Here is a 144,179-nt window from a genome sequence, read left to right on the forward strand (position 1 = left end):
CACTGTGCACACGATCCTGAAATTCAGAAAAAAAGCCGCGCTGAATAGCTGCGGGAAAAAAGAAGTACCATGTCACTTCTTTTTTCGGAGCCGCAGCGGTTCTGCACCCATAGACCTCCATTGTGAGGTCAAACCCGCAGTAAAACCCGCAGATCAAAAATATATCTGCGGGTTTTATTGCGGTTTGTGGTGCCGAACCGCTGCAGCAGGAAGTGCGGGGAAGCGGGCGGAAGTGCGTGGGCGGAGTGTGGCTGCCCCGATCCCACCCTCCCCATGCTCCGATGCCCCCTCCCCGTGCTCCGATGCCCCCCCGTGCTCCGATGCCCCCCCCCGTGCTCCGATGCCCCCCCGTGCCCTAATCTCCCCCCCTTATACTTACCGGGACTCCCGGTGTCCGTCCGGCCGTCTTCTCCCTGGGCGCCGCCATCTTGCAAAATGGCGGGCGCATGCGCAGTGCGCCCGCCGAATCTGCCGGCCGGCAGATTCGTTCCAAAGTGCATTTTGATCACTGAGATATAACCTATCTCAGTGATCAAAATAAAAAAAATAGTAAATGACACCCCCCCCCCTTTGTCACCCCCATAGGTAGGGACAATAAAAAAATTAAGAATTTTTTTTTTTCCACTAAGGTTAGAATAGGGTTAGGGGTAGGGTTAGGGGTAGGGTTAGGGTTAGGGTATTTTCAGCCATTTTAACCCTAAAAAACTTCCTAGAAAACACACAGACTCTGCATAGAAAACTGCATAAAAAAATGCATCAAAAAACGCATCAAAAAACGCACCAAAAAAAGGACCTGCGTTTTCTGCAAAGAGCTGCGGTTTTTAGTCCTGAAAAAAAGGATGGAAATCAGGAACGTGTGAACATACCCTAAATCAGTGTTTGGCCACGTTCACACTAGCAGTATTTGGTCAGTATTTTACATCAGTATTTGTAAGCCAAAACCAGGAGTGGGTGATAAATGCAGAAGTGGTGCATATGTTTCTATTATACTTTTCCTCTAATTGTTCCACTTCTGGTTTTGGCTTAGAGATACTGATGTAAAATACTGACCAAATACCGAAAGTGTGAACCTAGCCTTAGTAATATAAACTGAATTCTCTGGGTATTTGGAAGCCAGGGAAGGGATTGGGAGAGGCGGAGGAGTATTGAGGGGAGAGATAGATTAATCCAACTGCGGAGTTGAAGGGTGTTTTCCTTCAAAGAAAGTTGATTTCAAAGGATATTTTAATCAATAGATCTTGAAATAATAATACATTCCACAATTGGATGTGTTAAAAAATAATGTTCCTGTGCTGAGATAATCTTGTAAATGTGCCCCTGCTGTGTACTGTGTAATGGCTGTTTCTGACCGTACAGGGACATGGTCTGATCATACCACAGCTCCTGGGCAGGGGGGGATCCAAAAGAGTACACAGACATTACAGCAGGAGATCACAAATGATTATTTCTGTGAGAAAAATTATTTCACTGCCTGTTTTTTTTTTTAAATGTTTTACCTCAAAGAAAGCATTAAGCTACTTACTGGTAGCGGCATTTCTCGGAGGCCCATGACAGCACGACGAAAGAGAGGGGATCCGCCCATTAGGAACAGGAAACCTACAGATACAAAAGGGCGGTACCTCTCCCTTGCCTCAGTTGTATTTCAGAGTCTTGAGAGGACTACCGCGGTTAGTGGTACACAAAAATATACACTATATACAGATTATATACAAAAATAGCAGACATCTATTGGGACTGGTATCATATTGTGAAATATATACATTTATATGGAGTGCAACCGCCACGTGAATAGGGAGGGAACTAAGGGTGCTGTCATGGGCCTCCGAGAAATGCCGCTACCAGTAAGTAGCTTAATGCTTTACTCGGACTCCCATGACAGCACGACGAGAGAATTACAGAGATGTAAGCTTCCTTAGGGAGGGACTATGGCCTGTAGCACCCTTAACCCGAATGTGAGATCAGAGGAAGCCCCCAAATCCAACCTATAGTGCTTAAAGAAGGTGGACGGGGATGACCATGTGGCCGCCTTACATACAGTGGGGCAAAAAAGTATTTAGTCAGTCAGCAATAGTGCAAGTTCCACCACTTAAAAAGATGAGAGGCGTCTGTAATTTACATCATAGGTAGACCTCAACTATGGGAGACAAACTGAGAAAAAAAAATCCAGAAAATCACATTGTCTGTTTTTTTATCATTTTATTTGCATATTATGGTGGAAAATAAGTTTTTGGTCAGAAACAAACAATCAAGATTTCTGGCTCTCACAGACCTGTAATTTCTTCTTTAAGAGTCTCCTCTTTCCTCCACTCATTACCTCTAGTAATGGCACCTGTTTAAACTTGTTATCAGTATAAAAAGACACCTGTGCACACCCTCAAACAGTCTGACTCCAAACTCCACTATGGTGAAGACCAAAGAGCTGTCAAAGGACACCAGAAGCAAAATTGTAGCCCTGCACCAGGCTGGGAAGACTGAATCTGCAATAGCCAACCAGCTTGGAGTGAAGAAATCAACAGTGGGAGCAATAATTAGAAAATGGAACACATACAAGACCACTGATAATCTCCCTCGATCTGGGGCTCCACGCAAAATCCCACCCCGTGGGGTCAGAATGATCACAAGAACGGTGAGCAAAAATCCCAGAACCACGCGGGGGGACCTAGTGAATGAACTGCAGAGAGCTGGGACCAATGTAACAAGGCCTACCATAAGTAACACACTACGCCACCATGGACTTAGATCCTGCAGTGCCAGACGTGTCCCACTGCTTAAGCCAGTACATGTCCAGGCCCGTCTGAAGTTTGCTAGAGAGCATTTGGATGATCCAGAGGAGTTTTGGGAGAATGTCCTATGGTCTGATGAAACCAAACTGGAACTGTTTGGTAGAAACACAACTTGTCGTGTTTGGAGGAAAAAGAATACTGAGTTGCATCCATCAAACACCATACCTACTGTAAAGCATGGTGGTGGAAACATCATGCTTTGGGGCTGATTCTCTGCAAAGGGGCCAGGACGACTGATCCGGGTACATGAAAGAATGAATGGGGCCATGTATCGTGAGATTTTGAGTGCAAACCTCCTTCCATCAGCAAGGGCATTGAAGATGAAACGTGGCTGGGTCTTTCAACATGACAATGATCCAAAGCACACCGCCAGGGCAACGAAGGAGTGGCTTCGTAAGAAGCATTTCAAGGTCCTGGAGTGGCCTAGCCAGTCTCCAGATCTCAACCCTATAGAAAACCTTTGGAGGGAGTTGAAAGTCCGTGTTGCCAAACGAAAAGCCAAAAACATCACTGCTCTAGAGGAGATCTGCATGGAGGAATGGGCCAACATACCAACAACAGTGTGTGGCAACCTTGTGAAGACTTACAGAAAACGTTTGACCTCTGTCATTGCCAACAAAGGATATATTACAAAGTATTGAGATGAAATTTTGTTTCTGACCAAATACTTATTTTCCACCATAATATGCAAATAAAATGATAAAAAAACAGACAATGTGATTTTCTGGATTTTTTTTTCTCAGTTTGTCTCCCATAGTTGAGGTCTACCTATGATGTAAATTACAGACGCCTCTCATCTTATTAAGTGGTGCAACTTGCACTATTGCTGACTGACTAAATACTTTTTTGCCCCACTGTATCTGGTCGATTGATACTCCAGACTTTTCCGCCCAGGATGTAGCCATGGCCCTGATGGAATGCGCCCTCAGATTCTGCGGAGCCGGACCCCCACCTGCAGTGTAAGCCAAAGAGATAGCCTCCCTAATCCACTTTGCTAGTGTGTACTTTGATACCCTAAGTCCCTTTCTAGGGTTTTGGAAAGATAAAAACAACGCATTATCTTTCTTCCAAGTGTCAGTAATAGAGATGTATTCTAGCAGGCATCTCCTAACATCTAATGTATGGAGTAGTTCTTCTTTAGGGTTGGAGGGATTGGGAAGGAAGGATGGTAAAACTATCTCCTGTGTCCTGTGAAACCGTGATGACACTTTCGGTAAATAGGCTGGGTCCGGTCTGAGGATTACTCTGTCTGGTAGAAACTCTGTATAAGGGGATACCCTGGAGAGCGCTTGTATGTCTCCAACTCTACGAGCAGATGTAATTGCCACAAGAAAGGCTGTCTTAAGAGATAGGGCCTTAATTGAAGCTGAATGTAATGGTTCAAACGGCTCTCTAGTCAATGTTGACAGGACTAGGTTGAGATCCCAAGGCATAGATCTATCTTTATGTATGGGTCTAGATCTAATAGAAGCTTTAATGAACCTTGAGATCCAATAATTATTGGCGATGTTACATGAAAATAGAGCCCCTAGGGCCGAGACCTGTACTCTTAGAGTACTAGTGGATAGATCTAGCTCTAGGCCTTTTTGCAGAAATTCTAAGATTTGTTTAATAGGTAATCCCTCTTCTAAATTAAAATCAGAAGAGGCCAGAAATTTCCGCCAGGTCCTAGCGTAGATTGTTGTGGTTATTTGCTTTCTACTTTTCATAAGGGTCTCAATTAGACTCGGGGAGAACCCTTTGCTTTTTAGTAACGCCCTTTCAAAATCCATGCCGTTAAATGGAGATTCTTTACTTGAGGATGGCTGATCGGCCCCTGGTAGAGCAGATCTGGAATGTCCGGAAGTACCCAGGGGTCCTCCACTGACATGATCCTGAGCCAAGTGAACCAGGCCCTTCTGGGCCAGAATGGGGCAATCAATATAACTCTGGCTCGATCTTCTCTTATCTTCCTGACTACTAAGGGTATCAGGCCTAGTGGAGGAAATGCATATGCCAGTTGAAAATCCCATCTGATCAGAAAAGCGTCTACCGACAGAGGATTTTCTCTGGGATTTAGGGAACAAAATTTTGTTGTCTTCCGGTTGTCCCTGGTAGCAAATAAGTCTACTTCTGGATGTCCCCATTTGTGGACGATCTGATCGAACACGTAATTGTTTAGGGACCATTCCCCTTGTCTCAAGGTGTTGCGGCTTAGAAAGTCCGCTTTGATGTTTTCTTTTCCTCTTATGTGTAGAGCAGTTAGGGATAAGAAGTGATTTTCTGCTGTCTGGAACAGACGATCCGCCACTCTCATCAGTGACTCGGAATGAGTTCCACCCTGATGATTTATGTATGCGACCGCCACCTGGTTGTCCAATAGGATCTTGACATGATGACCCTGTAGATATATGAGGAATTTTTTCACTGAAAGCTCTACTGCCATTAACTCTTTCTGGTTGGAGGAGGCTGATGTTAGGGGAGGGGACCATAGACCCTGAACCATCATGTCATCCATGTGTGCTCCCCAACCCATAGGGCTAGCGTCTGTAGTTACCACACGTGTTACCTGTGACACCCAGGGAACTCCCGCCGATAAGTTTTTACTGTCTAGCCACCACCTAAGAGAAGTGAGTGCTTTTGGACCTAAGGTAATCTGATCCTGCAGGGACCCCTGTAAGATTCTATCATTAACCAGCACCTCGGATTGTAATGGTCTGGTGTGGAACTGGGCCCAACGGACAGCGGGAATGCAAGAGGTTAAAGAACCCAATAGTGACATAGCCTGTCTAAGGGTCATGGATGGCTTATCAATTGCCCTAGACACCTGTTGTTGGATATGTAACAACTTGTCGGGTGGAAGACAACACTGTTGGGATTCTGAGTTTAACAATAGTCCCAAAAATCTTTGTATTTTCTGGGGCTGTAAACGAGATTTTTCGTAATTTACGATCCACCCCAGATGCTCAAGTTCGGATGTGGCTGTCTCTAGCTGAGAACGGCAATGGTCTTCAGAGCTCCCTACTATAAGAAAGTCATCCAAGTAGGGAATAATTAGGATGTCAGACTCTCGTGAGTGTGCCATGACTTCGGCCACTAACTTTGTAAACACCCTAGGAGCTGCTGATAAGCCGAAGGGAAGAGCTCTGAACTGGAAATGGCGAATCTGGCCCCCCATTGACACAGCTACCCTCAGGAATCTCTGGAAGTGTTCATGTATTGGAACATGATAGTATGCATCTTTTAGATCTACCACTAACATGAAACAGTGATTAAACAACATTTTTATTGCTGAATTGATTGTTTCCATTTTAAATGATTCATTGACCAGGAACTCATTAAGACATCTGAGATTAATGATCGTTCTAAAAGATCCGTCTGGTTTCTTAATCAGAAAAAGAGGAGAATAAAATCCCCTTCCTCTTTCTGATTCCGGAATTTCAATCAGCACGTTCTTGGAACATAAGTTGATAACCTCTGCTTCCAGGGCTGCTTGCTCAAGGGGGGAGGAACGTAAAGGGGTTAATTTAAATTTTTCACGAGGCCAGTGATTGAAGTCCAGTTTTAGACCTTCAGTAATGATGCCTCTGACCCATTTACTGTTTGTAATGTCAAGCCAAGCTGAAGAGAATGCTGACAGTCTACCCCCCACAGGGATCGCTAGTCATTGGTCCGGTTTTTTCTGATCCTTTGAGGAACGGCGAAACATATAGCCCGTACCTCTACCGCGTCTGTCTTCCCATCTGAAACTTTCTCTAGTGGGAGAGGACCCGCGTTTTTTCCCGCGACCAAATCTCCTTCGATTGAAGGGCCGGCGGTAAGATGAATATAGACTGGGGAATTTCTTTTTGTCATCCCCTGCTTTTTCCAACAACTCGTCCAGAGTTGGACCGAAGAGATATTGTCCTTCGCACGGAATGGCGCAGAGCTTGGTTCTAGACTGAATGTCACCTGACCAGCATTTCAGCCACAAGGCCCTGCGAGCCGCGTTGGATAGTCCTGCCGCTCTGGCCGCCATTCTGACAGAGTCCACCGATGCGTCCGATAGGAAGGCTGCAGCATTCTGGATGGTCGGTAGAGCCTTCAGAATAGTATCCCTGGATGCACCGTCCTTAAGCTGAGACTAACTGATCTAGCCAGACCATTAAAGATCTGGCCGTACATGTTGCCGCTACGGCTGGTCTGAGAGATCCAGCCGCCATCTCCCAGGTACCTTTAAGGAATATATCTGCCTTTCTGTCCAGAGGATCCTTGAGGTTTCCCATATCCTCAAAGGGTAATGAGGCCTTTTTTGACGCCTTTGCAACAGCCGCGTCCAGTTTAGGAGCTTTATCCCATGTATCCACAACCGGATCGTCAAAGGGATACCTGCGTTTTAACGCTGGTGGTAAGGCCCCCTTTTTTTTCTGGTTTCTTCCATTCTCTAAGGATTAAGTCCTGAATCTTTTCGTTTACCGGGAAAGATCTATGTTTTTTACGATCAAGTCCGCTAAACATCATCTCCTGTTTCGAGGGCTGTGATTTAGGTTCCTCTATACCCATGGTGCCTCTGACTGATTTGACGACTTTGTCGATTCTATCCAAGGGTAGACAGAATCGTCCTGACTCCTCATCTGATGAAGAGGAGAGAGGACTGGAGAGATAGGAATTCTCCTCTCTTTCTTCCTCTGAAGAATTAGAGTCCAAGAGAGTCTTATGCTTTGAGCCTTCCGCTTGGGATAGGGACCGTAGTGATTCCCTTACTTCCAGCCGGATCATTTCCCTCAGATTTGCCGGAGTTACGGACTCTTCTGCTACCTAGGGGAGGACAATATAGGAGATAACTAATATCTGACCTAAAGTCACTACCACCAACCCGCTCCTGTAGACCTCACCGTCTGCTGTATACAGGGGGCACATAATTTTTTTGAACAAGAGTCAGGTAGAGGGACTCCACAGAGGGCACATTCCTTATGTTTAGACTTCCCCGTACTCTTCTTCCCCTGGAATGATAAAGTATAAAGGGGCCCGCGTCACAGAGTGAACTTTCACGTAGATCACTTACCCGTGCGCCAAAGTACAATACCGGAATCTGAGGGGTCTCTTTAGTCGAAGCTCTGGATCCTTGTTCGGAAGAGCTCTTACAACTGGGCTGGTCGCCTCTATCCTTCTGTTTGGGCTTCTGACGTACCTCGTCTGGCAGCTGCTGCTGCTCACCACCACTCTCCATGACGAAATGCGACCAAAAGCAGGGATCTGACATCTCCACCTGCATAAATACCCCTTGGATCCGGTCAGCAGATGGGCCAGCGCTGTCCCTATTGGCCCAGGATACCGCAGAGGGCAGGAGATCTTGCGGTCAAAAACCGGCACACAGACGCGATGGGCGCCGCCATATTGGAACGACTGCGCATGCGCAGACGTCCGGCGACCCGGAAGCGGCCGCTAACTCCGCCCCCCCACGTCACTGCACCCGGAAATGCTCCAGCACGCGCTGAGAGCTGTGCAGGACGCCGGGGAATGGAGCGCAGCGCTCCGGGAGCTCACCCACACGCCTGAGCCCGGCACCCGCAGCCCCACCATACCGCTGCACCACCAATGGGAATACTTACCTGCGCTGACGCTGATGGAGGCAGGAAATCCTCCGGACTCCGCTCCCTGCTGCGAACGCCAGTGCCGTGAAGTCCAGCAAGGACCACCGTGGCGTCTCCAGGGATCTCCGCACCGGCTGAGGTAGGAGACCCCCCCGCTACCGTAATCGGCCGGCCGGCCTGGGCCTTCTGTCTGTAGGCACCCGTCCCCTCAGGAACAGGAAACCAACTGAGGCAAGGGAGAGGTACCGCCCTTTTGTATCTGTAGGTTTCCTGTTCCTAATGGGCGGATCCCCTCTCTCTCGTCGTGCTGTCATGGGAGTCCGAGTAAAGAATTATTTGTTATCCTGTCCTGTAATATCTGTATTCTCTTTTGCTTCCTCCCCCGAGTTTGCATCTCGGCTTTGGGAAAATGGCCGCCGCGATCTCTAATGCGCACGCGCGGTATCCCGCGGCCATTTTCCTGAAGCCCCGTGCAGCAGAGCACTCGATCTGCGCACGCGCGGCCCCAGGAAGATGGCCGCCCCCACCGATGACAGGGGCAATAGCGCAGAACGCGCGCTTTTGCTTCACGTGCGCGCAGGGGATTCGGAACTCTGGACATGCACACACCACTACGCCACCAACGGAAAGCTGGGGAAGAAAAGAGCGATGTCACCACGCCCACCCGACCTGACCAGCCTGATTGACAGGCGAAAATGGCGACTTTGGTAATGTATTTCTCAGCATAGGTGGGGAATCGGGGTACACTACATACACTATAGTAACTATAAATAAACATAAACCATATAAGGTACCATAGGTGAAATGGTGCTATCAGGACAAACTGCCGTACTCATGTCCGTGCACCAACAGGACTCTCCCTATCAGATATATACCACATTAGAAAAAATGGAGATAGATCCAAGGATAACAAAATAACAACTTTATTAAATATATAACAACTATAATGTACAAAATACAAAAATGCAAGACTAGGATCGGGAAAAGGAGGGCACAAGTCCCGACCAATGAGATGGAAAAACGGCCAACATGGGGAAAGAAAGCAGGCTAAGTGCCGTCCATAGATAGAGGAAACCAGGGTAGTATATCCGTATTAAGTCCAATAACTAATTAGATCATTTGTATTATGTAGTGCGCACTACCTCCAAACTACAACCCGGTTCGTATACTACCTCCTTTGACAAAGAAGGCGAAACGCGCGTTGGTGGCGGCGGGGAGCATCGGTCCCGACCTGGCATAAGCATGGGTAAGCAGATTGGGTAGTGTACGAACCGGGTTGTAGTTTGGAGGTAGTGCGCACTACATAATACAAATGATCTAATTAGTTATTGGACTTAATACGGATATACTACCCTGGTTTCCTCTATCTATGGACGGCACTTAGCCTGCTTTCTTTCCCCATGTTGGCCGTTTTTCCATCTCATTGGTCGGGACCTGTGCCCTCCTTTTCCCGATCCTAGTCTTGCATTTTTGTATTTTGTACATTATAGTTGTTATATATTTAATAAAGTTGTTATTTTGTTATCCTTGGACCTATCTCCATTTTTTCTAATGTGGTATACACTATAGTAACGCACAGCGCAGGCCCTATTTAACAGTATTTATATCTCAATCTCAAAAAACGGGGTGACAGGTTCCCTTTAAAATTAACTTTGTTCATGGGAAAACCCCTTTAACCCCTTAATCCCATATGACGTACTATCCCATCGAGGTGGGGTGGGCCCGTATGACCACCGACGGGATAGTACGTCATATGTGATTGGCCGCGCTCACGGAGCGTCTCCTCCCTGCAGGTTCCGGATCCAAAATGGCCGCGGGGCTACATCCAGGTCCTGCAGGGAGGGGGCTTACCAGCGCCTGCACAGAGCAAGCGCTGGTAAGCCTGCAGCCCAGCATGTCAGATCGCTGATCTGACACAGAGCACAGCAAAGTGTCAGATCAGCGATCTGACCCTACAGCATGATTAGGGTTAGGGGTGTGTCAGGGTTAGGGGTGTGGTTAGGGTTATGGCTGGGATTAGGGTTGGGGTGTGTTGGAGTTAGGGGTGTGGTTAGGATTGGGGTTAGGGGTGTGGTTGGGATTAGGGGTGTGTTTGGGTTAGGGTTTCAGTTAGAATTGGGGGTTTCCACTGTTTAGGCACATCAGGGCTCTCCAAACGCGACATTTCATCCGATCTCAATTCCAGCCAATTCTGCGTTGAAAAAGTAAAACAGTCCTCCTTCCCTTCCGAGCTCTCCCGTGCGCCCAAACAGGGGTTTACCCTAACATATGGGGTATCAGCCTACTCAGGACAAATTGGACAACAACTTTTGGGGTCCAATTTCTCTTGTTACCCTTCGGAAAATAAAAATTTGGGGGGCTAAAAAAAAATATTTTTGTGGGAAAAAAATGATTTTTTATTTTCACGGCTCTGCGTTATAAACTGTAGTGAAACATTTGGGTGTTCAAAGTTCTCACAACACATCTAGATAAGTTCCTTGGGGGGTCTAGTTTCCAATATGGGGTCACTTGTGGTGGGTTTCTACTGTTTAGGTACATTAGGGGCTCTGCAAATGCAATGTGAAGCCTGCAGACCATTCCATCTAAGTCTGCATTCCAAATGGCGCTGGAGCCCTCCCATGCGCCCAAACGGTGGTTCCCTCTCCTCACATGAGGTATCAGCGTACTCTGCATAATAAACTGTAGTGAAACACTTGGGGGTTCAAAGCTCTCACAACACATCTAGATAAGTTCCTTAGGGGGTCTACTTTCCAAAATGGTGACACTTTTGGGGGGTTTCAGTGTTTAGGCACATCAGTGGCTCTCCAAACGCAACATGGCGTCCCATCTCAATTCCAGTTAATTTTGCATTGAAAAGTCAAATAGCGCTCTTTCCCTTCCGAGCTCTGCCATGCGCCCAAACAGTGGTTTACCCCCACATATAGGGTATCAGCGTACTCAGGAAAAATTGTACAACAACTTTTGGGGTCCATTTTCTCCTGTTACCCTTGCTAAAATAAAATTAATTGGAGCTGAAGTAAATTTTGTGTGAAAAAAAGTTAAATGTTCATTTTTATTTAAACATTCCAAAAATTACTGTGAAACACCTGAAGGGTTAATAAACTTATTGAATGTGGTTTTGAGCACCTTGAGGGGTGCAGTTTTTAGAATGGTGTTACACTTGGGTATTTTCTATCATATAGACCCCTCAAAATGACTTCAAATGAGATGTGGTCCCTAAAAACAAATGGTGTTGTAAAAATGAGAAATTGCTGGTCAACTTTTAACCCTTATAACTCCCTAACAAAAAATAATTTTGGTTCCAAAATTGTGCTGATGTAAAGTAGACATGTGGGAAATGTTGCTTATTAAGTATTTTGTGTGACATATCTCTGTGATTTAAGGGCATAAAAATTCAAAGTTGGAAAATAGCGAAATTGCCAAAATTTTTGCCAAATTTCCGTTTCTTTTCACAAATAAACGCAAGTCTTATCGAAGAAATTTTACCACTATCATGTCACGAGAAAATGTCAGAATCATCAGGATCCGTTGAAGCGTTCCAGAGTTTTAACCTCATAAAGGGACAGTGGTCAGAATTGTAAAAATTGGCCCGGTCATTAACGTGCAAACCACCCTAGGGGCTTAAGTATGGAAAAGTGTGAGAGTGTTAGATGGATATTGCAGTAGTCGGGGAGGGAGAAGATGAGGGCATTTTTCTAACATTTTTGTGGATTTGTGAGACAGGTGAAAACGTGGAGTCATTTACTGTGATAGATCTGGAGGGAGGATTGAGCAAGATGATTATACCAAACAAGTTCATCCTCATTATATCCTATAATATCCATCTTGATTTATCTAGGTACATGCGGAACGATCTGAGTCGACTTCAGATCCAGTGTAAAAATTACAGAAGTGGCTGCGAGATGGTTTGTTCTCTGGAATCCTTGGATAAACATGAGAGGGAGTGTGAATACTGTCGTATGTCCTGTATAAATGCTGGTAAGGATGTAATAAACCCATTATGAACACTGTCCGCCCTTTCATTCTATGTGACGTTCCTACATGAGCTTTCTTGGATTAGGCTGCCCTGTCCAGTTTGAGAGAAGGCTTCTGGATAGCCACCTGGCGGTGTGTGAACATCGGAGCCGGGAATGTCCTAATGGCTGTGGTTATACCATCCTAAGTGCTGAAGATCTCCAGCATAACTGTATCGCTGAACTCAGGACAGAGCTAGAACTTCTAAGGTAATAACCTTTACACCATACAAGCATTAGGGCATGTTCACACTGTGCTTTAGCTTACTGTCAGTGACTCGGTCGGGGACTACATTTGAAGACCCGGAAAAGAAAGGATTCTGATGATTGCATTGATGGGGCCAATGACTTTAATAATGCAGAGTTACATTGTGATCTGTTGGATATAATTTTGGGCAGTGTCAACCTACTTCTGGTGGGCTCCAAGACACAGTTGACCACATCTTAGTGCATTTCTCAAATAGCCGGATACGGACGTAAATTATGTCCGACAAAGGGACTCTGTGTTATTAAAGTCAACGGTACTATAAGCGCAAATGTCCATATCCCATTTTACAGGGCTTAGGACGTAAGTCCTGACGGACCCACTGACATGCCATTCGGTGGCTTTCTGCCAGAAACCACGCTTGGTCAAATGAGTGCTCCTGTGTATGGGAGAGATGGCCAAGATGTCCTTCTAAGCATGATTTGGCCGACATTCATCTAATGTGTAAGGCGGCCTTTAGTGTACTGATATTTCTTCTCTAGATCTGAAATGATATGCAGAGTCGAAGAAACAAAGCAGGAGATGGAATCTAGGCTGGACTCACAGAGGCGACACATGGTCCAGAAAGAGGGTCTTTTACAGGCCGAGATAGAAGAGCTACAGGTATTTTTTGTATCCACTTCAATTTTAGCTGCACACAAATGGAATATAAATATCTGAAGATCTATTTCATAGGGATCCGTTTGGGACCCAAAAGAGTTTTCTCGTTTTGCCGAGTGGAGGCAAATCATCCAGTTCACCAAAAAGAGTCGGACTGCCCATCACTAGTGGGGAAAACAACTGTTCAGCCCCCCCAGCACTGATTAGCAGCTGTCAATATACAGTGTACACAGAAAGCTGCCAATCAGTGGTGTGGGGGGCATTTATACAGGGCTCAGCATTCAGAGCTCTGCAGTAGTGAAAATAGGGATTTTTGTATACTCACCGTAAAATCCTTTTCTCCGAGCCATTCATTGGGGGACACAGACCGTGGGTGTATGCTGCTGCCACTAGGAGGCTGACACTAAGTGATACAAAAAAAGTTAGCTCCTCCTCTGCAGTATACACCCTCCTGCTGGCTCTCAGCTAACCAGTTCGGTGCAAAAGCAGTAGGAGATCAATAACAATATATGAGCATATAGCATGTCACATTATAGATGAGAGTATAGCATGTCAAATTATAAAACAAGCATAAGCTAATAATAGGGTGGGAGCTGTGTCCCCCCAATGAATGGCTCGGAGAAAAGGATTTTACAGTGAGTACACAAAAAAGAGGGATTTTTGGTACTCACCGTAAAATCTCTTTCTTGGAGCCTTCATTGGGGGACAGAGATAACCGTGGGTGTATGCTGCTGCTGCTAGGAGGCTGACATTATGCAAAAAAGGAAAAGAACAATAACCCCTCCCCGGCAGTATACACCCACCAACAGGCACTGAGCACCTCAGTTGGTGAAAAAAGCAGTAGGAGAAACAACCATAACTGAGAACACATGAGTACCAACTCAATCAGGACTTGTAGGCCCAAACACGGTACCAAGAACAAATAACCAGGGAGGGTGCTGTGTCCCCCAATGAAGGCTCCAAGAAAGATTTTACGGTGAGTACCAAAAATCCCTCTTTCTTTATCGCTTCATTGGGGGACACATAACTGTGGGACGTCCAAAAGCAGTCCCGAAAAAGGGTGGTTAGAAAGGAAGCGAGAAAAGGGCTCAGGTCGGCTAGTGTGCGACAGTCGCCTGCAGTAACTTCCTACCAAAACCTGCATCTGACGAGGTCTGGGTATGAACCCTGTAGAACATCGTGAACGTATGTAAAGACGACCAGGTGGCAGCCTTGCAAGCGGAAGCCTGGTGACAAACAGACCAGGAAGCACCGACAGCTCTGGTGGAGTGGGCCTGTACCCCAGGAGGGGGCTGTGTCTCTCGAGCACGGTAGGACTCCGTTATAGCAGAACGAATCCAGCGAGAAATAGTGGATTTGGACGCTTGAAGGCCTTTCCGGCGACCCTCAGCAATGACAGAGTCGGATTTGCGAAAATGGGCAGTTCTAGAAAGATAGATCCAAACGGCCCTGACAATGTCAAGCTTGTGAAGAGACTTCTCCAAGGAGTGAACAGGAGAAGGGCAAAAAAGAAGGAAGAATGATATTCTCATTTATGTGGAAAGAGGAAACCACCTTGGGAAGAAATTCGGGGACAGGTCTTAGAACGACCTTGTCCTGATGAAGAATCAGATAGGGGGAGCGGCAGGATAATGCTGCCAACTCGGAAACTCTTCTAATTGAAGTGATGGCAATGAGGAAGGCCACCTTCCAGGAAAGAGAGGAAAAAGACGTCCTGAAGCAGTTCAAAAGGAATGGTCTGAAGGGCACTGAGAACCAAATTGAGGTCCCAAGGTTCCAGTGGAGGACGAAAAGGAGGAGCAAGATGAGCAACTCCTTGCAGAAAAGTCTTCACTTGATAGACAGAAGCCAAGTCCCTTTGGAAAAGAATGGACAAGGCGGAAACTTGACCCTTTAGGGTACTTAGGGACAAATCAGAGTCGAGACCCGACTGCAGGGAGCCCAGAAAGTCCATAAGGGAAAAAGTTATCGGAAAGACGTCATGTGTCTCGCACCAGCGGAAGAAAGCCTTCCAGTACCTGTGGTAAATGCGAGAAGAAGCTGGCTTCCTGGCTCTGATCATGGTCTGTATGACCTGATGAGAAAAACCAGACTCCCTCAGAACCGCAGCCTCAACAGCCATGCCGTGAAACGCAGGGACTGAGAACTCTGGTGGAAGAGTGGACCCTGTGAGAAGATCTGAGCGGTCTGGGAGTCTCCAAGGGGTATCCGCAAGCATGTTGACCAGCTCCGCGTACCAGGGGCGCCTTGGCCAATCTGGAGCTATGAGTATGACCGGAATCCCCTCTAACCTGATCTTTTTTACTACCCTTGGGATCAAGGGAAGTGGGGGAAAGAGGTAAGGAAACAAACTGCGACCATGGGATTACCAGGGCGTCGTGGCTGATGGCCAGAGGGTCCCGGGATGTGGCGACAAACTGAGGAACCTTGTGGTTCATCTGAGACGCCATGAGGTCGACATCTAGGGTGCCCCAACGAAGACAAATCTGGTCGAATACTGAGGGATGGAGAGACCACTCGCCCGCCGCCAGGCCCCGGCGGCTGAGGAAGTCGGCTGCCCAATTTTCGACGCCCGGAATGTGGACAGCTGAAATGACCGGAACGTGACGTTCCGCCCAATGAAGTATCCTTGCTGCCTCTGCTATTACCTGACTGCTGCGCGTCCCGCCCTGGTGGTTTAAGTACGCCACGGCCGTGGCGTTGTCCGACTGGATGCAGACGGGATGACCGGCCAGGAGTGATTGCCAGTGGAATAGGGCAAGGAAGATTGCTCTGATCTCCAGTAAGTTGATAGGAAGAGCCTCCTGGTGGGTCCAGCGACCCTGCGCTGTGAGATGTCGGAAGACCGCTCCCCAACCGAGCAGGCTGGCATCTGTGGTGATGACCTGCCACTGAAGCGGAAGGAAAGACCTCCCTCTGAGGAGCGATGAAGACCGGGTCCACCAGGTCAGTGACTGCCGAACCTGCCGAGGCAGACGAACGGAGCGGTCCAGTGAAGTCGTGGATCTGTTCTAAGTGGAGAGAAGAAACAGTTGGAGGGGACGTGTGCCAACGCATGGAATAGACGGCAGGGCAGCGCTGACAGGTCCAGGGGGGAAGGGAGCCCTTCCCTTCCCCCGATATAAATTCATTACCATGATCTTCAGCGCTGTATGAGGGTCGTCCAGGGGCCAAAGGGAAGCAGGGACGTTGGAGAGAAGAACCCTCTTCCAGGAGACGGCATCAACCCCCTTAGGAAAAAAGGCGGGAGGTCACCGCTGGTGACTACCATCTCCCTCTCAACCCTCTCTGAGGACAGGGGTGAGGAGGAAATTCGGCACAGGAACCATGGGACGTCCCAAAGCAGTCCCAAGGGCGGGAAAAACAGACTTCCATCAGGTCAGAGGACTCACCACTGCTGCCTGCAAGATATTCTTGTAACATACATAGTTAGTAAGGCCGAAAAAAGACATTTGTCCATCCAGTTCAGCCTATATTCCATCATAATAAATCCCCAGATCTACGTCCTATAAGAGAGGCCTCCCCGTCGGGGAATCGAACCCCGGTCTCCCGCGTGACAGGCGGGGATACTTACCACTATACTAACGAGGATTGGCTGTGCCAAACTAACGAGGAGATCCTTCTGCCTAGGCTGGCGTCCGCCGAAGCGTAGGTATGGACCTTGTAAAATTTGGCGAACGTGTGGATGGAAGACCAAGTTGCCACTTTGCAAAGCTGTAGGGCAGAAGCCCTGTGGTGCACCGCCCAGGAGGTACCGACTGCCCGGGTAGAGTAAGCCTTAATCCCAGGAGGGGACACTCTGTTCTTGACCCGGCAAGCCTCCAAAATTGCCGTTCTGATCCAGCGAGCAATAGTCGCCTTGGAAGCCGGCTGGCATCTGCGCGTGCCATCAGGAATGACGAAAAAAGAATCCGTCTTCCGGAAAGAGGACGTTCTATCCAGGTAGATCCTCACTGCCCTGACGAGGTCCAGTTGTTCAACGATCGCTCCAGAGGATGAGTCGGAGCTGGACAAAAGGAAGGTAGAATGATGTCCTCGTTGAGGTGGAAGGTGGAAACCACCTTAGGAAGGAAAGAAGGTGGAGGCCGGAAGACCACCTTGTCCTGGTGACTGACCAAGAACGGCGGTCGGCAAGACAGGGCCACTCCTTGAAGAAAGGTCTTAACCTGTGGTCGGGAAACTAAAGTCTTCTGAAAAAGGATGGAAAGTGCAGAGACCTGGCCCTTCAGGGAACTAAGAGCCAGGTCCGAATCCAGTCCTGCCTGAAGGAAGGCCAAAATGGAAGGCAGGGAAAAGGACGTACGTGAAACGCGGTTGGACTCGTACCAACGGAAGTAAGCCTTCTAGGTACGATAGTAGATCCCGGAAGATGAAGGCTTACTGGCCTGAATCATGGTGTGAGTCACCCGGTCCGAAAGGCCGGACGCTCTTAGAACTACGGTCTCAACGGCCACGCCGTTAAACTGAGCGACCGAGAATTCGGGTGGCAGATCGGACCCTGAGACAGCAGATCGGGCCTGTCTGGAAGGCGCCAGGGAGCGTCCGCGAGAAGATTGACGAGCTCCGCGAACCAAGCTCTCCTGGGCCAATCCGGGGCGATCAGGATGACCGGCACCCCTTCCACTTTGAACTTCTTCAACAGTTTGGGAAGCAATGGAAGGGGTGGGAACAGGTAGAGCAGCACGACCTGTGACCAAGGAAAGGCCAGAGCGTCAACGCCCACTGCGAGAGGATCGCGAGACCTGGAGACGAACTGCGGAACCTTTATGATCATTCGAGACGCCGAGAGATCCACGTCCGGAGTCCCCCATCGAAGACAAATCTGATGGAAGACCTCCGGATGCAAGGACCATTCCCCTGCCGCGAGGCCCTCGCGGCTGAGGAAGTCGGCGGCCCAGATGTCCACGCCGGTGATATGCACCGCGGATATCACCGGAACCGTTGCCTCTGCTCAAAGGAGGATCTTGGATACCTCAGCAAGAGCCCAGGAGCTCCGGGTCCCCCCCTGATGGTTGACATATGCCACAGCCGTGGCGTTGTCCGTCTGGATCCGGCCTGGTAGGCCCCTGAGAATCCTTTCCCAGTGGGGGAGGGACAGAAAGATGGCCCGAATTTCGAGGACATTGATTGGCAAAGATGACTCCTGCGACGACCAACAGCCCTGAACCGTCAGGTGGCGAAAAACCGCACCCCAGCCGAGCAGGTTGGCGTCCGTCGTCACCACCTGCCAGAGAACTGGAAGGAAGGACCTGCCCTGGGAGATGAGAGGTGACGACAGCCACCAGTTGAGAGACCGTTTGACCCGAGAAGAGAGTCGGATCGGCCAATCCAGGGAGAAGACCTGTCCCACTGACACAGAATGGCTTGCTGAAGAGGTCGCGAAAGAAATTGGGCGAAGGGAATCGCTTCTAATGTAGCTACCATCCTCCCCAGAACCTTCATGGCCGATCGGAGGGAGGGAGGCCGAGGACCCTGGAGCAACCGTACGTCCCGACAAAGAGAGCATCTCTTGTCTTTGGGAAGGAAGACTCTGGTCTGACGAGTGTCGAAGAGCATTCCCAGAAAGATGATGCGCTGAGAAGGAATAGGGCAGTACTTCTTTCGGTTGACCAGCCACCCGAAACGGGCTAAGGAGTCGAGAACAATGGACAGGCTTTCGTGAGCCTGAGAAAAGGACGGAGCCTGATGAGGATGTCGTCGAGGTATGGAAACAGGACCAGGCCTCTGACTCTCAAGATGGCCATCAGTGCCACCATGATCTTCGTGAACACAATTGGAGCGGTTGCAAGACCGAACGGCAGGGCGACGAACTGAAAATGTTCTTGTTGCACTGCAAAGCGCAGGAATCTGTGCTATCCGGGAAATATCGGGACATGGAGGCACAGAAATTACTGGGCCTCCATGGAAGCAATTACTGAACGAAGGGATTCCATCCTGAAGTGTCTCAGACGAACTCTCCTGTTCAGCAATTTGAGGTCCAGAGTGGGGCGAACCTTGCCGTCCTTTTTCGGTACCACAAAAGGGTTCGAGTAGAAACCCGTGAACCGTTCTTTTTCTGGGACGGGAACGGTTGCCCCGGCTTTGAGAAGAGAAGCGAAGAAGCCCGGAACTAGAGCGGGATCTCTTGGAGGACGGGATTCGAAGAAACGATCCCGGGGTCGTGAAACGAACTCTATCTTGTATCTCGAGGATACAACTTCCCTGACCCATGCGTCCTCTACTGCGGAAAACCAGACGTCCCTGAAAAAGAGAAGACGGCCGCCGAACCTGGGAGTTGGGCTGGAGTCTTGCCGAGAGTCATGCCGAGGTGGATCTGGGCCTGGAGTGTCTACCCTGGGAGAAGCGAGGACGCCAGGACGGAGTGAGCCTAAAGGACACCGCCTTCTTCTCTTGACGTGCCTGTGGCCTCTGTAGCTGCTGGGAAAAGGAGTTTGATGCAGCAAAGCGACGAAAAGGCCAAAAGGAGCGAAACTGCAGTCTACGAGAAGAGCGACGAGGCTTAGCCTGGGGGAGAAGAGAACTTGTACCCCCGGTGGCATCCTTAATGATTTGATCCAGCTGGGAACCAAAGAGACGAGAGCCCTGGAAGGGCAGACTGGTGAGGGACTTTATGGAAGATAAGTCCGCCTGCCAGGTCTTGAGCCAAACGGTCCGGCGGATGGCAACAGCTTTGCTGGAAGCATGAGCCGCACAAGACGCGGTATCCAGGGAGACGGAGACCAGGTATTCACCAGCATGGGAAATCTGGTTAGCAAGCTCCGCCAGTTGCACGGGAGGCGCCCTGTCCAGGATACCTCGACGGAGATCTTTGGCCCATTTGGAAATGGATATTGCGACCCAAGTGGAAGGAAAGGCTTGGCATAGAGCCGCTGCAGCCGCTACAAAGGCTGACTTCGCAAAGGATTCTATAACTATCGTTAGAATCCTTCAAGGATGCTCCGCCGGACAGTGGAAGCACCGTGTTGGTGGACAGCCTGGAAACAGGGGGATCCACCGAGGGAGAGACCGTCCAATTGGCGGTAAGTTCTGGAGAAAAGGGATATAAAACACGCAGGCGATTTCCCCTCTGAAAACGTCTGTCGGGTTCTCTCTCTGGACAAGATTTCCTCGAGCAAAAAACTTGGAAGGTGGTTTGGCCCGTCTAAACGAAAACCGCCTGATCTGCGGGTTCCGTAGAGGGATCCTTAATGACACAGGTTTGGTTTATAGCTCCAATAAGATTCTGGACCATATCCCTCATGGTGGCGATTTGGTTAGAATCCAGCTCCGAAATATCCTCCAAGGGCGCATCAGAGAATGCCTCGCCTGAGTCAGGGGAGGAGGATTGGGGGGACGCCAACCGCAGAGGAGGGCCGTGTGGCGAGATGGAGCGAGAAGAGGACTCAGACCGACGTTCTTGTCTGGACCTTTTGTGGCTTATCAAGGAGGGCTCGGACGATGGCTCCTGCGACCTGCTGGCTACTGCGGGGGGCTGCAGGGGTAATCGATCCGGCACGGACACCAGGGTTTGAGATACCCGTGTTAAATCGGCCACCGATTGTGACAGAGAGGAAGCCCAGCCTGGGATGGGGGTATCACTCTGGGGCGGATCGACTGGGGGATCCTGGGCGGTGGGAACAATCGGGTTGCTGCAGGACTGACATAGCGGAGTGTCAGTCTGCAGTGCAGAGCTACTTACGGCAGACGAAATCCAGAGGAAGCTGTCCGGCTAGATGGTATGGACCTCCGGCGAGAAATAGACCCTTATGCAGGAGGGAGGTAAGGCCTGCTGCCGTAATCTTGATCGATCTGCGCTGCTTAAAATTAACTTTAATTGCTGGGGTTCGGACTCACAGCTCTCTGTTTGCAAGCCTGCACACCTTACCACTGTACTATATCACTCTGTTGTTGTGGAGGAGGGGACTCGTGGTTCAGGAGTCCCAAGATGGCGCCGGTGGGAGGAGAAAAGGCAGTTCTCAGTGAAATTGTCGGGCGGGAGAAAAGCCCGCCCGACGAACAAGGAAAGGGGGCGGAGTCCGGCACCGAAAGTAGGCCCAGGCAGAAGCCGGGGCCTAAATTAGCGATCGGTGACCGGCATGGAAGGGCCGCAGCGGTGAACAGTGCGCCGCAGAAGGCTGTAGGTGAGTGGCCGCCTACAGCGGCGGGAGTAGCGCAGCTGCAAGTCCAAAGCGGTGTGGCGGTCTGGCAAACCGCCACGCTGAGGGAGGATGAGCGGCGCTGTAAGCGGCCAGAAGGACGCAGCTGCAGGGGGCCCGAAGCGATGCGGCGGCCGGCAAAGCCGCCGCGCTGAAAAGAAATGAACGGCCGCATACAGCGGCCGGAGCAGGGAAGCCACAGAGGGCCGAAGCGATGCGGCGGCTGGTAAGCTGCGCTGAAAAGAAATGAACGGCCGCATACTGCGGCCAGAGCGATGCGGCGGCTGCCAAAGCCGCCACGCAGAAAAGAAATGAACGGCCGCAAACAGCGGCCGGAGCAGGGGAGCCACTGAGGGCCAATGCAATGCGGCGGCTGGCAAAGCCGCCGCGATGAAACTGGGGCTGGGAAGCCTGCAGGACCCGAGGCGGACATGGCAAGGTCACGCTGATAGCGTGCCCGGACAAGAAGCGGCGCGGTGGTCCGTAAAGGCAGCTGCGCCGGAACAGGGGACAGGGAGGCCGCATCCACGGAAGCGGCGCGGCTGAAAAGAGATGCGATTCGCATCAGAAAACCCCTTAAATAGGAACCCCCTTTTTAGGATCCAGGGAAGCCACAGGGTGGGGAGGGAAAATACTCACCTAAACATCCCCCGCCGGTACTAACCTGGAAGGAATGAGACGTCCACGGAGCTGATGGACGTCCTCGTCTCCTCCGACCGACAGGCTCTGGTGGGTGAGTGGGTGGGGGACGGAGCCAGGACCGGACTTCTGAGCACGCTTGTGTGCTAGGATCTTGGTCCTGGAGAGGGATCTATGAGGATACGGGGTGGCAGTACACGCCATACTCATAGTCCGCATAGTGGGACTACAGGTGTGACTGTTCACCCTGTATCCCTCCGGAAAAACCTGAAAGGAAACGACGCAAATTGAGGTAGATAAGGGTCTAATGAAAGACCCGTGTCCACCTCCTACTGACACTAAGCTAAACTGAAGAGTATAATGCCAGTTGGTGGGGTGTAAACTGCAGAGGAGGAGCTAACTTTTTTTATTTGCATAGTGTCAGCCTCCTAGTGGCAGCAGCATACACCCCCATGGTTCCTGTGTCCCCCAATGAGAGGCGATAAAGAAATAAAGTGCTGGACTTTCCCCAGCGACCAACGATCTCCCAGCAGGGGCCTGATCGTTGGTCGCTGTCACACATAACGATTTAGTTAATGATATCGTTGCTACGTCACAAAAAGCAACGATATCGTTAACAATATCGTTATGTGTGACGGTACCCTAAGTTTAGTTGCCAGCCCAGGTGAGAGGGTATCGCAAGTGATATAGATGACTCAGCGTAGACTTGGAATAGCGGCTAGACAGTCGATCAAACAGGGCAGGACGACCACGCCTCTAGGGTGCAAGAGGAACATGACAGCCGCCATGACCCTTGCGAACACTCTGGGTGTAAAAGGTAAAAATAAGAGTTTTGGGTCTGAATAGCAGACCTGTCCGTGTGCCTCCTACAGACACTAAGCAAGAACTGGTTAGCTGAGAGCCAGCAGGAGGGTGTATACTGCAGGGGAGGAGAGAACTTTCCTTGTATCACTTAGTGTCAGCCTCCTAGTGGCAGCAGCATACACCCACAGTCTGTGTCCCCCAATGAGGTGAAGGAGAAACAGTGATTTTTATCACCACTGCTGCACCCAGTAAACTAAGTGACACATCGCTGGAAGCAGGGTCTCTGTCTCTACATCATGCTGCTGTCAAACTACATAGCAAAAACCTGCTAACATTTTCTTTAAAGGGAATTTCCAAAAAAACCATGCAGGGATTGCCTGCCATACACAGGAAATTCCCGCATGTTTACGGTCTAACAGGTGGGAAACATGCGGGGCGAGACCTCCAGCATGTCACCCAAGCACCCCAATGCTCACTCGAGTGGTGAGCGCGCTTGCTCAACACTAGAAAGGTCCTTATGTACTTAAAAAGGGTTTTTGATTCAACAAAATGTAGCTAAACTCAGTAGTTGCCATAAAGTAAAGATGGAGAGAAAGTAGCACAAATAGGGTCTTCTTCAACAACTTAATTTAGGTTAAAAACAGATTATGCCATTCTGATCCATTAAAATATGCGTTTGGAAATGTTGTTCAGCTGCTGCAGATCCTCGAGTCATCAGTCCAATTTTAGATATGGGATAGAGGATTTATAGAATTATTTTGCGATGCTGAGGCGTGAAGACATCAGATGCCAAGGAAACAATATTATGCAGTTCAATTCAACGCGTTTCACAGTATAAGACCTTCAGGAGGACCTCTTCACATCAGACAAGTCTTTTTCATATGTGGTTTTTCCCTGAAGAAGTTATATACTTTGAATAAAACTACATTATTTTCCGGTCATTTGATGTCATCAATCCTCAGCAGCACATAATACTCCCACAAATCCTCCATCTCATACATAAAGTAAAGCCATCAGTACTTATTTGATGAATCCTTGTCACTCTGGCACCATCGCTCCCTGACGCTCTGTATTACAGCTCCCTTCATGTGATACCAGGCATGTTACCACTGCAGCCAATCACTAACTTCTGAAGAAAAGCAAATGAGTTGTCAGGGAGCAACAATGCAGGATTGGCAGGGATTTAATCAAATAAGTAATGGTTGTTTCATTATTTTAGTACCTTTACTGCCTTGAAAAAGTTTTTAAAAAAAACGACAAATAAAAACATCTGCTTTGTTTGTATACCATTTCTGGTTTGGTTTGTTCCGTCAGAGTCAGATGTCACAGCTCTCAGCAGATATACGGACTCTGATGGCTTCAGAGAGACGGCTGCGGCAGGACCTGGAGCAGACAAACCTGGAGAAGCGAGAACTTCTGGAACTCCTAAAAGAATTGCAGAGAGGAGGCCGAACCACAAACAAGGAGGAAATACATAAATCTTCCAGTGACCGTTCTTCATCGCCCCTGAAAGCTTTAGAAGAACCAGAGAGAAGGTCTCTATAATCTAAGCACTGGTTAGGATGTAGCATCTAGTGAGTTTTGACCCTTATAGCCATGTATTTTAGAAAACCTGGGATGATGACAAGCCCCTCCAGGAAGGGAATGTAGGTTGTGTTACGTTAAGGGTTGCTCTTCCCGAATACATGCAATAATGAAGGCTATAAGAAACTGTCCGAATGTTATTATAGTGCTTTGGCACAAAGCACTATATTGTTATTCCATCGTAGTTAACTTATTATTATTATTCAGTCCGCAATTAATGCGGCCCGAACCGCTGCACGCACAGACTCCAGTGAGGCGTCATTTCGAAGCCAGCGTTCACGAGAGGTGTGCCAAGTATTTTTCATGCCGATCGGATTTGTAGTTTTGGCGCAATTTGCGTTTGAAAATTTTGTCTCAATGTATTTCAATAGGGAAAACATTTTCCCATACGGTTATAATGGGCTGATTTCTGAGGCAATTTCAAAATAACTGCCAACTGCCACCTGGCTGATTAGCTCATTGATGTGCGCAGTCAGACCCAGTTACTATGCCAACGCCTACGAACTCTACATGACCTCACCAGGACACAGTTTTGCCAGATAATATCAGCTCTTAAAGTGACCCGCCCACCAAATCGGACCCTGAGGTGCCCAGCCCACCAAATCGGCCCCCGAGTGGCCCCGCCCACCAAATCGGCCCCGGAGTGGCCCCGCCCACCAAATCGGCCCCTGAGGTGCCCCGCCCACCAAATCGGCCCCAGAGTGGCCCCGCCCACCAAATCGGACCCAGAGTGGCCCGCCCACCAAACTGGACCCTGAGTGGCCCCGCCCACCAAATCGGCCCCGCCCACCAAATCGGCCCCTAAGGCGCCCCGCCCACCAAATCGGCCCTTGAGGGGCCCCGCCCACCAAATCGGCACCTGACGGACCACGCCCACCAAACCAGCGCCTGAGGGGCACCCAAGTGTGAAAGTCTTGCAGGGGCAGCCTGGGCACCATTCCAAAGCACTATCTGTAGTTCCTTCAGGAAATACCCATCTAGTTATAAATAGTTGACAGATAAATGCATTTAAGAATATTTGTTTAAATCTTCTCCCATTCCAGAAAGATATATTTTTAGAGAAATGTATAATTTATCATTTTATTTTTTTTCGAACTATCTAGGATTTCATTACAGGCCGTGTACATATTAGCTTGTTTTATGCCATTGTTTATTTGCTTCCTAAATGTTAATTTACGTTTTAAAATAGTCTTTAAAAATTTCCTACCATTTTCCTGCTGTAGAGTCTGCACAACGCCTATACACAGCCGACTGTGCTGCTGCTTCATAGAGCAGACGGCATTCCTGTCTGCTTTTGGCACAGGGATAACCATCTGCTCTAATCCTCCCCCTCCCCTGTATTAGAGGTTGTATACCTCAAGAGTATTTTTGCTTAAGGCCATGTGCACAATTCAGTATTTTTTGCGTTTTTTTCGCTATAAAAACGTGATAAAAACGCGAAAAAAACGCTTACATATGCCTCCTATTAATTACAGTGTATTCCGCATTTCTAGTGCAAATGTTGCTTTTTTTCCGCGAAAAAAAACGCATTGCGGAAAAAAAAGCAACATGTGCATTAAAAATGCGGAATTGCGGGGATTCCGCACACCTAGGAGTGCATTGATCTGCTTACTTTCCGCATGGGGCTGTGCACACCATGCGGGAAGTAAGCAGATTATGTGCGGTTGGTACCCAGGGTGGAGGAGAGGAGACTCTCCTCCACGGACTGGGCACCATATAATTAGTAAAAAAAAAAAAAAGAATTAAAATAAAAAATAGTCATATACTTACCCTCTGATGGCCCCGGTGTCTTCCCGCCTCTCAGCGGTGCACGCTGCCGCTTCTGTTCCTATAGATGGTTTGTGTGAAGGACCTGCGATGACGTCGCGGTCCTGTGATTGGTCGCGCGACCGCTCACGTGACCGCGACGTCATCGAAGGTCCTGCACACACACACCATCTATAGGAATGGACGCCGCTGAGGAGATCGGCTGTCTGCAGGGTGAGTATAACCATTTTTTTAATTATTTTTAAACATTCTTTTACTATAGATGCGGCATAGGCTGCATCTATAGTAAAAAGTTGGTCACACTTGTCAAACACTATGTTTGACAAGTGTGACCAACCTGTCAGTCAGTTTTCCAAGCGATGCTACAGATCGCTTGGAAAACTTTACCATTCTGCAAGCTAATTACGCTTGCAAAATGCTAAAAAAAACGCAGAAAATTTCCGGTTTTCTTCAGGAAATTTCTGCAAGAAATCCTGACGTGTGCACATACCCTAAAGGGTTTGTCCAGTGGGATCTACACCGATCAGCAGAACATGGAACATATTTATCACCAGTGGGGCACTTTTATCCTTGTTACAAAAGATAGCAGCATATTGGATGCCGACTGCAGCTCCATTCATTCTCTATGGGGCTGCCTGAAAAAGCCGAGCACTTAGCAACTTCATCAGGATCTCAAGGTGAATTACACGGTGATAAAAGTTCCAGGGTTGCTGATCAGAGCAGATCCCATTGTTCCTACTCCCCCAGCAATCACTGAACAACCCCTCTAAGAGCCCTTTCATAAAGCATTTTTTTCCAGTCGGAGGCTTACATCCAGACCCCCGCAAAACATGATTCAGGAGTATGCGACGACAGTGTCATAGACTATAATGGTGCCAACAGAGTCAATGTGTGCTCTGATGTGCATCATTTTGGGGTGTATAGACTGCATCTGGGTGTCCGCCTTCAGCCCGAAAATGATGTATATCACGGCGCACGCTGATTCTATTTCCACCATTAAAATCTATGGCGCCGTTGGTGCAGGCGCCCGGATCCCGTTTCGCGGGGGGATGTAAGCCCTGACGAGACCAACAAACATGGGCAAAAATGCAGTGTAAAAGATCCCTAACTAAATGCCTTTTAATGAAATCCACTGTGAACATCCATTTCACGTTGTGTTTCGAAGAGTTATTTTGACTAAATATCAGACAAGTATTTTATTCATTTTATTATAGAAAAAAAATGCGCCAAAGAAAATGGGACAAGCACAAAAAAAAATGACTTAACTGTACATGAAAATAAAACGCTTTTCACTTTGGACTTGTGACGTCTATCAAAATACGTTTACCATCAGGCCCAATATTGGATGGTGCGGCGGTATCACACCACGTTGTCCCTTGGTCCTTCAGTGCTGTGCCGCTTGCCAATAATCTTTCATACTATTTACATATATAACATGTCCGGGAGATTTCCTTCTATCTGGTGAAGGAACGCACATGACGACCTCTGCTGCCGTTTCCTCCAAGGAATTTTCCACGTGAAACATTTGCACCGACTGCAGCATTAGCCCAAGAAGGTCCAAGACCTCCACCACCTCCGCGGCCCCTGAGTGCTCGTTCACGAGGGTTTGGACGGTATCCTATTAAAGAAATAGATGAATGTTCAGGGCGGTAAAGGAAAAACAACATCCAATGCTCATTGTGTGAAAAGCTCGATACTGTAGATATAAGTGTATGAAGTCACGTAGGACGAAGACGATGGAAAATCGCTGCAAAGAACATAATTCCAGAGATCAGGAAAATGGTGCAATCAGGAAAATGGTGCACAAGACAGAAACATGGTAGCACAACGTTAAGAAGGGTTGTCCAGCAGCGCTCACTCCCAATATTGGGTCAGATCATCATGGACAACTCTCGCCTCCAAACTACCCAAGTCGTGTGCTCAATCAGCAAGTGTTGTGCACCTATCTACAGAACTTGATCTCGATATTTAAAAAAAAAAAAAAAAAAAAAAAAAAAAAAGCACCATGTTCCGAGACCCGCAACGTTTGCATTTTTTGGGATCTAGGGCTGGGGGAGGACTTATTTTTTGCGTGCCAAGCTGATGTTTTTATTAATGCCATTTTGGGTTAGATATGATCTCTTGATTGTTTGTTCTAGCATTTTATTGAATTGTTGCGGCAAACAAAAAAAAAAATTCTAATTATGGTTTGATTTTTGTTTGGTTCTCGATACGCCGTTTACAGATCAGATTAATTATTTTTATATTTTGAATGACCGGGCGTTTCTGAAGGCAGCGATACCAAATATGTGGGTTTTTTATTATTATTTTGAAAAGGGCAAAAGAGGGGTGGGTGATATGAACTTTTATATTTAAAAAAAATGTTAATAACTTTTTTTTACTTGCTTCAATAGATTTTCTGATTGCTTGTGATACACATTCAGCCCGGCTATGTGTAACAGAAATGCTCATCTGCTGTGAACAGCGGCCACGGGTTTTCATGCCAACCCATCGACGCCCCGCGAACATATGACAGGGGCGCCGATGGGCAGCGGTAGTGACGCGCATCCGGAGCAGGCATGTTAAATACTGCTATCAGAGATTGACAGCGTCATTTAACATGTCAACACCTGTGGGTGTATCACGATTCCACTCGTGGGTGTCAGGGGTACATGACAGATGATCAGATTAACTGTCATGTGCCGGAAAAAATGCTGGCTCAGCGCCAGAGACCGCATCAAGGAAGGGGAGGTGACCTATGACGTACCTATACGTCATAGGTTGTAAAGGGGTCAAAGTATAGTTGAAAATGGCAAAACAACAGAACGTAAAATAATAAATAATAGAAATATATAATGTTAAAACGAGTGTGGTTACCAACCTGCAGAACTTTGCCTAAGCGATGGCAGGGGCACTCTGTCAAAATTGCTCTGAGCTCCTCTGCTTTCCACATACGCTCCTCGTGGGGCGGCCTGAGCAGTCCAGTTTAGCACACGGACACCTTCGCGACGATTGTAGTTAACTAAACAAAAACGAAACCACAAAAGTTAAAAAAAAAAAAAAAAGCTAGGTTAGAATAAAATACTGCACGTATAAAATCCACGGATTAGAGGCCTCCGTCCAGATCTATTTTTGCTTTTTGCATGGTCTCAGGTGCATTATCTTGTGTATTTGTAAAGCATTTCCATGGTTGTGAAAGTTGCACAATGCGTGGTAAAATATACACAATGTATTTCCAGCGCTGGTGTAAAACCACCATAATATAACAAGCTACCTCCGCTTGGGTAAATTGTTGCGACCCACCTTTAGGAGCAGGAGGAGTGAAGAATCTGCTCTGGCTATGAAAGGCCCCTCTACCACCACGGTTTCCTGGAAATCCTCCACGAGATGAAATCTTCGGAGTAACTTTTATGGGTCTCTTGGGCAGAGGGATTCCAACCTGAGGTACAACTTCTTTCCGCTCTGCAGCCACAAAGTCATCCACATGCATAGACGGAGGGCGGCTTGTGTTCTGCTTCCTTTGCCTGAAGAGATCGTGGGGGCGCATACCTTGTCCAAACCCGCCTCTGCCCCTTCCGCGTGGTGGAGGCACAAAGTGAGCTCTTTTTGCTGGTTCGATGTATTCTGACTTTCCACTATTAAAAGAAAATGAGCCATACAGACAACCAATTAAGAACCATCTCACACCGGCCCAAAGTGAAGTAACCTACATAGCTTTACCCCCTTCCTGACACACAACACATTGGTACATTATATAAATATATTAGGTCCCGCTCTTTGATGGGGACTCAGAATCTGAGTATGCAATTCTCCCAGCAGATGATGGCTGTATTACTCTGCCATCATCTGCCTCTAACATCAGTTTGTGGAGCAGAGTGGTTGACTATGTAAATGCCGTTGTCAATCTCTGACCGAGGCATTTACAGCACGTGGCCGTCAGCTCTCCACAACACGATCACGGGAAGCCGATGGCTTGTTTTTGCAGCTTCGCGGGTGGCTCTGCTGAAGACCTGCATGTCTGCTGCTCCAGTCTCCTTCATACAACACTGATTTTATACTATATAAAAAATACACGATGGAACAATTGCAGATTCAAGTTCCACAAGGAGACTTCCAATCACAAACAATGCCAAGGCTGACCCTGCTCTCTACCCTTCACAATGGCCTTTGCACGCGCTCATTAGGCGCTTTTAACTCTGATGATTGAACCTAATGTCTATGTGCTATTTCTAGTGATAAGCGAAAATGCTCGGATAAGATGTTATCTACATATGCCCGGGGGCTAAGAGTGTCTTCAGTGTGCTCAAAAAATATGTTTGAGTCCCTGCGGCTGAGTCTCGTGTCTGTTCGACAGCTGCAACACATGCAGGGATTGTCTCAAAAACAGGCAATCCTTGTATGTGTTGTGGCTGTCGCACAGCTGTGAGATATGCAGCCGTGGGAACATATTATTCGAGCATGCCAAAGACCCTCTTAGCACCCGAGCATGTTCAGATAACACTGTCTGCAAGTTCGCTTCTAAAAAGAAGCAGCAGGAATCTAAAATAGGTAATTTTTCTGATGACATTCCCTTTAAGAGGACTGTTGTACTAAATGCCTGGAGCGTTTTCTTAGGTCTCTACATTATACTGTTCCTCTGTCATTACTCCTGAAAAATGAATACATACATTAATAACAGGCTGTTACTCTTCCTTTGTTAATGGACGAGGTCTCTACAAAGTCTGATACTTTTCAGGTTATTGACAGTGAAGCCGAGCTGTCAATTATTCAGTCATTTCCCGGAGGAGTAACAGAGTAATGGTAAAAAGTTACAAGAAATGAATTGTGATATTTAGTAAAACAGAGGAGAGGAGTCAGGTCTTCTTGACCTCCCCAGAGCACTTTTGCCATTTATCATGTAATAGGATTGAGATCATCTAAGACGTTTCGGTAAAGGGGATGTTTACACCCAGTCGGGGGCCACTTCTGCTTCTTCAGGACAGATCTGAAGGCACCTGGATCCATATACTACTCAGGGAACTGAATGTGAGACTCACCTTGTAATAAACGTCTCATGTTTGTGTTTTCCCAGCTTGAACCCTTTGGAGGCTTTCGTCCGGCCTGGTGACGATGGCTCCAGCAAAAAGGATTTCTCCAGCTCTGCCTTTAAGTCAAAATCACTGCAGCATTTGGCAGAAAGGTCAATCAAATCAACTTTCCCCTAAAACAAACAAAAAACAAACACACGGACCTCATATTACACCTTGTGCGTGCACAGCGTTATATTCAGGATTCTAGGAGTGTGATCGTCTGAAACGCTGCAGTAAAAGGAAAGCTTTATACCAAGTCTAGGTCCACATCCGCTTCTTCAGGCTGGAAGGGCGAAAACGAGAAAGACTTCATTTGGTCGTCCATCACATCTGCTAGAACGTACACAGTCCTGCGGAAGAAGAAAAGACGCCATATTAATCTGTTGCCAGAAATATTAACTTCACAACGTAGTACTCAATTAAAATAGATCCCAGCACTGATGGTGCTGAACAGGTGATTTCTTTAAGGCTATGTGCACACGTTCAGGATTTATTGCAGAAATTTCCTGATAAAAACCTGAAGTTTTCTGCAAGAAATCTGCATGCATTTTTTGCACGTTTTTTTTACGGACATTTCCCAATGCATTCTATAGTGGGAAATCCGAAAAAAAAAAAAAAAAATTCATGAACATGCTGCGTTTTTTTCGCGGAAAAAAACGCATCATGTGCACAAAAATTGCAGAATTCATTCTAAATGATGGGATGCATAATGTATGCTTTTTTTGCGATTTTATAGCGTTTTTATAGCGAAAAAAACGTGAAAAACCAGCAACGTGTGCACACAGCCTAAAGGGATTATCGTATGAAATACTTTTATACTTAAAGTACTGAAATTCTGATAAAACAGTGGGGGCTCTGCTGTCCCCTATCTTGCCAGCTGCTGTGCGCAGTATGTAAACACAACAGAGATCTGTGCTGTTATCTTACTGCAAACCGGATGTAGTCATGTAAGGAAAGATGCAAGATGGGTTCCAGTGTATTACAGAGCAGCAGGAGGCCAGAAATAACATCTGGGGTAAATCCTAGCACAAGCTTCTCAAGCTTTCTGTTGCTTCATATAGTGACACACTCACATTAACCCTTTACAGACAGCCGATCCACCACATTTGTTATTCTCTTTTGGTAAATGTATGAGATAATGGTTAAAACGATTATCCCATTATATTTTAACCCCTCTGTGACCTTAGACGTACTATCCCGTCGAGGTGCCCTGGGCTTATCTGACCCTGGACGGGATAGTACGTCATAGCCGATCGGCCGCGCTCACGGGGGGAGCGCGGCCGATCGCGGCCGGGTGTCAGCTGCTTATCGCAGCTGACATCCGGCACTATGTGCCAGGAGCGGTCACGGACCGCCCCCGGCACATTAACCCCTGGCACACCACGATCAAAGATGATCGCGATGTGCCGGCGGTGCAGGGAACCATCGCGCAGGGAGGGGGCTCCCTGCGGGCTTCCCTGAGACCCCCGGAGTAACGCGATGTGATCGCGTTGCTGTGAGGGTCTCACCTCCCTCCCTGCTTCCTCCAGCCCCGGATCCAAGATGGCCGCGGATCCGGGTCCTGCAGGGAGGGAGGTGGCTTCACAGAAGCCTGCTCAGAGCAGGCACTGTGAAGCAGCCTGCACTGCTCTCAGATCAGTGATCTGACAGAGTGCTGTGCACACTGTCAGATCACTGATCTGTGATGTCCCCCCCCGGGACAAAGTAAAAAAGTAAAAAAAAAATTTTTCCAAATGTGTAAAAAAAAAATATTCCAAAATAATGAAAAAAAAAAAAATATTATTCCCATAAATACATTTCTTCATCTAAATAAAAAAAAAAAAAAAACAATAAAAGTACACATATTTAGCATCGCCGCGTCCGTAACGACCCGACCTATAAAACTGTCCCACTAGTTAACCCCTTCAGTAAACACCGTAAGAAAAAAAAAAAAACGAGGCAAAAAACAACACTTTATTATCATACCGCCGAACAAAAAGTGGAATAACACGCGATCAAAAGGACAGATATAAATAACCATGGTACCGCTGAAAGCGTCATATTGTCCCGCAAAAAACGAGCCGCCATACAGCATCATCAGCAAAAAAATAAAAAAGTTATAGTCCTGAGAATAAAGCGATGCAAAAATAATTATTTTTTCTGTAAAATAGTTTTTATCGTATAAAAGCGCCAAACCATAAAAAAATTATATAAATGAGGTATCGCTGTAATCGTACTGACCCGAAGAATAAAACTGATTTATCAGTTTTACCAAACGCGGAAAGGTATAAACGCCTCCCCCAATAGAAATTCATGAATAGCTGGTTTTTGGTCATTCTTCCTCACAAAAATCGGAATAAAAAGCGATCAAAAAATGTCACGTGCCCGAAAATGTTTTCAATAAAAACGTCAACTCGTCCCACAAAAAACAAGACCTCACATGACTCTGTGGACCAAAATATGGAAAAATTATAGCTCTCAAAATGTGGTATTGCAAAAAATATTTTTTGCAATGAAAAGGGTCTTTCAGTGTGTGACGGCTGCCAATCATAAAAATCCGCTAAAAAACTCGCTATAAAAGTAAATCAAACCCCCCTTCATCACCCCCTTAGTTAGGGAAAAATAAAAAAAAATGTATTTATTTCCATTTTCCCATTAGGGCTAGGGCTAGGGCTAGGGTTAGGGCTAGGGTTAGGGTTGGGGCTACAGTTAGGGTTGGGGCTAAAGTTAGGGTTAGGGTTTAGATTACATTTACAGTTGGGAATAGGGTTGGGATTAGGGTTAGGGGTGTGTCAGGGTTAGAGGTGTGGTTAGGGTTACCGTTGGAATTAGGGTTAGGGGTGTGTTTAGATTAGGGTTTCAGTTATAATTGTGGGGTTTCCACTGTTTAGGCACATCAGGGGCTCTCCAAACACGACATGGCGTCCGATCTCAATTCCAGCCAATTCTGCGTTGAAAAAGTAAAACAGTGCTCCTTCCCTTCCGAGCTCTCCTGTGTGCCCAAACAGGGGTTTACCCTCACATATAGGGTATCAGCGTACTCAGGACAAATTGGACAACAACTTTTGTGGACCAATTTCTCCTGTTACCCTTGGGAAAATACAAAACTGGGGGCTAAAAAATAATTTTTGTGGGAAAACAAAAAGATTTTTTATTTTCACGGCTCTGCGTTATAAACTGTAGTGAAACACTTGGGGGTTCAAAGTTCTCACAACACATCTAGATAAGTTCATTGAGGGGTCTAGTTTCCAATATGGGGTCACTTGTGGGGGGTTTCTACTGTTTAGGTACATTAGGGGCTCTGCAAACGCAATGTGACGCCTGCAGACCAATCCATCTAAGTCTGCATTCCAAATGATGCTCCTTCCCTTCCGAGCCCTCCCATGCGCCCAAACAACTTTTGGGGTCCAATTTCTCCTGTTACCCTAGGGAAAATACAAAACTGGGGGCTAAAAAATAATTTTTGTGGGAAAAAAATTTTGTTTTATTTTTATGGCTCTGCATTATAAACTTCTGTTGCAAAGTGCTCACCACGCATCTAGATAAGTTCTTTAGGGGGTCTACTTTCCAAAATGGTGTCACTTGTGGGGGGTTTCAATGTTTAGGCACATCAGTGGCTCTCCATAACACGAAAAGAGACAGCGTCAAGTTATAAAGCGGGGACCACCACTTCTAGTACAAATATAATTTATTTAATCAGCCAAAAAACCACATAGACACCCACAAATAAAAACATTTAAAACCTCAACTACAGTGAGTATTGGGTACCAAAAAGGAACCACCACCCCTCACTTTGGTACCCAATACTCACTGTAGTTGAGGTTTTAAATGTTTTTATTTGTGGGTGTCTATGTGGTTTTTTGGCTGATTAAATAAATTATATTTGTACTAGAAGTGGTGGTCCCCGCTTTATAACTTGACGCTGTCTCTTTTCGTGTTATGGTACTTAGATTGTCGAGTTTGGGTTGACCCCCTTTTTTCTGTATGTTCTCCATTTATAGATGGATGGTGCCCTCCACCCCCTTTTTGTATCAGTGGCTCTCCAAACGCAACATGGCGTCCCATCTCAATTCCTGTCAATTTTGCATTGAAAAGTCAAACGGCACTCCTTCCCTTCCGAGCTCTCCCATGCGCCCAAACAGTGGCTTACTGCCACATATGGGGTATCAGCGTACTCAGGACAAATTGGACAACAACTTTTGGGGTCCAATTTCTCCTGTTACCCTTGGTAAAATAAAACAAATTGGAGCTGAAGTAAATTTTTTGTGTAAAAAAGTTAAATGTTCATTTTTATTTAAACATTCCAAAAATTCCTATTAAACACCTGAAGGGTTAATAAACTTCTTGAATGTGGTTTTGAGCATCTTTAGGGGTGCAGTTTTTAGAATGGTGTCACACTTGGGAATTTTCTATCATATAGACCCCTCAAAATGACTTCAAATGAGACGTGGTCCCTAAAAAAAAATGGTGTTGTAAAAATGAGAAATTGCTGGTCAACGTTTAACCCTTATAACTCCCTAACAAAAAAAAAATTTGGTTCCAAAATTATGCTGATGTAAAGGAGACATGTGGGAAATGTTACTTATTAAGTATTTTGTGTGACATATCTCTGTGATTTAATTGCATAAAAATTGAAAGTTTGAAAATTGCGAAATTTTCAAAATTTTCGCCAAATTTCCGTTTTTTTCACAAATAAACGCAGGTACTATCAAAGAAATTTTACCACTATCATGAAGTACAATATGTCTCGAGAAAACAATGTCAGAATCACCAGGATCCGTTGAAGCGTTTCGGAGTTATAACCTCATAAAGGGACAGTGGTCAGAATTGTAAAAATTGGCCCGGTCATTAACGTGCAAACCACCCTTGGGGGTAAAGGGGTTAAAGACGAGAGTCGATAAAACGGCAAAATAGGCCACATCCAGCCAGATCTGAGCACACAGCCAGAGAAGAGGATCTCACCAGGTTGTGTGCTCCCTGGTAAGGCAAATATTGTGTTCCTGTAATAATGATGGAATCATCTGATTTGCTAATGACATTTTTAAGAAAAAAAAAAAAAAAGTCTAAACTAATTTTAGTTTACATTTTTCTCAGAATGAATAGGTCTTTCCTAAATATGGCTTGTATGGAGCGTCCCTTGTGTAAAAGATGTAGATATCTTTGCTGTATTCATCTTGGCCTGGGTTAGCTGCAATCTACTCAATGTTACCGGTTATTGAAGAGGTTCTGCAGGGAGTCTCCCACTGGCAGCACCGGCTCCACGTCCTGGTCACTCAGTGGTAGCGGCTCCTTTACAGTTTCTAGTATCTGCCGGAATCCGGCCACGTTGTCCAGCAGAGACTCCAGGCTGTCATCTTCTTTGGACTGCTCCTAAAAACCACACAGAAATCAGAACAATCAGCGCTGAAAATATTCAATCTCTCAACAGAGAAAAACAATATCTGAAACTTACCAGAACAACTTTTTCCAGGTCCAGCAGCAGGTTGTGTGCGGGGTCATCTTTGTTAAGCAGTAGTTGCTTTATCTCCCCAGAGCTGACGCCGAGAGTCCGTGTGTGAGGGGCTCCGTCCACTTCCATAACTCCGCCATCATCTCCACACGTCTGCACGACAAGCAGGGGGTTAAACCAGTGACTCAAAAGTGACAACCACTCTGCCACTTCATTATTGTACAGCCATTAAAAACCTTGAGTGTGGGCTAAGCATGTTCAAAGTAATGCTGGTGATCTCCAGCCTGTTTTCCACTACAATCCCCAGCAAGTCATGACAAAAGTTACAGAATCACTCACACACAGGAAATCACCAGAAATAAGCTCACTCGTCATTAACTGGAATTGGTCTATCTCACGGCACTGTGAACGCTGCAACCCATCAGCAGCCACCGAAAGGCTGCAGGGTTCATGAGACAAACAATGTTATGAAATCGCCAGGGAAACGTGTTTTTTTCCCTTTATATAAGTGATTACTTTGGGGCACTTAAAGTGCGTTCCACGAGCCACATGTGACCCTTTGGCTGTTCCAATGCAGCCTGCGGACCGGGTCATACAAAGAGCTGGACACAGTGGAGTCTCGTACCACACGGCCCCTCACTTGCTTTATTTATAAATAAATTAAAAAAAAAAAAAGTTGTTCACTACTTCTTCTCAAACCCAACACTTGGCCCCAGTAAAATAAAATAAAAAAAAAAAGAAGCTTATACTCAGCTCCTGTTATGGCGCCCGTTCCTGTGGTGTCCTCAGGATGTATTCCTGGAAACAATTACAGGCCCCTTCACATTAAGCGACGCTGCAGCGCTACCGACAACGATCCGGATCGCTGCAGCGTCGCTGTTTGGTCGCTGGAGAGCTGTCACACAGACAGCTCTCCAGCGACCAACGATGCCGGTAACCAGGGTAAACATCGGGTAACTAAGCGCAGGGCCGCGCTTAGTAACCCAATGTTTACCCTGGTTACCATCCTAAAAGTAAAAAAAACAAACACTACATACTTACCCAACGCTGTCTGTCCCCGGCGCTCTGCTTCTCTGCACTCCTCCTGTACTGTCTGTGTGAGCACAGCGGCCGGAAAGCAGAGCGGTGACGTCACCGCTCTGATTTCCGGCTGACCGACGCTCACAGCCAGTGCAGGAGGAGTGCAGAGCACAGCGCCGGGGGACAGACAGCGTTAGGTAAGTATGTAGTGTTTGTTTTTTTACTTTTAGGATGGTAACCAGGGTAAACATCGGGTTACAAAGCGCGGCCCTGCGCTTAGTTACCCGATGTTTACCCTGGTTACCAGTGAAGACATCGCTGGATCGGTGTCACACACGCCGATCCAGCGATGTCCGCGGGAGATCCAGCGACGAAATAAAGTTCTGGACTTTGTTCAGCGACCAACGATCTCCCAGCAGGGGCCTGATCGTTGGTCGCTGTCACACATAACGATTTCATTAACGATATCTTTGCTACGTCACAAAATGCAACGATATCGTTAACAATATCGTTATGTGTGAAGGTACCTTACCGGTAGTTCTAATTACCATCTTCAAGATCATCAATCGTAATAACACCTTGGAGAATACCAAAGTATGGTGATCTAGGGAGGGACCACTGCTTGAAGAGCCTTCCTACCGAAGGCCATTTGCCCTGAGACTATGTCGAGCTTGTAATGTCTTGAAAAGGTACTCAGACTGGACCATGTTGCGGCCCTACAGATCTTATCTACCGATCCCCTCCCCCCCCTTTGTACTGCTCTGGAGAACGTTGCTATGCAGGGGTGGGCAGATAGGGGAGAATCGAAGAATACGCTTAACGCTGAAATTTGTTCTCTTAGGGTACTCGGTCTTAGGCCTTTATTGAAACCTGCCTGCAGGAAATTAAGAATTCTGAGAATATTCGGGCGAGCTGTATCCACCAATGACTCCCTGCACTCCATGAAGAAAAGCTTCCAGACCTTGTTATATATAGCTGAGGTCACAGGTTTCCTACCTGCTTGAAGGGTAGATATGACCTCATTGGACAACCCTCTTAATCTCAGGACTTGCGTCTCAGGATCCATGCCGAAAGATGTAGAGTGTCCGGATTCTGGTGAAACACTGGGCCCTCGCAGAGAAGGTCTTTTCTCTGTGGAAGCAGGATGGGATCTACCACTGACATATTCCTCAGCTGAGGAAACCAACTCCTTCTTGGCCAGAAGGGTACCACCAAGATGATCTTTGCCCTCTCTTTCTGTACTTTCCTCCGTACTCTTGAAATCAGAGAAAGAGGGGAAAACACGCAAGACACTCGCAAGATTGTCTAGGGGGTTTAGAGAGATAAAATTCCCTGACCATCATGTTTTCTCTGGATGCAGAGAGAACTTCTGCCTGCTCAGGATATCTGCCATCTGGTTCTTGGATCCCTGTAAGTGGACTGCCGAAACAGATAGCACTGTCCTTTCTGGGAGAAAACCCAGGGAACTCCCGCCTGGAGGTTATCCATAATGGTCCACTAGTGTAGAGATCTTCTCACTGAGGCGGATACTGGCATCACGGTATCCAGGGACAGGTGGCGTTTGTCCCAGGCAGATAGGATGGCCCCCTGGAGCCCCTGCAAGTGGAACTGACTCCACCGAACACAGGGGATCCATGAGGTAATTAGTCCCAGGATCCTCATTGCCTCTCTCTGATGGAACAACGGCTTCTTGAGAATTGACGGATTCTGTACCTTATAACGGTCTACTTCTCTATTGGCAAGAAAGATGTTCTTAGGTGACAGTCCAGGAGAACCCCCAGAAACCTCTTTCTGGATTTTGAAGAGATCCAACTTCCTCCAGTTTATCACCCATCCTAGTCTCTGTAATGAGCAGACAGAGGTCTGGCAGTGCTCCACGAGTTGTTCCTTGAAGCTGGCTAAGATGAGGAAGTCGTCTAGGTAGGAGACTACGATAATATCCAGCTTCCTTAGGTATGTGACCACTTCCGCAATTAGCTTGGTGAACACTCTGGGTGCTGAGACTAGGCCAAAGGGAAGGCAACGGAATTGGTAGTGACGGACTCTTCCCTGGACCCTCAGAGCGAACCTTAAGTACTGCTGGATGGAAACGTGTACGCATTTTTTAGGTCTAGGGTACACATCACCGCGTTTTTGTCTATCAGAAGGGCTTGTGGACCTGGTGGACTCAATCTGGAATCTTTTGTCATTTACTCAGCGGTTTAGGGGTTTCAGGTTTATTATTGTCCGGCTCTCTCCCTAGGGGTTTTTTGACCGAAAAAAGACTGAAGTAGTTGCCCTCGCATTTTTCTTGCCCGTGCACCGGGACTATTGCGCTGATCTTTAGGAGATCCTGAACATCTGACCACATGGGGGAAACGGCAGACTGGAGGCGGGAGTTTGTTATTATGAACCTCGCTGGTGGGGTCTGAATAAACTCTATTCTGTAACCCAAAGAGATTATCCCCAACACCAAATGATTTTCTGAGATCTCCTGCCAACATCCCAGGTAGCACCCTAGTCGTCCCACGACTCTCACGGCGTCACTTTTTTCCCGAACCAAAGATGGAGTCCTTACCCCTACCTCCTTTGGGGTAGCTCCATCGACCTGACTTGCCCTTCCCATTATAGTCGGACCTCTGGTTGTGGTCTACGAAAGGGCTGATACTTTTTTGGTTTCTCCTCGGGGACCTCCATGTCCAAACAAAGTAGGGCAGCCTACAGACATCTAGGACCCTATTTATACGATACCCTCATCTCATCCAAGGCCCTGCTAGGATCCATGCTTCACCGGATATCTTCCCGCATTCCACAGTGGAAGGCATGGCCACGACCCAGAAGTGCTCTGCCTTGCCAGCAGAGATGACGTCACAAGAAGCACGCACGCAGGGGATTCAGCGTGCTGGAGGCAGATGCCGGAGCAGAGAGCCTCCCGGCATGAGGAAGCGGGTTGCTGCCTGAGAGCAGCGCTCACCAGGTAGGCTGAGGGACCCACCCATTGGCGGGTGTCAGCGACAGACCGCTTGACAGCGGTAAGGGAGAGGCTGAGCCCCCTGATCTGCACTGGGTCTGCCAGATACAGCCAGGGATACGCCGGAGCTCTTCTCTCATCGTTCCTATCCTCACTGGGACAGGAAAAACACCCCGAGCGAAGGAGATGGGAGGGTCCTTTTTAACATCTGTTGTTTCCTGTCCCAGTAAGGATATGAAGGACATCCTCCATTGTGCTGTCAGGAATGAGGACATTCTAATTTAGTGAGAAGCACCTGTATACCAAGAGTAATATGGAACATAATTCTGTGCATCTATATTATACATTCTGCCTCGCCTCAACACGTTTCCCCTCCTCTCAGAGGTTCATCAGGAGACTTCCAGATGTTCCAGTATGACTTTTCGATGTGTATCTCTCCGTCTTACTTCATCCCCTACGCCATCATCTTTTTCTGACAGTAGCTGTGCCGGGGTACTACAAATCCACCCATATTCCACTCACTAGGAGGAGGATGTGCAGAACCCTGCCACAGTCACTGTCAGAATATATAGCAACTCCGCAATTCAGCACCTACGACTGGCGGCCACCGCCGGCACAGAGAACAGCTGATCAGCGGGGGGTGCTGGGTGTCGGACTGCGACTGATCAGACATTGATGATCTATCCTAAGGATAAGGTCATCAATGATAAAGTCCTGGGCAACCTCTTTAAGGCTGAATAACAGGAGAAGTAGGATTTATAAACAGCAGCAAATTACATGGATTTCATTCGTTGTGATAGGCAAGAAAGGAGATTTTTGTGTACTCACGGTAAAATCTTTTCCTCCGAGCCAATCATTGGGGGACACAGGACCATGGGACGTCCTAAAGCAGTCTCTGGGTGGGGAGAAATTGCACTGCTAAACCCCATGTACCACTGGCTTACTGAGGTACTGCTGTCTGCAGAAAGTGCCTGCCAAGGGCAGCGTCTGCCGAAGCCTGGGTATGAACGTGATAGTGCTTCGTGAAAGTATGCAGACTGGACCAAGTCGCAGCTTTACAAAGCTGTTGTGCTGAAGCCTGGTGCTGAATGGCCCAAGAAGCACCGACCAACCGAGTCGAATGCGCTTTAATCCCTGCTTGGACAGAGGCATTCCTGACGCAGTAGGATTCCTGAATAGTGGAGCGAATCCACTTGGCTATAGCGGCCTTTGAGGCTGGTGGACCTTTCCTATGTCCCTCCGGAAGCACGAACAGGACATCCGACTTTCGGAAGGGAGCCATGCGAGATATGTACCGCCGAAGAGCTGTTACCACATCGAGAGTATGGAGAGCTTTCTCAACACGATGGGTTTGCGCCGGACAAACTGAAGGCAAGACAATGTCCTCATTTAGATGAAAGGAGGAGACGACTTTAGGTAGGAAAGAGGGAGAGGTTCTCAAGACTACCTTGTCTGGGTGAAAAATCAGAAAAGGGGGTCGGCTCGAGAGGGCCGCCAACTCAGAAACTCTCCTGATCGACGTAATTGCCACGAGAAAGACCACCTTCCATTAAAGGAAGGTGAGAGATGTCCTGCAATGGTTCAAAAGGGGCCTCCTGAAGAACTCTGAGAACCAAGTTAAGATCCCATGAAGCCAAAGGCAATCTATAGGGAGGAACCACCCGGGAGACTCCTTGGATGAACGTCTTAACCGGCGGTCTGGAAGCGATCTTTCGTTGAAATAGAACAGACAATGCGGACACTTGTCCCTTGATGGAGCTTAGGGCAAGGCCTGACTAAACCTGATAGGAGAAACTCCAGAATGGACGGAACGGAAAACACCAGAGGAGAATGTCCATGGGCATTGCACCATGTAAAGAAGATGCGCCAGGTGCAATGATAAATGCGCATGGATACGGGTTTCCTAGCGCGAATCATGGTAGAAGAAATCCCTGGAGAGAATCCGGCTTGGGCTAAAATCCAGGATTCAACAGCCACGCCGTCAAAGACGGCCCCGGAGTGCTGGTAGCAAATCGGGCCCTGTGAGGAGATCCCTGCGATCTGGAAGCCACCAGGGAACATCGGCAACCATTTGGACGAGTTCCGCGTACCATGCTCGGCGCGGCCAGTCCGGTGCGACGAGGATTACCGGTCTCCCCACTGCCCTGATCTTCTTGATGACACTCGGGAGCAGAGGAAGATGTGGAAATATGTATGGCAGCTGGAACCGATGCCACGATAGGACCAGAGCATCTGCCCCGATGGTGCAAGGATCGCGGGATCGAGCAATGAACCGGGGAACCAGGTTGTTGAGCCTCGAGGCTATGAGATCCACATCCAGTGTCCCCCCAGCGAAGACAAATCTGATGGAAGACTTCCGGATGGAGGGAAAACTCGCCCGAGTCAAGACCGTGGCGACTGAGGAAGTCCGTTTCCCAATTCTCCACACCCGGTATGTGGATCGCCGAGATGAGCGAGTGATTGGTCTCGGCCCAGCGCAGGATGTGGGAGACTTCGAGCATGGCTGCCCTGCTGCGGGTTCCCCCTTGCCGGTTGATATACGCCACGGCTGTGGTGTTGTCAGATTGGATTCTGATGGTATGGCCTGCGAGAAGATGGTGAAAGATGCGTAAGGCAAGTGTGATCGCTCGAATCTCCAAGATATTGATTGGAAGACATGACTCTCTCGTGGACCAACGACCTTGTGCTGTGTGGTGATTGAAAACTGCGTCTCAGCCGAAAAGTATTTCTACTGTTATTGTCTGTACTTGCTGTCTGTTTTCATGTCCTCTGTACCATCTGCACATATTGTGTGTACTGTCACATTGATCCCCATTTACTGTGTCCTGGGGGATGTGGGTTGGTCTGTTTGGTTTTAAATGTTTTTAATTGTTTGTCTTCCTTATTGCCTCTGTTTGTAGCGAGATGTTATAATAAAATTTATTATGTATGGTTGATCCCATTGTGTGCATATCTTTTTCTTCGTTTTTTTCCAGCCGAAAAGGCTGGCATCGGTGGTCACCACTAACCACTGGAAGAAAGAACTTCCCTTGGTTCAGGGAAGACTGAAGCGTCCACCCCCTGATGATCTGCCTGACCTGTGGGGGCAGGTGAAAACGTCGGTCGAGGGAACACGGACTCCTGTTCCAGGCTAACAGCAGCGCCTGTTGCAGGGGACGGAAATGGTACTGCGCAAACGTAACGGCTTCCATCGCTGCAACCATTTTCCCGAGGATGCGCATTGCAAAGCGAATGGAGTGAGGGACTGGGGTGGGGGGGGGGGGGGTAGAGCCTGCGCGCTCCCTGTTGTAAGGACAAGACCTTCTCTGGAGGGAGGATGACTAGCCCGCGGGAAGAGTCCAAAATCATGCCCAGGAAGCAGATTTGCTGAGTCGGTACTGGAGATGATTTCTCGAAGTTGATTTTCCAACTCAGGCGAGAAAGCGAATCCACGGTGATACTTACAGACTCCTCGCAGGCAGAATGGGATGGACCCTTGATTAAAAGGTCTTCCAGATACAGAAGGACTACCACTCCCCGAGCGTGAAGAATGGCCATGACCTTTGTGAAGACTCTGGGGGCAGTGGCGAGTCCGAAGAGCAAGGCCACAAACTGGAAGTGTTCTTGGACTGCTGCCGAGAGGGAAAAATTGGAATATGTAGATAAGCATCCTTGATGTCTATGGATGCCAGGAACTCTCCTTTTTCCAGGGACGTGACAACAGAACGGAGCAAGTCCATCCTGAAGTGTCGGACCCGTACGAACTTGTTTAGCAGTTTGAGGTCCAGTATGGGCCGCAGGGTCCTGTCCTTCTTTGGGACCACGAATAGGTTGGAGTAAAACCCCTTGAACCTTTGGTCTCGAGGGACCGGAACAATGACACCGTCCCTTTGAAGCGCCTGTATGGCCTGAAGAAAATGTGACGCCCTTGCTTTGGGGGGAGAAGACTGGAAGAAGCGCGGAGGGGGGGATGGGAGAAAACTCGACTTTGTATCCGGAAGACACGAGCTCTCTGACCCACTGGTCGTGAACGACCGAGAGCCAATTTTGACGGAACGAAAGAAGGCGTCCGCCTACTTTTTCGGTGTCCGCCGGACACGACAATGAGTCATTGTGTAGAAGGTTTAAGGGATGAGGATGCCTTAGGGCCAGAAGGTCTCGGTTTCCAGGAACGATTTGGTCTGTATGAGACCTGGGGATTACCGTTTTCCAGCCGTCCCGAGACAGTGGAGGAGGAGGACCAACTGGAGTTGTTAAGAAAAGACCAGAATCGAAACTGCTGCTGATTCCGAAAAGGCCGGGCAGGTTTTTGCCGAGGAAGAAATTTACTCTTCCCTCCGGTAGCGTCAGAAATGATTTGGTCTAGTTTCTCCCCAAATAAACGACCAGCTTGGTAAGGTAAAAAAGTCAGCGACTTTTTAGAAGCAGAATCTGCTCGCCAATCACGGAGCCATAAGGCCCTCCTGATGGAGATTGCGTTCGCAGCCACTTGCGCAGCGCAATTAGCCGCATCTATGGAAGCTAACTACAAAATCTCCAGCCTGAGCTATCTGGTTAGCTAGTCTGGCCGCCTCTGGGGGAAGATTACTGCCGTGGACGGTAGAGGATAACACCTCTGCCCAGGCAACCATTGCCTTAGCCACCCAGGTAGCGGCAAAGGATGGAAGGAGAGCTGCTCCTGAGGCCTCAAAGACTGAGCTAGCTAGGTAGTCAATTTGACGGTCAGAAGGATTTTTGACTGATGAACCGTCGGACAGAGATAAGACTGTTTTGGATGCGAGTTGCGATACGGCAGGATCCACAGAAGGAGAGAGAAGCAACTCCATCAGATCCTTGGAGAAAGGATATTTAGCTTCCGTGGCCTTTTGAGATGTAAATCGCTTTTCCGGGTGTTCCCTGTGCTTTTGGACAATGTCCTGAAACTCAGGGTGATTAGCAAATATCTTTTGAACGCGTTTAGTCTTTTTAAAAGACACGATGTGTTCCTGAGTGGATACGGATTCCTCGTAAACCACTAGTGCTTTGTTGACTGCCTCAATAAGGGAGTCAAGTGTCTCCTGACCGATAGAGGAGTCTTGGGTTAAAGATTCCTTCGACTCGTATTCCGAGTCATGTATGCTGCGACCCTCAGGAGAGCGAGAAGATGAGCTCACAGATACTGAAGCTCGAGCATGGACGGAAGATGAGGGAAGGGTTCTTTTCCTGGCACCCCGAGATTCCCGTAGTACGGTACGCCCCCTGTGGTCGGACGGCCCCGCACCGGCGCCAGATTCCGTCCCAGCCGACGCAGGCGAGTTCTGGCTTAAGGAGGACCCTCGGAAAGAGTCCAATGCCTTGACCAAGGAATCCATAGAGCGTGACAATTACGCGGCCCACTCAGGAGGGTTAGGCTCGACGGGGTCGGAGGAGACATTGGAGGTGGAGGCAGGAGGCGGCTGCGCACAGGCTGGGTCACAGTTCTGGCACAGAGGGGTATTGTGGGCACTTGGCAACGCAGAATTGCAAGTGGCGCATGAGGTAAAAAACACAGTGTGCTTTTTATTGCCCCTTTTAGCCTCCTTAGATTGAGACATAGTGTATGTCTATTCTCCAATAAACTACTAATAGCAGGGCTATGGGTGCAGAGAAGGGGTTAAGCTTTTCCTTATAGAGTGGAGCAGCTTACCCACGGTCTTGTGCTGGTGTCCCCAGGGAGGAAGAGAGGGAAGTAGCGTTTTTGGCTGTATTTCCCTGCAGCAGTAGAGTCCCAAGAAGGCGCCCGAGATTTGCAGGGCTCTTCTCATTCAGAGTGAGAAGTGCCTGAGTAGTGGGCGGGATTTTTGCATTGCGGATCAGTCCAGCTGAAGAAGCCGGGGACTAAATTAGTGAAGTCGGCTGGCGGAGCGCGCCGGCGGCCACGCCTAACGATCCCTCTCCTCAGGAACCCGGACCGCATCTTCCCACGCCGGCAGCATGAGGAAGAGTAATACTCACCGAGGAGCCACCTCCATCTCAATCGATCCTCCCTATGCTGGGGGATGGAGAGCGTTCTGATGTGTGCTTGCCTTCTCAGGGGACTTACAGCTGTGCCTGCCGCAGGGGACTTACGGATGTGCCTGCCGCAGGGGGCTTACGGCTACTGTGGAGACTACATGACGCCAAGGTGAGGGCTTGAGTGCGGTGGAGCCCAGGAGATGCCCATAAGAGGTATACTCTATGTGCTCGCCATGTTACAGGGGGGAGATCGGGACCGTATAGGAACCGTCGCCCTAGCGTAGATTAGGTGTGGCCCAAACGTCGCAGGAGAGGTACGGGGAGGTATACTCACCGTGCTCACCTGTTGATGGTTCGGGGGAGAGCGGACCCTGAAAAGGAATCAGTCGCCCCTTTTACTCCGTTAATTAAAAAATAAAAATTTACAGAAAAATAAAAAAATAAAAACCGTTGGGGTCTGAAAAAGACCCAAGTGCCTCCTACAGACACTAAGCAAGAACTGAGTCGTTACTGGCCAGTCATGGAGTGTATACTGCAGAGGAGGAGTTAATTCTTTTCTGTTTACTTAGTGTCCTCCTAGTGGCAAGCAGCATAACACCCCATGGTCCTGTGTCCCCCAATGAGGCGTAGGAGAAATACAGGTTACAGTAAGCACCACCATAACATGAATTCGCAGATAGTCAACATACTTAAATCTGCTCAATATAAAGTGAAAAAAAATATAAAATAGTAATAAGCAGAATCAAGTTCAGTCGCTTGGTTTGTCCCTCCACAACAGAGTCAGGGTCTCTTATGTGGCCCCTTCGGAACCTAATTACCTACCCCTGAACAAGATAGCTGTCAATTGAATTTTAACCTACGCCTCCTCCACCTTAACAATGGCTGACTGCCCTTTAGCCTCAGGATCGACGGGTGTTTCAGCAGTCAGATCTCAAAAAATCCTAGCGTGTTGACATACTCTGGCAATATGTTAACAATTTAAAAGATGGAGACACCCGAGACACCCCGTTACCTGGAAGGCTTGAACCAATGCCAGTTATCTTACTGGATATAGTTATGCAAGAAGAGATGTAAGATGGATTCCAGTGTACTATACAGCAGCAGGAGGCCGGAAACAGCAACTGGGATAAATCCTGTCTTAGGCTTCTCCTCAATGTGTTGTCTTCCCATGTAGTGACACACTTAAATTAACCCTTTATAGGTCGACAATGCCTTCCAACCACTTTTTGTGATTATCTTTTGGTCAACGTCAAGATTAAAAGCATTCACTGATCAGAGGAATCAGAATGTGTAGGAAAAAAAGCTATTGCCCTGTATTCCTCCAGCTTCACTCCCACGTGTTCAGTCACTCTATGAGCTGGTGTAATAACACATCCTTCTATATCATATTCTGGAATTCAGTGCCAATCACCTCCACTATACATTCATGTCACAAAGTTTTCTGCACTCAAACACTGACAATACACATATATACTAATCATAAAATGTTCTGTATATTTGGATTTCGGGTGACATTTCAGGATGACCCTAAAGTCCCTTCTAGCCCTTTCAGGTGAACTTAATGTGACCTTCTCTAAACTTTTGGATGCCCCCGTCCAACTGTTCAATATTTCAGTACGATTTTCGCATAACTTGCTGTTCTCCAGCAAGGAGCTTAATGGCAAAATTCACAACAGGTGTTTGATCCATGGATCGGCCAATACATTTCGGGTTTCAGTTAGAATTGGTATTAACCAGCCCTCATCGTCACATTCTGACACCATGAGACCAAGACGACCCCTAACAATTGAGCAGCAGGACCTCGCCATTGTGAGGCTTCAGGGAGGACGATCTCAGGCGGAAGCGACCACTGAGCTCAGAGTCATCAGCAGGAGGCAACAGATACAGGAAGAGTCAGAAAGGCAGAGAAGTGGACGTCGTCTGCCACATCCCACACTGAAGACCACTGAACAAAGCCCTTCAGAACCAACCATGAATGTCACACAACTCCAGGCACATGTAAGGGAGGTGAGAGGCCCCCCAAGTGTCACGTCAGACCATTCAAAACTATTTACATCACTGTGGTCTGTGTGCTAGACGACCTACAAGTGTACCTGACCCCACTATCAGGCACAGGAGTCATCGTCTTGGATGGGCCAGGGAGCATCTTCGCGAAAAGAGGGACCAGGAGGCCTCAGCGCTGTTCATCGATGAGAGATGATTCACTCCGAGCAGAAATGATGTCCGCCAACTATATTGCAGACGTCAATGAGAGCACTATGCATCAGCAACTGTGGTCACCAGACGAGCCTTTGGTGGTCGTGGTGTTAAGTGTGGGCCGATGTGTCTGGTCAATACAGGATTCCTACACTTGGTGAATGGTCCAGGGACAAGCCCCTACTACTTGGATAACGTCATTCATCCAGGCATTGTGTCTCTGCACGAACACACATCTAATTTGATCTTCATGGAGGACAATGCTCCAGCTCATCGAGGTCTCGTCATTAGGGAACGGCTGCTGGACACTGGGGGACCTCAAATTCAGTGGAATGCACTTTCTCCAGACCTGAATCCCATAGAAAACCTGTAGGATCAGCCAAGTCCCCGTGTAGAGGCTCGTAACTCTGCAGCCCAGAACCTCAATGACCTGAGGACCGCCCTTCAAGATGAGGGGGACGCCATGTCTCAGCAGACAATAACTCCGCTTGTGAACACCAGGAGACGTCGCTGTCAGCTGAAATTGATGCTCATGGCTACATGAGACAGTGACAATTTTGTCGGAGTGTACCAGCACTGCTATTGGCTTTTGTGTCAATAAATTATGTGAGATCAGGAAATCGCCATCGCTGCTTCTACGTGAATATCCTACTATCATTATAAAATATCACTGTAGTGTGAACCTATAACACTTTCCATAAATTTTGCTTGAATGCTAAATATCCCTAACTTTTTGTGAGTAGTGTATATAACATTTACTTACCATTGGATCAGAGTTCAGTATCTGCCGCATGAAATCCAAAAATGAGGAGGCCAATTCCCCGGTGTCTTTTCCAAACCCAGAAACTATCCGCTTCAGGAGCAAGAACAGGGCACTGTTGTGTTTCCTGAAGGAGCTAAAGAAAGACGAAAAAGAACCAAATAAGCACATTACAAACATTGTAAGAGTTTCACTACAATCAAATTTGTGTTTTTTCTTTTTTTAAAGTGTGGATTTTTTTTTTAAATTAATTTATGCTGCCATTTCAACTAGATGTCAGCATTCACACTAATCCTGCGCAGCCATGCTGTCACTAACATTGATAGGTTTATGTAGGGCCACACACCGCCCCAATACTGGCCAGAAGAGAGCAGCCTGCTGTGTATGCCGCACAGAGTTCTAACCACAGGTGATTTTTTTTTGAGTATCCCTCCCCCCAATCCATCCCTTTAAGTGACTGCCCAGGATAATTCAGCCCCACTGAAGTGAGTGGCGCAGAGCTGCAATACCACACACAACCCATGTTCAGGAGTGGCGCAGTTTCTGAAAGTTAGCAGCCATGTTTTCCAAATCATGGATAACTCCTTTAAAATGAGATAAAACTAAAATTATTTTTGTGTTACCTTTTTAAATGGAAGAAGCCAAAGTCATGCTCGGAGAGGAACATCATAGTCCTGATACAGGTTAGGAGCGTGGTATAGCTGCTGTCATTATTAGCCAACGTCTCCATCAGGCCATCACAGATGGAAGGAAGATGATCTTTGCTCGGTAAGGAGTTGGAAAGCTGATCTACTTCTGAAGCCGGAGCTTCCCCTGAGATTGGTACAATGAGAGCGATGTCCTAAAAAATAAAAAAAAAATATTATAAAATATATATATTTCAGATTAAAAAAAAAAAAAAAAAAGAAAATCAGTTTCAGGAGAAAACATTGTAATAACAGAATAGTAGAAAAAGGTACCTGGTCACAGAGGTACTGCACAATGGACGCCACGTACTCCGCACACTGCTGCTGGACGACGCGGTCACCCGCAGATTTTATTAATGTCAGCAGCTCTTGGAACACTTCAGCGTAGCGCTCATCGCCTTTCCCTCCACTTATAAGGTGAAGAATCGCTACTTTGCAGGCTCTGTGGGCAGCCAAAGAGTCGAGGAGCGCGAGGAGCCGAGCTGTCTGACTTGTGAACTGCTTCTCCTTGTCTTCTGGGGTGCTGAAACACGTCACATTATATTCAGTTCCCAAATCATCATATACACTATATCAGATTCAGAAATGGTTGCCAACAAGTCTCCAAAAGGAAACCATCAATAACTGAGGACCCTAGTCAGGTCAAGAACTAAACCCCGAAGTCTTAGTCTCCTTGTTTTGGTAACCTGCAGTTGCTATTGGCACCACCTTGGGGTACATAGAACGCTTTATTATTCTTCCTTATATAGTGCCAACATATTCCACAGCGCTTTACAGACATTATCATCGCTGTCCCTTATGGGGCTCACAATCTACGTTCCCCATCACTATGCCTATGCAGCACCAATAGTAAAAAGATCTAATGTTAAAAATAATTAAAAAAAATAAAAAATCATTATGTTCTCACCTTCCGGCACCTTTCCCGCTCCTCGCGACGCTCCGGTCCCAAGAATGCATTGCGGCAATGACCGCATCATCACGTGTTATTGTCACAATGCATTCATGGGATCGGAGCGTCGCAAGGAACATCACTAGATGCCTGGTCTGGATCCGGGGGCCACCGGAAGGTGAGTATATAACTTTTTTATTTTAATTCTTTTTTTAACAGGGATATGGTGCCCACATTGCTATATACGTGGGCTGTGCTATGCCCTACGTGGGCTGTGCTATGCCCTACGTGGGCTGTGCTATGCCCTACGTGGGCTGTGCTATGCCCTACGTGGGCTGTGCTATGCCCTACGTGGGCTGTGCTATGCCCTACGTGGGTTGTGCTATGCCCTACGTGGGCTGTGCTATGCCCTACGTGGGCTGTGCTATGCCCTACGTGGGCTGTGTTATGCCCTACGTGGGCTGTGTTATGCCCTATGTGGGCTGTGTTATGCCCTACGTGGGCTGTGTTATGCCCTACGTGGGCTGTGTTATGCCCTACGTGGGCTGTGTTATACACTACGTGGGCTGTTTTATGCCCTACGTGGGCTGTGTTACACACTACGTGGGCTGTGTTATGCCGTACGTGGGCTGTGTTATACACTACGTGGGCTGTGTTATATACTACGTGGGCTGTGTTATACACTATGTGGGCTGTGTTATACACTACGTGGGCTGTGCTATATACTGCGTGGGCTGTGCTATATACTGCGTGGGCTGTGCTATATACTACTATACATATTCTAGAATACCCGATGCGTTAAAATCGGGCCACCATCTAGTGTATTCATAAAGTTCTAATAGTTAAACTTTTCCCAGGGGGTAAAATAAATTGCTGCGGCTGCTACCTATATCGTTTTTACTTGGTACGCTATATAGGACGTGGAGATCCTTGCAGGTAATCCTCAGCATATTTCTTTGTTTACAACCCCCCCTTTTTTTGCCACTTTGCACTTTACCTCCATATCGTTATGTGATAGTTTTACTGTGATGTGGAACAAGGCACTATGGTCCTTATATAAAACACACCGTTTGTGTGACCGTTTTGTTACCAGGTTTTTTGCACTGTTGCACATAGTAACATAGTAACATAGTTAGTAAGGCCGAAAAAAGACATTTGTCCATCCAGTTCAGCCTATATTCCATCATAATAAATCCCCAGATCTACGTCCTTCTACAGAACCTAATAATTGTATGATACAATATTGTTCTGCTCCAGGAAGACATCCAGGCCTCTCTTGAACCCCTCGACTGAGTTCGCCATCACCACCTCCTCAGGCAAGCAATTCCAGATTCTCACTGCCCTAACAGTAAAGAATCCTCTTCTATGTTGGTGGAAAAACCTTCTCTCCTCCAGACGCAAAGAATGCCCCCTTGTGCCCGTCACCTTCCTTGGTATAAACAGATCCTCAGCGAGATATTTGTATTGTCCCCTTATATACTTATACATGGTTATTAGATCGCCCCTCAGTCGTCTTTTTTCTAGACTAAATAATCCTAATTTCGCTAATCTGGGTATTGTAGTTCTCCCATCCCCTTTATTAATTTTGTTGCCCTCCTTTGTACTCTCTCTAGTTCCATTATATCCTTCCTGAGCACCGGTGCCCAAAACTGGACACAGTACTCCATGTGCGGTCTAACTAGGGATTTGTACAGAGGCAGTATAATGCTCTCATCATGTGTATCCAGACCTCTTTTAATGCACCCCATGATCCTGTTTGCCTTGGCAGCTGCTGCCTGGCACTGGCTGCTCCAGGTAAGTTTATCATTAACTAGGATCCCCAAGTCCTTCTCCCTGTCAGATTTACCCAGTGGTTTCCCATTCAGTGTGTAATGGTGATATTGATTCCTTCTTCCCATGTGTATAACCTTACATTTATCATTGTTAAACCTCATCTGCCACCTTTCAGTCCAATTTTCCAACTTATCCAGATCCATCTGTAGCAGAATACTATCTTCTCTTGTATTAACTGCTTTACATAGTTTTGTATCATCTGCAAATATCGATATTTTACTGTGTAAACCTTCTACCAGATCATTAATGAATATGTTGAAGAGAACAGGTCCCAATACTGACCCCTGCGGTACCCCACTGGTCACAGCGACCCAGTTAGACCCACATCTTTTTACATTGCACTTCTGTAGTAATTACCATATGTAAACTGGGTCGTCATTACGTATCAGAGCATATATATTAGCTGGCTCCTAGTCCTATTTTGCTCACGTAATATTGATTAATGGTGTTGCCATCAGTATAAAATAAAGGCATTTTATAATTTACCACCTGTATGGTGTTCCTCTGTGGATCTGTTATCTGGTTGTTCGGGTTGTTTCTCTCTGCTTGGGTAGTACTTACCCATTTTTCACAGAGCACTGATACCACGGTCTTATAGTTTTATATTATATATACACACGTGTGTGTGTGTGTGTGTGTGTGTGTGTGTGTGTGTGTGTGTGTGTATGTATGTGTATATATACACACATATATAAACACAGTACAGACCAAAAGTTTGGACACACCTCATTTAAAGATTTTTCCGTATTTTCATGATTATGAAAATTGTAAATTCACACTGAAGGCATCAAAACTATGAATTAACACATGTGGAATTATATACTTAACAAAAAAGTGTGAAACAACTGAAAATATGTCATATTTTCTAGGTTCTTCAAAATAGCCACCTTTTGCTTTGATGACTGCTTTGCACACTCTTGGCATTCTCTTGATGAGCTTCAAGGGGTAGTCACCGGTAATGGTTTTCACTTCACAGGTGTGCCCTGTCAGGTTTAATAAGTGGGATTTCTTGCCTTATAAATGGGGTTGGGACCATCAGTTGTGTTGTGCAGAAGTCTGGTGGATACACAGCTGATAGTCCTACTGAATAGACTGTTAGAATTTGTATTATGGCAAGAAAAAAGCAGCTAAGTAAAGAAAAACGAGTGGCCATCATTACTTTAAGAAAAAAAGTCCAAAAAATTGGGAAAACTGTGAAAGTGTCCCCAAATGCAGTGGCAAAAACCATCAAGCGCTACAAAGAACCTGGCTAGCATGAGGACCGCCCCAGGAAAGGTGAGGGCGCTGAGGCATACTCACCTAGTCCTGGCGCTCCTGACGCTGCCCCTGCCTGTCACAATGTCTCCGGGTGCCGCAGCTCTTCCTCTGATCAGCGATCACGTGGGACCGCTCGAAATAAATATGGACTCCACTCCCATAGGGGTGGAGCCACATATTCATTCCTCTGGGTCTGAGCGGTGCCAGTGACCGCTGACAGGAAGAGCTGCGGCACCCGGAGACAGTGTGACAGGCAGGGGCAGCGTCAGGAGCGCCAGGACTAGGTGAGTATTTTATATTCACCTGTCCGCGTTCCACACGCCGGGCGTCGCTCCATCTTCCCGGCATCTCTGCGCTCTGACTGTGCAGGTCAGAGGGCGCGATGACGCATATAGTGTGCGCGGCGCCCTCTGCCTGAACAGTCAGTGCGGAGAGACGCCGGGAGCTGCAATCAAGAGAGGCGAGTATGGCTTTTTTTTTTTTTATTATTATTGCAGCAGCAGCAATGGCAGAGCTTTATAAGGAGCATATATGGGACAAGAATGAACGTTGGACAGCTTTATAAGGAGCATATATGGGGCAAGAGGAAGGAGCCCCCTTAGGCTCCGAAACGCGCGTCGGGGTTGGCTCAGGTCCTCCACTGGCCAGCAAACATCAGGTAAACGCCTTCTTGTACTCTATGCTGGTACTTGGCCGTTATGTAGTGACTCTTATGCTACATGTGCACTTGCACCTTATTGCTCGTATATTGTTTCTGGCCTTAATGTAGCTACCTGTGCCCTGCTATGTGTGCTTGCTTTAATTACCCATTGGAGTGTATATTATCATACATGATGTGCTGACACGGTGGGGAGTATCCTGTAGCCCTGTGTTTTACTGCCATACAGTTCTCTCACTAGCCCCTACTTGTCCCGATGTATCTTTTCCGTTGTTCATTTTTTAAAATTTTTTTGTATGTTTAATAAAGGTATATTTTATGGGATTTATGGACTGTGGTTCTTTGTGGAGCATATATGGGGCAAGAATGAACGGTGCAGAGTACTAAATGGCACAGCTATGGGGCAAAAATGAACGGACAGAGCACTATATGGCACAGCTATGGGGCAAGAATGAACTGTGCAGAGCACTATATGGCACAGCTATGGGACAATAATGAACGGTGCAGAGCACTATATGGCACAGCTATGGGACAATAATGAACGGTGCAGAGCACTATATGGCACAGCTATGGGACAATAATGAACGGTGCCGAGCACTATATGGCACAGCTATGAGGCAATAATGAACTGTGCAGAGCACTATATGGCAGCTATGGGGCAATAATGAACGGTGCAGAGCACTATATGGCACAGCTATGGGGCAATAATGAACGGTTCAGAGCACTATATGGCACAGCTATGGGGCAATAATGAACGGTGCAGAGCACTATATGGCACAGCTATGGGGCAATAATGAACGGTGCAGAGCACTATATGGCACAGCTATAGGGCAATAATGAACGGTGCAGAGCACTATATGGCACAGCTATGGGGCAAGAATGAACGGTGCAGAGCACTATATGGCACAGCTATGGGGCAATAATGAACTGTGCAGAGCACTATATGGCACAGCTATGAGGCAATAGTGAACTGTGCAGAGCACTATATGGCACAGCTATGAGGCAATAATGAACTGTGCAGAGCACTATATGGCAGCTATGGGGCAATAATGAACGGTGCAGAGCACTATATGGCACAGCTATGGGGCAATAATGAACTGTGCAGAGCACTATATGGCAGCTATGGGGCAATAATGAATGGTGCAGAGCACTATATGGCACAGCTATGGGGCAATAATGAACGGTGCCGAGCACTATATGGCACAGATATGGGGCAAAAATGAACGGTGCAGAGCACTATATGGCACAGATATGGGACAATAATGAACGGTGCAGAGCACTATATGGCAGCTATGGGACAATAATGAACGGTGCCGAGCACTATATGGCACAGCTATGGGGCAATAATGAACTGTGCAGAGCACTATATGGCACAGCTATGGGGCAAGAATGAACGGTATGGAGCATCTATTTTTATTTTTGAAATTCACCGGTAGCTGCTGCATTTTCCACCCTAGGCTTATACTCGAGTCAATAAGTTTTCCCAGTTTTTTGTGGCAAAATTAGGGGGTCGGCTTATACTTGAGTATATACGGTAATAATATATATATATATATACACACACACATACATTTTTTATTGTTTTACAATTTTAGGGTGATTTGCAGTGTATCTGTGATTTTAATACTTTGCAAGCATAAAGCAGCTGCTGGCATCGGAACAAGACGCTGCAAGAGAGCACAGGAAGGGAAGTGTAATGTTTTGTTTTTTTAGTAATGTTTTTCTGATGTGGCCCTACATACCAGGATGAGGATGGGGGCCAATCATACCAGGATGAGGATGGGGGGCCAATCATACCAGGATGAGGATGGGGGGCCAATCATACCAGGATAAGGATTAGGGCTCTGCATAACAGGACAGAGATAGGGGCACTGCATACCAGGATGGGGACCCTACATACCAGGACGGAGATGGGGGTCCTGCATAGCAAGACAGGAATGGGGGCCCTGCATAGCAGGACGGAGATGGGGGCCCTGAATACCAGGACGGAGATGGGGGCCCTGCATAGTAGGACGGACATGGGGGCCCTGAATACCCAAGCTAGGGATGAGGGGGGACATGCCTATCAGGCTAGTGATGAGGGGGCCATGCATACCAGGATAAGGATGAGGGGGCCATGCATACCAGGATAAGGATGAGGGGGGCCTTGCATTCCAGGATAAGGATGAGGGGGCCTTGCATACCAGGATAAGGATGAGGGGGCCATGCATACCAGGATAAGGATGAGGGGGCCATGCATACCAAGATAAGGATGAGGGGGCCATGCATATCAGGATAAGGATGAGGGGGGCATGCATATCAGGATAAGGATGAGGGGGCCATGCATACCAGGCTAGGGAAGAAAGGGTCATGCATACCAGGATAGGGATGAGGAGGCCATGCATATCAGGGTAGGGAAGCGGAGGCCAAGTATACAGGATAGGGAGGAGGAGGCCATGTATACCAGGATAGGGATGAGGGGGCCATGTATACCAGGATGGGGATGAAGGGGCCCATGCATACCAGGATAGGGAGCCATGTATACCAGGATGGGGATGAGGGGCCATCTAAACCAGGATGGGGATGAGGGGGCCCATGTATACCAGGATGCGGATGAGGAGGGCCATGTATACCAGGATAGGGATAAGGAGGCCATGTATACCAGGATAGGGATGAGGGGGCCATGTATACCAGGATAGGGATAAGGAGGCCATGTATACCAGGATAGGGATGAGGGGGCCATGTATACCAGGATAGGGATAAGGAGACCATGTATACCAGGATAGGGATGAAGGGGCCATGTATACCAGGATAGGGATGAGGGGGGCCATGTATACCAGGATAGGGATAAGGAGGCCATGTATACCAGGATAGGGATGAGGGGGCCATGTATACCAGGATGGGGATGAGGGGGGCCATATATACCAGGGTAGTGAATATTAAGTACAGGATTCACCACATTTTTTGCTTCAATTTTTTCTAATATGCTCCTTTAAAATCTAGGTGCGTATTATAGTCAGAAAAATACGGTACCATTAAAAAAAATATATACGGTATATATTTTTTTTAAAAAAAATACAACTTTACATTTTTTTTTCAATGGTTGAAATTTTTTTATGACACATTTTAATTAAAATCCCTTTCATGTTGAATATACTGGAGAACATAGAACCGGTGGGCTATATCCTATCCTAGAACACCAGATAGCTCCCTTTATGCCAAAAGCAGTAGGCAACTGGATACCGGACCACCCTAGAAGATTGAGTGGTAATGTGAAAGGAAGCAGCTCTACCATTGAGCACAAAGGCTTCTACAGTAATAGAAAAAAAAACACATTCAACATAGAAAAAAAAAATAATCTCAGGGGCCAAAAAAGGAGAAAAACCGCCGGGCGGCTTCTATAGCCACATATATATCCCAAGGGCTCTGACCTAACCTGAGGGCATGGGGAGCATTCTGGAAGTGGAGAAGAAACAATGTCCTCATCCTGTTTAACATATGAGCAAAACAAAGGCACAAACCGTATGATGAGGTGTTAAGGACCCAGAGGATGCTCGTGGGGCTGTGCACAGGAGTCAGTGCTTAAGGGAGCCTAGACATGCTTGTAAAATTTAGGAGTATAGAAAGAGGATGTAGAAACATGGGAGAAATCGAGCCCGAAACTAAAACTAGAATAGAGAAGGTCCTAATATTTCAAAAGTATGGCAGCCCATGGCTCAAACGGGAGTAGCACTGCCGAGCATGGACAAACTTTTGCAGAATGGGGTTACAGGCCTTAAAAATGATCCAGGTAGCAGAATTGCACAAAACCCTTCAAAATTCAGGAATGGTGGACCCAGCAAAGGAAGTTGGGCTGAAAAGAAGAAAAAAAAAACACACCAATGATGAGATAACCAGGTAGGAGCACAGTAGTCTAGGACTATAATGGTCCAAGAAATACCCTCCGCATTCACCCACTGGAGAACACAAGGAAAACAATGGATGAGAACAAATTAGATCGGTCTCCTAGTAGTGATCTGTGCGTCCACCATGACTGCACAGTTCCAGGAACCTACCACACAAGTTAATACCCTGTAATTGGGACGGGACTTGTAGAGATGCACATTGGGAGAACTACACAACTCCATCACTTATGCAGTGATCAAAGCTGGGGGAAGATATCCTGAAATCCCAAAGATCGGACCCAGGTCTTAGCAGAAAAACCGTGAGTCACTTGACCATCCCTAAAATAGGGATTTTTGTGTACTCACCGTAAAGTCCTTTTCTCCGAGCCACTCATTGGGGGACACAGGACCGTGGATGTATGCTGCTGCCACTAGGAGGCTGACACAAAGTAAATACAGAAAGGGTTAACTCCTCCTCTGCAGTATACACCGCCCACTGGCTCCTGATAGAACCAGTTTAGTGACCAACCTGGAGATTAACAAAAATTTTAACCGTAGGTACAACATGTCAAAACTATAACGCTCAACAGAGGCAACAAGCCAAAGAAGGGTGGGTGCTGTGTCCCCCAATGAGTGGCTCGGAAAAAAGGATTTTATGGTGAGTACACAAAAATCCCTATTTCTCCATCGCCACATTGGGGGACACAGTGTAAACTCATGGCACCTGCTGTCTAAAGGTGCGCTACCGCTGCCTGCAGAATACGCCTACCCAGACTTGCATCTGCAGAAGCCTGAGTATGGACGTTATAATGCTTTGAGAAAGTGTGCAGGCTAGACCAGGTCGCAGCTTTGCAAACTTGCTCTGCAGACGCTTGATTCCGAATGGCCCAGGAAGAACCCACGGACCGAGTGGAGTGTGCCCTGATACCCGCTGGGATAGGCTTGCCTCTGACGTGATAAGCCTCTTCAATAGTTGACCGAATCCATCTGGCGATTGTCGACTTAGAAGCGGCCAGTCCCTTCCGGTGTCTTGCCGGGAGCACAAAAAGAGCTTCAGTCTGTCGAAAAGGTGCCATCCTAGACACGTACTTACTGAGAGCTCTTACAAGATCCAGGGAGTGAAGAGCCTTCTCCACGCGGTGCGTCGGAGCAGGACAAAATGACGGAAGTACGATATCCTCATGGAGGTGGAAGACACCACCTTTGGAAGAAAGGTAGGGGACGGTCTGAGGACCACTTTGTCTCGGTGGAATGTAAGGAACGGCGTCCGACAGGAAAGGGCAGCCAACTCCGAGACTCGTCTGATCGACGTAATAGCGACAAGAAAAGCCACCTTCCATGAAAGGAGAGATAAGAGAGATGCCCTGCAACGGCTCAAAGGGAGATTCCTGCAGGACGCCTAGGACCAGATTAAGGTCCCAAGCCTCTAGAGGTGCTCTATAGGGAGGCACCACGTGGGAGACTCCCTGAAAGAACGTTCTGACCTGAGGTTTTGAAGCAATTTTTCGCTGGAAGAGGACTGACAAGGCCGAGACCTGTCCTTTACGGGAACTCGGCGATAGCCCCAAGTCCAGGCCGGATTAAAGGAATTCCAGGATGGTAGGGATGTTGAAGACCAACAGAGGGCAACCTCTACTTCTGCACCACTCAAAGAAAGTCTTCCAGGTCCGATGATAGATGCACAATGACACCGGCTTTCGAGCATTGATTAAGGTGGAAGCTACTTCACGGAAAAAACCTGCCTGAGTCAGAACCCAGGATTCAACGGCTAAGCAGTCTAACACAGGGCCCCTGAGTTCTGGAGGTAGATCGGACCCTGAGAAAGCAGATCCGGACGATCTGGTAGTCACCAAGGAACATCTGCGATGAGCTGGACCAGCTCTGTGTATCACCGACACGCCCTTCGCCCTGATCTTCCTGATGACTCTCGGAAGAAAGGGCAGGGGAGGAAACAGATAAGGAAGGCGAAATTGACTCCAAGGAAGGACCAGCGCGTCCACCCCGATTCCTTTCGGGTCCCGAGACTGGGCTACAGACTGTGGTACCTTGGCATTGAACCAGGAAGCCATCAAGTCTACGTCCGGAGTACCCCAACGAAGGCATATCTGTTGGAAAACGTCCTGATGTAGAGACCACACTCCTGAGGCAAGACCTTGACGGCTGAGGAAGTCCGTGGCCCAATTTTCCACTCCTGGAACGTGAACGGCCGATATGACCGAGTGGTTGTTTTCGGCCCAGCGAAGTATGTGCTCGACCTCGCGCATTGCAGTTCTGCTGCGGGTGCCCCCCTGATGATTTATATAAGCCACAGCCGTATCTGACTGGATAAAGATGGGGTAGCATGCTAGGAGATGATGGAACCGCCTCAGGGACCGCCAAATCGCACGGATCTCCAGGATATTGATTGGAAGGCGAGACTCGTGATGAGTCCAGGTCCCCTGTGCAGTGTGATGATGAAGACCCACTTCCCAGCCGAGTAGGCTGGCATCGGTAGTGACTACCAGCCAATGGACTGGGAGGAAGGACCTCCCTTGGAGAAGAGAGGTTCGGCGCATCCACCATTGGAGTGCCTGCTTGACCCGAGGGGTCAGAGGACACAGTCGGTCGAGGGGAAAAAGGACTCCCGTCCCATGCGTCCAGCAGTGTGTGCTGAAGGGGACGAAGGTGTAGTTGCGCAAACGGAATTGCCTCCATTGGGTCCACAATCTTCCAGAGAATCCTCATGCCGAAACAGATGGAACAGGGGGATGGTTGACGGAGTCTGCAGACCCCCTGTTGAAGAGCTAGGACCTTGTTCCAAGGGAGAAGCACCAACCCTCGGGAAGTGTCCAAAATCATGCCAAGGAAAGAGATTCAGAGCTGGAATAGGAGATGACTTAAGTTGATCAACCAGCCCGGCCGATAAAGAGTATCCAAGGAAATGCGGACGCACTCCTCGCAGGCTTGGAAAGATGGGCCTTTGACTAGCAGGTGGTCTAGATAGGGGAGCACGACCAAACCCCGAGCGTGTAGAATGGCCATGACCGCCGCCATGACCTTTGTGAAAACTCTGGGGGCGGTGGAGAGGCTGAAAGGTAAGGCCGTGAACTGAAAATGTTCCCCGCGGACAGCGAAGCGAAGGAACCTTTGGTGAGACGGGAAGATTGGGATGTGAAGATACGCATCCCGAATGTCGATGGAGGCTAAGAACTCGCCCTGCTCCATCGAGGCGATGACAGAACGGAGGGACTCCATCCTGAAATGTCGGACCTTGACAAATCTGTTTAAGAGCTTTAGGTCCAGGATGGGCCTGACTGTTCCATCCTCTTTGGGGACCATGAACAGATTTGAATAAAAACCGCGGAACCTTTCGTCTTCTGGGACAGGGACAATGACCCCGTCTCGACGGAGTGACTCGATGGACTGGGAAAAAGCCAGAGCGCATTCCCGCTTCGGGAGGCCGAGAAGCAAAAAACCGGGTTGGAGGGGGGAGAGGAAAATTCGATCTAGCATCCGGAGGACACCAGATCCCTGACCCACTCGTCATGAACGACTGCAAGCCAGGTATGACGAAACAAGAGAAGGCGTCCGCCTACTCTGCTGGTGACGTCCGGACGAGATTGAGAGTAATTTAGTAGAGGATCTTTGGGGTCTGGATCCCCTAGACCTAGACTGCGCGGAGTGGCCCCTCCATGAGTGGTTGGGCCTGTACGAGGCCTGTGGGCTTTTGTCTCTGACAGCGCGGCGCCCTGAACCAGGGGAACTGGCCAAGGAGGACCATGCTTAATTGCCACGAAAGGACTGAAAACGAGCTGTTGGCGGAACGGATGTCTGAATCTCTGCTGGGGAAGGGAAGTACTTTTCCCTCCTGTAGCGTCTGAAATCAGTTGGTCCAGCTTTTCACCAAATAAGCGGCCACTGAGATATGGAAGGGACGTTAGGGACTTTTTAGATGCAGAGTCCGCTCGCCAGTTTCTCAGGCATAGTGCCCTTCCAATCGCCACAGCATTTGAAGCCGTAAGTGCAGAGCAGTTTGCCGTGTCCAGGGAAGCGTTTACTAAATAATCGCCAGCCAGAGAAATTTGGTTAGCTAACTCGCTATGTCAGAGGGGAGATCACTGTTCTATAAGGCCTTATGCAGAGAGTCTGCCCAAAAAGTCACGGCTTTGGCTACCCAGTTAGCGGCAAAAGAGGGGAAGAGTGCCGAGCCCGATGCCTCAAAAACTGAACTTGCGAGGCTGTCAACTAGGCGATCCGTGGGATCTTTGATGGAAGATCCGTTCGGCAAGGATAGAAGAGTTTTGGAGGACAAACTTGAAACAGGGGGATCCACAGGAGAGGATTCTGTCCATTGTTTGCGGAGGTCAGGAGAAAAAGGATATTTGGACTCCCGAGATCTATGACCTGCAAAGCGTTTGTCCGGACGCTCCCTATGTCGCTGAATTATGTCCTGAAACTCCGGGTGATTGGCAAACACCCTGTGAGGACGCTGGGTCCTTTTGAAGGACACCGAATTATCCGTATAGGAGGTCGCAGGCTCCTCATCAACCTGAAGTGACTGGTTGACGGCCTCAATGAGACTATCTATAGTAGTCTGATAACTTGGCGACTCTAGATCAAGGGGCCCATCAGACTCAGGTTCAGAGTCCTGGTCGCTAAACGTGCCTGGAGAGTGAGAGCGGGAAGCAGCGCTAATGGACGCCGAGGCACCAGAAGGCCTGAGGGACGAGCTATGAACCCGCTTTCTAGATGCCCGCTTGTGTTGAGAGCGGCCCCTGCAGGCCGAAGATTCCCCTGCTGTAGGGGAATTTTCTTGGGCAGGCGGATCAGTGGTTCTGCTCCTGCATGGATCCTGGAGGGACTCGATCACTTTAGTTAAGGAAGCCATAGATTACGAGAGTGACAAAGCCCACTCAGGGGGACTGGTCACCATGGGATCGGTCGCGGTGGAGGGCCCCTGAGCGCATTTAGGATCACAAGCATGACAGAGCGGAGCAGAATGCCCACTTGGTAGCGCAGCCTGACAGGGGGAGCAAGAAGTGAAAAACACTGTTTTAGAGGACTTTTTGGAGGTTTTAAGTAGAGACATGATGAACCTCGTTAACCTCCAAAAGGAGCTGCAGGGATGCTGCGGCAGAATACATCAGCGCAGCACTTTATGTGCAGCTGAAAATTACCAGAGCACTTTGAGTGCAGCTGTCAGAGTAGGCTATATGAAGGGGGGACCTGCGGTAGTGTGGCAGAGCACTTACCCAGGTCCTGTGCCCGTGTGCCCCAGCGGAGTTGCTTTACCGGCGTTGAGGACCGAAGATGGCCGCCGAGAGTTCTCGCTGTCCGAGAAGCGCCAGACCGGTGGGGGTGTGACGCCGCTGTGTGCGGCGTTTCTCCAGCCTGCGGCCTAGTCTAAGGCCGAAGCCGGGGACTAAATTAGAAGAGTCCGGCCGCTGGGCCGGCGATTGATCCATCATCCCCTTTGCTGGGGAGGTGGAGAGGGACCATTCAGAGCCATGCAGCACCGCTATTAAAACAGTGGTGGTGCAGAGGGGAGCAGCCGGACGCCATGGCAAGGGGAGCCTCTGTGTATCCTAAAGGTTCGCTCCCCTAGGATTTCACAGGGCTGTGTCCGGCTGTGGCATCCCACGTCTCAGAAGAGGGTACGGGGAAGCGACACTCACTGTGCTCGCCTGTTGATGTTTGGGGGAGATAGGCCCCTTGAAAGGGTCCGTCGCCCCAGTCTTCCTCTTGCGCAAAAAATTTGTTAAAAAATAAAAATAAAGAAAATGTGGTCTGAATAGCAGACCCCAGTATGCCTCCTACGGACACTAAGCTTAAACTGGTTCTATCAGGAGCCAGTGGGTGGTGTATACTGCAGAGGAGGAGCTAACCCTTTTTGTGTTTACTTAGTGTCAGCAGCATACACCCACGGTCTGTGTCCCCCACTGTGGCGATGGAGAAATAGAGACTGAACGAGTTAGTGGAGCATAAAGTTCCACCCAGTAGAGAAAGCTGTGGGCTTCTTTTATGGCAGGGGGCTCCAGGTACTCCCTCGGTAGAGATGAATATTTCCCCTCCATTGAGTTGATGTTATAGACTACAAATGGGTAGTTCAGGAGGAGGGAGGGACCACTGAGCTAAAGGTAGAGGGATGGGCCACAAATTTTCCAGCCTGATCTGTAGCCATGACACGGTCGGAGACATCAGGTCCTGAGCAGTGTGTAGTGCAAACTTAAGACCCGAACCAGAGGGAAGGGCATTGGATGTCACTTATGATGGATAACAGTCGGGGGGGGAAGGATTACACAGATCCCACCAATGTTACCACTTTGGCACAGATGACAGATCTCACCGCTGTCACCAGTTTGTCAGGAAATGCAGCTCTGCTGCCTGTAAATATGCAAAGATGATGCAAAATGGGAACAAAACGGTGCGATATACAGAATAAAAAGGAATTACAAAAGAATTACTAAACATGAGGTCACGGAAATGGCCAAGGGGTTTACTGCATAGGAAACGAACAGACCTCATAGCAAGCTGTACCTTCCCAGGATTGACAAAGGACCAAACCCAACTTCTGCTCTTTGTAAGATCAAAGTTATGCCCACATAGCTCCCCTTGATGAGCTCATGTTTGTGGGATGTGTTCGGCCCTTCCGAATTTTATGAGATCCTCAAGTTACAGGATATGTTCGCCCCTAGAGGTTTCATACCATCATGCTCAGTACCCTCATGCAGAAGACAAGACAGGTGTCTAAAGTGGGGAAAAAAAAAAAAACACCACCAGGACGTTGAAGGTCACACCCAGAAGTTTAGGTGTCTGGATGATGTGGACACCACTTCTGATAGTTTGGGATCCAAACAAAAAGTCCAAAGCTATAAGAAGACTGGTCAGACTGCTCTCACTGCAGGGGGCCTTCAACTAAAATAAATGTTCAGGAAGGGATTATCCCTCACCTAGCAAGTACCATAAGAGAGGCGAGGCCCGTGGAGAAAACCGTGAGGGCTGTCGCGAGTCCAAAGGGAACATACAATGAAGGGAACGTGGAATGGCCCGGCTGTGAGAATATGGAGATGCGGGTCACCGATGTCTACAAGACAGAAGAACCCTCCTGGCTTCACTGATGACAAACTCTGACAAAACTGCTGAGCATCTTTAAGTCCAGGATGGGTCTTTCCAGGACTCAGTGTCCTAGAAGAGGGTGGAGGCAACATCACTTTTTTCTACTCAGTGTTAGCCTCCTTTAGTATCTCAAACTCTCCGAGAAAAAAAAAATCTAAATAAACACATGGACAAATGGTCAGTAGAGACTGGCAAACTTATGGGGGAGTCCTGAAGAATAGCTATGTTGAGTATATGTGTTTGACAAATCACTAACAGGCGTTTATCACTGTCTCATACCGCTCATTCTCCGTTTATTCGACCATTCATACATCTGCAAAGATGGGTGCATCCAGCAAGTTAATGATTATTGCAAAAGCACTGAAGTGCATATCCTGAGAGGATTGCTGGAGGTATACCTGAACCACAATGCTTTATCTCCTTCAAGCATTATTGCCAGGAGGATCAGATCTATGCTACTCTACGCAGGGTCCTTGCATTAATGACATACTTTAGCTGTCCCGGTGACTGGAAACCTGGCCCCATAGGGCCAAGCACATGAAAGAATGGCTAGTAATAAAATTCCCCATCTTAGCACGTAATAACTTCACACAAGGTGAACTTTAATTTTATTTTTTCCCCCACTTACTTTATGTAGTAATATGCAACAAATACACAGGAGGAATGTGACGTACCTCTGCAAGTCTTCCACGATCAGATCCAGGACTGTGCGCATAATTAAGAGGGCGGTGGGTGAGGCCAGATCACACAACTGAATACTGACGCGTCTGATCATATGCTGCACAGGTTGACAGGACGCCCCGGAGAAGGACCTGACTATGTCCTGCAGGAGCTTGGCGTGTACATGTAGATGCATGCTCCACAGCTTCCTAGTGTTCAAAGCCACCGCAATGTCCTGTGGTTCAATAGCCTGAAAGAAAGAGCACAAACCTTTATTCCCTGGAACTGGCTTTGCCATTTGGTCTTAGGGAGCAGATAATACCGCTAGTGATTTTACCTGAGTGGTCTGCATTGGTAGTGGGAAAGGAAGAAGCTCAGACAGAATGACGAGTCCAGAGAAAAAGCCTTCAGGTATTTTTAGGACAGATGAAAGCACCTCTTTAAGCATCAAAGACCAGGTATTGTTGGCCAGAGTCTCTTCTGAGATAGTCAACTGTTCATTGACTCCTTGGGTAAAAGTCAGTAAGATATCTATGATATCGCTCTGAATTTTCTGCTCCTCTCCGTCCAGTCTTCCAGTAAGAGGTATGGAGCATAGGAGCATGTGTAACGTCACAAGTGTGGACGGGACTCTCATATCCTTAACCTCAAAGGAGCCACCCCTTAAAAGCTCTGTGAGCATGGTCTTGAGTAAAGACAGAGAGCATCGAGCTGAAGAGATGGTGACTGCTTTGTATAGAGTGGTACCAAGGTTGACGTGCAGCCTCCAGGGCTGGATGAGAATGCTGTTCATTTTCTGCAGGATCCGAATGAAGGTGTCGAGACCCTCAGCAGAGAAGAGCTGAATGACAGCCAAATTCCACTTCAAGTCCTTCTGCTGCCCTGTGAAGGGAAAAAAAAATAAACATGGATATAAAATCTGTGTGAGAGTAAATGCAAATTTTGTTTTATTTAACCCCTTTACCCCCAAGGGTGGTTTGCACGTTAATGACCGGGCCAATTTTTACAATTCTGACCACTGTCCCTTTATGAGGTTATAACTCTGGAACGCTTCAATGGATCCTGGTGATTCTGACATTGTTTTCTCGTGACATATTGTACTTCATGACAATGGTAAAAATTCTTTGATAGTACCTGCGTTTATTTGTGAAAAAAACGGAAATTTGGCGAAAATTATGAAAATTTCGCAATTTTCCAACTTTGAATTTTTATGCAATTAAATCACAGAGATATGTCACACAAAATACTTAATAAGTAACATTTCCCACATGTCTACTTTACATCAGCACAATTTTGGAACCAAAATTTTTTTTTGTTAGGGAGTTATAAGGGTTAAAAGTTGACCAGCAATTTCTCATTTCTACAACACCATTTTATTTTAGGGACCACATCTCATTTGAAGTCATTTTGAGGGGTCTATATGATAGAAAATACCCAAGTGTGACACCATTCTAAAAACTACACCCCTCAAGGTGCTCAAAACCATATTCAAGAAGTTTATTAACCCTTCTGGTGCTTCACAGGAATTTTTTGAATGTTTAAATAAAAATGAACATTTAACTTTTTTTCACAAAAAATTTAATTCAGCTCCAATTTGTTTTATTTTACCAAGGGTAACAGGAGAAAATGGACCCCAAACATTGTTGTACAATTTGTCCTGAGTAGGCCAATACCCCACATGTGGGGGTAAACCACTGTTTGGGCGCATGGCAGAGCTCGGAAGCGAAGGAGTGCCATTTGACTTTTCAATGCAAAATTGACTGGAATTGAGATGGGACGCCATGTTTCGTTTGGAGAGCCCCTGATGTGCCTAAACATTGAAACCCCCCACAAGTGACACCATTTTGGAAAGTAGACCCCCTAAGGAACTTATCTAGAGGTGTGGTGAGCACTTTGACCCACCAAGTGCTTCACAGAAGTTTATAATGTAGAACCGTAAAAATAAAAAATCATATTTTTTCACAAAAATTATCTTTTCGCCCCCAATTTTTTATTTTCCCAAGGGTAAGAGAAGAAATTGGACCCCAAAAGTTGTTGTACAATTTGTCCTGAGTACACTGATACCCCACATGTGGGGGTAAACCACTGTTTGGGCGGATGGGAGAGCTCGGAAGGGAAGGAGCGCCGTTTGACTTTTCAAAGCAAAATTGACAGGAATTGAGATAGAACGCCATGTTGCGTTTGAAGAGCCACTGATGTGCCTAAACATTGAAACCCCCCACAAATGACACCATTTTGGAAAGTAGACCCCCTAAGGAACTTATCTAGAGGTGTGGTGAGCACTTTGACCCACCAAGTGCTTCACAGAAGTTTATAATGCAGAGCCGTAAAAATAAAACAACATTTTTTTTCCACAAAAATTATTTTTTTAGCCCCCAGTTTTGTATTTTCCTGAGGGTAACAGGAGAAATTGGACCCCAAAATTTGTTGCCCAATTTGTCCTGAGTGCGATGATACACCATATGTGGGGGGAACCACTGTTTGGGCACATGGGAGGGCTCAGAAGGGAAGGAGTGCCATTTGAATGCAGACTTAGATGGAATGGTCTGCAGGTGTCACATTGCGTTTGCAGAGCCCCTAATGTACCTAAACAGTAGAAACCCCCCACAAGTGACACCATTTTGGAAAGTAGACCCCCTTAGGAACTTATCTAGATGTGTGCTGAGCACTTTGACCCACCAAGGGCTTCACAGAAGTTTATAATGGAGAGCCGTAAAAATAAAACAAAAATCTTTCCCCCCAAAATTATTTTTTAGCCCCCAGTTTTGTATTTTCCCGAGGGTAAGAGGAGAAATTCGACCCCAAAAGTTGTTGTCCAATTTGTCCTGAGTACGCTGATACCCCATATGTTGGGGTAAACCCCTGTTTGGGCACACAGGAGAGCTCGGAAGGGAAGGAGCGCCATTTGGAATGCAGACTTAGATGGAATGGTCTGCAGACGTCACATTGCGTTTGCAGAACCCCTAATGTACCTAAACAGTAGAAACCCCCCACAAGTGACACCATTTTGGAAACTAGACCCCCCAGGGAACTAATCTAGATGTGTTGTGAGAACTTTGAACCCCCAAGTGTTTCACTACAGTTTATAACGCAGAGCCGTGAAAATAAAAAATCTTTTTTTTTTCCCACAAAAAAATATGTTTTAGCCCCGAGTTTTGTATTTTCCCAAGGGTAACAGGAGAAATTGGACCCCAAAAGTTGTTGTCCTATTTGTCCTGAGTACGCTGATACCCCATATGTTGGGGTAAACCCCTGTTTGGGCACACGGGAGAGCTCGGAAGGAAGAAGCACTGTTTTACTTTTTCAACGCAGAATTGGCTGGAATTGAGATCGGACGCCATGTCGCGTTTGGAGAGCCCCTGATGTGCCGAAACAGTGGAAACCCCACAATTATAACTGAAACCCTAATCCAAACACACCCCTAACCCTAATCCCAACAGTAACCCTAACCACACCTCTAACCCAGACACACCCCTAACCCTAATCCCAACCCCATTCCCAACTGTAATTGTAATCTAAACCCTAACTGTAACTTTAGCCCCAACCCAAACTGTAGCCCCAACCCTAACCCTAACCCTAATCCTAGCCCTAACCCTAGCCCTAACCCTAGCACTAACACTAGCCCGAACCCTAGCCCGAACCCTAGCCCTAGCCTTAACCCTAGCCCTAACCCTAGCCCTAACACTAGCCCGAACCCTAGCCCTAGCCTTAACCCTAGCCCTAACCCTAACCCTAGCCCTAACCCTAACTAAGGGGGTAATGAAGGGGGGTTTGATTTACTTTTATAGCGGGGTTTTTTAGCGGATTTTTATGATTTGCAGCCGTCACACACTGAAAGACGCTTTTTATTGCAAAAAATATTTTTTGCGTTACCACATTTTGAAAGCTATAATTTTTCTATATTTTGGTCCACAGAGTCATGTGAGGTCTTGTTTTTTGTGGGACGAGTTGACGTTTTTATTGGTAACATTTTCGGGCACGTGACATTTTTTGATCGCTTTTTATTCCGATTTTTGTGAGGCAGAATGACCAAAAACCAGCTATTCATGAATTTCTTTTGGGGGAGGCGTTTAATACCGTTCCGCGTTTGGTAAAATTGATAAAGCAGTTTTATTCTTCGGGTCAGTACGATTACAGCGACACCTCATTTATATCATTTTTTTATGTTTTGGCGCTTTTATACGATAAAAACTATTTTATAGAAAAAATAATTATTTTGGCATCGCTTTATTCTCAGGACTATAACTTTTTTATTTTTTTGCTGATGATGCTGTATGGCGGCTCGTTTTTTGCGGGACAAGATGACGTTTTCAGCGGTACCATGGTTATTTATATCTGTCTTTTTGATCGCGTGTTATTCCACTTTTTGTTCGGCGGTATGATAATAAAGCGTTGTTTTTTGCCTCGTTTTTTTTTTTTTCTTACGGTGTTTACTGAAGGGGTTAACTAGTGGGCCAGTTTTATAGGTCGGGCCGTTACGGACGCGGCGATACTAAATATGTGTACTTTTATTGTTTGTTTTTTTTTATTTAGATAAAGAAATGTATTTATGGGAATAATATTTTTTTTTTTTTCATTATTTTGGAATATTTTTTTTAATTTTTTTTTACACATTTGAAAAAATTTTTTTTAAACTTTTTTACTTTGTCCCAGGGGGGGACATCACAGATCGGTGATCTGACAGTTTGCACAGCACTCTGACAGATCACCGATCTGAGAGCAGTGCAGGCTGCTTCACAGTGCCTGCTCTGAGCAGGCTCTGTGAAGCCACCTCCCTCCCTGCAGGACCCGGATCCGCGGCCATCTTGGATCCGGGGCTCGAGCAGGGAGGGAGGAAGGTAAGACCCTCGCAGCAACGCGATCACATCGCGTTGCTGCGGCGGGCTCAGGGAAGCCCGCAGGGAGCCCCCTCCCTGCGCGGTGCTTCCCTGCACCGCCGGCACATCGCGATCATCTGATCGCGGTGTGCCAGGGGTTAATGTGCCGGGGGCCGTCCGTGACCGCTCCTGGCACATAGTGCCGGATGTCAGCTGCGATAGACAGCTGACACCCGGCCGCGATCGGCGGCGCTCCCCCCGTGAGCGCCGCCGATCGTGCTGGACGTACTATCCCGTCCATGGTCATAGGGGCCCACCCCACATGGACGGGATAGTACGTCCGATGTCAGAAAGGGGTTAATGGCGAGACAAAGCCTCTCTGTTCTCAAGAGAGGAGAAAAGTGTCCGCACCCCCTGCTCCAAGAAGACTGCCTGACTTCCCCCGGTATCTGCCAGCCATGATATCTACTGGGGTCACCCCCCTCAATCATCCCCTTGTTTTCTGCTGCAGAGAAAAAGCTTAAGCGGAACAATACAGTAACGTATTTTCAGGTCTAAGCATTTATCACGGCACTCAATATGTCATAGAAAGGAAAATTATTAATTAAGAGAGCAGCAGGTGCCAAATGTCCAAAGTAATGACGGCCAAGGTTCACAGACGGTCACAGAGTGTCTGCAGTCTGGACAACCCCTTTAAGTTATTTACTTGGTCCCCGGTGTTTTTTTTCCAGTCAGCAGCTCTCAATATTCTAAAACCTTTATTTTATGAACGCCTATACTTACCTTCAATAGAAGCAGGTGGACAGGCCACGTGGCAGAGCACCCTGAGAGCGGTCAGCAGTCCCACACCTTCAGGAGCCATCAGATTGTCCAGATTCTGTAAAGATCAAAAATCAATTAAAAAGGAATTGTCCAGTTTTAATTTGATTTCTTCATCGGATCAGAAAAGCATAAAATAAACTAAGCTATTATTCATCCTGGTACTGTCCGGCCTTCACTGGTCGGGATCAATGAAGCTCCTGGCTGTGCGATCGCAGTGATGTAGGTTTTACAGTAACATTGCGGAGCTTGAGAAAAATATACTTTTAATCACTGCCAGAGAACAAGCCGATCTATTGACTAGCCGTACAGCAGTCCCCGGTGGCTTCTCCTCGCCCGATGACAGTGACTGGGGAGAATGACTGACCAGGTCCTATACAGTGTGCATATGGCCATCAGCACTTACCCCCGATTCTACAGGAAGATGTGCCACCACTGATTATTATTCAGGCAGCATAGAAGATACGATCACCAGACGGACAAGAGTTTGTGCGTTCGTCTGCCGATCGTAGCCATGTTTACACAAGTCAATTATCGGGAACAAGGTCTCTTTACAGATTTGGCTCATGTAAAAGGCCACGTTCTTATCTTCTGCTGGCTGAAGAAGGATATTGCGGACAAGTCGGATGGCTGGGCTTTGCCTCTGATGCAGGAGAGGAGCAGTGACGCTGGCAGGATCCAGCAATTCCTGAGCTAAAGCAGAGAGCCTGCGAGCCTTGCCAAGGTAACTGGCCACTCAGATTCCAGAGGTGGCCTGTGACATAGGCAACAAGCAGTAAGAGTATAACATTAAAAATGCCTCCTTTCTTGAGACCGGAGAGGATTTTTAAGATATAAATTGAAAAGTTTCTTAGTTGTACAAGCGCTTTCCTACCTAAACCATAAAATTAAACATCTCATTTAACACTTGCTTGTTTCTATGAAACCTATTTGGTAATAAATACAAAAGAACCTTTTAGTTCTAACCGGCAGATGCTGAAGATCTACAGTCCGTAGTGTAGAGTTAGATCTATGCCCACAGGGTCAGAAGACCCAGATGTGATCCGGGACGAGCGTCACGTACCTGTTTAATGTAATCAATCAGTCCGGGGATGCAATTTATCTCAAATCGGATATTTTTCAATGGCTCCAGCCACTTTGCAAGCTCTGAAAACAAAAACAAAACTTAAAAAGGGGTATTCCCAATATTGGAAGGCATCACCACAGCATAGGAGATAGCATGCTGATAAGAAGGGGTTCAAGAGCTGGAAGCCCCCATTCTGACAAGGGGGCAGTGGGATGCCTTGCTGGAACAGAGCAGCAGCGACACATACGTCATGGCTGTGGGGCTGTCGGGAGATAGCCTGGGCCATTACTTGGCTTTCTCCAGCACTCCCATAGAGAATAAATGCATGGCCGGTATCACAGAGCCCCGTTCTCGAGATCAGTGGGGGTCCTACATTTGGACCCATTCTCGAGATCAGTGGGGGTCCTACATTTGGACCCATTCTCGAGATCAGTGGGGGTCCTACATTTGGACCCGTTCTCGAGATCAGTGGGGGTCCTACATTTGGACCCGTTCTCGAGATCAGTGGGGGTCCTACATTTCAAAACTAACCAATCAGAAAGTTAACACGCTTTCTGCGGATAAGGGCTGCCTTGCTATGTTGTGAGTGACAGGTCACATTAATAGGTGTCACGCAGGAGCTAGGGGCGATGAGCGCTTACCCTGGAGCTTGGCGTTATTCTCGTCTCCCTTACAAAGCTTCAGTAAAGGGGCAGAATGAGCTTCCAGCATCTGAATATCATTTGATGTTTGCACCACCAGCAGAACAAGCAGACAGGCGTAATTGTAAGCCACCGACTTCTTTGATTTTGTATCCCTGAAAAAAGAAGTGACAGTTGTTCAGCTCCTGTTCCCTGATGATTGGATATGGCGGTGTGTTATATAGAAGAAGAGATTGGATATGGCGGTACAGTATACAGAGGATGAGATTGGATATGGCGGTACAGTATACAGAGGATGAGATTGGATATGGCGGTACAGTACACAGAGGATGAGTTTGGATATGGCGGTACAGTATACAGAGGATGAGTTTGGATATGGCGGTACAGTATACAGAGGATGAGATTGGATATGGCGGTACAGTATACAGAGGATGAGATTGGATATGGCATTGTGTTATATAGAAGAGATTGGATATGGCGGTACAGTATACAGAGGATGAGATTGGATATGGCGGTACAGTATACAGAGGATGAGATTGGATATGGCGGTACAGTATACAGAGGATGAGTTTGGATATGGCGGTACAGTATACAGAGGATGAGATTGGATATGGCGGTACAGTATACAGAGGATGAGTTTGGATATGGCGGTACAGTACACAGAGGATGAGTTTGGATATGGCGGTACAGTATACAGAGGATGAGTTTGGATATGGCGGTACAGTATACAGAGGATGAGATTGGATATGGCGGTACAGTATACAGAGGATGAGATTGGATATGGTGGTGTGTTATATAGAAGAAGAGATTGGATATGGCGGTACAGTATACAGAGGATGAGATTGGATATGGCGGTACAGTATACAGAGGATGAGATTGGATATGGCGGTACAGTATACAGAGGATGGATTGGATATGGCGGTGTGTTATATTTAAGATGAGATTGGACATAGAGGTGTGTAACAGAGGATGGATTGGATATGGCATTGTGTTATATAGAAGAGTTTGGATATGGCGGTACAGTATACAGAGGATGAGATTGGATATGGCGGTACAGTATACAGAGGATGAGATTGGATATGGCGGTACAGTATACAGAGGATGGATTGGATATGGCGGTGTGTTATATTTAAGATGAGATTGGACATAGAGGTGTGTAACAGAGGATGGATTGGATATGGCATTGTGTTATATAGAAGAGTTTGGATATGGCGGTACAGTATACAGAGGATGAGATTGGATATGGCGGTACAGTATACAGAGGATGAGATTGGATATGGCGGTACAGTATACAGAGGATGGATTGGATATGGCGGTGTGTTATATTTAAGATGAGATTGGACATAGAGGTGTGTAACAGAGGATGGATTGGATATGGCATTGTGTTATATAGAAGAGTTTGGATATGGCGGCACAGTGTACAGAGGATGAGTTTGGATATGGCAGTGTGTTATATAGAAGAAGAGATTGGACATAGCGGTGTGTAACAGAGGATGGACTGGATATGGCAGTACAACATACTGGAGGAGACTGGACATGGCGGCACAGTATATAAAGGAGGTAATTGATTATGGTGGTACAGGATATAGGGGAGGAGAATATACACTGGCTGACAAAGATGCAGGTACATGCAGAGGAAACATCTTGCCGGTGAAGACCTGAAAATGAGAATAAATCTCCATCTTGCGCAAGTCAACATTACAGGAATCTGTGCCATTTGGCAGAGGCCACACATTTCACAAATACTTTCTCTGTTGCAAAACCAAAATGAAATCTTCTCCCTCCCACAATAAAGCGGATATCTACTACATTACAACACCTCTTTATTGACCCCCGGACTGGCGCGACTTTTCTAAACTCAGAACCATATCCTCCACCGTTTTCCTGGCTTCCTCTTCTGGCAGGATACATTACGTGACCGCTGCAGCCAATCAACAAAAAGTGATGGCAGCAGATGATCAGTTCTTTTTTTTTTGTTCCCCCACCCTGGAGCCAGTAATAAGGTGTTGTAAATCAGTAACCTCTTTAAATATTGACGTCATCCTTCTTCCATTAATGATTGACCAGTGGGGGTTCAACTCTAGATCACTCGCTGAGCGGCAAAACGGAAAGCCTCTCCGCAACGGTTTCATCAATTACAGTGGTTCAGAAGAGTATATCCATCCGTGTCTGTGCCTGGTACCGTAACCTCGGTCCCACTTGATTGACTGTAGGACCAGGCACAGCCATGTATACGGACGAGCCACAGCAGGGATCTTCAAGTCCCTTTTATTACGCAGGAGTCAGATCTCCACTGCAGTAAAGACTGCTGGTGTAATATGTCTCAGGTCCCAGAAAACCCCTTTAATTTTAATTACGTGTATCAGATAAGGAGTGGTGCCGAGTCTTCCTCATCCTTTTAACACAGTTTAGTGAGAGAATGCCACCGAAATCCTTCCCAGATTTTTAGATTCCTGTCTACTCTGTGAATAAATTTGTTGGGGAAGTCAGTGGCAGATTGTGTCAAACCAAAAATTTGCAGAAAAGTAAAAAGGTACTTATTAATAAAACCTGGTGTGGGTAACATGAAACCGGGCTACATGGCAAGAGCCAAAGATACAGCGGGCAAATTACCCAAGGGCTTCCTTAGAGCAGATCTCCATTAAGGTTATGAGGCACTGCAGGTTCTTGTCCAGGCTGAAGACATGGGCCACCGCAGACCTGCCGATGGGATTAAAGGTGATAAGATAAAGGCTGTGCAGTATGCCCAGCAGGTTGGCTTGGTCGGCCTCCTCGGTGGCAGCACAATGCTGGAAGTGGTGAAAAAGCTCAGAGATGTACTGAAGAGCCTGGGTGGCATGTAGAAGCCACAAGGCACACGAGTCTTCGTTGTTCCCGTCTGAAGGCAGATTGTCATCTTGATCTTGTTCGGACGCCTGACATAGCGCTCTGGCGATCAGATTTGTGGCTTCGTTCTCAAACAACAGAAACAAGAGTCCTTTCTGAGACTGGGCCAGAAGCCCAAGTATCTCCCGAGAAGTCTGAACAATGCCAGGATGGGAGCTAGTCCCTGGTAATGAAAGAAGCAAAGTAGCCGACTCCAGGAACTGGTGATAGTGGAGATATCTGAGGGAAGTGGGAAAAAAAAGTGATTAAAAGTTAGGCTACACATGCTCGCTCTATATAAAATCCTGTATTACACCCCCGCCCCCAAATCCCACCACAAATTACCATATATACTCATGTATAAGTCGACCCGAGTATAAGCCGAGGCACCTAATTTTGCCCCCCAAAAATGGGAAAACTTATTGACAAGTATAAGCCGGGTATACATTGTCATCCCTATCCTGGTATGCATGGCTCCCCATCCCCGTCCTGGTATGCATGGCTCCCCATCCCCGTCGGCTTTGTTCCTTTCCCCTATCCTTGTATGCATGGCTCCTATAAAAACAAAATCAAAAATACATCCTACTTACCTTCCCTGCACACCCTTGCTGCATCTCGTTCCGGCGCCAGCAGCTCTTCCGGCCGAGCGATCACGTGTCCCCGCTCAATAAGGTAATGAATATGAACTCCACGCCTATGGGAGTGGAGAGGGGTGAATATTCATTACCTTAATGAGCAGGGATAAGTGATCGCTCGGCCGGAAGAGCTGCTGGCGCCGGAACGAGATACAGCGAGGATGCGCAGGGAAGGCAAGTAGGATATGTGCTGAAAGCTGGCGGCTGCAGCTGTGCACGCTATAAGAGAAATGAATATTCGCTGCCAGCTCAGTGAATATTCATTTCTCTTTAGCAGCGGGCACAGGTTTTAGCCGCAGCCATCGGCTCCTGCTTCCTGTGACCCGCTGCTCCACCTGACTATGTAAAAGCACACCCATTTGAAAGGATTTTTTTCTGGTATTCAATATTTATGGCCTTTTCATAGGATAAGCCATGACAGATCGGTGGGTGTTTAACTTTCAGGACCCTCACCCGTCAGCTGACAGAAGGGACATTAGTTCTCATTATTTAGCAGGCAGAGTGGTGTACATTTGGTAGCGACTGTGCCTGGTGTCGTAGTTTAGCCTAGTTTATTTAAAACACATTTACTGACAGTTTTATGATGGTGGATTTACAATAAAACTAAGGCACTTATTAGCGCCATCCGTGGACATGTCACTTTAAAAAAAAAAAAAAAAAAAAAAACTCTCAAAAAATATAGTAATACTAGTAATGAGTGAATTCGCAAATCTCCTAATCGAGTAGTTTCGGCGTGCTCAAAAAAAAAAAATGCTTGATTTGCTGTGGCTGCATGTCTTGTGGATGTTCGACAGCCGCAACATATGCAGCCGTGGCAACTTGGGCTTTTTTTTTAGCATGCCGAAAATACTCTATTAAGACACGAGTGTGCTCGGATAACATGCTCGCTCATCACTATTAAATATCTTATAAAAACCCCTAATTCCGTTGCTCTTTTCAGTTTTACGATGCATCGCTCTATTGCAGAGATATTCACATTTGTTTATTTTGGAGCACAGTATGTGAAATCTCTGCTTGTAGTTCAACACATGGCGTTTCTTCAGAATTGTCTCTTGAGGTTGTGCGCTTTCATCCCTCCTTCCCGTACACTGCCAATCAGAGACTGCTGGATCAGCTGCCGAGCTGTGATCGGCAGCATGTGAGAGGGAGGGGTGAAATCGCACGCTCCCAGAGAAGACTGACGAAATGCCAGGCGGACTGCAAAGCAAAGATTTCACATCGTGCTCTTCAGGAGAAAGAAAAGTGAATATCTCTGCAATGGAGCAATGCAGCTCAAAACAGAAAAAAAGTGGCAGAATCAGAGGAGTTCAGAGATTTTTACAAGGACATGTATCTCTATGACATTCTTATGCCAAAACAAGTCATCATACATTCCCTTACACGCATCAGTTTTGGAAATCTATTTCTTCATTAGGAGAAAAACTGATGTCATAACTTAAAAAAACTGACAGATCAAAAATGGATCAAGCACAATACAAAAACTGTAAAACAGAAAAAGAAAAAAAAGGTCATTTTTTACTTATGAGATGGTAACTGATGTGCAAAATCAGACCAAGCATGCAGAATTTAGCACTGAAACACATCAGCTATGGCCACTGATACCTTACCGAAACAGAACAGGGTAAGGGTCATCTCGTTCTGGGGGACCAGTGATTCTGGCAGATGTTGGGAAAGACTTCACAGGGGGCTGGATCATAGAGTGGGGTGCAGTCTCTAAAAGATGAAAAATCTCATTGAGAAGACCCAGCAGTTTCTCCAAGTCTCCTTCACTAATATTAGAAGACTCAAAGAAATTATCCATATCCATGGGAACCTCCACGTCATTGTCGTAGTCACGATTTGGTCTCTCCGATGCGGCCGGAGTTTCCTGATCAGGATTTCTGCTGTCCGCAGGAGGTGGTGGTGGAGGAGCGCTGTCTGATAATTGGTCCCCCATTCGCTTTACATCAGAAAGGATTTCATAGAAGTGACACTTCTGGAGGACGGCAGAGCAAGCTGTGAAAACCCTGACCGTCTGGTCCATCAAGATCAGCTCCAAGAGTCTCTGGTAACCACTTTTACCGTGTAAATCTAGAGGATTTTTCAAAAACGCGTCCATGCCCTCAGTTGTGCTGATTATGCCGTCCAGGGATTTAAAAGCATTGAGCTTGAGGGATGAGGACACGTGTTCTGCAAACAAGAGATCATATAGCTTGCCAATGACGTCTGCTTTCAGCAGAGACTCAATACCTCGAGGGCCACATTCTGCGAGGGATGACACCAGCTTGGTGCCCGCTTTGAGCTGCCGGACGTTCAGTGCGATTGGTTGCTGGAGAGCGAGCTGTAAGTCCAGTGCTTGCATGGCCCAATCCACTATCTGACTCAGGTGGTCTCGGCTAGGGTCTTTAAGCTGAAGAAAACTTAATCCTTTAACTATTAAGCTAGGGACTTCTTCCAGTGCGGTCACCCACTTTGCACCTCGGTCATCTTGATAGAGATCGAGAAGTTCCAGCAGCTTCACTGACACCTCACTGGCCCCAGAAGTGTCCTTATCGAGGTCCTGGTCCCGAAGTTTGCCGATTTCATTCTCAAAAGCTGTCCTGTATGGACAACTGAAGTAAAGGAGGGGTCCCAAGTCTCGATCATAAGGATCATAAGTCATGGTGGGCACAGAGGCCAAATCCTCTGGTGTGTAGTCAATATCAAAACTTGGATATTTAAATGCCTCCCGCTCAAAGTCCGCAATTCCGTCTTCATCACTCGAAATCTGTTCATAGCCGTCATCTCCTGAAATGCACCAAAAGCCTATATTAGGGACAGTGTGGAGATTCAACAAAACTGGTGCAAACAACTGGAGCAGTAGCCGATTACAAGCACACAGCCATTCAAAAATGAGCAGGAATCTAGCACATTGATATAAAGGCAACTACATCATGTCTGCTTTAGTTACTACTTGTATTTCTCATGAAACAACATTGCTCGGACCTCTTCTCATAGAACTTTATGTTGTGCTGATCCTTTCAAAACGTGAAAATATGGATTTTTGTGTACTCACCGAAAAATCCTTTTCTCCGAGCCGTTCATTGGGGGGGACAGACCGTGGGTGTATGCTGGTGCCACTAGGAGGCTATGTGCACATGTAGGAAATGTGGTGCAGAATTTTCTGCACTAAATCTGCATCTCCTGGCAGAATCCGCAGGTGCGTTTTTTAATGCGTTTTGATGCGGTTTTAATGTGTTTTTTGTGCGGAATTGATGCAGATTTTGTGCAGTTTTTACCACTGCAGATTTCTATTAATGGTGGGGTGCAGAAACGCACAAAAGTAGTGACATGCACTTCTTTGAAATCTGCAGCGTTTCTGTGCAGATTTTTCTGCACCATGTGCACAGCTTTTTTTTTTCACATTGATTTCATTGTACTGTAAATCACAGTGCAGATCTGCAGCAGAAAGATCCGCTGCAGAACTGCACTAATTCTGCACTTAATCTGCATCGTGTGCACATACCCTAAGTGATACAAAGAAAGTTAGCTCCTCCACTGCAGTATACACCCTCCTACTGGCTCTCAGCCAACCAGTTCGGTGCAAAAGCAGGAGGAGATCAATAACAACATATGAGCGTATAGCATGTCAGATTATAAAAACAAGCATAAGCTAATAACAGGGTGGGATGGGAGCTGTGTCCCCCAATGAATGGCTCGGAGAAAAGGATTTTACAGTGAGTACACAAAAATCCCTATTTCTCCTTCGCCTCATTGGGGGACACAGACCGTGCGATGTCCCAAAGCAGTCCCTGGGTGGGGACAACACCAGATCAGGCCCTGTGTAACCGCTACTTACAAGCGCGCCACCGCGGCCTGCAGAGTCCGCCTGCCCAGACTCACATCTGTGGAAGTGTTGGAATTATAGTGCTTCAAGAATGCATGCGGACTGGACGAATCCGCAAGCTTGCAGGCGTGCCTTGCAGAAACCTGGTGCCTAGAACCCTCGATAGACAGAGATAGGATGACATCTAGCACGGAAGGACTCCTGGATGATGAAACGAATCCACAAGGCTATCATGGCCGACGAAACGGCTAAACCCTTCCTGAAAACCTCAGGAAGCCTTCCTCTTACCGTCAGGAAGCCCAAATAAAGCGTCCAAACTTCGGAAGGACGTCGTCCTCGAGATGTACTTATTCAGCACTCACTTCGTCCAGAATATGGGGAACTCATTCAATTTTGTGGACTGGTGCCGAAAGAGATGAGGGAAGAACTATGACCTCATAACAGTGGTAACACAATACCACCTTGGTAAGAAGGGATGGGGATGGCCTGAGGACAACCTTGCCTTGAAGGTAATAAGGGAAAAAAGTCTGAAAGCAGAGCAGCTAGCTCCGAAGACTCGTCAGGGTGAGGATATCGCAGAGAAAAAAGGGCGACCTTCCCTGATAGTAAAGTCTGCCCGGATGAAAAGGAGTCTACTGTAAGACTCCTAGGACCATTAAGGTCCCAATTATCTAACGCTATGCGATAGGGAAGAACTACGTGTGAAAACTCCCTGTGAGAAAGTCCCTACTTGCAGTTTTGCTGCAATAAGGCGGGAAGATACTAGCTCCGCAAACAAAAACTGACGTGGTCAGTGCGGATCTCGGAGGATCACTGGGGCCCTTTCTGCTTCCGAAAGGCTTTCGGAAGTAGTGGAAGGGGAGTTATGGAAACTGGTACCACGGCAGAACCAGAGCATGCAGTGCGATGGCTCTTGGATCTCGAGGCCGAAACACGAACTCAAGTACATTGGCATTCAGTCTGGACGCCATCCGATCTACAACTGGAGAGCTCCAGTGAAGGCAGATCTGATTGAAAACTTTGGGGTGAAGTTCCCACTGACTTGAAGCGGAACCATGAAGGCTGAATTTGTTTGCCGTCCAGAGTTCTACTCCTGGGATATATACTGCCGAGATCACCGAATGATAGATCTCGGCCCATCAGGGAATGTGAGGTACCTCGGTCATGGCGCTTGACCGTGGGTAACTGCTAGATGATTGACGTATGGCACCACCGTGGCATTATCCAATTGAATTCGGATAGGGTGACCCGCCAGAAGGCAGTGGACCTGCTGTAGGACTACCGTTCGGATCTCCAGAGCAATGATCGGGAGAAGACTGGCATTGGTAGTTACTAATAACCATTGAACCGGGAGAAAGGCCCTGGATGAAGAAGGAGCTCAGAGACTACGTCTGAAAGTCTGTTTGACTTGCTGAAAACGAGTGGAGTGAAGGAAACTGCTTCCATTGTCACCATTTTTCCTCAGAACCCTCCAAGCAAATCGAATGAAATAAGGGGATGAGTAATCAAGTGCACGAGCTCCCTGTTGAAGGCCCATGACCTTGTCTCGAGGGAGAATTACCATCCTTCTGGAAGTGTGCAGGATCATCCTCAAAAAGGATATCTCCTGGGCTGGAAATGAGGAGAACTTGTCTAAGTTTAGCTGCCAGCCCAGGTGAGAGGGTATCGCAAGTGATCTAGACTACTCAGCGTAGTCCTGGAAGGGCGGCTAGACAGTCGACCAAACAGGGCAGGACGAGCACGCCTCTGGGGTGCAAAAGAAACATGACATCCGCCATGACCCTTGCGAACACTCTGGGTGCGGTAGCAAGGCCGAAGGACAAGGTTGTGACTTGAAAATGCTGTTCACGAATGGAAAAGCGAAGGAATTTTTGAAGAGGGTAAGCATCCCGAATGTCGATGGATGCCAGAAACTGCACCTTTTTCTGTAGAAGTAATGGCTGAGCAGAGGATCTCCATCCGAAGAAGGAGGACCATGTCAAAGGTTGTTAGAAGTTTGAGGTCCAGGATCGGTCTTACTTTTCGTTCCCCTTTTTGGAACCAAGATCCCTTAGATCTAGACTGTGCTGGACAACCCTTATACAATCCTTTGTCAGTCTCCCACTCAAAAGATTTGATTGGCCAGTTGTTACTGGTGTGAATCAAGGTAGTTAAGGTCTCCAGCCAGGAGACCATTGCTCTAGCAATCCATGCGGCAGCTAGGGAGGATAGAGCGCTGAACCCGAAGCCGCAAGACGGAACGAACCAGATTTGCTATCTGACAGTCCGTGGTATTTTTAACTGACGTTACATCGGGCGGGTATACTGGTAGGTATACCACAGGAGATTCTACCCGGTTAATCTGCCCAGTGGCAGAATGCGCAGCTGCATCCAGCAGGTCATAGTCTCTTGCCCTCACTGCTCTCTTTTGACGGTGTAGAGAAAAATTAGGAACCCTCGATCCATCAACCTCTTAACAGGGAAGTGGAGAGGAATTGTCCGCCTTCTTGCATCATCCGCTAAATAGTGGTGATGCAGAGGGGGTGCTCGTACGCCAAAAAGGGCACCTCTGTACATCCACAGAGTTCAGGTCTCCGGGTGGACAGGACAGGTTGTCTGGCGTTAGGCCTGGATGCAGAAAAGGATACATGGAGGCGACACTCCGTGTGCTCGTCTGTTGATGGTGTGGGGAGATCAGTGTCGCCCTTAAAAATCAGACCAGGCATGGCATCCCACGTAGAGGCTTCTGTCCAGTGAATTGCTTATCCGGACTGAATGGCAAATGCTCTACGAGGGAGCTTAGTCTCCTTATGAGGGACACTACGTAGTCTAGAGCAGAACCAGAGTCTGCGTCAATGTACCGAGATTGGTTAATCTTCTCTGAAGCCCTGGCAAGTTCAGGCAATATCCGATCCATATTTAGAGCCTTGTTGTCATCAAATCATTGGTGAGGGATCAGGAAACGAAAACTTCAGTTTTCTAGATGCCTGTATGTTTCTAGACGCCTGTACGTTTCTAGATTAATTGCGGCCCCTGCTAGCTGACGGCTCCCATGTAGGATAGGGACCATGTATATCGGTCCTGTGAGCACTCCGAGCCACAGAGGGATCACGGAGGGATTCAATCTCTTGGTCAGAGAACCATGGATTGCGGTCAGTGACAAAGTCCACTGAGGGGAACTAGGTACTCTGGGATAAGCTAGGGTCGGCGGCGGAGGGCTCCTCGGATTGATCATGCACCCTTAAGACCAGGGAATACTGGTCATGCGCCTTTAAGACCAGGGAATACTGGTCGTGTGCCTTTAAGACCAGGGAATACTGGTAGAAGGACTGGTCAGATACTTCATTACACGGGTACTGATGTAGAGTCAATGTGCCCCTTTAATGCAAAAACCGTTGCCCCTGTTGAGCCGGCCGGGTGGACCAAGATGGCCACCGGGAGTTGATAAAATCTCGCAGAGCGCGAGAAGTGCCAATTCGGGGGGCGGAGCCACGGGCACGATGTTGAATAGGCCCAAGCCTGGGCCTAAATTTCTGCAGCCGGCGGGTAACACTAGCGGTAGAAGTGAAGGGCGTTGTTGCCAGGCGAGAAGCTCCAGAAAAGCGGGCGGAGCCGCCATAGCGCGCCATAGTGCGGGCGCGGCTTCCGGGATGTGGCCTACACATCGGCCGAAGCCGGGGGCTACATTTTTGCAGCCGGCCGGAGCGTTACCTCAGGGAGGTGGGCCACAGGGAAGTGGCTGAGGCTGCCTGTCAGCATGTGGATATGCCTCTGAAGATGGATCCACTCACCATCGGTGCCGTCCTGGCATGGAGCCGCCACGGATGTGGGTTTCAGCGCGGTTCTGTGCAGCGTGGACGGTGCAGGGATAAACCTCAATCCATCATCCCTTTGTTAGGGAGGTGGAGAGGAACCGTCCGCCTCCTTGTGCCATCCGCTTTCACAGTAGTGGGACAGTGGGGGCTGCTCGGACGCCATAGAGAGGGGTCTCTGTGCATCCACGGAGTTCAGCAGTTTTCCGGCATTAGGCCTGGCTCCAGGAGAGGATACGTGGAGGCGACACTCCATGTGGTCGCCTGCTGGTGGTGTTGGGAGATCGGGACCGTGAAGGAACCGTCGCCCCTGAGGTGAGCTCAGGCATGGCATCCCACCAAGGACAACATCTGCAAAGAGTTTGTATGTTCTCTCCGTGTTTGCGTGGGTTTCCTCCGGGTACTCCGGTTTCCTCCCACATTCCAAAGACATACTGATAGGAATTCTAGATTGTGAGCCCCATTGGGGACAGTGATGATAATGTGTGCAGAACTGTAAAGCGCTGCGGAATATGTTAGCGCTATATAAAAATAAAGATTATTATTATTATTCCCACGTCGCAGGAGAGGGTACGGGGTATACTCGGCGTTGTCGCCTGTTGATGATTCGGGGGAGATCGGAACCTTGAAAGGATCCGTCACCCCCATCACTCCGTTAATTAAAAAAAAAAAAAATTTACAGAAAAGTAAAAAATAAAAACGTTGGGGTCTGAACCAGACCCGTGTGCCTCCTATAGACACCAAGCAAGAACTGGTTAGCCGAGAGCCAGCAGGAGGGTGTATACTGCAGGGGAGGCGATAACTTTCTTTGTATCACTTAGCGTCGCCTCCTAGTGGCAGCAGCATACACCACGGTCTGTGTCCCCCAATGAGGCATGAGGAGAAATTACAAATAAATTGCAAAAAAAAAAATACAGCAATAACATGAGAGGTAACAAAACATAACATTTAATCGCCATTATTAAAATATGGCCAAAACATACAAAATGTTTTAAAATTCTACCATATCTGCAGTGCACGCATCTGCCCAGATTAGGCTATGTTCACATTTGCGGTGCGTCGGGCGCAACCGCGGCGACGCATGCGCCCCTATATTTAACATGGGGGGCGTATGGACATGCGTTTTGTTGCGTTTTGTGACGCATGCGTTTTTTGGGCGCAAGTGTCAGGGCGCAGAGGACGCTGCTTGTTGCATTTTTTTGCGCTATAAAAATGAACGCATGCATCACAAAACGCAGCGTTTTGCATGCGTTTTTGCGTGCGTTGTGCGTCGATGTGGTGTTACATGGACCTCAAAAATCATATATAGGTGTTGGACTATTATATCACATGTAAAAATCAGAAGTGAGAATATCCAAACCTCACATTCTGCATATTCTCAAAGTCAACACATCGCATAAAAAATTATGAAGGCAGAACACATACAATATATGTGAGTAAATCATAAAACTATCAAAAACGCATAATTCAATCCCTTCAACATACAGACTACATAAATATTACCAACATCAAAAACTCAATATCAGACCGTGGTTCAGATATCCTCAAAATGATGGTTATAAAAAAAAATTAAAAAAATAGCATATTCGGGTGTTAACCAAGTGACTTCGGCGTGCTCAAAAATTATGTTAAGATTCCCCGCAGCAGCATGTGTTGTGCCTGTTCAACAGCCACAACACATCAGGGATAGCCCGTTTGTTAGACAATCCATACATGTGTTGCGGCTGTCGAACAGCCAGGAGACATGCAGCCACGAGACTCGAACATATTTTTCGAGCACGCCGAAGACACTATGTTAGCAGTGCACCAGAGCATGGCGGATAACACCTTATCTGAGCACATTCGCTCATCACTAGAGGGGACCAATACTCCAGGAAGGAGGACCAGCAGAACAATAAAGCCACACCCGAATGTCTCTCCTTAAGGTCCCAAATCGACAAACCTCACAAGGGCAGTCCACAACTGTCCCTGTAATGGTAACCCTAAAAAAAATCCTATAGGCCTTCCCGATGAGTTTCCTCAGCTAGGAGATGCAAATAATTCCATGTTTTTGTTACTTGCGCGTCGTGATGCTTTGATGGTCACAACATGACCCCATTCACCTGCACTGTGCCGAGGTGAGTGTGATCCTTGGCCATACAACCTGTGACGAGGTCAAAGTCACAGTGTAGCCCCGGTTTAAGTGCATGTCTAAAGCCGCAACAGCAAAATCTCATCAAATTGTGGATTATGTTGTGTAAAATGCTGCATCTTAATGGTCGATTTCATGTGGTGCAGGGTGTGGATGAGATTTTCTGATCTGTGTGGACGTCCCGTGAGACTTCAGATACTAAACTATATAAAAAGATGAGAAATAAAAGACCAAATCACCTTCAATTTCTTCATCATCAACCTCTTCGTCTTCATCTTCATCAGCAATGCTGTCCCCTGTTTGCACATCGTCCTCATCATCGTCGTCTTCGTCATCATCATCATCCTCGACGTTAAGGTCGTCATCATCTTCATCCTCCTCGTCGTCGTCTTCGTCACCGTCATCCTGAGGATCGTCGTCCCCATCGTCTTCGTCTGAGTAAACGCCATCAGGGTGAATAGATACTCGATCGGGAGAGATGGGCTCAAAGTAACCTTCCCTTTGTTCTCGCTCGTCCTCCTTTTCTCCACCTGATACAAGAGAAAAACACAGAAAATGCATTGAAATCATATGATGAGGCAAAAATGCAACGCCGTCCATGCCAAAAACATCTGCATTGTTTCCAGGGTGAATTCAGCAAGGAATTATAAAGCAAGCAGAAGAGATCAATTGGTGTAATAATTGCAAAGAAAGAAGAATGATCTTCGCATTTAGTGCTGCGGTAGTTAACCCATGCATTTCACGTCAGGACGCGATTACTTTTGCATATAGCATGCAGATTAATAGCATTTTTAACTACTAATTTTGGGAGCCTTTTTGTCATGCAGGAGAGGGCAAAGATCAAAGACAAAGCTAAAGATGCCATTGCCAATGAAATATTAAATGTCTACCTGCAGCTGGCATTGGCTCATCATCATCGTCATCATCATCATCTGGAGGTGGAGGGCCAGGGGGAGTTCTAGGCCCTCTTGGCTGCGGTCTTGGTGGACTACCATTGTACTGGTCTTCTTTGTCTTCTTCAACTAAGACGGGAGATAGACAAATGCAACCTAAGGAGCCCAATATGTAGCCACAAGCACGCAACGAAGAAAAGACGGCGAAAATCATCAACAGGCCAATGCTAAAGATTGCATCACTCCGTCCAAGAGGCCACATGTAGGCATTAAAATATAGGGGCGGGTGGTCCCATTTGCTTATTGCAGGAACTAAAGAAACACATGGATGAAAACTTCGTACTTGCAGATGCCAGATAAGAGGACATCGAGTTTGGTCTTTACATGAGGGCATCTGAGGCTTCTGTAGAAGTAACCTCACAGAGAACATAGGAGGTAACGCTGCAATGTAACTGGGCTTTCCGCTCACACTTACCATGCTTGGTGTTCCTTTTCAGCCCTATCTGCTGGTGCTGAGGAGGTGGCGGAGGCGGAGGAGGGGGTGGAGGAGAGTCTCGTTCATGGTTGAGAATTACTCTGTCCACTGATCCATAAACAGCTAGAGTCAGGCAATTGTACCAACCCTTGAGAACAAGCCCATCTGTATTAACCTGACTCGAAAACACAACAAATGCAGTCAGGTACAAAGAAAGTAAAAAAAAAAAAAAGGCACATTTCAAAATCTAAGCATGAAGTGATAGCAAGAACGACATTACAGCAAAGATCACAAATGTCTGAAAGCTGAGGGTCCCCAACACAGGGGTCCAGTGGCTGCTTGCTTTGCCTTTTCATTAAAGTGGTTGTCCGATATAGAAGTTTTTTTAAGGCATGAATGAGATTGAAATTAAAAAAACGGTGACATTCTCACCTTCCAAAGCCCCCGCGGACCTAGCTTGGCCGGCTCCGTAGGTCTGTGCGGGCTCCGTAGGTCTGCACCCACTCCATCAGTAAATTGGGGATGCAGCGTTCAGGTGACATCACCGGATGGCGCGGTTTTCTAATCGCCTAGCTGCTGCAGCGATCTACTGACTTTCGAACAATGTAGACATTGCTCCTGGCACAGACATCTGAGGAGGCGTGCGCTGGATACTTGGTTATGCCATCATTTTTATTATTTTAAGTCCATCCATGCTTAAAAAAATATAGTTCTTACCGATAACGGTATTTCTCTGAGCCCATGACGGCACCACGGAGAGGGAATCCGCCCACCAAGGACAGGAAACCTACAGATAAAAAGGCGGTACCTCTCTCCCGCATCAGTTGTTTACTAGAGAATGATGGGAGACTAAGAAACAGAGTCTTACTTTTAACATTAAACTTAATTGAGATACCGCGTGACTATTCAGGTAATTAGCATATGGCACTATATTAGTGTGCACACCCATAAGTGAAGGGAGGGAATGTACGGGTGCCGTCATGTGCTCAGAGAAATACCGTTATCGGTAAGAACTATATTTTTCTCTGACGCCCATGACGGCACCACAAAGAGATTTGCAGAGACTGTACATTCAGGGAGGGACCACCACTTCCAGAACCCTTTTACCAAAGGTAAGGTCTGAAGAGGAGATAATGTCTAATCTATAGTGCTTATAGAATGTAGATGGTGAGGACCAGGTAGCAGCTCTACATATCTGGTCAATTGAAGCTCCGGCCTTCTCCGCCCAAGAGGTTGCTACTGCTCTCGTTGAGTGAGCCTTGACATCTCCTGGGATGGGCATCCCACTTGATGAGTATGATAGGCTGATGGCGTCCGTGATCCATCTCGCCAAAGTGGCTTTGGAGGCTTTTTTCCTCGTCCGGGGACCCTGAAAACACACAAAAAGAGAGGCGTCCTCCCTAATCGCTCTGGTGGCTTCTATGTAATGCATGAGGCATCTTCTGACATCTAATGTATGTAAGGATTCTTACTCCTTGTTTTCAGGGTCGGGACAAAAGGAGGGGAGAGATATCTCGAGTTCTATGGAATCGGGATGCTACTTTCGGGAGGTACGCTGGGTCTGTTTTGAGAACAACCCTATCCTCCAAAAACTGGGTGTAAGGAAGGTTAGCAGATAGAGCCTGTATGTCGCTAACTCTACGTGCAGAGGTGATGGCGACTAGCAGAGATGTTTTGAGCGATAGGATTTTCAATAGGATATCCGCTAAGGGTTCAAAGGGAGGTCTAGTCAGGGCCTTAAGGACCAAATTTAAATCCCATTGAGGGGTACCCCTTACAGGAAGAGGTCTCTATCTACCTGCTGCCCTGGTGAACTTGGAAACCCACCGATTCCCTGCCAAATCATAGTTAAATAGGGCTCCTAATGCTGCCACATGGACTTTCAGGGTACTTGTGGCTAGACCGATTTCCAAACAATTTTGTAGGAACTCTAATATGGATTTAAGAGGGACTCATCTATTTTAGCACCCGTGGATGAAAGGAATTTTTTTCCATATTTTCCCATATTGTTTGGTCGTGATTGGTTTCCTACTTTGTAGTAGAGTAGATACAAACCCCGGAGAGAATCCTCTGCTTTCTAGTTGCTGCCTTTCAAATGCCAGGCTGTCAAGTGTAAGCTTGCAACTTGCGGACGATGAACTGGGCCCTGGGAGAGGAGGTTTGGAAGGTCTGGAAGTACCCACGGGTTGGATATTGACATTCTCATCACCCAAGAAAACTAAGGCCCTTTTGGCCAGAACGGGGCTATTAAGATCACATGAGCCCCTTCCTCCCGAATCTTCCTCAGCACTGCTGGAATCAGAGCGATTGGAGAAAATGCGTACGCAAGTTGATGGAACCATGGAATCAGGAACACATCTAACGATACTGGGTTCCCCAATGGGGTTATGGAGCAAAATGTGTTCACTTTTTTGTTCAGGTTGTTTGCGAAGAGGTCTATGCTCGGTACCCCCCATTTTTCTGTAATCTGGGTGAAAACTGTTTGATTTAGCTCCCATTCCCCTTGCTTTAGACAGGAATGACTCAGAAAGTCCGCTCTGTAATTGTCCACCCCTTTTATGTGAAGGTCTGACAGGGATAGAAGTTTGCTTTCGGCTATATGGAATATTGATTTGGCTACTTCCATCGGTTTTTGAGAGCGAGTACCCCCTTGATGATGCAGGTACGCTATCACTACCCTGTTTTCTGACATAATCCTGACATGGTGGGAGTGAAGGGGGCCTAAGAACTCCAGTAGTGCAAACTTCACTGCCAGTAGTTCTTTCATGTTGGAAGATGCTTTTGCTAGAGTCGGAGGACAAGTACCTTGGGCTAATAGGTCGTTTAGATGAGCCCCCCACCCGCTGGGGCTTGCGTCCGTGGTTACTACTTTTTAAATCGGAGTTACCCACGAGACCCCTCGGGAAAGATTGTTTCGCGATGTCCACCAGTTTAGTGACCGAGCTGTGTGCGGAGATAAACTGAACCGACCTGCTAAATTCCCTTTTAGAGAGACTTCTTCTGACAAGATTTGCCATTGAAGGTCCCTCACATGGAGTTGAGCCCACTGGACTGTAGGGATGCATGATGTCAAGGATCCCAAGAGGGACATGGCTTGGCGGAGGGTTATGGAGGGGAGATCTTGCATTTTGGACACCAGACCCGATATTTTTTGTATTTTTTTCCGCTGGAAGGCGGCATTCCTGTTTTACGGAGTCCAGAGTAAGACCTAGATATTCTTGGATTTGGGGTGGTAATAACCTGGATTTTTTTAAGTTTATTAACCAGCCCAGCTTTTCTAGAGAGTGCATTAGTGCTTCTAGTTTTTTGCTGCAGTGTTGGGGAGAGGAGCCGATTACCAAAAGGTCGTCTAGGTATGGCACAATCAGGGTGTCCTGTTCCCTCAGGTGAGCCATTACCTCTGCAACTAACTTGGAGCTATGGCTAGCCCGAAGGGGAGAGCTGAAAATTGAAAGTGGTGTAACACCCCCCTGATGTGAACTGTTATCCTGAGAAACTTTTCGTGATCTCTGTGGATAGGGACGTGATATTAGGCGTCCTTCAGGTCCTGGACTACCATGAAACACAGAGGAAACAGCATTTTTATAGATGTCTTTATTGTTTCCATCTTGAACGCTTGGACCTCTAGGTATTTGTTTAGATTTTTCAAGTTTATGAAAGTCCTGTATGACCCATCCAGCATTTTCCTCAGGAACAGAGGGGAATAATATCCTTGCCCTTTTTCTTAAGGGGGAACTTCTAGGAGAACCCCCATGTTCACTAGTCCAATGACCTCATTTTCTAATGCCAGTTGCTCCTCCCCTGAAGACCTTGGCGATGTTACCATAAAGGAAGGACGAGGGGGTTTGAGAAATGTCAGTTTTAGCCCTGATTTTATTATGCTCCGGATCCATGGATTGCTGGTAATTTTCTCCCAGACAAAAAGAAGGAGGGACAGTCTTCCCCCCACCTGGGGCAAACATTCATTGGGAAGGTTTTCTGTTGTCACTGGGGCTCTTATTGAACAAAAACCCTTTATTCTTGTTTCTCTTATCCTCCCTTTGGAAAAACCTCTTGCTCCGAAAGGGCCTTCTGTAGGAAGGGAAACCCAGGGAGGGGAAAGATTTATTTTTGTCCCCTGCCTTTTCTAAGATGTCATCTAAGGTGGGGCCAAATAAGAATTTGCCCTCACAGGGTATGGTACACAATTTGGATTTTGTCTGTAGGTCCCCTGGCCAACACTTAAGCCAGAGGGCGTGCCTAGCCGCGTTAGAGAAAACAGCTGACCTAGCAGCCAGCCTGATTGAATCAGCGGAGGCATCTGCCAAGAAAGCGGTTGCCCCCCTCATCACCGGCAAGGTGTTTAATATGGAGTCCCGGGATGATTTCCCTTTTAACTGGCCTTCCAGTTGGTCTAACCATACCATTAATTAATGGGATGTACATGCTGCGGCAACCGCCGGTTTTAGACCTCCCCCAGCTGCTTCCCAGGAACGTTTGAGAAAGGTATCCGCCTTTTTGTCCATGGGATCTTTCAAGACCCCCATGTCCTCAAATGGGAGGGCAAATTTCTTTGATGCCTTAGCTATGACGACATCTAGTTTAGGGGCTTTTTCCCCAGAAGGAGCAAGATTCATCCTCAAAAGGGTACTTTCTTTTTGGCGTTAGTAACGCTTTCCTTATGGGGTTTTTTCCACTCTTTTTTGATTAGCGCGGATATTGTCTCGTTAAGGGGAAATGCTCTCCTCTTTTTTTGCTCAAGACCCCCCCGAACATGATGTCCTGTACCGATCTTTTTGGGTGAGGGTCCACCAACCCCATAGTGCTTCTAACCGCTTTAATGAGGCCATCGGTGTCTTCCAAAGGAAAACAGCTGTGACCCCCCCAGAGGAAGAAGAGGATGATAAAGAAGAGGAGTTAGATGTATCTGAGTCCACATCATCACTATCCATAATATTAGACCCAGGAGATGGGGACCTGTTTCTAGTCTTCCTCCGCTTTTTACCACCCTTTAGGGATGTAAAGGTGTCTTCCACCTGATTTTTTATCAGGGTTTTGAGGTCGGCTGCGAACACGGGAAGCCCTTCGGATACGGTCTGCTGTATACACATGCTACAAAGCCTTTTCTCCCAGGTAGTCGGAAGGTCTTCTCTACACAGGGCACAAATCCTATGCTTAGATTTGCATAAGCTTTTCTTCCCCTAAAGTAAGAAAGACAAATATGTCCTTACTGTCACTGACTTTCACGGAGATCACTTGCCACCTTGCGGACCCATAAATACCGGTTGGGGACGCTCTGCATCTGTCATCCTTGTGCCGGACGCCGTACTGGACTCCTTGCTATGCAGGGACCTTTGGTGTCCTTTACCGGTAACAACTTGGTGTCCTTTTTACGGCCGTCGCTTTTGCTGCTGCTGCGGCGATGCTGGTGGTGGTGGCGATTTTGATAGGGGTGATGCCTCTAGGTTGCTCATGTTGCCTGGTTGAGCCCAGAGAAGCGCCTGACCAGGGCAACTTCTCCCCTTTATGTGGCGGTGATTCCCACCGTGTATTTAAATCTGCGCCTGCACAGTAATGCTCTGCCACCGCCGGCGCATGCGCAATGGCCCATACTCGAGAGAATCGCGGCCAAATCCCGCGCACCCAGTTCCAAAATGGTGCTGCACATGACGTGCGGGACACCGGAACCCCCGGCTTTAGCAGTGAGCAGGCTGATGCTCAGGAGGGAGAGCCGCGCCACTCCCCCCAACCACAGAGGGGACCCCCCTGGATGTTGTTACTGCTGCAGGCATCTTACCTGGAGAGGTGGCCGCGAACTCCATGCCACCTCCCCAGCACACACTAGAGGCCCACTAGCCCCAGCGGTGGCCCTTCGGGTCACCACACCAGCCGAGGCAGGGGGACACCCGCTGCCTGAGTCGGACTGATTGCCCCGGATTCCCACGACGTTCTTCTGTCGGTAAGTCTGTAGGTCTCCTATTAAGGACAGGAAACCAACTGATGTGGGAGGTACCGCCTTTTTATCTGTAGGTTTCCTGTCCTTGGTGGGCGGATCCCCCTCTCTCCGTGGTGCCGTCATGGGTGTCAGAGAAATTAAGATATTTTCTATATCGAAGAACTCCTTTAACTTCAATAGAGGGAGACTCACGTGAGCTTGACCATCTCTCCATTGATTTCAACAGTAAAAACAACCAATAATGGCTTCTTTGAATCAAAGAACGGAGGTCATGTTACCCACGCACTAAAAGAGGAAAGTGTCTGGGGTGCGAGTCCCCACCTATCACATCTATTTGTGCCGAAAGCTGAAATTCCCTATAGTGACCCCTAACTGTGGATATATTTGTGGGAGCCCTGGTGTGGAAATAATAGGGAATGAAATACGCGTCCTGTATAGTAATATTCTGGTTTTGGTTTTCTTACCTTTGCATTTGGACGGAAGATGATTGAACTACTCTCATCATATTCCAAGCTGGCAAGAGGAAAGCAAAAAAGGAGAGAAAGATCATAACATTAATCACTATATATTAAAACATAACTAAAGCACGCACCACTTAGTGCACTTATAGTGTACGATTTCCAGAACGAGAAGATTTCAGCTCTGAAGCCTACAGAGTTGTGAATGCAGATCTGGAATATAAAAGCTACATGCCGCACAGGAAGATGGATTTAATTCATTGCTGATCAGCTACAGATTTTGATAAAAAAAAGCAGCTAAATTGTGGCAAGACAAATTTTTTTTTACCATTTTACCATCGGCACCGTAGGTTTATGTCTGCAAAGTGTTAATGAAAGAAAAAAATAAAACAAATGTCATCTACTGAACTGTACTGTGCTATGAAAATCTGCAATGTGCGCACGCAGCCCAAGGCAGGTCTGTCGATTGTTTATGGATTAATCAGAAGATGTTCATACAAACCTCCCGAGTCTGTCAAATACGGTTGCACTTTGCTTATTGACATTGTTGAAAAACAGGTCCAGATGAAATGTGTGCGGTGAGGTCTCCCTGCAAGAAAGAAAATGCCTATGTTATAGGGGGGTCCGCCAGCATGAAATGACTGTTTAACCACTTAGGCTACTTTCACACTTGCGTTTTTTGCATTCCGTTGCAATCCGTCGTTGTGGGCAAAAAAACGGATCCTGCAAATGTGCTCGCAGGATGCGCATTTCGCCCATAGACTTGTATTAGCGTGTTTTGGCAGACCGTCATCACAAAAAAAGTTCAATGTAACTTTTTTTGTCCGTCGCGTCCGCCATTTTCTACCGCGCATGCGCCGCCGAAACTCCACCCCCTCCTCCCCGCACTTCAGAATGAGCAGCGGATGCGTTGAAAAACTGCATCCGCTGCCCACGTCGTGCAGAAATTTCACAACGTGCGTCGGTTCGTCGACCCGACGCATAGCGACGGACCCGTACAGACGCATAGCGACGGACCCGTACAGACGCAAGTGTGAAAGTAGTCTTAAATATTGCTGTAACGCGATCCGGGTATCACATCAACGCAGGGAGTAGACCATTTGCCATGAGGAGATCGTAGATCTCACTAATGCAATACTGGTTGCAAGTTCCAGACCACTTGGGGACTAGAAAAAATGGGTATTATTACCTACCGATAATTCGGTTTCCAGGAGTCCATCCTGACAGCACATTGGAGGACGTCCTCCTCCTCCTTGCAGGGACAGGAAACAACACGAGAGGTTAAAAGGTCCCACTCCACCCCCTTTCCCTCAGTGTTTTGACAAGTACCACACCATGGATAGATATACTTTGAAAACTTTATTTAACCAAACATATTACAGCATATGAACTGGCATGCATGGGGGGGGAATAACTGTGCTGTCAGGATGGACTCCTGGAAACCGAATTATCGGTAGGTAATAATACCCATTTTCCAGGACGTCCCCCTGACAGCACATTGGAGAATACCAAAGGAAACTTCGTTTAGGGTGGGACAACTGCTTGGAGAACTTTTCTCCCATAAGATGTCTGCTGAGCTGCTACTACATCTAGCTTATAGTGCTTACAGAACGTGTTTACTCTGGCCCAAGTTGCTGCCTTGCAAATCTTATCTAGGGACGCTCCTGCTCGCTCAGCCCATGATGCTGAAACAGCCCTAGTAGAGTGTGCTTTAATCCCTGTTGGGCAAGCTATCCCTTCTGATGCGTAGGCTTTTGAAATTATAGTGGTAATCCATATAGCTATTGACGCCCTGGAAGCTTTTTTACCTTTATTCTTACCCCCAAATAGAATAAAAAGATTAGAATCCTTCCTCCAGGAGCTAGTGGCCTCTAGATAGTTTAATACTGCCTCCCTAACATCAAGGGAGTGTAAAGCCTGTTCTTTTTCATTAGAAGGGTTCTCACAAAAGGAAGGTAAAATTATTTCCTGATCTCGATTTTTGGCTGAAGCTATTTTAGGGATAAAAGCTGGATCTAATTTTAGGATTATATGGTCCTCTCGGACTTGAAGATATGGATCCTTAATTGACAGTGCCTGAATTTCCCCTACGCGTTTAGCTGTTGTAATCGCTACTAGGAAGGCCGTCTTCCAGGTACGAACTGAAATAGTCATGTCCTCTTCCAGAGTATAGGGATCTTTACATAGAGCCCTGAGGACCAAATTTAAGTCCCATGTAGGAGCTAGCTGTCTTAAGGTAGGCCGTAATCTTTGGATGGCCTTCACAAATCTGATTATCCAGGGGTGGGAGGCTAATGGATAATCCAGGAAAGTACTAAGGGCCGAGATCTGAACTTTAATCGTACTTGGCCTAAGCCCCAAATCAAAGCCTGCCTGTAAAAATTTTAATACTCTAGGAACATCTAAGGCCCCCGGAATCACAACTGACCCGCCACTTTCCAAACAAAATTTTTTCCAGATTTTGTGGTAGATGGCTGAGGTGACAGGCTTCCTACTAGCCTGGATGGTTGTAATTACTTCATCTGAAAGACCTCTGGATTTCAAGATGTCCCTCTCAGGATCCATGCTGATAGATGTAGTCTCTCCGGGTCTTGGTGTAAAACGGGCCCTTGATGAATTATATCCTTCCATAACGGGAGTTTGATAGGGTCTTCCGTTGTCATGGCCCCCAACAATGGGAACCAACTTCTCTTTGGCCAGAATGGTACAATCGTCAGCACTGTTGCCTGGTCTTCTTGAATCTTCCTGAGCACTACTGGAATAAGTGCTATTGGTGGAAATGCGTAAGACAGAGGCTCGTTCCATGCTTGACTTAAGGCGTCGACTGCTTCCGGCATGTCTAAAGGGTTGAGGGAATAAAATCTGGGCACCTTTGAATTTTTCCTTGTGGCAAATAAGTCTATCCTGGGCGTTCCCCAACGGTGGCAAAGTATCTGGAACATTTCTTGATTTAATTCCCATTCGGTTGGACAAACTTTTCTTCTGCTTAGATAGTCGGCTAGTATGTTCTGTGACCCTTCTAGATGCACTGCTGTTATAGATAAGACCACGTCTTCTGCCCAGGCAAATATTCTCTGCGCTAGACCTTGAAGCGCTTTGTGTTTGGAACCTCCCTGATGTCTCAAAAAGGATACCGCTGTTACATTGTCGGATAGGACTTTTACATGTTTGTCCTTTAGGCGTGAACGGTTTCTTCTGAGAGCCTCCCAAACTGCGTATAATTCTCTGTAATTTGACGACATTTGACTGATCTCTTCGGGCCACTTGTCCTGAAAGAATTTCCCTTCCAGGTGCGCTCCCCATCCCCACTGACTTGCGTCTGTGGTGATTATCACACAAGGGGTTGATATCCAAGGGATGCCCCTTTTTAGATTGTAGTCCTGGGTCCACCATCGTAGTGATCTTCTTGTCTAATGAGGAACGACGTCGATCCCATACCATGAGTACTTGTTCTTGTAAAGGCCTTGAGTGAGCCTGAGCCCATCTGACACACGGAATGCAAGCTGTCATCTTCCCCAAGACTTTCATGGCTGCTCTTATCGTCACTGGACTTCTTTGGAACTCTAAAATCATCTTCTTTAATGAGGTTCGTTTGTCCCTTGGTAAGAAGGACTGCCTGGTTGTAGAATCCAAGAGTACTCCTAGAAATATCTTCCGGGATTCTGGCTTTAGATGTGATTTTTTCCGGTTGACCACCCATCCTAGTTCCTCTAATACTGCTATGACCCGATCTCTGTGTTGCAGCAGAATGATCCTTGATCGTGCGACAACCAGAAAATCGTCCAAGTATGGAATTATTGTTATTCCTTGGTTTCTTAGGAAAGCCACCACCTCTGCTACCAATTTTGTGAAAATTCTTGGGGCAGATGCTAGACCGAATGGGAGGCATTGAAATTGGAAGTGGTAGGTCATGTCCAGGAATCTTACCGAGAATCTCAGTAGCTCCTGAGAAGAGGGATGTATCGGGACCTGATAATACGCACTCTTCAGATCGAGAGTGCACATTACCGAATCTTTGTTTATAAGATGAATGATGAACCTGATCGACTCCATTCTGTATTTGACGAATACGTTCAGAGGTTTTAAATTTATTATTGTACGGGATTCCCCTGACGGTTTTGGAATTGAAAATAGAGAGGAATAGTGACCTGTACCTATTTCTGGAGTAGGAACCTGAACTATAACCCCGGAGTCGAACAGTTTTTGTAGGTCTAGAAACATAGGGGAATTTTTGGCTACCATTGTTGGTAAGATACACCTCTGTGGTACGCGAGATATTAACTCTATTCTGTAACCCTCTGAGATTATCTTGAGGACATAACCGTTGTCTGAGATCTGACTCCATTGTTTTAGGAAGAAACTTAATCTCCCGCCTATACCTCTGGCGTCATTGTTTCCTTGGTCTATAGCCAAAACCGAACAATGAATTCCTACTCCTTCTATTCTGAGCGTAGGAACCCCTAAAGGATCCTCTACCTGATCTCCATTGCTCTCTATACTCCGGTAGTCTGCGGGGGGGAAGGGGAGAGAGGCCTCCTCCGAAAGGGCTGAAATTTCCTGGGTTTATCCTCGGGAAACCCTCTTTTACTGTCAGCTGCTGACTCTAGGATGTCATCTAAGGCCTGACCAAATATCCTGGAACCTGTGAATGGAATGGCGCATAATTTATTTTTGGATGCATTATCCCCCGACCAAGATCTAAGCCAAATAGCCCTTCGGGTTGCGTTGGACAAGGAGCTATTCCTAGCCGCAAATCTCACAGATTCAGCCGATGTGTCTGCCATAAAGGCCGTGGCTGACTTAATGATAGGCAGAGAAGCAATTATATCCGCCCGTGGAGTTTTATTAATTAAATGTTCTTCCAACTGTTCCATCCACAGGAACATGGATCTTGCTACCAACGTGGCAGCGATGTTAGCCTTTATTAAAGCTGCTGAAGTCTCCCAGGCTCGACGCAAAATGATATCCGCCTTGCGATCCATTGCATCCTTGAGACTAGATGAATCTTCGAAAGGTATAGATGTTTTCTTTGCCACCTTGGCTATAGGGACATCTACCTTAGGAATTTCTTCCCATGTCTTGATCTCTTCTGAAACAAACGGGAGACGGTTTTTAAACTCTCTGGACATCACCAATCTTCGTTCCGCATCTTTCCATTCTTGTGAGATCATCTTACGTATATGTTCACTCACCGGGAACACCGTCCGTTCCTGATATGTGAGCCCTCCGAACATCTGATCTTGTCTAGATTTCGGACGTGGATCTTCTTTCACTTGCATAGTACGTCTGACCGCCTGGACTAGTTCTTCTGTTTCTTCGACTGGAAAGTAATACCTTTTCCCTTCCTGTTCTTCCATTGGCACTTCTCCTTCTTCTTGATCAGAACCTCTGTATTCTGATTCCGCCTCCGATGAACCATCCTGATCCTCCTGTTCTGGATCCTTTCTTGGTCTTTTACGGGCCGGGCCCGGACTGTACACTTCCCGTTGCGACATTGAGGCCAAGGAATTCTGGACCTCCTCCCGGATTATACTCCTCATTTCAGACAACATTGATGGTTGTTCCTCTCTGACAATTTTCTTAATACAAGAGCTGCACAGATCCTTCTTGTATGTTTCTGACAGTTTTGTGTTACAAAGAGAGCACCTCTTAGATTTAGTCAATACCTTGCCAGACTTTTTAGACTGAGGGAGGGGAGCTTGACTGGCCTCTTTATCCTAAGTGTAAGAATAAGGACAAGAACGGCTCAGTGTGTGCAGGCGTATATTTGAGTACTCTGCGCATTGCGCACTTACCCCTATCTCCTCATTCCTGTTCTCCATATCTTCTGTGGAGAAATGCTACTATAAGTAAATGATCTCATATGATCCCATATGTATAAAAGGGATATAGCAGAGTCTGCTGCACTCACCCTTAGTCTCCGGCATGTCTGCAGCAGTCTGCTCGCACGGACCCTTCTGTCCTGCAGCAAATATTCTCCAGGGATTCCCTCCGGCGCTCTCTTACCATCAGAGGAAGCGCTGGATAACCATCTGCGAGTGCCCTGAGCTTTGCGCCCTTAAAGCTACTTACTTCCGCGTTCCACCAGGTGGAACGCACGCCGAGATGGCCCCGTCCCCGGATCTGACGTCACCTTACCTGCGCCTGACACCGGAAGTACTGCACTCGGTCTAACAATCTTACTTCCGCGTTCCACTCAGTGGAACGCACGCTGCTGCCGCTGGCGCCGGACCTCTTGCGGCGCCTCTTCTCCTGGCGCCCGAACCGAGAGCCCCCCACCGGGAGGAAGCGGTTCGACCCAGGAGCTCGTCCGCTCGACTGGTCTTTTGGCAGAGGGACTCCCCACCGGGAAGTTTCTGCCTGGGGCTTAGTGATGCGGGGAAAGGATATTGGCGTTAGCCGCACGATCCCCCGAGCCCTCCGGACTGGTGAGTCTTCCCGCTTGTATAGCGCTGTATCCTCTCGTGTGTCCCTCCATGCAGGGACAGGAAAAACACTGAGGGAAAGGGGGTGGAGTGGGACCTTTTAACCTCTCGTGTTGTGTTTCCTGTCCCTGCAAGGAGGAGGAGGACGTCCTCCAATGTGCTGTCAGGGGGACGTCCTGGAAAAAAGTAATACAATGCTTTAAAAAACATTAGAAAAAAACCCAAACTGCTGGAATCACCTGGCTTTTCCCAGTATTAAAAAAGCGCAATGAAAGAAATGAGCATTTTTTGGTGTTGCTGCTTCTGCAAAGTCCGCGTGATCACAATTAGTGATGAGCGAATGTGCTGAGATAAGGTGTTATCCGAGTAACTTGGGTGAGTATGAACAATATGCTCAGGTCCTCGCGGATGTTCCGACAATTGCAAACAGACATCACTACATGTATTGCAGCTGACGAAGAGCCGCGGGGACCAAAATATTATGAGAGCACTCCCAAGGTCACTCGCAGGGCTGTGGAGTCGGAGTCGTGGAGTCGGAGTCATGGAAATTGAGGAGTCGGAGGTTTGGCTTACCGACTCCACAGCCCTGGTTACTCAGATTAACACCTTATAAAAGCATGTTCACTCATCACTAATCAATATAAAATTGTCACATTTAATAAACAGCATTTATTTTTTTAATCAACAAAGTATTTAAAAAAATAAACTAATAAGTTTAGTTCTGTCGGAATTGTACTTTCCGGTACAATCACGATACCTGCTCATTTTTACTGCACACTGAATGCCATAAAGACAAAGCCCAAAAACACAAGGCCAGGATTGCAGGGGGTGTCTCTCTCACCATATCCCCGTACTTAAAATTTCTCAGATTTTCCAGTTTTATTATATAGTAAAATGAACAGTGTCAATCAAAACTATAACCACAAAACCCATGTCCTCGTCTGTCTGTTAACGGAAAAATTTAAGCGGCCCTGCGCTTAGTAACCTGATATTTACCCTGGTTACCAGTGAACACATCACTGGATTGGCGTCACACACGCCGATCCAGCGATGACAGCGGATGATCAGCGACCAAAAAAAAAGTCCTGATCATTCGCGACCCAGCAGGGGCCTGATCGTTGGTCGCTGTCACGCATAATGATTTCGTTAACGATATCGTTGCTACGTTACAAAAAGCAACGATATCGTTAACGAAATCGTTATGTGTGAAAGTACCTTAATGAGAAGAATAGTTATGCTGAGTAGGATTTACAATGGTCCTTTTAGAAAAGTCTCAACGTTTCACCCATTACTCACCCATAAGCTCTGCTATCAGGCAGGTTATTGTGCGCTCTGACCCCTGGTGGGATAACCCGGACTTCATTGATGTACACAACACATGGAAATCTGACTACGTCTACATTACTTCTTTGCTGTAAACACAGGGTTAAAAGAGGATTAATAAACACGGTAATCTAATAAATGGCAGCTGCGGAGTCCGGCAAAACAAGAACCCCTGTGTGCAGCTGTTTACAGAGAGGATACGAGGGAGTCCTGGGTGGCAAAACACAAAAAGTGTATAGAAGGCAAATAAAAGCAACTAATCAATATTACATACAAGTATAACTGGGCTAGAGAGGAGCGAGTCACTTAACGGGATCCTGGGTCAGCGGCGCACAAATGCTCCCTGGCCAGCGGATTGGAGCCTCGCACACCGCCTTCTACCTGCCAAAATATTTTCTTCTAATCTGTAGGTCCGGGGCGATGTCATCATGGCAGCATGACAACGAGCCATGACTACTAATTCAGAGGCGACAGATTCTGGCAGGTACAAGGAGGTACACAGGGTTGTGGTTAGCAGCCACAAACCGCCTAAGGAGGACCAAAATCCTGCAAAACGATCCGTTCATCTCTAAACGGCACTGGAAATCGCAGGTTTATGTCCCTTATGGGGATGAAAAAAATACAGTGAAAAAATAAATAAAACAAAAATTGAATCACCCTACTTGACCCAATATAAAAATTAGATTCCCTCATGCTGCGCTAGTACAAGTCCGATCTATGAAAACAAAGCAAAAAAATTAAATAATCTAAATGCTTAAATTTTCATTTTTTCAGTCCCTGCACCCCCCCTTTTTCCTCCCACTCCCCCAAATATGCAGTAAAAAGTGATCAAAATAGGGAACGTATCCTAAAAAGTTACCAATAAAAACTACAGTTCACCTTAAAAAGATAAATAAAAAAACTCCACTGGAAGAAGAAAAACAAAAAGTTACAGGTCTTGGACAATAGTAACACAAACCAGGCCAATAAAAAAATTATGTATGATATATACAAAGTTAATTTGGTGTCGCCATAATATACCATCCTGGAGAATCCCAACACAATGAACACAAAATAAATACAAAACCCAAATCAAGCTAATGAGCACGGCGCTGGAAGCGAGACACCCGGGAGAAAATAAACCTTGTTCCTCCCGGTAGCAGCCGGCTTTCAGTCATACAGACATGGCAGCGCTGCTGCAGTCATAGCTCACGCCACTGAGTGAAGCAACTGGGAGCACTTCCCGGCTATGACTGACAGCCACCAGTGCTGTGAACGGTAACTGTGGCAGCGCCTGTATGACTGACAGCCGGCTCTGCAGTGCATCAATATACAGCCAGCGATCAGTGTATGACTGACAGCCGGCTCTGCAGTGCATCAGTATATAGCCGGCCATCAGTGTATGACTGACAGACGGCTCTGCAGTGCATCAATATACAGCCAGCCATCAGTGTATGACTGACAGCCGGCTCTGCAGTGCATCAGTATACAGCCAGCCATCAGTGTATGACTGACAGACGGCTCTGCAGTGCGTCAGTATACAGCCAGCCATCAGTGTATGACTGACAGCCGGCTCTGCAGTGCATCAGTATACAGCCAGCCATCAGTGTATGACTGACAGCCGGCTCTGCAGTGCATCAATATACAGCCAGCCATCAGTGTATGACTGACAGACGTCTCTGCAGTGCATCAGTATATAGCCAGCCATCAGTGTATGACTGACAGACGGCTCTGCAGTGCATCAGTATACAGCCAGCCATCAGTGTATGACTGACAGCCGGCTCTGCAGTGCATCAGTATACAGCCGGCCATCAGTGTATGACTGACAGACGGCTCTGCAGTGCATTAGTATACAGTCGGCCATCAGTGCATCAATATACAGCCGGCCATCAGTGTATGACTGACAGCCGGCTCTGCAGTGCATCAGTATACAGCCAGCCATCAGTGTATGACTGACAGCCGGCTCTGCAGTGCATCAGTATACAGCCAGCCATCAGTGTATGACTGACAGCCGGCTCTGCAGTGCATCAGTATACAGCCAGCCATCAGTGTATGACTGACAGCCGGCTCTGCAGTGCATCAATATACAGCCAGCAGTGTATGACTGACAGCCGGCTCTGCAGTGCATCAGTATACAGCCAGCCATCAGTGTATGACTGACAGCCGGCTCTGCAGTGCATCAGTATACAGCCAGCCATCAGTGTATGACTGACAGCCGGCTCTGCAGTGCATCAGTATACAGCCAGCCATCAGTGTATGACTGACAGCCGGCTCTGCAGTGCATCAGTATACAGCCAGCCATCAGTGTATGACTGACAGCCGGCTCTGCAGTGCATCAATATACAGCCAGCAGTGTATGACTGACAGCCGGCTCTGCAGTGCATCAGTATACAGCCAGCCATCAGTGTATGACTGACAGCCGGCTCTGCAGTGCGTCAGTATACAGCCGGCCATCAGTGTATGACTGACAGCCGGCTCTGCAGTGCATCAATATACAGCCGGCCATCAGTGTATGACTGACAGCCGGCTCTGCAGTAGATCAGTATACAGCCAGCCATCAGTGTATGACTGACAGCCGGCTCTGCAGTGCATCAATATACAGCCGGCCATCAGTGTATGACTGACAGCCGGCTCTGCAGTGCATCAGTATACAGCCAGCCATCAGTGTATGACTGACAGCCGGCTCTGCAGTGCATCAGTATACAGCCAGCCATCAGTGTATGACTGACAGCCGGCTCTGCAGTGCATCAATATACAGCCGGCCATCAGTGTATGACTGACAGCCGGCTCTGCAGTGCATCAGTATACAGCCAGCCATCAGTGTATGACTGACAGCCGGCTCTGCAGTGCATCAATATACAGCCGGCCATCAGTGTATGACTGACAGCCGGCTCTGCAGTGCATCAGTATACAGCCGGCCATCAGTGTATGACTGACAGCCGGCTCTGCAGTGCATCAGTATAAAACTGGCCGTCAGTGTCGGTGTTCCATGCACGGTGACTGCGGCAGCACCTGTATAACCGATAGCCGGCAGCTACCGGGTTGAAAGCCTTTATTTTCTCCCGGCTGCCGCACTTTCAGTACAGTGCCTTTTTCCCTGGCCGCATGCTATTAACCCCGCACCTGCCGTTATCGGACCTCACAGGTTCCCTATAGATTATTGCATTCATTGACAGCGACTCAGCGGGGAACACATGAAATCTGAATTATATATAGACACAATTCATCTGTAAAGAAACCCATCTATAGCAGAAGACTCAACACACAGATGTGTGCGAACCACAAGTGTCAGCAAGCCCTAGCAATGCATTATGGTACTTGTAGTCCCCAAATATCTGCAGTATCCAGGTCTCAACACACACTCTGCAGAAACAGCCACATGACCGAGATGAAGCCGGTGGACAAATCCGCACAGAAGCGCGGACACCGGCCCTGGAAGTAACCGCCTCCCAGAGCCCAGTACTAGGCCTCAGGCGACCTCCGGCAGCACCAGCCCTGATCTATCCACCGCGACCTCCCAGGACGAGCCCCACAGTAACACACCGGTACCACATCACTAATGGCGGCTTTTCTCACCTCCGTGCTCTGGTGCTTGAAAGTATCTAAAAACAAGAGCTCCATTGCGGACTCACCCGCCATGTTTAGTGTGGGCGGGGAAGTGAGGAGGCGGGACTTCCGCTCGCTCATCAGCGCAACAGATTGAGCGACGATCTAAGCAGCCAATGAGGTTGTAGAGAGTGTCTGACCCCGCCTATCACAGAAGTGTCGCCGGGACAGGCAGTCGCCATGATCTGGGTTGGTTACATGAGGACTCACTGCACTGCGCTCCGCGTCATATTACACTGTGTAGGTTCCTCCAATTCCAAACTAAAATTTCTGTAATTTATCATTTCTAACAATAAACACGGACATTATTATTATTATTGTATTAGCACGGTCTTCTGGATCTCTCACCTTTTCCTTGGAAATGGGGATTTTTTTCCTCCCCTTCTTCTGAGAGCCATTACTATTTTATTTTTCCGTCCACATAGCGGTATCAGGATTGTTTTTGGGGGAATAGTTATAGTTTTGCATAACACCGTTCACTTTACCATATAATTCACTAGAAAAAGAACAAAGTGCGGTGAAATTGCGGAAAAAAAACACAATTCCACAAGTGTTTTTTTTTTTTTTCTTTTCCTGTAAATTCCAGATTCTTGAAGAAGAAAATAAAGGGACAAAATATGTGGCACACAGCAAGGATTTAAGCCACAGTCCTAATCACGGCCATTTACCATTTCTTCTCACCGCGCCACATTAAAAGTGTAGAAAGTGATGGACAAAGCCTTGAGGCTGTGCTCACACTACTGCTAAGCCTTTATTTGTTGTCCTGTTCATTATAGGACCAGAAGAACGGAAATCATAGAGTCTGACCGTCCCCACTGACTACAATCAGCTCCGTCAACCTTCTTTACACGTGTCCATCACATTTCAAAGCTAATTTCTTGTTCCTATCAGTCCACACTCAGGTCATCTCCTCAGGGCTCCTCTCTGCCCCCAGGCCATCTCCTCACGGCTCCCCTCTGCCCCCAGGCCGTCTCCTCAGGGCTCCTCTCTGCCCCCAGGCTGTCTCCTCAGGGCTCCTCTCTGTCCCCAGGCCGTCTCCTCAGGGCTCCCCTCTGCCCCCAGGCCGTCTCCTCAGGGCTCCTCTCTGCCCCCAGGCTGTCTCCTCAGGGCTCCTCTCTGCCCCAGGCCGTCTCCTCACGGCTCCCCTCTGCCCCCAGGCCGTCTCCTCAGGGCTGCCCTCTGCCCCCAGGCCATCTCCTCAGGGCTCCTCTCTGCCCCCAGGCCATCTCCTCAGTGCTCCTCTCTGCCCCAGGCCGTCTTCTCACGGCTCCCCGCTGCCCCCAGGCCGTCTCCTCAGGGCTCCCCTCTGCCCCCAGATCATCTCCTCAGGGCTCCTCTCTGCCCCCAGGCCGTCTCCTCAGGGCTCCCTTCTGCCCCCAGATCATCTCCTCAGTGCTCCTCTCTGCCCCCAGGCCGTCTCCTCAGGGCTCCCTTCTGCCCCCAGATCATCTCCTCAGGGCTCCTCTCTGCCCCCAGGCCGTCTCCTCAGTGCTCCTCTCTGCCCCCAGGCCGTCTCCTCACGGCTCCCCTCTGCCCCCAGGCCGTCTCCTCAGGGCTCCTCTCTGCCCCAGGCCGTCTGCTCAGGGCTCCTCTCTGCCCCAGGCCGTCTCCTCACGGCTCCCCTCTGCCCCCAGGCCGTCTCCTCAGGGCTGCCCTCTGCCCCCAGGCCATCTCCTCAGGGCTCCTCTCTGCCCCAGGCCATCTCCTCAGTGCTCCTCTCTGCCCCAGGCCGTCTTCTCATGGCTCCCCGCTGCCCCCAGGCCGTCTCCTCAGGGCTCCCCTCTGCCCCCAGGTCATCTCCTCAGGGCTCCTCTTTGCCCCCAGGTCGTCTCCTCAGGGCTCCCCTCTGCCCCTAGGCCGTCTTCTCATGGCTCCTCTCTGCCCCCAGGCCATTCCCTCAGGGCTCCCCTCTGCCCCAGGCCATCTCCTCAGGGCTCCTATCTGCCTCCAGGCCATCTCAGGGCTCCTCTCTGCCCCCAGGCCATCTCCTCAGGGCTCCGCTCTGCCCCCAGGCCATCTCCTCAGGGCTCCTCTCTGCCCCCAGGCCGTCTCATCATGGTTCCTCTCTGCCCCTAGGCCATCTCCTCAGGGCTCCTCTCTGCCCCGCAGGCCATCTCCTCAGGGCTCCTCTCTGCCCCCAGGCCGTCTCATCATGGCTCCTCTCTGCCCCCAGGTCGTCTCCTCAGTGCTCCTCTCTGCCCCCAGGCCGTCTCCTCACGGCTCCCCTCTGCCCCCAGGCCGTCTCCTCAGGGCTCCTCTCTGCCCCAGGCCGTCTCCTCACGGCTCCCCTCTGCCCCCAGGCCGTCTCCTCAGGGCTGCCCTCTGCCCCCAGGCCATCTCCTCAGGGCTCCTCTCTGCCCCAGGCCATCTCCTCAGTGCTCCTCTCTGCCCCAGGCCGTCTTCTCACGGCTCCCCGCTGCCCCCAGGCCGTCTCCTCAGGGCTCCCCTCTGCCCCCAGGTCATCTCCTCAGGGCTCCTCTTTGCCCCCAGGTCGTCTCCTCAGGGCTCCCCTCTGCCCCTAGGCCGTCTTCTCATGGCTCCTCTCTGCCCCCAGGCCATTCCCTCAGGGCTCCCCTCTGCCCCAGGCCATCTCCTCAGGGCTCCTATCTGCCTCCAGGCCATCTCAGGGCTCCTCTCTGCCCCCAGGCCATCTCCTCAGGGCTCCGCTCTGCCCCCAGGCCATCTCCTCAGGGCTCCTCTCTGCCCCCAGGCCGTCTCATCATGGTTCCTCTCTGCCCCTAGGCCATCTCCTCAGGGCTCCTCTCTGCCCCGCAGGCCATCTCCTCAGGGCTCCTCTCTGCCCCCAGGCCGTCTCATCATGGCTCCTCTCTGCCCCCAGGTCGTCTCCTCAGGGCTCCTCTCTGCCCCCAGGCCATCTCCTCAGGGCTCCTCTCTGCCCCCAGGCCATCTCATCATGGTACCTCTCTGCCCCCAGGCCGTCTCCTCAGGGCTCCTCTCTGCTCCCAGGCCATCTCCTAAGAGCTCCTCTCTGCCCCAGGCCATCTCCTCATGGTTCCTCTCTGCACCCCAGGCCGTCTCCTCAGGGCTCCTCTCTGCCCCAGGCCATCTCCTCATGGTTCCTCTCTGCCCCCAGGCCGTCTCCTCATGGTTCCTCTCTGCCCCCAGGCCGTCTCCTCAGGGCTCCACTCTGCCCCAAGGCCGTCTCCTCAGGGCTCCTCTCTGCCCCAGGCCATCTCCTCAGGGCTCCTCTCTGCCCCAGGCCATCTCCTCAGGGCTCCTCTCTGCCCCCAGGCCGTCTCCTCAGGGCAACTTTCTGCCCCCAGGCCGTCTCCTCAGGGCTTCTCTCTGCCCTCAGGTCATCTCCTCAGGGCTCCTCTCTGCCCCAAGCTGTCTCCTCGGGGCTCCTCTCTGCGCCCAGGCCGTCTCCTCAGTGCTCCTCTCTGCCCCCAGGCCGTCTCCTCACGGCTCCGCTCTGCCCCCAGGTCGTCTCCTCAGGGCTCCCTTCTGCCCCCAGATCATCTCCTCAGGGCTCCTCTCTGCCCCCTGGCCATCTCCTCAGTGCTCCTCTCTGCCCCCAGGCCGTCTCCTCAGGGCTCCCTTCTGCCCCCAGGTCGTCTCCTCAGGGCTCCTCTCTGCCCCAGGCCGTCTCCTCAGGGCTCCTCTCTGCCCCCAGGCCATCTCCTCAGGGCTCCTCTCTGCCCCCAGGCCATCTCCTCAGGGCTCCTCTCTGCCCCCAGGTCATCTCCTCAGGGCTCCTCTCTGCCCCAGGCTGTCTCCTCATGGCTCCCCTCTGCCCCCAGGCCGTCTCCTCAGGGCTCCCTTCTGCCCCCAGATCATCTCCTCAGGGCTCCTCTCTGCCGCCAGGCCGTCTCCTCAGTGCTCCTCTCTGCCCCCAGGCCGTCTCCTCACGGCTCCGCTCTGCCCCCAGGTCGTCTCCTCAGGGCTCCCTTCTGCCCCCAGATCATCTCCTCAGGGCTCCTCTCTGCCCCCTGGCCATCTCCTCAGTGCTCCTCTCTGCCCCCAGGCCGTCTCCTCAGGGCTCCCTTCTGCCCCCAGATCATCTCCTCAGGGCTCCTCTCTGCCCCCAGGCCGTCTCCTCAGTGCTCCTCTCTGCCCCCAGGCCGTCTCCTCACGGCTCCCCTCTGCCCCCAGGCCGTCTCCTCAGGGCTCCTCTCTGCCCCAGGCCGTCTGCTCAGGGCTCCTCTCTGCCCCAGGCCGTCTCCTCACGGCTCCCCTCTGCCCCCAGGCCGTCTCCTCAGGGCTGCCCTCTGCCCCCAGGCCATCTCCTCAGGGCTCCTCTCTGCCCCAGGCTGTCTCCTCAGTGCTCCTCTCTGCCCCCAGGCCGTCTTCTCACGGCTCCCCGCTGCCCCCAGGCCGTCTCCTCAAGGCTCCCCTCTGCCCTCAGGTCATCTCCTCAGGGCTCCTCTTTGCCCCCAGGTCGTCTCCTCAGGGCTCCCCTCTGCCCCTAGGCCGTCTTCTCATGGCTCCTCTCTGCCCCCAGGCCATTCCCTCAGGGCTCCCCTCTGCCCCAGGCCATCTCCTCAGGGCTCCTATCTGCCTCCAGGCCATCTCAGGGCTCCTCTCTGCCCCCAGGCCATCTCCTCAGGGCTCCGCTCTGCCCCCAGGCCATCTCCTCAGGGCTCCTCTCTGCCCCCAGGCCGTCTCATCATGGTTCCTCTCTGCCCCTAGGCCATCTCCTCAGGGCTCCTCTCTGCCCCGCAGGCCATCTCCTCAGGGCTCCTCTCTGCCCCCAGGCCGTCTCATCATGGCTCCTCTCTGCCCCCAGGTCGTCTCCTCAGGGCTCCTCTCTGCCCCCAGGCCATCTCCTCAGGGCTCCTCTCTGCCCCCAGGCCATCTCATCATGGTACCTCTCTGCCCCCAGGCCGTCTCCTCAGGGCTCCTCTCTGCTCCCAGGCCATCTCCTAAGAGCTCCTCTCTGCCCCAGGCCATCTCCTCATGGTTCCTCTCTGCACCCCAGGCCGTCTCCTCAGGGCTCCTCTCTGCCCCAGGCCATCTCCTCATGGTTCCTCTCTGCCCCCAGGCCGTCTCCTCATGGTTCCTCTCTGCCCCCAGGCCGTCTCCTCAGGGCTCCACTCTGCCCCAAGGCCGTCTCCTCAGGGCTCCTCTCTGCCCCAGGCCATCTCCTCAGGGCTCCTCTCTGCCCCAGGCCATCTCCTCAGATCTCCTCTCTGCCCCCAGGCCGTCTCCTCAGGGCAACTTTCTGCCCCCAGGCCGTCTCCTCAGGGCTTCTCTCTGCCCTCAGGTCATCTCCTCAGGGCTCCTCTCTGCCCCAAGCTGTCTCCTCGGGGCTCCTCTCTGCGCCCAGGCCGTCTCCTCAGGGCTCCTCTCTGCCCTCAGGACATCTCCTCAGGGCTCCTCTCTGCCCCAGGCATCTCCTCATGGTTCCTCTCTGCCCCCAGGCCGTCTCCTCATGGTTCCTCTCTGCCCCCAGGCCGTCTCCTCAGGGCTCCTCTCTGCCCCCAGGCTGTCTCCTCAGGGCTCCTCTCTGCCCCAGGCCATCTCCTCAGGGCTCCTCTCTGCCCCAGGCTGTCTCCTCAGGGCTCCTCTCTGCCCCCAGGCTGTCTCCTCAGGGCTCCTCTCTGCCCCCAGGCCGTCTCCGCAGGGCTCCTTTATGCCCCCAGGCCGTCTCCTCAGGGCTTCCCTCTGCCCTCAGGTCATCTCCTCAGGGCTCCTCTCTGCCCCAGGCTGTCTCCTCAGGGCTCCTCTCTGCGCCCAGGCCGTCTCCTCAGTGCTCCTCTCTGCCCCAGGCAGTCTCCTCAGTGCTCCTCTCTGCCCCAGGCCGTCTCCTCAGGGCTCCTCTCTGCCCCAGGCCGTCTCCTCAGGGCACCTCTCTGCCCCAAGGCCGTCTCTTCAGTGCTCCTCTCTGCCCTCAGGTCGTCTCCTCAGGGCTCCTCTCTGCCTTCAGGTAATCTCCTCAGTGCTCCTCTCTGCCCCAGGCCGTCTCCTCAGGGCTCCTCTCTGCCCTCAGGTCGTCTCCTCAGGGCTCCTCTCTGCCCTCAGGTCATCTCCTCAGGGCTCCTCTCTGCCCAAGGCCGTCTCCTCAGGGCACCTCTCTGCCCTAAGGCCATCTCCTCAGTGCTCCTCTCTGCCCCCAGGCCGTCTCTTCAGTGCTCCTCTCTGCCCCCACGCCTGTTGTGAATTCTGTTATCGAACTCCCTCCTGTGGTCATGAATGGTACTTCGGCGAGTTCTGTCCATGGACTCCCTCTGGTGGCTATGAGTGGAGCTGCTGCTTCTGAGGTTCCTTCCACAGGTGATGTGGTTTATCCTTTGGCTGGCTGCTCTATTTAACTCCACTCAGATCGTTACTCCATGCCAGCTGTCAATGTTCCTGCATTGGTTCAGTTCGCTCTTGGATCTTTCTGGTGACCTGTCTACTCCAGCAGAAGCTAAGTCCCTGCTAGTTATTATTTGTTCATTGTTTCCTTGTCCAGCTGGATATCATGATTTTGCCTTGCTAGCTGGAAGCTCTGGGATGCAGAGTGGCATCTCCGCACCGTTAGTCGGTGCGTATGTCTTTTTGCACACTCTGCGTGGTCTTTTGTAGTTTTTTGTGCTGACCGCAAAGATACCTTTCCTATCCTCTGTCTGTTTAGTAAGTCTGGCCTCCCTTTGCTGAAACCTGTTTCATTTCTGCGTTTGTGACTTTCATCTTTACTCACAGTCAATATATGTGGGGGGCTGCCTTTTCCTTTGGGGAATTTCTCTTAGGCAAGGTAGGCTTTATTTTTCTATCTCTAAGGCTAGCTAGCTCTTGGGCTGTGAAGAGGCGTCTAGGGAGTGTCAGGAACGCTCCACGGCTATTTCTAGTTGTTGTGATAGGATTAGGGGTTGCGGTGAGCAGAGCTTCCACATCCCAGAGCTTGTCCTGTGTGAGTTTACCTATCAGGTCGTTCCGGGTGCTCCTAACCACCAGGTCCATAACAGTACAGCTGTCCCAAAGTATTAATGCATTTCAATAGAGGGATAAGAGAAGTTCTGAGACCATTTTTTTTTCTTTGCACTGTGTTTTGTCTTTCTTTTCCCCTTAACCTCCGGGTGGTTCAGGACACAGGTGTAGATATGGACATTCAAGGTCTGTCCTCTTGTGTGGATCATCTCACTGCAAGGGTACAAAACATTCAAGATTTTGTGGTTCAGAATCCGATGTTAGAGCTTAGAATTCCTATTCCTGATTTATTTTCTGGGGATAGATCTAAGTTCCTGAATTTCAAAAATAATTGTAAACTGTTTCTAGCTTTGAAACCCCGCTCCTCTGGTGACCCCGATCAACAAGTGAAAATCATTATTTCTTTGTTGCGTGGTGACCCTCAAGACTGGGCATTTTCCCTTGCGCCAGGAGATCCTGCATTGCGTGATGTTGATGCGTTTTTTCTGGCGCTTGGATTGCTTTATGATGAACCAAATTCAATGGATCAGGCAGAGAAAATCTTGCTGGCTTTGTGTCAGGGTCAGGATGAAGCGGAGGTGTACTGTCAGAAGTTTAGAAAGTGGTCTGTGCTTACTCAGTGGAATGAGTGTGCCCTGGCGGCAATTTTCAGAAAGGGTCTTTCTGAAGCCCTTAAGGATGTCATGGTGGGATTTCCCGCGCCTGCTGGTCTGAATGAGTCTATTACCTTGGCCATTCAGATCGATCGGTGCTTGCGTGAGTGCAAAGCTGTGCACCATTTGGCGGTATTCTCTGAGCATAGGCCTGAGCCTATGCAATGTGATAGGACTTTGACCAGAGCGGAACGGCAAGAACACAGACGTCGGAATGGGCTGTGTTTTTACTGTGGTGATTCCACTCATGCTATCTCCGATTGTCCTAAGCGCACTAAGCGTTTCGCTAGGTCTGCCACCATTGGTACGGTACAGTCTAAATTTCTTTTGTCCGTTACTCTGATTTGCTCTCTGTCGTCCTATTCTGTTATGGCATTTGTGGATTCAGGCGCTGGCCTGAATTTGATGGACTTGGAGTTTGCCAGGCGCTGTGGTTTTTTCTTGGAGCCCTTGCAGTACCCTATTCCATTGAGAGGAATTGATGCTACGCCTTTGGCCAAGAATAAGCCTCAGTACTGGACTCATTTGACCATGTGCATGGCTCCTGCACATCAGGAGGATATTCGCTTTTTGGTATTGCATAATCTGCATGATGTGGTCGTTTTGGGGTTGCCATGGCTACAGGTCCATAATCCAGTGTTGGATTGGAAATCTATGTCTGTGTCCGGCTGGGGTTGTCAGGGGGTACATGGTGATGTTCCATTGTTGTCAATTTCGCCTTCCACTCCTTCTGAAGTCCCTGAGTCTTTATCAGATTACCGGGATGTATTTGAAGAGCCCAAATCCGGTGCCCTACCTCCTCATAGGGATTGCGACTGTGCTATTAATTTGATTCCTGGTAGTAAGTTTCCCAAGGGCCGACAGTTTAATTTATCTGTGCCAGAGCACGCCGCTATGCGGAGTTATATGGAGGAATCCTTGGAGAAGTGTCATATTCGCCCGTCGTCGTCACCATTGGGAGCAGGGTTCTTTTTTTGTGGCCAAGAAGGATGGCTATTTGAGACCTTGTATTGATTACCACCTTCTTAATAAGATCACAGTCAAATTTCAGTACCCTTTGCCGCTGCTGTCTGATTTGTTTGCTCGGATTAAGGGGGCTAGTTGGTTCACCAAGATAGATCTTCGAGGGGCGTATAATCTTGTGCGAATTAAACAGGGCGATGAATGGAAAACAGCATTTAATACGCCCGAGGGCCATTTTGAGTACCTGGTTATGCCATTCGGGCTTTCTAATGCTCCATCTGTGTTTCAGTCCTTTATGCATGACATCTTCCGAGAGTACCTGGATAGATTCCTGATTGTGTATTTGGATGATATTTTGGTCTTTTCGGATGATTGGGAGTCTCATGTGAAGCAGGTCAGAATGGTGTTCCAGGTCCTTCGTGCGAATTCCTTGTTTGTGAAGGGGTCAAAGTGTCTCTTTGGAGTTCAGAAGGTTTCATTTTTGGGTTTCATTTTTTTCCCCTTCTACTATCGAGATGGACCCTGTTAAAGTTCAGGCCATTTATGATTGGACTCAGCCGACATCTGTGAAGAGCCTGCAGAAGTTCCTGGGCTTTGCTAATTTTTACCGTCACTTCATCGCTAATTTTTCTAGTATTGCTAAACCGTTGACTGATTTGACCAAGAAAGGTGCTGATGTGGTCAATTGTTCCTCTGCGGCTGTAGAAGCTTTTCAGGAGTTGAAGCGTCGTTTTGCTTCTGCCCCTGTGTTGTGCCAGCCAGATGTTTCGCTCCCGTTTCAGGTCGAGGTTGATGCTTCTGAGATTGGAGCAGGGGCTGTTTTGTCGCAAAAAAGTTCTGATGGCTCGGTAACGAAACCATGTGCCTTCTTTTCTATAAAATTCTCGCCTGCTGAGCGCAATTATGATGTTGGCAATCGAGAGTTGTTGGCCATGAAGTGGGCATTCGAGGAGTGGCGACATTGGCTTGAAGGAGCTAAACATCGTGTGGTGGTCTTGACGGATCACAAGAATTTGACTTATCTCGAGTCTGCCAAGCGGTTGAATCCTAGACAGGCTCGATGGTCGCTCTTTTTCTCCCGTTTTGATTTTGTGGTTTCATACCTTCCGGGATCTAAGAATGTGAAGGCTGATGCCCTGTCAAGGAGTTTTGTGCCTGACTCTCCGGGTGTTCCGGAGCCGGCGGGTATTCTCAAAGAGGGGGTAATTTTGTCTGCCATCTCCCCTGATTTGCGGCGCGTGCTGCAGAAGTTTCAGGCTGATAGACCTGACTGTTGTCCAGCGGAGAAACTGTTTGTCCCTGATAGATGGACTAGTAGAGTTATCTCTGAGGTTCATTGTTCGGTGTTGGCGGGTCATCCTGGAATCTTTGGTACCAGAGATTTGGTGGCTAGATCCTTTTGGTGGCTGTCTCTGTCGCGGGATGTGCGTTCTTTTGTGCAGTCCTGTGGGACTTGTGCTCGGGCTAAGCCCTGCTGTTCTCGTGCCAGTGGGTTGCTCTTGCCCTTGCCGGTCCCGAAGAGGCCCTGGACGCATATTTCCATGGATTTTATTTCTGATCTCCCTGTCTCTCAAAGGATGTCGGTCAGTTGGGTGGTTTGTGATTGCTTCTCTAAGATGGTCCATTTGGTACCCTTGTCTAAATTGCCTTCCTCCTCTGATTTGGTGCCATTGTTTTTCCAGCATGTGGTTCATTTGCATGGCATTCCGGAGAACATCGTCTCGGACAGAGGTTCCCAGTTTGTTTCGAGGTTTTGGTGGTCCTTTTGTGCTAAGATGGGCATTGATTTGTCTTTTTCTTCGGCTTTCCATCCTCAGACTAATGGCCAAACCGAACGAACTAATCAGACTTTGGAAACATATCTGAGATGCTTTGTTTCTGCTGATCAGGATGATTGGGTGTCCTTCTTGCCTTTGGCTGAGTTCGCCCTTAATAATCGGGCCAGCTCGGCTACTTTGGTTTCTCCTTTTTTCTGTAATTCTGGTTTCCATCCTCCTTTCTCTTCAGGGCAGGTTGAGCCTTCGGACTGTCCTGGTGTGGATACTGTGGTGGACAGGTTGCAGCAGATTTGGACTCATGTTGTGGACAATTTGACATTGTCCCAGGAGAGGGCTCAACGTTTCGCTAACCGCCGGCGTTGTGTTGGTCCCCGACTTCGTGTTGGGGATTTGGTTTGGTTGTCGTCTCGTTATGTTCCTATGAAGGTTTCCTCTCCTAAGTTTAAGCCTCGTTTCATTGGTCCGTATAAGATTTCTGAAGTTCTCAATCCTGTGTCATTTCGTTTGGCCCTTCCAGCTTCTTTTGCCATCCATAATGTGTTCCATAGGTCGTTATTGCGGAGATACGTGGCGCCTATGGTTCCCTCCGTTGATCCTCCTGCCCCGGTGTTGGTCGAGGGGGAGTTGGAGTATGTGGTGGAGAAGATTTTGGATTCTCGTGTTTCGAGACGGAAACTCCAGTACCTGGTCAAGTGGAAGGGTTATGGTCAGGAAGATAATTCCTGGGTTTTTGCCTCTGATGTTCATGCTGCCGATCTAGTTCGTGCCTTTCATTTGGCTCATCTTGATCGGCCTGGGGGCTCTAGTGAGGGTTCGGTGACCCCTCCTCAAGGGGGGGGTACTGTTGTGAATTCTGTTATCGAACTCCCTCCTGTGGTCATGAATGGTACTTCGGCGAGTTCTGTCCATGGACTCCCTCTGGTGGCTATGAGTGGAGCTGCTGCTTCTGAGGTTCCTTCCACAGGTGATGTGGTTTATCCTTTGGCTGGCTGCTCTATTTAACTCCACTCAGATCGTTACTCCATGCCAGCTGTCAATGTTCCTGCATTGGTTCAGTTCGCTCTTGGATCTTTCTGGTGACCTGTCTACTCCAGCAGAAGCTAAGTCCCTGCTAGTTATTATTTGTTCATTGTTTCCTTGTCCAGCTGGATATCATGATTTTGCCTTGCTAGCTGGAAGCTCTGGGATGCAGAGTGGCATCTCCGCACCGTTAGTCGGTGCGTATGTCTTTTTGCACACTCTGCGTGGTCTTTTGTAGTTTTTTGTGCTGACCGCAAAGATACCTTTCCTATCCTCTGTCTGTTTAGTAAGTCTGGCCTCCCTTTGCTGAAACCTGTTTCATTTCTGCGTTTGTGACTTTCATCTTTACTCACAGTCAATATATGTGGGGGGCTGCCTTTTCCTTTGGGGAATTTCCGTTCCGGGTGCTCCTAACCACCAGGTCCATAACACAGGCCGTCTCCTCAGGGCTCCTCTCTGCCCCCAAGTCATCTCCTCAGGGCTCCTCTCTGCCCCCAGGCCATCCCCTCAGGGCTCCTCTCTGCCCCCAGGCTATCCCCTCAGGGCTCTTCCCTGCCCTCAGACTGTCTTCTCAGCACTCCTCTCTGCCCCCAGGCCATCTTCTCAGCGTTCCTCTCTGTCTCCAGGCCAGAGAAAAATCAAGAAAATCCTAATAGAACAGCTAAACTTTATATGAGGTTCATCAGAATCACTTTAAATGGATTGTCCATTACTTTATTTCTTCTTCATATGTGGTTAAGAACTAACAGGCAGCAAGTTATTAACTACTTGCATGTTTGGTCTGGTGCCGATCCCTGCCAGCACAAAGCAGTCATGGACATCTCTTGTTGGCAATTCTGTGGCTTCAGGTAATGTCATGTCGACAGACCAGCTTCTTCCCTTCCGCTCTGCTCTGTTGACAGGCATCTCTGATTGACAGCCGGCTCCCCGCTGCCTAACTGAAGGGAGCTGGCTTCCAATCAGCATGACGTCACCAGAGCGCCACTCCACTGATGTTAGGCTACATTTCCAAGGTGAGTGTTTAGTACGATTTTGATTCTGAATATTTTTGTTTCGAAAAAATCTCAGTGTGTTCAGCTATGTGCACATGTTGCAGATTTATTGCGGATCCGCAGCGTTTTTCCTGCGCGGAATTGCACCAAATCCGCAAAGGATTGCTCAAGCAAGGTTAATCAATGGGAATCCAGAATTGTTATGCACATGCTGCAGAAAATTCCGTCCTGATTCGCAGCGTTTTATTTTCCGCAGCATGTCAATTCTTTTTGAAGATCTGCAACGTTTCTGCACCCTTAGACTTACATTGAGTTAGTCAAATCAGCAGCCAAACTACAGGTATAGAAAGGTTTCCGGATTTGCTGCCGAAAACGCTGCAGAATGGAAATTATGTTAGAAGAAAGAGTGTGTGGGCAGAGAATATGTGTGAGTGGAGAATATGTGCATGTTTGTCTGTGTCTGTCTGCTGGTGTCTGTGTCTGCGGGTGCGTGTCTGTCTGTGGATGTCTGCGTCTGTCTGCGGGTGCGTGTCTGTCTGCAGGTGTCTGTGTGTGTGTCTGTCTGCGGGTGTCTGTGTCTGCATCTGTCTGCGGGTGCATGTCTGTCTGCAGGTGTCTGTGTCTGCGTCTGTCTGCTGGTGTCTGTGTCTGTCTGGGTCTGCGGGTGCGTGTCTGTCTGTGGGTGTCTGTCTGTGTGTGTCTGTCTGCGGGTGTCTGTGTCTGCGTCTGTCTGCGGGTGCATGTCTGTCTGCAGGTGTCTGTGTCTGCGTCTGTCTGCTGGTGTCTGTGTCTGTCTGGGTCTGCGGGTGCATGTCTGTCTGTGGGTGTCTGTCTGTGTGTGTCTGTCTGCGGGTGTCTGCGTCTGTCTGCGGGTGCGTGTCTGTCTGCAGGTGTCTGTGTGTGTCTGTCTGCGGGTGACTGTGTGTGTGTCTGTCTGCGGGTGTGTGTCTATGCGTGTGTGTATCCAGGCGTCGTCTGATGAGACTACTACTATTTCTGCTGACACATATAACAGAGACCGCATGAGCTGATGATGAGAGAGTAGTCCCATCATCCGGCGCCTGTGTTCAATTGTAAAAAAAATCAAAACCTTTACATAATTACATGGGAAAGTTGTCACGTAGCGGTGCCATAAGTGAGAGCACCGGAGCTGATGAACTCCGATGAATTCTCACGGCGGCTCAGTGATATACTGCGGGAGCGATTATCTCCTGTGTATCACCAGAGGCCGGGTAGAGTGGTCACATCTCCTGATGTGAGTGTTCTACACGCGAGATTGTAGTGGGACACTCGGTAAATGGACTACGTCGGACAGGATAGTATTATATGTTGGTTTATTATTTTAGTTTTGTTGCAGGAGACGAAAGCATTAGGCGATTAGGCGTTCAGTAAATATGGTAAATTAAGATTTAATAAAGGAGTCTGTGTGATTATTTCAAATAAAGGACTTTATTCTGGCCGTGTATTTACCATATAACTATGGGGTTAGTAATGGAGAGGTGTCTTATAGACACCTCTCCATTACTAACCTGTGGGCTTGATGTCACCTGGCAATGCAAAGGTGACATTAACCCCACAAATATGAACCCCAGTTGCCACTGCTATAGGGCAAGTGGGAAGAGCGAGGCTAAGTGCCAGAATTGGCGTATCTCTAAGATGCGCCATTTCTGGGACGGCTGAGAACTGATGTTTTTAGCCTGTAGGTGTGCCAATATCCATGGCCCCTTCCCAGGCAACTACTATCAGCCTGCAGCTGTCTGCATAGCCTTTGCTGGTTGGATTTTATAGGAAGACCCCATGTCAATTTTTTTTGGGGGGGTTCCCCTGTAAACTAGCCAGTAAAGGCTAAGCAAACAGCTGTGAGCTGATATTAATAGCCTGGGAACAATTCTGGCTATTGGCTCCTTCCCAGAATATTAACATCTGCCCTCAGCTGTCGGCTTTCCCTCTGCTGGTTATTAAAATTATGCAGCAGCCCACGCAATTTTTTTTTTTTTTAAATAAACAGATATTGCATTTCACGCAGATTTCTGACAGTTGCTTTTTTGTTACAGCATATGTAGGTTAATTATGTTAATGCTCCTACATAGGCTGGTGTGTGTGTGTGAGTCTTTATTTAATATTAATGAGGGTATCTGGCTGAAGAGGTTGAACATGGAAATGACATCATAATTCTTTTTTTTTAATAGTATATCTTTAATTAGCTCTATGCATTTACAAAAACGCATGAAAATCCGCATCAAAACGCATCAAATCTGCATCATAAGTGCATGGAATTTCCACTGCGTTTTCTGCCAAGGCGATGCAGAAATAGCGCAGAAATTTCCCAAAGCAAATTTGCAACATGTGCACATACCCTCATAGTTCCAAAAAAGTGGAAGGGATTTATAGAAATCTCATGTCCAAGTTTGTTTGTTTTTTTCTTACAAAGAATAAACTGACCTTCGGTTCGTTTTTTTAAATACACAAAATGTCTACCTCTCCTGCATTAAATATGCGTTTTACTTGCGGCTGTTCCCCATAGTCTTAGATGAGATGAGGGAAATTCCGCATGTTAAAATTCCAGCCAAAACGCATTAAAACGCATGTAATCTGCACATGACTTATTAATAAAGTTTTATTAAAGCTAAGTAACAAGATGTTTTCAAAACAAAGCAGCCTAATTTAAAGGGAAGGTGCCACCAGTTTTCTTGTATTTTGTTTTTTTATGAAATTAAGCTTAAAATAGTAATTAAAATGTATTAATGCAATGTTTGCACTGTTTGCAAACATTTCTTTATGAAAAATATTATATATTTTTCTACAAATATACATATTTACCACTAGGGGGAGCATTTTCTGTTTTAGACCTCAAGCAGCTATAGTAAGATTTAGCAGCTCTGCCCCAGGGATATTAGACCACCCAAAAGGGGACGGAAATGGTGATGTCAGCAGTAACTGCCCCAATAAACTCATACTAAAAAAGCAATAAAAAAAGTAATAAAAAACCTCAAGTAATCTAATTTACCTAATAGGTGCAGATTTTGCACCAACCAAATACTTGTGTTAAAGGGTAATTCCATAACATACAACCACTTATACACAGTGATATGTAAAAGTTTGGACACCCCTGGTCAAAATTACAGTTATTGTGAACAGTTAAGCAAGTTGAAGATGAAATGATATCTAAAAGGCCTGAAGCTAAAGATGACACATTTCCTTTGTATTTTAAGCAATATATATATATACAGTACAGGCCAAAAGTTTGTACACACCTTCTCATTTAAAGATTTTTCTGTATTTTCATGACCACACAAATAGTAAATTCACACTGAAGGCATAAAAACTATGAATTAACACATGTGGAATTATATACTTAACAAAAATGTGTGAAACAACTGAAATTATGTCTTATATTCTAGGTTCTTCAAAGTAGCCACCTTTTGCTTTGATGACTGCTTTGCACACTCTTGGCATTCTCTTGATGAGCTTCAAGAGGTAGTCACTGGGAATGGTCTTCCAACAATCTTGAAGGAGTTCCCAAAGATGCTTAGCCCTTGTTGGCCCTTTTGCCTTCACTCTGCGGTCCAGCTCACCCCAAACCATCTCGATTGGGTTCAGGTCTGGTGACTGTGGAGGTTTCACACTTTTTTGTTAAGTATATAATTCCACATGTGTTAATTCATAGTTTTGATGCCTTCAGTGTGAATTTACAATTTTCACAGTCATGAAAATACAGAAAAATCTTTAAATGAGAAGGTGTGTCCAAACTTTTGGTCTGTACTGTGTATGTATATATATATATATATATATATATATATATATAATTTCATCTTTAACATTCTAAAAATTACAAGAAGGAAAATAGGCTGATGCAAAAGTTTGGGCACCCTGCATGGTGAGTACCTATTAGCACCCCCTTTTTGAAAGTATCACAGCTTGTAAACCCTTTTTGTAGCCAGACAAGAGTCTTTCAATTTTTGTTTGATAGATTTTCATCCATTCTTCCTTGGAAAATTCTTCCAGTTCTGTGAGATTTCTGGGCCGTCTTGTATCCTCTGCTATTTTAAGGTCTAGGCACAGAATTTCAATCCTCTAGCCGTGATGAAATGTTCCACGTGCCATTGGCTGCAATACAACCCTAAAGCATGATTGATTGACCCCCATTCTTAGTGGTTTGTGAGATGTTCTTTTCCTGAAATTGTGTGCCCTTTTTTCTCCACACATACCATTGATCATTGTGGTCAAAGAGTTCTATATTAAACTCATCGTTCCACAGGATTTGTTTCCAATATGCATCAGACATGTTTAGATGTTCTTTTGCATACAGTGGGGAAAAAAAGTATTTAGTCAGCCACCAATTGTGCAAGTTCTCCCACTTAAAAACATGAGAGAGGCCTGTAATAGACATCATAGGTAGACCACAACTATGGGAGTCAAAAGGAGAAAACAAATCCAGAAAATCACCTTGTCTGATTTGGCAAGATTTATTTTGCAAATTATGGTGGAAAATAAGTATTTGGTCACCTAAAAACATGCAAGATTTCTATCTCTCACAGACCTGTAACTTCTTCTTTAAGAGACTACTCTGACCTCCACTCATTACCCGTAGTACTTTTTTTCCCCACTGTACTTCTGATGCTGAATTTTATGGTGAGGACACAGGAGAGGTTTTCTTCTGATGACCCCCATGAGGGCCATATTTATGCAGGTGTCACTGAACAGTAGAACAATGTACCATCCACAACTCCAGGGTCGGCTAAATCTTTCTGAAGGACTTTTGCAGGCAAACCGGGGATCAGATTTGCCTCTTTAGCAATCCTACGAGCAGCTCTTACTGAAATTTTGCTTGATCTTCCAGACCTTATCTTGACCTCCACTGTTCCTGTTAATTGCCATTTCTTAATTAAATTTCGAACCAAGGAAAGGGCAACTTGAAAATGCTTTGCTATCTTCTTATAGCCTTCTCCTGATTAGTGGGTCTCCACCATTTTTGTTTTCAGAGTGCTAGGCAGCAGCTTAGAAGAATCCATGGCTACTGTTTTTTTGGCACAAGGTTAGATGAGGCAATTTTTTAAATGTAAAAGATGAACATATATATATAAACATATATATAAAATCACATTGTATAAATTATATACATTTATTTTGCTGATGAAATGAAAGCTTTGTCTTAACTTGTCCGTGATGACATCGTAATTAAACCTGCTGATAAAGAGGGCACTGTTGTCATCATGGACAAGAAAATTTATCTGAAAAAAAATTAGGGAACACCTGAGTGACCCGGGTGTATATAAAAGGTAAGATGGTGATCCAAAATTCAAAATAATATCCAAAATTAAAGATTTGTTGTAGGAGGCATTTGCCTTAAAGGAGGCATTATAGACCAGGATTTATATGACTATTTACTGGTGTAAAATCCAAGAACACCTGTCCTGTACATTATAACAAAAATACATAAATCCCTAAAAAATCCACCTGGTAGGCCTATACTGTCAGGGATGGACGCTGCATTTAGTAAAAGTGGAATTTTTTTGGACAAAATTCTCAATCTGTTGCCAAGGGAAACAAATTCATATATACAGGACACCACTAATTTTTAAAATAAATTACAAGATATTCACCTTGAGGGAGAGGTAATGCTTGCCTCCTTCGATGTAACATCATTATATACCTCAATCGATCACAGTAGAGGTATTAGAGCCGTGGAAAGGAAATTGTTAAAACATGATATGACTAATGAAGCAAAACAGTTTTTCATTAATTTATTAAATATCATACTGACTATTAATTATTTTTTATTTGGGGATAAATTTTAGTTACAGTTGTGAGGAACAGCCATGGGGGCTAATATAACACCCGCTTATGCCAACATTGGTATGGGCACCCTGGAGGAGGACTTCGTCTATGTGTCCCACCACTTTCGCCATGTTCTGGGGTGTTGGCAATACATAGACTATGTCTTCCTCCTGTGGACATGTACACAAGACGAGCTAAACAGCTTCCAAGATTTTTTGAATAATATAGATCCAACCATTAAATTCACCTTAGTTGCATCAAAAGAGGAAATACAGTTTTTGGATGTAAATGTCAAAGAACAAGTTGGCACATTTAATACAACCTTATTTGTTAAACCAATGGACAGGAATGACATTCTTTTGTTTCATAGTTATCAGTCAAGTTAGAGTGATACCATATAGTCAACTTATAAGGGTCAGAAGAGTTGTAGAAGAAAGGGACAATCTTGATGTTATTTTAAATGGATTGGTTGAAACATTTCAGATGAGAGGTTATCCTAAAAAAACTCTTGGAGGTACAAAAAATAAAGTATTGAAACCAAAAAGAAAGTCATTGCTGAAAAACACAAGGGTTAAAAACCAGATAGATAGGGTGCCATTGGTGACAACTTATTCAGAAAAAAAGAGAGGACGTAGCCAAAGTAATAAAAAAAAATTGGACTATGCTATATAATTGTCTTCCTAATATACAGGATTTTAGGAAGCTACCCTTTTTTCCTACAGGCGAAAACATACTTGACGGGCACAAGAAGAAAGGGATGTTACCCATGTTTGTCATGCATTAATTGTCCTCTAATGTTGAAGGTTCCACTTTTGTCCATCCTATAACAAAAACAAGCTATAGTATTGACCATTTTCTTACATGTAACTCAGATTTTGTTGTATATTTGTTACAATGTCCTTGCCCCTTATGGTATGTCGGTGAGACTACGTGGGACTTTAAGACCAGAAATAACCACCACCGATATACTATAAGGGAAAAAAAAGACTGGACCTCCCAGTGGCAAAGCACTTTGTTGAGATGGGACACTCTGAAAGACAACTAAAATTTAGGTGTCATGAAGCTGCAGTGCAATACAGCGCAACCTTCACCAGGGGGAGTTTAATAGGGACGCGAGACTGCACACACTGAGCAGCTGAACAGATGCCACCTAGTGGCAAGACAGTAGTCAGAAAAAGCTGAGTCAGGGCACAAGATAACGCGTCAGTACAAATAGGATTAAAACAGAAAGGATAGTCAGGACTGTTGTGAATTCTGTGATCAAGCTCCCTCCTGTGGTCACGAGTGGTACTGCGGCTTCTGAGTTTCCTTCCTCAGGTGATGAGGTTAAGTCGTTAGGTGCTGCTCTATTTAACTCCACCTAGTGCTTTGATCCTGGCCTCCAGTCAATGTTCTAGTATTGGTCTTGCTTCCTCCTGGATCGTTCCTGTGGCCTGTCTGCTCAACATAAGCTAAGTTCTGCTTGTGTTACTTTTGTTGCTATATTTTCTGTCCAGCTTGCTTTTTTGGTTTTGCTTGCTTGCTGGAAGCTCTGAGACGCAGAGGGAGCACCTCCGTACCGTTAGTCGGTGCGGAGGGTCTTTTTGCCCCTCTGCGTGGTTGTTTGTAGGTTTTTGTGTTGACCGCAAAGCTATCTTTCCTATCCTCGGTCTATTCAGTAAGTCGGGCCTCACTTTGCTAAATCTATTTCATCTCTGTGTTTGTATTTTCATCTTAACTCACAGTCATTATATGTGGGGGGCTGCCTTTTCCTTTGGGGAATTTCTCTGAGGCAAGGTAGGCTTATTTTTCTATCTTCAGGACTAGCTAGTTTCTCAGGCTGTGCCGAGTTGCATAGGGAGCGTTAGGCGCAATCCACGGCTACCTCTAGTGTGGTTTGATAGGTTTAGGGATTGCGGTCAGCAGAGTTTCCACGTCTCAGAGCTCGTCCTATGTTTTGTGGTTTTTGTCAGGTCACTTGTGTGCTCTGAACTTCAAGGTCCATTGTGGTTCTGAATTACCTATTCATAACACAGGACGTAGCAAGAGATCAGTAAACCAGGGCGAGCAAAATACGGTACAATAGGGACAAATCAAGACAAAGTCAATAGCCAAGCCAGGAGATCAGAATCAGAGAATCAATCAGAACAGACAAAAGCAGGAAAAGGGCAGACAGAGGGGGATAACAGACACATGACAAGTCAGGGTTCACAGCAGGACAAACCAAGGGTTTCCAGAGTCAGGTTCACAAGCCGAAGACAGAACTATAGCTGACACTGCCAGCAAGATTCATGGGAGCTAAATAGCAAACCCGAGCCCAGAATGAGGCAGAGCAAAGTTAACCCTTGATATGATCCGTCCAAAAAAGGGCAGACACTAATAAACCCTGGAACGGATCATGACATCAGGATCACAGACACGGTCCCCATATGAAGGCTAGGAGGTGACAGAGTCCAAAAAGAAATGTTTTCAGTTGAAGAGAAGCGAAGGGCAAATGTATACCACATCCAAGATGGCGGCCGTGATACTGCATGTGCACTGAGCACGTGCAAGGGCACTTTGACCTCAGAGCACTCTGATTGGCTAATAGATGATGACACATATGGACATGCGTAATAAGCATGTCAGGACGCCAAGAATGGCAAGGAAGGAGAGTTTTTTATTTTTCTCTTATCCTGCTGCAGTTTGCAGCTGGGTGAGCCCCTTGTCTAAATATATAACACATAACGTAATTATAACAATTAAATATCTACAGCACTGTTATATGAGGAATTTTTATATGGAACTACTTCTTAATATTGCACTTTAAAAATCATGTCTAAAGGATAGCACTAATAAGGAATGTTTATATGATATATTACTATGTATTTTTGCACTTGATATGTTAATCATGTCTAATTGTATCACCTCTTTAAATATTTGTATGTGCACCCTCAACGTTGCTTGAAAAAGGCTCATTGTAGCCGAAATGTCGCTCCTCCACCAGGGCTATTAAAGTCCCTATCGTATTTTTGAAAATACTGGAGTGCTGCCTTTTTTTTTCTGAATATCTACTATCTATCTATCATCTATCTATCTATCTATCTATCTATCTATCTATCTATCTATCTATCTATCTATCTATTATCCATCCATCTATCTGTAAATCTATCTATCTATCATGTATCTATTATCTATCTGTCTATTATTATTATTATTTTTATTTATTTATTTATTTATATAGCACCATTGATTCCATGGTGCTGTACATGAGAAGGGGTTACATACAAGTTACAGATATCACACACAGTAAACAAACTAACAATGACAGACTGATACAGAGGGGCGAGGACCCTGCCCTTGCGGGCTTACATTCTACAGGATGGTGGGGAAGGAGACAGTAGGTTGGGGGTTGCAGGATCTCCGGTGTTGGTGAGGCGGTAGCTCCAGTGTTGGTGAGGCGGTAGCTCCAGTAGTGATGAGGAGGCAGCGGTGTCAGTGCAGGCTGTAAGCTTTCCTGAAGAGATTGGTTTTCAGGTTCTGTCTGAAGGATCCGAATGTGGTTGATAGTTGGATGTGTTGGGGCAAAGAATTCCAGAGGATGGGGGATATTCGGGAGAAGTCTTGGAGGCGGTTGGGTGAGGAGCGAATAAGTGTGGAGGAGAGAAGGAGGTCTTGGGAGGACCGGAGATCACGTGAGGGAAGATATCGGGAGATTAGTTCAGAGATATATGGAGGAGACAGGTTGTGGATGGCTTTGTAGGTCAGTATTAGTAACTTGAACTGGATACACTGCGGGAATGGGAGCCAGTGAAGAGATTTGCAGAAGGGGGAAGTGGAGGAGTAGCGAGGAGAGAGATGAATTAGTTGGGCAGCAGAGTTAAGGATGGACTGGAGAGGTGCAAGGGTGTTAGCAGGGAGGCCACAGAAAAGGATGTTGCAGTAGTCGAGGTGGGAGATGATGAGGGCATGCACAAGCATTTTAGTAGATTACCAGTTGAGGAAAGGATGGATTCTGGAGATATTTTTGAGCTGGAGGCGACAGGAGGTGGACAGAGCTTGGATGTGCGGTTTGAAGGACAGAGAGGGACTCCAATAGAGAGAGGGTGGGATGAGGAGGTAGTGTGGGAGTGGGAGACGCTGAATGTGCGGTTGGAAAGGTACGAGAAGATCCAGGATAGGGCGAGGTCTTTGATGCCAAAGGAGGAGAGGATCTGTAGTAGGAGGCAGTGGTCAACTGTGTCGAAAGCAGAGGACAGGTCTAGAAGGAGGAGTACAGAGTATTGTCCGTTAGCTTTGGCGGTAGGTAGGTCATTAGTGATTTTGGTCAGGGCAGTCTCAGTGGAGTGATGGGGGCGGAAACTAGATTGTAGATTGTCAAAGAGCAAGTTAGATGAGAGGTGGGAGGAAAGTTCAGCATGGACGTGCTGCTCCAGGAGTTTGGGAGCGAACGGGAGCAGCGATATTGAGCGATAGCTGGACATAGCGGTTGGATCGAGCTTTGGCTTTTTAAGGATAGGCGTGATTGTGGCATGCTTGAAAGCAGAAGGGAAGGTGCCAGAAGTTAGTGATAGGTTGAAGAGGTGGGTTAGGGATAGGATAAGAGTGGTGGTGAGGTTGGGGAGGAGGTGGGATGGGATGGGGTCGAGCTCACAGGTGGTGAGGTGCGGTTTGGAGAGGAGACAATTAAGCTCCCCTTCAGTGATGTTGGATAGGGAGGTTATGGGGTTTGGGCATTGGTCTGGTATACAAAGGGGTTGTGGTGGTTGAACAATGAAGAAGACTTGCCTTGTTTGGTCGATCTTATTTTTAAAGTGTGTGGTAAAGTCCTCAGCAGAGATGAGGGAGGTTGGAGGGGGCGGTGGGGGGCGGAGGAGTTAAAGGTTTTGAATAACTGTTTGGGGTTGTATGATAGGGAAGATACAAGGGCTGTGAAGTAGGCCTGTTTAGCAGAGGTGAGAGCAGATTTAAAAGCGAGTGTTGCATGTTTGAATGCAGTGAAGTCGTCTTGCAGGTGTGTTTTCTTCCAACGCCGCTCCGCAACCCTGGACACTTGCCGGAGCTTTTTAGTGGTGTTATTGTGCCAGGGTTGTCTATTGATACGAATAAAAAAGAGAAAATAGCATATGGACGGCACTGCCCCAACTAAATCCATAATCTTCAGGAAAGCCGGTACTAGAAAGCTATATCATGTCAGCAACAGCCATGGCAAAAAAGATATCGGGTGCAAAACCATGAAATAACATATATGTCCCGGGTCTGCAGACCCGTTGAAGCGCAAGGACCGCGCGAAACGGCCGTCGTCTCCCCTGCTCGCACGAGCTCCTTTTCTTCTCCCCCGGGCATGAAGTTTTAATTGTGAAGACTCAATAAAATTTGCTACTTTGAAGATTGGTGAGTGCATCCTGCTTTTTTCTTTTGCTACCTTGTCTATTGATACGTCGCACTCTGCCATGGACGAGAGGGGCAACCGAGTCAATAGCTGATGCGAGAGTGGCATTGTAGAAAGCATCTTTCTATCTATTATCTATCTATTATCTATCTATCTATTATCTATTTAACTATTATCTATCTATCTATTATTTATCTATCTATTTTCTATCTATCTATCTATCTATCTATCTATCTATTATCTATCTATCTATCATCTATCTATTATCTATCTATCTATCTATCTATCTATCTATCTATCTATCTATCTATCTATCTATCTATCTATCTATCTATCTATCTATCTATCTATCTATTATCTATCTGTCTATCTATTATCTATCTATATAGCTATCTTTTATCTATCTATCTATATAGAAATCCAAAATGTCAGAGGCAGCACAGCATAGCTGATCAGGTTCAAAAAGTGTTCAGGTTTTAATAGTCCATCATGGCGACGTTTCGGCTCATGTAGAGCCTTTCTCAAGCATGAGCCGAAACGTCACCATGATGGGCTATTAAAACCTGAACACTTTTTGAACCTGATCTGCTATGGTGTGCTGCCTCTGACTTTTTGGATTTCTATTTTAAGGTTTGGTACATGCCTGAGGGGCTTTGCACCCTGAATTTGTTTTTCTGTGCTGCTCTCATTTTTTGCAATTATCTATCTATATAGCTATCTTCTATCTATCTATCTATCTATCTATCTATCTATCTATCTATCTATCTATCTATAATCTATCTATAATCTATCTATCTATCTATCATAAAAAATAAATAGAAATGGATGGCACTAGAGCGACAAAATGTAGTCAGGACTTAAAACGGAATCCCAAGTTGCCAGGTGTCACGCATGCTGGGGGTAGTGGTGCTCTGCACGATAATAAAGAATGAGGAGTTCATATAAGCGGTAAAGAAATGAAATGTAAATGAAAAATCCTTTAGAATTGTATGTTCTGCATGTAGATTATTGCACTATTATGTCACTTTATCACGTAACCTTTGTATTATTTAAAGTTGTTATTTTCACGCTTACACGTCATGGAACCTTTATAAGGAAATGACGTGTAGTAATCTACCACCTGGACCCGTCGAAGCACATTACGTGCGAAACGGCCGTCGTCCAAGCTCCATTATCGCACCCTCCTGCTTACCTTATGTCCTGATGGATGTAATATTGATTTATTTTCTCCATTAAAGTCTCACGTCTTCACTGCTACATTGGGGTGAGTGCCGCAGATTTTTTCTTTACCGCTATCTATCTATCTATCTATCTATCTATCTATCTATCTATCTATCTATCATCTATCCATCCATCCTTACACGATATTACTAGTTTATGTTGTGATATTTGTACAATAGGGACATCTAGTGTTGAGAACCTGTACTACAGCACATGTAATTCATTAACCTTTGTAGTGATGTGATTTTACTGCTTTACCGAATATATCAAGACAAGAAGTATTAATAGAATATGTAACCATGGATCTGCAGTTATCTATTCATTTATATTTAGGTTTCACTTCTATTTTTCTTGTTCCCATTTATCAGACAGGGCTAGGTTTAGAGTTAGGGCTAGGTTTAGAATTAGGGCTAGGTTTAGGGATAGGGATAGGTTTAGGGATAGGGATAGGTTTAGGGCTAGTCTAATAAATCATTACAGAAAAAATATTAAAATGTATAACTTTCATTATTAAAAGTTTAAGTCAGATCTCATCAAAAAGCAAAAAAAAAAGGTACAGAAAGGGAAAACTATAATTGTCAGTATTTTGTGGAAGTACAATACATGTGCCTGGGGGATAAGGGATTCAATACTGGGCTGGTGGAAGGGACTTGGGGGGTGGTGACAAATCTGTGATCATTTCAAATGCAGATTCTTCTTTTTCAAATGCAGATTTTTTTTCTTTAATTCTTGTGAACAGAATGTGCTAAGAGTAGAAAGTAGAACAAATTGCAATGGATTCAGGTGGGTGATGGATCATGGGTTCTCCATCGGCATGTTGTTGTTGTAAGCAGCTGATCTATTAAGAAAAAAAACGAAAGAAAACTAATTTGCACTCTACATGGAGAAAGAAAAGACACGTGTGACACATAAGCATGATTTGGGTGTAGCTAGAGAGGAAAGTGTTAACTGATCCTTGAAGCCTGAGGGGTCCTAGTGCTCCTCTGTCACATAAACGATTATTGATTATTGGTGCAGATCCATTTGACAGATTTTGCACTGGGGCCTAGCAGCCATGTATACCCCTTGTGCATGATATTGTAACCAATGTATAGATAAAACATGCTGAATAAGTATTAGCTCACGATCAGTAAGTGTTTGTGTATCCTTGTAGAAAGAAAATAGAACTGAATATCTTCATAAATTAATTTTTCCATAAATGAGATAAATTATGCATTCATTGGCCAATTGAAGCATAGGAGGCAGAATCGTACGCGCCTCCCACTTTCCCGAGCACTTGATACGTACTTTTCTTGCCCTCTGACATACACAGGCTAACACAATCAGGCTATTCTTTCCTTCTTCAGGGTTGTGGGTAGGTTTAGAGTGGCAAGGAGAAAAACGTATTCAGTTTTAGATTTTATATACGAAAACAAAGGTAAAATGCTTAAAAACTTACAAAAAGATGAAATAAAAAAAATACATACATAAAAGGCAAAAACAGAATATAAAAAAAAAAGGGATAAAGACTTTTATGATTAAATCAGAAGAGATCACAGCAGAAATTAGGACATATGAGTTTCCTTGGATGAGATATTATAAAGAGTCTCATCCACCCCTCTCACCCCTCTTCCTAATCAGGTGAAAGAAGGACGGCTAATAGTATACAAGGAAAGATGGTGCAAGGACATAATTCTAATAATTTATGTCAAAGTTAACAGACAGTTGCTAACAGTTGACCACTGCCTCCTACTACAGATCGTCTCTTCCTTTGGTGTCAAAGACCTTGCCCTATCCTGGACCTTACCAACCCCACATTTAGCGTTTCCTACTCCCACACTATCTCTTCATCCTGCCCTCTCTCTGTTGGTATCCATCAAGGCTCTGTCCTTGGGCCCTTACTCTTCTCCATTTATACCCTTGGCCTGGGACAACTCAAAGTATTATGGCTTCCAGTACCATCTATACACTGATGACACTCAGATCTACCTCTCTGGACCAGATGTCACCCCTCTGCTCTCCAGAATCCCAGAGTGTCTATCAGCCATATCCTCCTTCACCTCTCGCTTCCTCAAGCTCAATGTGGACAAAACCGAACTAATTATCTTTCCTCCATCTGACATATCTTCCCTATCTGAACTATCTATCACAATAAGCGACATCACACTTTCCCCTGTACCGGAAATTCCTTATCTTGGAGTAACCCTTGACTCTGCCCTGTCCTTCAAACCGCACATCCAAGCTCTCGCCACCTCCTGTCGCCTCCAGCTCAAAAATATTTCCAGAATCCGTCCTTTCCTCAATCCTCAATGTACTAACATGCTTGTGCATGCCCTCATCATCTCCAGCCTCAACTATTGCAACATCCTCCTCTGTGGCCTACCTTCCAAAGGTACCGTCACACTAGACGATATCGCTAGCGATCCGTGACGTTGCAGCGTCCTGGCTAGCAATATCGTCCAGTGTGACACGCAGCAGCGATCAGGCCCCTGCTGTGATGTCGCTGGTCGGGGAAGAAAGTCCAGAACGTTGTTTCGTCGCTGGACTCCCCGCAGACATCGCTGAATCGGCGTGTGTGACGCCGATTCAGCGATGTCTTCGCTGGTAACCAGGGTAAACATCGGGTTACTAAGCGCAGGGCCGCGCTTAGTAACCCGATGTTTACCCTGGTTACCATCGTTAAAGTAAAAAAAACAACCACTACATACTTACCTACCGCTGTCTGTCCCCGGCGCTGTGCTTCTCTGCACTCCTCCTGTACTGGCTCTGAGCACAGCGGCCGGAAAGCAGAGCAGTGACGTCACCGCTCTGCTTTCCGGCTGACCGGCGCTCACAGCCAGAGCAGAGAAGCACAGCGCCGGGGACAGACAGCGGTAGGTAAGTATGTAGTGGTTGTTTTTTTTACTTTAACGATGGTAACCAGGGTAAACATCGGGTTACTAAACGCGGCCCTGCGCTTAGTAACCCGATGTTTACCCTGGTTACCGGCATCGTTGGTCGCTGGAGAGCTGTCTGTGTGACAGCTCTCCAGCGACCAAACAGCGACGCTGCAGCGATCCGGATGTTGTCGGTATCGCGGCAGCGTCGCTTAGTGTGACGGTACCTTTACACTCTCGCACCTTTCCAGTCCGTCCTTAACTCTGTTGTCTGACTAATTAATCTTTCTCCTCACTACTTTCCTGCTTCTCCCCTTTGCAAATCCCTTCACTGGCTCCCAATTCCCAGCGTATCCAGTTCAAACTACTAACTATCTCATCCATATATTTCCAAACTAATATCGTGATATTATCCTTTACGTAATCTCTGGTCTTCCCAAGACCTCCTTCTCTCCTCCACACTTATTCGTTCCTCACCCAATTGCCTTGAAGACTTCTCCCGAATATCCCTCATCCTCTGGAACTCTGTGCCCCAACACGTCCGATTATCAACCACATTTGGATCCTTTAGATGGAACCTGAAAACCCACCTCTTCAAGAAGGCTTACAGCCTGCAATGACCACACGGCCACCTCACCAATACCGGAGCTACTGCAACCCCCGACCTACTATGTCCTTTCTCATAATCCTGTAGAATGTAAGACCACAGGGCAGGGTCATCTCCCCACTGTATCAGTCTGTCATTGCTAGTCTGTCTACTGTAAGTGATATTTGTATTTTGAAGTAACCCCTTCTCATGTACAGCACCATGGAATCAATGGTGCTATATAAATAATAATAATAATAATAATGTCAGGAACCTCCCAGGAAAATAATATGACAACCATATTTCCGAGCATACTTTCACCATCCTAGATCCAAACATGACAATAACATATCCATAATTCAAATTGATATTACATTTATGCAGTCTCCCAAGGCCAAAAATCATGGTGCTTAGAAGAAATTACACACACACACACACATTCGCTGGGGCTGTCAACCTGTTGACCATGGGAACAGCGGGAGATTTGCATCCCCATGGGGAATGCAATTCTCTACCTATATTTCCCATTTGGATAAGCCATCCATCCAAATTAAAGCCTATACAATTCAAGTAATATACTTAAAGCATTTTATTAACTCCGAGCATATGTGGTCCAAAGGGATACTAAGGAGAATTTCATTGTTTATATGCAAAAATCAATGAAAATAAGAAATAAAAGATAAGAAATTGTCCAAAACATTTCTGTGAGAAAAATTTAAAAAAACATTCAATTTTATATACTGTATCTTTGGATCTTGAATAATGGGATGAGTCATGTACCCACAGCCGTACTGTAATCTGGAAAATAAAAAAACAGAAAAATGTAAATTAATACCTACTATCCATACCACAAAGAAGAGAGAGATCCTCTACAGGAAATCAAAGGCAAACAGAAATACCTATAAATCGACACCCATCTTCAAATCTACATTAAGTCCATATGGTTTTAATGTATATTATCCATTGAAGCTCTTTAATTTTTAGTCATTTTACTCTATATCTCCTCCTCTCCTAAAGGGGAGGTATATAGTCAATGATCCGAAATGTTAGATTCTTTTCTGAGTGACCACATTGAACAAAGCGTTTGAACATCTGTAAATCCAACCAATTCATTTGTATCGTATATCTGTGATGATTAATTCTTGTTTTGAAATCCCATGTCATTTCCCCTATATACCAAAGATTATATGGGCATTGTAAGAGATCGATCACATACTCGGAAAAACAGATTAGATAATGGTTAATAGTAAACAAGAAGTAGGGTGTTGGAACGAATTACCTTTCAACATATTTATACAGTTGACACAACTAAGACATGGGTAACAACCAACCCTATGTTTACCTGTGAGTGTGGTTTGCGTAGAGGACTTCTGGGAACCTATATCTGAGCAAACTAACTTGTCTCCAACACGTTGGAATGAAATCAATGGTATGAAATCAATGGTAGAGACCTAAATTCCTCTATCTCTTGTAGACTTTTCCCCAAAATAGACCAATGTCATTTCACGATATTGGTTATAGTTTTGCTTTCTACACAGTAGGTGGTTACCATTGGTATCCTATTCAATACACTATCTTTCTTATTCATATTACTAAGAAGGGTCGACCGTTCTAGACCTATCACTCTATCCTTGCATTTTGCAATTTTTTAGGATAGTTTCTTTGTCTAAATTTATGTCATACAATTCAGAGAAGTTTTCAATGGATTTACATCACTAACAATTCTACTCAGTTGCAGATACTGGCTATATGGCAAGGATTAAACCATTTTGTGTGGGTGGTTACCATCAAATCTCAATATATTGTTTTATCCGTAGGTTTAGAAAAAAATCTCTGTAGTATGCTTATTAGTTCCATTTCTAATCAATGCATCTAAAACTAAAAATTGAATTTCCGTCTCAGAGTATGTTAATATCTCAATCTAGATCATTAAGAAATATATGAAATTCTTTAAATTCATAATCGGAACTCATTCATAGGAGGAACACATCATCTATGCACGTCCACCACCGCAAAACCTTGTCAAAATAGTGGGATACATAGATAAGGTCCTCCTCCATGGTCATCATCAAGTTTGCATCAGTGGGCACCATATTGGCACCCATCGCTGTCCCTCGCTTTTGCATATAAAAATCTCCCCAAACATAAAATAATTGTTCTTTTGAACCACATCCAGTAAATTTAGAATAAATTCAGCCGCAGTAGGTGTATATGTTGGGTTACACAATGTTTTGCACACTGAAGAAAGTTTGATGTCATGATTTATCAAGATATAAAGGGATACCACATCAAAAGATGCTAAAATAATTTTATCATTTAACTTAATACCCTCAAGTTTACATAAAAAGTCAGTAGAGTTTAATATAAATTAGGTAGCTTGTCAGGCCAATATACCCAAAATTTTATCAAGAAATATCCCAATATGGCTAAATATTGAATTGCTTCCTGACACTATGGGTGGGGTGTCCTGGAGGGTTATTTAAGGATTTGTGAATGTTAGGTAATAAATATATAACCGGCATAACCGAATTCTCAACTAATAGATATTTATACAGATCTTCATCTACTGCATCGTAGTATTTAGCTTCATCTAATAATTCCTTAATTTTTCCAAAAATTGTAAATTTAGGATCCAGTGGCGTAGGAAGGGAGGTGCGGGGGGGGCGGGCCGCCCCGGGTGGCACAATGCGGGGGGCGGGCATCAAGCCGTACTGGCACAAGCATCTTTTCAGTCAGTGCAGGGCCAGGCAGTGCAGGCACATCGGGGTTAAGAACGCAGCCAGCGTGACATTGTTTGTGGGCGGAGAGAGCACGTTCTCCTGCTCTGCTCTCCCGCCCGCCCCTCGCTGGCTGCTGAACTTATCAGGACAGGCAGATTCCGGAGGAGCTCCTTCGCAAGCCTTGCCGCCCTGAGTGAGTGTGATGTATCTTTGTATTCTGACAGTCTGGGTGACCTGGGGCGGCCACAGCTGATATACTGTATATTATATACTTCAGCAGCCGCCCAGGCCCCCAGCACCTGTCCTGTATATGTATATACTGTATCTGTACAGCCTGTATGACAGTATATATAATATATATACAGGACAGGTGCTGGGGGCCTGGGCGGCTGCTGAAATATATACACTGCACAGTACCATCACTCCCCTGTATATATACACTGCACAGTACCACTGCCCTGTATATATACACTGCACAGTACCACTGCCCTGTATATATACACTGCACAGTACCACTGCCCTGTATATATACACTGCACTGTACCACTGCCCTGTATATATACACTGCACAGTACCACTGCCCTGTATATATACACTGCACTGTACCACTGCCCTGTATATATACACTGCACAGTACCACTCCTCCTATCCTGTATGTATACACTGCACAGTACCTCTCCTCCTATCCTGTATATATACACTGCACAGTACCGCTCCTCCTGTCCTGTATATATACACTGTATAGTACCACTCCTCCTGTCCTGTATATATACACTGCACAGTACCTCTCCTCCTATCCTGTATATATACACTGCACAGTACCTCTCCTCCTATCCTGCATATATACACTGCACAGTACCACTCCTCCTATCCTGTATATATACACTGCACAGTACCTCTCCTCCTATCCTGTATATATACACTGCACAGTACCGCTCCTCCTGTCCTGTATATATACACTGTACAGTACCACTCCTCCTATCCTGTATATATACACTGCACAGTACCACTCATCCTATCCTGTACATATACACTGCACAGTACCTCTCCTCCTATCCTGTATATATACACTGCACAGTACCGCTCCTCCTGTCCTGTATATATACACTGCACAGTACCGCTCCTCCTGTCCTGTATATATACACTGTACAGTACCACTCCTCCTATCCTGTATATATACACTGCACAGTGCCACTCCTCCTGTCCTGTATATATACACTGTACAGTACCACTCCTCCTATCCTGTATATATACACTGCACAGTACCACTCCTCCTATCCTGTATATATACACTGCACAGTACCTCTCCTCCTATCCTGTATATATACACTGCACAGTACCACTCCTCCTATCCTGTATATATACACTGCACAGTACCACTCCTCCTATCCTGTATATATACACTGCACAGTACCTCTCCTCCTATCCTGTATATATACACTGCACAGTACCACTCCTCCTGTCCTGTATATATACACTGCACAGTACCACTCCTCCTGTCCTGTATATATACACTGCACAGTACCGCTCCTCCTGTCCTGTATATATACACTGTACAGTACCACTCCTCCTGTCCTGTATATATACACTGCACAGTACCTCTCCTCCTATCCTGTATATATACACTGCACAGTACCTCTCCCCTGTATATATACACTGCACAGTACCTCTCCCCTGTATATATACACTGCACAGTACCTCTCCCCTGTATATATACACTGCACAGTACCTCTCCTATCCTGTATATATACACTACACTGTACTGCTCCTCCTGTCCTGTATATATACACTGCACAGTACCATCACTGCCCTGTATATATACACTGCACAGTACCACTCCTCCTATCCTGTATATATACACTGCACAGTACCTCTCCTCCTATCCTGTATATATACAGTGTACAGTACCTCTCCTCCTATCCTGTATATATACACTGTAGAATTTGCAATAGCTGTCACTCATGTTAGAAGTGAAATCTGGCATTGTACTATACCTAGATTTCTCTGCCGTATCTGGGCATCATGAATCGTGTTATGTGTTAAAGGGGGGACCTACTGAGACTCTTTTGCCCGGGGCCCTCAAAAACCTGGAGCCAGCCCTGGGGGTGGATCACCGGCTGCGGCCGGCGCTGCAGCTGTTTAACGCTATTGACGCCCGCACCCGCACGTCAATAGTTAACAGCCGCCAGCCAATCTGAGGCTGGCAGCTGACGTCAGTCCCAGTGTGCATGTCGCCGGCGTCTGACATCATTGTCAGTCGCCGGCGAGTGCACGTTTCAGCTGCGTGGAGAGAGCAGGAGCGTGGTCAGGTAAGCAGAACTTGTTTTTTTTTTTGCAGTCCCGATCATGTGATGGTAACATTCACCGGCGAAACAATTAAAGTTCTACATCTGAGGTCTTATTCCTGCTGGGGGGGGGGGGGAGGAGCGCCAAGCTCGGGAACAGCCCCGGGCGGCAAAAGCTCTAGCTATGCCTCTGTTAGGATCCCATTCAAGACTCTCATAGACCTCCAAATTAGACGATTGCCGATTAATTTCACCTACATATTTGAAAGTGTCCATGATGATGACAGCACCACCCGGGTCCGCTGGCTTGATGATGATATCACCGTCATGGACCAATTCTCTCAATGCCACCTTCTCTTTATTGGTAAAATTAGTATATTTAAATTTATCGCTCATTAGGTCTGTTTAAATGTCTCTATATCCCTATTTACAGCAGATGTAAATGAATCACAGGGACACTGACAACAGGTACATAATCACTCTTGTTAGAGAGTGTGAATTGTTGCAGATTGTAAATTTGATTTAGTAGGATTGACCACTGGCGGGTCCTTAGAACCTCTTGAATACCAATATTTAAGTTTTATCGATCTAAAAAATCTGAACAGTTCAGTTTCTAATTTAAAACAGTTATCATGTTTGGCAGGACTATATGAAAATCCCTTTGACAGTACAGAGATATCAGCTGTTTAAAAGAATCTTAAAAGATAAATTTACCAATAGGTCTAATCCTTATTTTTCTGTGTTTGTCTTGGTGGAACTGTTTGTGTCTTCTGTCTATTCCCTTTTTTTGTCCACAATGGTGTTTTCTCTCTCCTCTTCTATTCCTCTGGCGATTTCTTCTGCTTCTCTCATCAGGCCCTCTAAAAAAATATTTTCAGAATTTAGAGTTTCATGATACACATAATCAGACTTATCCAAAACAGGGTAACTACCTGCACTAAACTGAGATTTGCTCTCTTTCATACAGTGGGTATGGAAAGTATTCGGACCCCTTTAAATTTTTCACTCTTTGTTTCATTGCAGCCATTTGGTAAGTTCAAAAAAGGTTAATGTTTTTCACATTAATGTAAACTCTGCACCCCAACTTGATAAAAAAAACAGAAATGTAGAAATTTTTGCAAATTTAATAAAAAAGAAAAACTGAAACATCACAGTCATAAGTATTCAGACACTTTGCTCAGACACTCATATTTAAGTCACATGCTGTCCATTTTCTTGTGATCCTCCTTGAGATGGTTCTACTCCTTCAATGGAGACCAGCTGTGTCGAATTAAACTGATAGGACTGCAATAGTGCGAAAAATCAATAGGCAACCCTGGCAAACAACCTCACCAAAAAACTCCGACAAGCATCCAGGGTCGTGGAGCGGCGTTGGAAAAAAACACACCTGCCAGACGACTTCACCGCTTTCAAACAAGCTACACTTGCCTTCAAACTAGCCCTCACTTCTGCTAAACAGACGTATTTCACTAACCTTGTATCTTCACTATCCTACAACCCAAAACATCTGTTCAGCACATTTAACTCTCTCCTCCGGCCCCCACTGCCACCTCCAACTCCCCTCATCTCTTCTAAGGACCTTGCCACCTACTTCAAAAATAAGATTGACCAAACAAGGCAAACCTTTACTGTTCCACAACCCCAACCACTGCAAATACCAGACTTCTGCCCTTCCCCAATAACTTCCCTCTCCAACATCACTGAAGGAGAACTTACTCGCCTCCTTTCCAAATCACACCTCACCACCTGTGCACTTGACCCCATCCCTTCCCACCTACTCCCCAGCCTCAATAACACGCTCATTCCAGCCCTAACCCATCTCTTCAACCTATCGCTATCTTCTGGTACTTTCCCCTCTGCCTTCAAACATGCCACCATCACACCCATCCTCAAAAAAGCTAACCTTGACCCAACTGCTATGCCCAGCTATCGCCCCATATCACTGCACCCATTTGCTTCCAAACTTCTTGAGCAGCATGTCCATGGTCAACTTTCCTACCACCTCTCATCTAACTCTCTCCTTGACAACCTCCAATCTGGCTTCCGCCCCCACCACTCTGACCAAAATTACTAATGACTTACTCACAGCCAAAGCTAATAGACAGTTCTCCATCCTTCTCTTTCTTGACCTGTCCTCTGCTTTCGACAGTCGACCACTGCCTACTGCTACAGATTCTTTCTTCCATCGGCATCAAAGGCCTTGCCCTGTCCTGGATTGCCTCATACCTTTCCGACTGCACATTTAGCGTTTCCCACTCCCACACTACCTCCTCACCCCGCCCCCTCTCTGTTGGAGTCCCTCAAGGCTCTGTCCTAGGGCCTCTACTTTTTTCCATCTATACCCTTGGCCTAGGACAACTCATAAAGTCCCATGGCTTCCAGTACCACCTATATGCAGACGACACTCAGATCTACCTCTCTGGCTCAGATGTCGCCTCTCTTCTGTCCAGAATCCCGGAGTGTCTGTCAGCCATATCCTCTTTCAACTCTCGCTTCCTAAAACTCAATGTAGACAAAACCGAACTCATCATCTTTCCCCATCTCGCTTATCCCCCCTACCTGATCTATCTATTATGGTAAACGGCATCACGCTCTCTCCTGCACCTGAAATCCGCTGCCTCGGGGTAACTCTCGATTCTGCCCTGTCCTTCAAACTGCACGTCCAAACTCTTGCCACCTCCTGTCGCTTCCAACTCAAAAATATTGCCAGAATCCGTCCCTTCCTCAGCCCACAATCTACTAAAACTCTTGTGCATGCCCTCATCATCTCCCGCCTCGACTACTGCAACACCCTCCTCTGTGGCCTCCCCGCTAACTCCCTTGCACCACTCCAGTCTGTCCTCAACTCTGCTGCTCAGCTAATCCACCTCTCTCCTCACTACTCCCCTGCTTCACCCCTCTGCAAATCCCTCCACTGGCTCCCAATTCCCCAACGAATCAAGTTCAAACTACTAACACTGATCTACAAAGCCATCTGGAGCGCCCTGTCAGGGCTGTGGGGTACTCGGTACCGGGTCCTGCGGTTCACAGGGGGATGTCACGGTGGCTGACCCAGTCCGTGGCCCTGAAACGTCCGTGTAAAAGGGAAAGGTCTTTAAAGGGATAAAGTTTATGTTCTTGACGCCACCTGTGGTATTTGGTCAGGGTGACCAACGCTGCTTTAAGGGGTCCACTGGGTTGATGTTATGGCAGCTAGATGGTATACCTTCCCACAGGTGAAGTATATCCCCAGGGCTTTCCAGTATGTAGATGGTGAATGGTGAATAGTGCAGTGAAGAATAAGGACACAAGGTTGCAGTCTCTTTACCTTTACTGAAGACTTCGGTATCCACAGTCCAGGGCACCAGACCACAGGGCAGGCAGAGTCCGGCCGGTTCGGAGTCAAGTCCAGAGTCCCATTATCCAGGTGGAAATCAATAGCCTTCCCTTGCGCTGTAGTGGTATAGTCCCTTACTGCTAAGCCTCTCGTAAGGTCCTCACAGATGTGGTGTTTTTCTCTCTCTGTCCCTCGTATAGGATAGGACAAAACCCGTATGACTGGTGACTTGAGCCTGTTTATAGGGTCTCTTAGATAACCCGGCTCTGTGGTGTGTTACCGTGCCTCCTGGGTGTAGGTGCGGACAGGTAACATGCAATTAGCTGTCCTGCTAGTCTCTGAAGTAAGGCGTAGAAGTCCTTACTACCCTTGGTGTTCCGGCTACCGGTGTTCTGCGCCTCAGAAGGAGGCAGCCTGTTCGGGGCTGGTCCCCTTCTGGTATCCTCTCCTTTGCTTTGCCTTCCTTCATGCTCGCTGCAATACAGTTCTGCCTTCAAAATGTCTCTTTCTGGGAGCTGCAGCTCTGATGGCATGCGCAGCTCTGTGGACCCTCCGTCCTTCAGCTGCAGGGACAGGACTAGATGTCATTGAAGGAAACATGAATGCTGGCAAGTACAGAGATATCCTGGATGAAAACCTCTTCCTGAGAGCTCTGGACCTGAGACTTGGCGGAAGGTTCACCTTCCAACAAAACAATGACCCTAAGCACACAGCTAAAATAACAAAGGAGCGGCTTCAGAACAACTCTGTGACCATTCTTGACTGGACTGGAGAGACCTGAAAATGGCTGTCCACCAACATTCACCATCCAACCTGACGGAACTGGAGAGGATCTGCAAGCTAGAATGGCAGAGTATCCCCTAATCCAGGTGTGAAAAACTTGTTGCCCCATTCCCAAGAAGACTCATGGCTGTACTAGCTCAATAGGGTGCTTCTACTCAATACTGAGCAAAGGGTCTGAATACTTATGACCATGTGATATTTCAGTTTTTCTTTTTTAATAAATTTGCAAAAATTACTGCATTTCTTTTTTTTTAGTCAAGATGGGGTGCAGAGTGTACATTAATGAGAAAAAAATGAACTTTTTTGAATTTACCAAATGGCTGCAATGAAACAAAGAGTGAAAAATTTAAAGGGGTCTGAATACTTTCCGTACCCACTGTAGATCTATTTGCTTCATTCTGTCAGTTATAGATATTTCCCAACTGGTAGTCATCCACATCTCTATTCCATTTGTGTCTTTTTAATTTCTTCTAATTCCCCTCTTGTTTTTTTGAGATGTATAGTGATTATCTCTTTAAATTTATCTCATGATTCAGGGCTTAATACTTATTTAAAGGGGTTGTCCACTAAAAGCACAACCCCTTCTTAAACTAAATGTTCTGCCCCGATAAAATAATAAAGCCTATACTCACCTCTTGTGCCGTCCCCGTTCCCAAGGTGTCAGCACTCGTTTTCCCCGGGGCTGTGTTGTGGTGTTGTGACACGTGACACCGGCGCCCAATCAGGGCTGGTGTCACTGTCCCTGCCTTCGTACGGATTGAACATGAAAGGGAAGTCAGGGATCAGCTGCAGCCTGGACTTCCTCTTCATGTTCAGTTTGCCTGAAGGTTGGGATAGTGACGCCAGCACTAATTGTGCGCCGGTGTCACGTGTCATTCCATGGCATCACAGCCCCAATATCGGCGTTC

At 47.2% G+C, this 144,179-nt stretch overlaps 1 protein-coding gene and 1 non-coding gene across 2 annotated transcripts; both read right to left on the minus strand.

The window, feature by feature from the left end:
• Window positions 1-16,732: 16,732 nt before the first annotated feature.
• TRNAD-GUC (transfer RNA aspartic acid (anticodon GUC)) lies at window positions 16,733-16,804 on the minus strand. The gene has a single exon. It is a non-coding gene; the product is annotated as a tRNA-Asp (tRNA).
• A 10,528-nt stretch (window positions 16,805-27,332) lies between these two features.
• VIRMA (vir like m6A methyltransferase associated) lies at window positions 27,333-106,167 on the minus strand. Its single transcript, XM_069731712.1, has 24 exons — window positions 106,072-106,167; window positions 102,490-102,605; window positions 95,271-95,357; window positions 94,775-94,823; window positions 88,376-88,550; window positions 87,898-88,029; window positions 87,247-87,537; window positions 78,888-80,046; window positions 76,394-76,885; window positions 73,781-73,935; window positions 73,137-73,219; window positions 72,038-72,131; window positions 66,775-67,319; window positions 66,452-66,687; window positions 50,456-50,705; window positions 50,120-50,337; window positions 49,500-49,632; window positions 36,622-36,771; window positions 36,379-36,539; window positions 31,444-31,540; window positions 31,158-31,321; window positions 29,425-29,756; window positions 29,003-29,143; window positions 27,333-27,760 (listed from the first exon to the last, which is right to left on the minus strand). The coding sequence occupies exons 1-24, from the start codon at window positions 106,132-106,134 to the stop codon at window positions 27,597-27,599; spliced, it is 5,487 nt and encodes a 1,828-aa protein (XP_069587813.1). The 5' UTR covers window positions 106,135-106,167; the 3' UTR covers window positions 27,333-27,596.
• Window positions 106,168-144,179: the final 38,012 nt, after the last annotated feature.

Source organism: Ranitomeya imitator, chromosome 6, assembly GCF_032444005.1.
Source record: "Ranitomeya imitator isolate aRanImi1 chromosome 6, aRanImi1.pri, whole genome shotgun sequence".
Taxonomy (NCBI): Eukaryota; Metazoa; Chordata; class Amphibia; order Anura; family Dendrobatidae; genus Ranitomeya; species Ranitomeya imitator.

Coding starts and splice junctions, on each gene's coding strand:
- VIRMA (XM_069731712.1), bottom strand. CDS start 106,134: ATGGCGGGTGAGTCCGCAATGGAGCTCTTGTTTTTAGATACTTTCAAG. Junction 31,322..31,443: donor CGGATGTGGACCTAGACTTG/GTATAAAGCTTT, acceptor TGTTTGTTTTAG/GGGAAAGTTGATTTGATTGA. Junction 27,761..29,002: donor GCTTAGGCAAAGTTCTGCAG/GTTGGTAACCAC, acceptor TTTCTTTAATAG/GATACCGTCCAAACCCTCGT.